The sequence below is a fragment of the Gordionus sp. m RMFG-2023 genome, chromosome 1 (genome assembly GCF_954871325.1).
Source record: "Gordionus sp. m RMFG-2023 chromosome 1, tfGorSpeb1-WG-v2, whole genome shotgun sequence".
Taxonomy (NCBI): Eukaryota; Metazoa; Nematomorpha; class Gordioida; order Chordodea; family Parachordodidae; genus Gordionus; species Gordionus sp. m RMFG-2023.
The window spans coordinates 61,562,420-61,679,461 of NC_088775.1; the positions used below are offsets into that span (position 1 = coordinate 61,562,420).

Below are 117,042 nucleotides of genomic sequence, written 5' to 3' on the forward strand. Positions count from 1 at the left end.
AGGACTGCCTGGAGAAAGGAGAGAAATCGAATTGCTTTAACAACATTAGAGGCCGAGTTAATGGTTAAACAAAATTATAAAATGTCATGCCAGGAATTTTATAAATATCTTAATAACGACGGTAAACGTTTAGTTCCATTATTTAAATCTCAAATAAAATATAATTAACTATAACTATTTGACTTTCTATATTTTATAAAATCTTATTTATACATTTGCATAAAATCAAATAAATTTATTTTTTACATTGTAAAATTAATATTTTGAATATTTTGGCAAATCATAAAATAAAGAAGCATTACAATCTTCTCAAACATGACATCATATTAAATCTTATTAATAATTATCCAATAATAGTAATAATATTCTTACTTTGGTATTTCTGCAGCATAATTTAGTGAACCTTTATTAAATTATATTCTTCTGATTGCAACTGCAACAGCATATAGTAGATTTCCTATATGTAAAATTCCTAAATATACTTCTGCCATTTATTTTTGAAAATTTTTTTCAAAATATCAGGACAGCTTTTATAATCTATTTATTTTTTAAAGGTTTGTAAAATTTTAAAATTCTACGATGGCGCGTATTAGGAGGAACCTGTCAACCAACATTATGCTGACTCAATTCTGTAAATACACTCTGGTTTTTGCCAAATTCACTGAGGAATTATCAGATCAGAAAGCTGCCATGCAATTCATTGGTAATGCCAAATCTGCCATATTTACCATTATATATGGTTAGCTATGTCTTTGAATATTTCATATCTGGAGAAATTTTTTTTAATAGTTTTATTGAAATGACATTAATTTTGTTGAAATAGGAGTGGATCAAGGGAAATGTTTGATATCTCCTTATTAGATGCATCTGTTGGAATTGCATATGTTTGCACATCTTTCAAATCGTCAAGAATTGACCTTCTGGATTTATATTCTAAAACATTGATGATAGCCTTGCTCATTTGTGTTCTACAAAGTATACTTTTCATTTATATTAGTCGTTAAATATTATGGGGAAAGATTCTACCAACATTGTGATGTTAAGTAGCTCTCTGAATGTTGTACTGCATGATAGGTATTTACCATTTCCGCAACTGTAGTTGCATCTGTATTATTTCTTATTTTTGAAGAATATTTTTGTTTTGCAATAGATGTTGATAGACTGCCCTGTACTGATTTATGCTTTGAAGATTTTTGATGCCTTAAAATATCATATTCCCTTCCCCCATTGTATTAACTAAATACTGTAGAACAACTTCCCCGCACTGATTATAATTATTTTTTACATTGTAAATTTAAAATTGTTTGTTTTTTTATAAAATCTTATTAGCATAAAATATATTTTTTTACATTGTAAAATTACAATTTTTTTATAAAATTTTATCTTGTTTACATTCTTTTGTATTTAAAAAAGATCGTTGGTTATTATTTTTAAACAAAATTAATATATTATAATAAATCAATATGTTATTTTAATAATAATTTTGTGTCGTACTATAATTACCTATTTTGAAAAATAGTTGCGTATTTAATTTTGGAAAATAGTTACCTATTTTATTTTGAAAAATAGTTGGCTATTTTATTTTGAAAAATAGTTGGCTATTTTATTTTGAAAAATAGTTGGCTATTTTATTTTGAAAAATAGTTGGCTATTTTATTTTGAAAAATGGCTATTTTATTTTGAAAAATAGTTGGCTATTTTATTTTGAAAAATAGTTGGCTATTTTATTTTGAAAAATAATTACCTATTTTATTTTGGAAAATAGATTCGATTTTATATTTATAAAAAATAATAAGCGGATAACTAAGTCAATTCTAAATCCCGGCCGCAGACCGGGCCTTTGCGGGCCGAAGGCCCGTAAAATTTTTTTTTTTAACAATTTTCATATTTCTCCCACAATTTTTATATTACTCCCACAAAATACCGAATTTCTCCCACAATTTGAAAATTTTGACCTGGCAACCCTGATCACAAGTAGTATAAAATTCCCAGATTTTTGCTGAATTTCGTCTTTTATTAGATATTGATAATTCTTCTTGTTCCTTATCGCTATTATTAGTACCAACAGCATCTATATTTATTAACTCTATTTGGTCTTCATTTATTATAATATCCTAAATAAATAGATAAAATTGATAGATATCATGTAAAAAATTTACTTCCATAATAAAAATAAACTATAGTTATAAATAACAGAAATATTGATATCACAGTAGTATTTGGAAGAAATAACAGATGTAATCAGTTTTTGCAATGAAAGTAAAAAAAATACCACGATATAATTATCTACGATAAACCTAAATAATTATGTTATTTTTAATATTGGTATTGGTTAAAATTGTATTTAAACAATATATCAAAACCAATATATTTAGGTAATTGGTATTGGTTGTAAAAGCAATACCAATATTTAAATATATATTGGTTTATATTGGTATTGTAAACCAATATTATATTGGTATTGGTCCCACCCCTAGCGCTACGCCACAAAAAGGTTCCCGAAAAATATATAAAAATAATACAGGATATGTATATGGGCCATACAACAATGGTCCGTATCAACAGGCTTCACAATATCCGAGAGAGTTCATCAAGGGTCGGCTCTCAGCCCACTTCTCTTCAAAACAGTAATTGATGTATTAGCACAAACAGTCCCGTGGAATATGATATTTGCAGATGATATTGTGATACTTGCCGAATCCAAGGGATATGAAAGAAAGATTAGTGAGTTAGATAAATATAGAAAAGCAAGGACTAAAAGTAAATAGAGAAAAGACGGAGTATATGGCGATAGGAGATGAAACAGAGAGCATTGATATAAATGAATGGCAGATATCGGCAATTGAAAGCTGCAAATATTTGGGCTCTATTATATAAACAAACGGCACAATATCGAAAGAGATAAAGAGTAAAATTAATCAAGGGTGGTTAAAGTGGAGATCTTTATCTGGAGTGCTCTTTGACAAAAGAATCCCACAAAAATTGAAGGGAAAAATTTACAGTTCCATAGTACAACCAACTATTCTATATAGTTCGGAAACATGGCCAACCAAAGAATCAGATGAGAGAAGTCTAAGATGAGAATTCTGAGGATGATTGCTGGGGTAACAAGAAAGGATAAGGTGCGAAGTACAAGAATACTAGGAAGTTTAAAAGTATTGCTCATTAAGACTTAGATAATGGTGGTATGGGCATACAATGAGAAGGCCTATGAACTACATAGGAAATAAGGTTGAGAGTTTGGAAGTGATGGGTAAACGTATAAGAGGAAGGTTAAAAATTCAATGGGGCCTTAAAGTTAGAGCCAATATGAAGATGTATAAATTAGATAAACGAGATAGTATGAATAACATAAAGTGCTTACCACCAGAAAAGGTGAAAGCTAAAGAGAAAAAATTTTTTTTTTATTATATTTTATAAATCTTATTTATACATTTGCATAAAATAAATATATTTTTTACATTGTAAATCAAAAATAGAGAGCATTACAATCTCTTCAAACAAGACATCAATGTCTATCGGTATTTTTAAAATATTTGAACATTTTAATATAGTTTTAGCAATGGAGTCATAAAACTTATTGTCAATTTTTAAGTGTAAAGATGAACACATTTGCAGCATAATTTTATGAATTATTTGTTAAGATTCTTCCAATTGCAACTGCACATTAACAGCATGTAATAGATTTCCTACATGTGAAATCATTTATAAATATACCTCTGCCATTCATTATTGAAAAAAATTTTCAAAATGTTAGGACAGCTTTTTTAATCTATATTTAAGAAATTTTTTTTTAAAGGTTTATAAAATTTTATAATTCTGTCGATGGCGGGTATTAGGAACAAATCGCAACTAACATTGTGCTGACTTAATTCTATAAATACACTCTAGTTTTTTCCAAATTCACTGAGGCATTATCAGATCAGAAAGCTGACATGTAATTTATTGATAATCCCGAGTCTGCTATATTTATCATTATATGGTTAGTATTTGGATTTTTCACTATTTGAGGGGAAAAAATTTATAATATAATCGAAACGTCTTTTGTTGAAATAGCGGAGGATCAAGGGAAATATTTTAATATTTCCCTTATTAGATGCATCTGTTAAAATTGCATATATATGCCCATCTTTCAAATAGTCAAGAATTGACCTTCTGGATTCAGGTTCTAAAACATTGATGATATCCTTGCTCATTTTTGTTCTACAAGTAAAGTTTTCGGATTCGTTAAATATTAAGGGGAAAGATTCTACCTACATTGTGATGATATAGCTCTATGAATGTTAAACTACATTTGTATACGATTTCCGCAACATTTTTGGAGAATATTCTTGTTTTGAAATGAATGTAGCTACACTCCCCTGAACTGATTATAATAATGTGATTGAACTATAATAAATAAAATAATTATCATTGAAATGAGTACAATATATCTTATGTATTTAAACTTGATACGTGATAATTAAGCGCCTATTCCTATAATGTTATACACACACACAAGGTAGATTTTCAATTGCGGTCTTGCGGGATATTCGCATAAAATATTGTAAAATTAAAATTGTTTGTTTTTTTTATAAAATTTTATCTTTACATTCTTTTATATTTAAAAAAGATCGTTGGTTATTTTTTATAAATTAATATATTTTAATAAATCAAGATATTTTATTTTGAAAAATATTTACTGACTTAGCATTTATATAAACTATTTATAAAAAATAATAGGCGGATAGTTAAGTCAATTGGCTTGCAAAATTTTTTTAGCAATTTTTATACCGCAATTTTCATATTTCTCTAGCAAAATACTAAATTTCTCCCGCAATTTGAAAATTTTGTGTTTTTTTACAAAATTTTATCTTTACATTCTTTTACATTTAAAAATGATCGTTGGTTTTTTTTATAAATTAATATATTTTAATAAATCAAGATGTTATTTTACTTTGAAAAATATTTACCGACTTAGCATTTATATAAACTAATTATAAAAAATAATAGGCGGATAGTTAAGTCAATTGGCTTGCAAAATTTTTTTAGCAATTTTTATACTTTTCTACCGCAAAATACTAAATTTCTCCCGCAATTTAAAAATTTTGACCTGGAAACCCTGGTGGTGTACAACCCTAAGTACTTTGTGAGCCTCCTCATCCGCCTATGACAAAAAGGGTGGGAAACCTGATGGAACCACGATTCGTGAAAATGAAACTTATGACAGCCATAAACGACCTGATAATAAGTGGAGAAACCAGTTTACAGGGGGATAGAGTAAGGGTCGCGACATGGAATGTTGGGAGAATGACTGGAAGAGCGGGAGAAGTAGTCGATGTATTGCATAGAAGACATATAGATGTGTGCTGCATACAGAAGACCAGATGGAAAGGTAATAGCGCAAGAAAGATTGGCAAGACTAGTGAAAACTAGTATAAATTTTTCTGGCAAGGAAGTAATGATGGTAAGGCTGGAGTTGGGGTGTTGGTTGCGGAGAAATTGGTGGACAAAGTAGTCGAAGTGAGAAGACTGGAAACTAGATAGGACAATCTATTGGGGGACATCAAGAGTGGCAAATCAAGAGGGGATTACCCTGGTTGGTGATCTGAATGAACATGTGGGAGCGAGTAGTAAGGGTTATGAAGGAGTACAGAGAGGATTCTGTTACGGCAGGAGAAATCTAGAAGGGGAGAGTATTTTAGATTTTAATGATACAATGGATAAGATTATCTGTAATATAATGTTTAAGAATCAGAGAATCTGGTGACTTATTAGTCGGGTAGTACCAGAAGTGCAATGGATTATTTGTTATTAAGGAGATGTGTTAGAAGTATAGTAAAAAATGTGAAAGTAATACCGGGAGAATAATGTATTAATCAGCATCGACGAGTTATAGGAGATCTCAGTTTTAAAGGCACCAGGATCAATAAAGGAAATTTATGCCAAGGCTGAAGGTTTGGAAATTGGAGGAGTGCTAGACGTCAATTCAATATGACATTGGCAATAAGGGAGGTGTAGGTGGCACAAGCATCTGGGATAAATGACAAGTGGGAAGCCATGAAGAAAACCCGAGTAAACTGGGGAGGTATGTGGGTGGACAAAAGGACCGCCTAGGACATAAGGAGACTTGGTGGTGCCCGGAGGTAGCAAAAGCTGTGAATGAGAAACGGGTGTGTCAAAGAATGGTATAAGTAAAGAAGATAGTGATAACGATATTTACAAGATGGCGAAAAGAAATGCTAAGAAATTAATAGCGGAGGCGCAAGAAAAAAGGCAGGAGTTTGCTAAAGAAATGGAATGCGCTGAAGGAATGGGAAATATGGTTCATGGCAAAAAAGAGGCAGGATTTGGTAGGTATTAACTGTTTGAAAAATATGGAAGAAAAAATGGTGATTGTTAATATTTGTATTAAGAACACCTGGAAGATCTACATGGAAGAACTTTTGAACGAAGAAAATGAAGGATAATATGTTAGTTGTGCAAAGGTAGAAGGTCCAGGGTGTAAATTTAGCAAGGACGAAATAGAGAGCACTGAAAAAGAAGAAAAAAAGGAAGGCATTGGGTTTAACGAGGGTGGTATCAATGTTTAAAGGTTCTGATGACTTAGGGATTGAATGAATAATGAATTTAGTCAATCAAATTGTCACAGAAGGAACTATCCCTGAGGACTGGTGAATAAGTATAATTATCCCAGTATACAAGGGGAAAGGTGATTCTTTCGATTGCGGGTCTTACAGAGCTATTAAACTCTTGGAGCATGCAATGAAGGTATTTGAGAGGATAAGGAAACTAAAATTGATGAAACGCAGTTTGGTTTTACATCGGGGAAAGGTACGACAAATGCAATTTTTGTGGTAAGGCAAATACAGGAGAAGTATCTCGCGAAGGAAAAGAATTATGCGTTTGTAGAAAGTATTTGACAGGATGTAGCGCGAGGTTACTAGATGGGCTTTGAGAAAATCAGGTGTGGAGAATGGTTGGTTATGGCAATGTATGTGGGAGCACAAACTGCAGTACGGACGGATGATGCTGAGTCCATTATTATTTATCTCGGTAATGGGACTTCCCTGAGAGCTATTATACGCAATGACCTTGTATTAATGGCAAACAGTGAGGAAGAATTGCAGGATAAAATTAGTAAATGGAAGATGGCTATGGAAGCAAAGGGCCTGAAAATGAATGCAGCAAAGACAAAGGTGATGAGATGATTGGTAGGGAAAATCTAAAGATGGAGGAATCCGGTAAGTGGCCTTGTGGTGTATGTGGGAAAGGAGTTGCTAGAAATTCAATCCAATGCACCAGATGCCAGAAATAAATATATAATAGATGTCGCGGAAAAAAGGAAGTTTGATGTTAGCAAGAATGACCTTTATTTGTAGGTGTATAAAAGGGGTACATAATGATAACGTAGAAAATGGTAGTTTGGAAGGGAAAGTGGATAAGTTTTGTTATTTTGGTGATATGATAAGTGCAAATGGTGTTGTAAATTCTGCCATGTTGCAAGGGTCAGACAAGCATGGAAGAAGTTCAGAGAAGTGTCGTCTATTTTAACAATTATAAAGTCTCTCTGAAGTTAAAGGGGAAAGTTTAAGTAAGCTGTGTGAGGAGTTGTTTAGTTTATGGCGGCGATACGGGTAATGAAAGCGACCCACGAAGCCAAATTAGAAAGAACAGAGATGAGGATGATTAGATGGATGTGTGGGGTATCTCTGAGTGAGAAAAATTAGCAAGGAATTGCAAGCAAGATTGGGTATAGAAATGATAAGTGGTAATGCGACGAAATAAACTAAGATGGTTTGGGCATGTGGAATGTATGACAAATGATAACTGAGTAAAGAAATATACCTTGATGGAAGTAGGAGGATCAAGACCTAGAGGAAGGCCCAAGATGACGTGGACAAATTATAGCGGCGGATATGAGAAGCATGAATCTTACTCATCTATTATCTTTAGATGATTTCATAAAAACATTCTTAAATATAATGTCTCATTTACAAAAGCGCTCCCATAGAGTGAAAAACTGGCATACTTTTAAGCAAACATTTTGAAAACAGTTTATTGTTTTAAGTCAAAATAAAATTTATTAAGCTTAAATTTTATGAAATATTTTTTTCGGTGCAAATATATCTTAGTGTGTGATTTTTTCAATTCAAATAATTATGTATCAAAATTTTTTCAGTGCAATTATTTTTTTTATTTAAATTGTGTTTTCATTTAATTTCCTTTGATTACAATTTGTATTTATATAATAAAGAAATGGTTTTAAAATGATTATTTATTGTGATATTAGAATCAGGCAATAAAAGAATAATAGGAAGGAAATATAACATTAATATTTTTACGGCCAAGGGCCGGGCCCATATTTTATTGTTGATGTCATGGCTGGCACGTAAGATTCTAGTGCAGACCTTTAATTCGTTTCATTAAATAAGTTGTTAAACTCATTTTTAACGCAAAATATTTATTCAAATTGGAGCATTCTTGAAATTTCTGTGTTCACTAAAAAGGTACTATCAATAAAAAAATAATTATTTTTATTGTAATTTCAAGGTGTGGATTTGCCCTTAAGGATTATATAATATTTTGTGACACATATAATTTGAGCGAGATAAACTCGTATAATTTTTATTTTAGACCATTTTAAAATCAAAATATATCCTCCACTATCAAGCGTTCTAGTTCCTTTAGTGTGAGAAATTAACGAGAATGGAAATAAATCTCACAAAATGTCTTAGAACTAATTACACTTTTTCGTATTTTTTTTTTTAAATTTAAAAAAAAAACCAAAGCATAATTGCAAAATAACATGAAAATGTGCATAAAAGTAAAAAACGTAATTATTACTATCTATTCCATTTCATACATCGTTTATAAACATTTTTATAAATCTAAATTAGAATACAAACGAAAAACAAAAAAGTAAAAATATTATAAAATATAAAAAGTAAGGTTAGGCCGTACATAAAATTAAGGTTACGCAAAATTACAAAAATAAAAAATTAAATTGAAAAGAAAAATTTGAATTCATAAAATGTAATATAAGTTGAATTAAAAATAAAAGGTTAGATTTGAATTCACAATTTGAATTCGCAACATTCTCCCTCTTCTCATAATGTCATCGGAGAAATAATAGAGAGTTTGTTGTCCAAGTGGTTTATCGTTTTGGTAATCAAGTTGTATCACAAATCATCATAACGTTGGCTTGTCCCAATCGTTGGTTTGTTTAAATCGATTTTGCACGTTGATTTGTTTAAATCGCAAGCTTGATATCCTTATTGTAATTTGTCTCCATTAATCATAGCTTGTTTGATAGTACTCAGTTGTTATTATTATCATAAATAAGTTGTGAATAATGAGAAATAATAGTTCATCATATTGGATATAAGAATAAATGAAGAATGATAAATCAATAAGATTGTTATATAATATTTTCAGCGTTTTAATATAAGCGTTTTAATATTTAATTTACTTTATGCAATTTAATATTTATTTTATATTTTAAGTTACATAGTCTTTTAAATAAACAGGTTTTTTTTTATTTCGCACAGGTCTAGAAATAGGTGTTATTTCGTTATTATCAATGATTTTTATATTTTTGTCCACACTTCCTTCCTCAAAAGAATCCTTAGAGTCATAGTTAATAATTGTGTTAAAACAGTTTCTAATTCTTATTTGATCTAAATGTCTCCTCAAAATACCTTTCTCAGTCTTAATTTGGAACATCATAACACTTTCTTTATGTGTGATTATACCTTTGCACCATTTATCAACACCTTGTACTTTATACCAAACAAAATCTCCTACGTTAAAAGTTCTATTTCGTGGTAAAGTAATGTTTATTTTATTCTCCTTCTCCTCCATCAGTTTTAATAAGTCCCATTTAATTCTAATATCTCGATTAAACATTCTCTGAGATGGTGTAACTCCTGTAGTATCATTACGCGTATTTCTGTAATTAAATAAAAATTTGCTAAGTGCAATATCTGGGTCAATTTTAATATTCCTTTTCATATGTGTTTTGAACTTTCTAACCATGCGTTCTACCTGGCCATTGGATTGCTGGTGATAAGCAGATGTAAGCACATGTTTAATACCAAAATTGTTGCAAAATCTTTCAAAATCGTTACTCGTAAAGTTAGTGCCGTTATCAGTAACTATGGTTTCAGGTATTCCATATAGCGAAATAGTTTTAAAGATTTCTTTTAAAGTAACATCCGTCGTAATATTTTTAACAGGAATAATAATTGGAAATTTGCTGTAGGCATCGACTATTATCAACCAATTTTTTGTGAAAAACGGACCCGCATAATCTATGTGTATCCTATCAAACGGTTTGGTTGCCGAAACCCATGGTTTTTGTATCTTTATAGGATTATCATGATATATATTACAATCGTCACAACTTTTCACTTCCATAACTATATCATTATTTATACCAGGCCACCACATGTACTCTTTGGCTAAGGATTTGATTTTCCCTGCCCCCAAGTGACCTTCATGTAATGACTGTAGTAAATTTTTTCTCATAGAAGACGGAATTATGATTTTATTGCTTTTGTAAAGACAATCCTTAATTATACTTAATTCCAATTCAATGTTTTTATAAATATTATTCACAATAGGCCTGTTGTTATTAATATCACTTATGACTTGTTTTAATTCTATATCTTTCAAAGTTTCATCACGAATTTGATCAAAGTTAATAGGTAAATCCTCATATTCATTTATTATGGTTACATTTTCAATAGTTTCATCACGACATTCTTGTGGTAATCTCGAGAGACAATCAGGAACAACATTATATTTACCGGCTATACTTTATATTAAAATCATATCCTCCTAATGTAATATTCCACTTTAGGAGTCTTAACGACATGGTGCTGTTATCCTTAAGACCCTTGGTAAAGATGTGAACTAGAGGCTTATGGTCAGTAATAATTGTAAATTTTGTGCCTATTAAATATTCCTGGAATCTCTTTATAGCGAACATTATAGCGAGAGCCTCACGCTCAATATTGGTATAGTTCAATTCAGATTTTAATAAAGTTCTCGACGCGAAAGCTATAGGTTTTTCTTTACCATCTTTTTCAATATGAAATAGTACAGCTCCTAAACCACATTTTGATGCGTCAGTGGCTATCCCTATAGGTAATTCAGGATTAAAATATGTCAAAGCAGGTGGTAGACTAATCAACTTTTTAAGATCATTAAAACTTTTAGAGTGTTCAAGGTTCCAAGCCCATTTTTCTTTGTTGACAATCTTATAAAGAGGATCGGCAATTTCCGCAAAATTGTTCAAAAATTTTCTATAGTAGCCAGCCATTCCCAGAAATGTTGATAATTCAGCAGCTGATTTTGGTTCTGGCATTTTAATTATTGCTTCAATTTTGTCGTGATTAGCATGAATCCCCTTAGCGCCAATATCATGACCCAGGAACCTCACTTTGTTTTTAAAGAACACACTTTTATTAAAGTTAGGTATTAGCCCAAACGATGATATTCTATCAAACACTTTTTTTATGTTGTTAAGGTGGGCTTCATCGTTTTTTCCAGTTATAAGTAAATCATCAATATAAAATATGACGTCATAGATCTGATCCATAATCTGTTGAAAAATTGCAGATGAGGTCTTAAGCCCAAAAGGAAGTCTAGTAAATTGGTAATATCCCTTATTATACGTAGATATGGTTAAAATATTTCTGCAATTTTTATCAATTGGTATCTGTAAGAAAGCATTTTTAAAGTCAATCTTCGTAAATTTCTTTCCTTCTGAAAGTTTAGCAATTAGATCATTGATTCGTGGTAGAGGGTATCTAAAATCTTCTAGAGCTGGGTTTACAGTGTCCTTAAAATCAGCACAAAGCCTAATGATCCCATCTTCTTTGTAGACAGCGGTAACAGGACTTGACCATCGGACATCATTCACCGGCTCAATCATTTTATCATGTATCCATTTTTTGAGTTCATTACTAACAAGATCAATTTTTGAATAAGGGATACGTCTAGGCGGTATAATTTTAGGTTGGGTATCACTTCTTAAATGTAACTTGACACTTGCTTTGTTGATTGGCCCATTAGTTAATTTCGATTCACACTCTTTAATCAATTTTTTTATTTCATCTTCATAATTAGTGTCAATATTTGCTATAAATTTATTTAAAATATTTTTGAAAGCATTGATCCACGTACGTCCCAACAAGGCATTTTTACTTGATTCGACGATTACCGCTTGTAAATATTTTGAGATGTGGTGCTGATGATTTTGATTAAATTCCCGTCATAAGCGGTGAGTTGTAGCTCGGATTTCTTAAGAGCTCTTACCAAGTTTTTTAGCAAGACCATGAGGTATAATAGTGTGTTTGGAACCAGTGTCAATCTGCATACAAGTAACAATATCGTTCACTTTTAAAGTAGTCATAAATGCGTTATCTTTGTCATTAATCACGTCACCAGATAAATTGTTGACATTAAAATCATTATCATCTTTGTTCTTTGTAGAATCAACTTTCTCTTCAATAATTTCTTCAATATTAATGTTGTAATCATTGTTGTATTGTATTTGCTTTCTATTATTTTCGTCGCCACTTCTATAATTATTTGAGTTGTTGTTATATTGTATTTGCTTTCTCTGATTATTATCATTACCTCTATAATTATTTGAGTTGTTGTTATATTGTATTTGCTTTCTCTGATTATTATCATTACCTCTATAATTATTTGAATTGTTGTAATAAGATTGGTAATTGTTACGATTTCCGTCACCGTATTGGATTTGTTTTCTTTGATTATTATCATACCATGTATTATTTCTACCATAATTCGATTGATTATTATTATTATAGCGATAATTGTTAGTTATAATTGTTATAATTATCGTGGTATCGCGAATTATTATTACCATAATTGTATCTAAAATTATTATTGTAATTCCCATTTCTATATCTATTATCATAATTATTTCTAAACTACTGCAAAAATTTTTATCTTTATCAAACTTTTTATCATTATTTATATAACTTATATCATTATCCTCAGACTTAATATTACTAGAGTCCAGTTTCACCCCTAATTGAACCATCTGATTTAACGTCAAGTTATTTTTGGAAAATTTGTATTTAATCTTGTCATTTAAAGTAGAAGTGCGTAGTTTTTCTTTTAATCTACTATCGTCCAAAAATTTACATTTTTTATGAAGTTTCGATACTCTAATGTACCATAGCATAAAACTCTCTGATGAGTTTTGTTGAAGAAGATTAAATTTCTTAATTAAAGTATTTAAATCTAGCGCTGGTAAAAGATAGGTTAACTTTTTAATCACAATTTTAAGATCTAAAATATCGGTATCAGAACAAATTGCCTTAATGTCGTCAAAAACTTCGTCTGATAAATTATTAAGCAAAGTATTTATTTTAATAGAGTCCGATAATGTACTAGTCGAAAAATAATTTAATATTCTGTCTAAATAAATTTCGGTAAGAGGACCCACTAACTTAGGGATCTTCTGTATAAACTCTTGTTTTATTTCCATGTTTAATTAATAAGACACATATATAAGCAATTATATTTATTATTTTAGTAATTCAAATTTTGTACAGCTATTCATGTTTTAATAAATATACAAATTAATTGAATGAAATCTCTATCGTTGTAGATATAATGTTTCCCATTTAGCAACTCGAAACAATTAATCATATCTCTTAAATTCATGAATTCAAACAACACGTCCTCCGTACCATTTATTCTAGAAAAATTAACGTCACAATTGAAAGTTAGGTCAAAAAGGATGTCATAGATTGAAATATGGTGGGGAATATTAATGATCTTGAATGAAAACATAATGTAAAAAAAATGAATTTACTTTACAATCTTCTTCTATATATAGGGGAAAAAAAATTTTTATTATTATTTTTTTTTAAAAAAAGAAAAACATTATTTTATCCATTAGGTGAGAATTTTTTTCCTAACCCGGGGCACCATGCAAAATAACATGAAAATGTGCATAAAAGTAAAAAACGTGTTTATTTATATTTAACTTTATTATTACTATCTATTCCATCTCATACATCGTTTATATACATTTTTATAAATCTAAATAGAATACAAACGAAAAACAAAAAAGTAAAAATATTATAAAATATAAAAAGTAGGTTACGCCGTACATAAAATTAAGGTTACGCAAAATTACAAAAATAAAAAATTAAATTGAAAAGAAAAATTTGAATTCATAAAATGTAATATAAGTTGAATTAAAAATAAAAGGTTAGATTTGAATTCACAATTTGAATTCGCAACAATAATATATAATATAAAATATTTCATTTTCATTTTATACATTATTTATATCGAAATGGGTTTATATATTAATATCTGTTTTTGAAAGAATTTAAACAGCTAGATATGAAATAAACAAAGGTAAAAAATATTTTCGCAGCCTATCCTCAGTCTAAATTATTATACTACATATCTTTTTACTGATTTCATACATAATTCAAATATCCGTATATTTTTGCCGCGTTTTCCCGTATCTCTTCCATTCTATGGCATTTGAGTTGAAACAACTTTCCCCTTAAAAAATTGGAACATCCGAGTATCACTTGAATCAAAGCATTATTATTATTAGAGGGAGAGTCCGGACCAGAAACTAAGACCGAAAAATTTAGAGAATTATTGGAAGAAGGGTCTCTATATTTTTGCTCCTCGTTGTAGAACTTTAGCAAATGCTCCAGCAAGGTTGTGGACCGAAGCAATAATTGCGAATCGATACCGGAATCAAAAAGAAATATTATGTTTTTGTCCACCTGTTTTTTTGTATGAAAAAATATTATGCATTAATTATATTAGTTGATTTTTTGAATCCGAAGCGTGCTAAAGGGATATAAAGGGTAAAAGTTAGGCTTAATTCAATACAATCTTCTGTTTTCACCAAATAATTGAAATTTTTTTTTAAAAGAAGGTAGGGGAGACCAGTGAGAGTGTTATCCTGGGGCATAAATTTTCTTATCAAATAATATACCTTGAGATTTAAATTTAAACTAATGTATTTTAATAAGAAGCCATGAAAATTTTAAATGCAAATTTAAATTTTAACACCTTAAAAGTAACTATTAATATTTTTATATTTTTAATTAATACTGGCCCGGCCCAGATTAAAAAATTTTCGGTCCGGCCCGGATTTTTTTTTCAAAAATTTTTTATGGCCCAGCCCGGGTTTTTTTTTTTTAAAAAAAAAATTTTTTTAGGCCCGGCTCGGAATTTTTTAAAATTATATTCGACCTGGTATATACAAAAAATTCATTATTTCGTATTTTATCATATTTTTCGCCGAGTATTATCATTTAATAAGCAAGTATATTAGCTAATGTTGTTAAACGACTCGTTTTGAGCCGATTTTTAAAAACGGCTAACTCGAAATTTCGATACTATATGTCTAGACCTTTGCTCCTTCTATGAGCAAAATAAGCTTGCATAATATTTTTCTGGATAAAACACTGAGTTAGCCGTTCTTAAAAATCGGCTCAAAACGAGCCGTTTAGCAACACTAGCTAATATACTTGCTTATTAAATGATAATACTCGCCGAAAAATATGATAAAATACGAAATAATGAATTTTTTGTATATACCAGGTCGAATAATGTATATTTTTTATTAATTAAAATATTATTTTATTTTTTTTATTATAAACAGATATTTAGTATATTACAAATTGATACTATAAAAAATTTGTGCAAATAATATTTTGAGAATATACTATGTGTAAAAAAAAAGTTTGCGACAGAGCTTACTATAACTTGTGAAAATCTCACAAAAAACGGGCAGCAGACCTTATTGTGAAAATCGCTTGATAGGAAACTTTGGTAATCCCTTTTTTTTTATATATTCAACTGCCTCACTTAAGAGGACTTAAAAATCCTTTTTTTATATTCAACTGCCTCACTTAAGAGGACTTTGTAATCCTTTTTTTTAAATTCAACTGCCTCACTTAAGAGGACTTAGGTATTCTCTTTTATATTCTTTCTGCCTCACTTAAGAGGACTTTGGTAAAACGACACAAAATTTAAGGACTAAATAATTTATTTAACAATAATTTTCTTACAACTATTTTCAAATACAAATTAGTATAGATCGGGCAAAAAGAAATATAATAATTTCCAATTTTTTTAAAGCACAATAAAATATTAAAATATAAAATAAAAATACGCGTGTATCTTTTAAACCAAAAAATAAAAATAATAATAAATTTTTCCTTTTTTAAGTCTTTTATATCTTGCGCATTTTGTAAAATAAATAAATATTTATTAATAATCTATATTTTTGATAATCATGACTTGACAAAATAACCCAAATAAAAAAATTACAATGATTACGCAAAACTAAAGGTTATCTGACATTGAATAAAAATTGAAAAAAAAAGAATACATATATATAACACGCCCCCACTAATCGAAAACCAAACGTCGCAACTTCAACCTCATTCCCGAAATAATTATTGTCCTTTCATGGTATTTTTACGAATTCGAACGGTAGTTAGCTCCACGAGTATCCTCCCTTTGTTCGCTGATAATTTCTGATCCAATTTTCATTATTATTATTATTATTATCTATCGCACAGGTTGAGTTAAAGCATATCCATATTCAATCTTTGCTCTAGTTGCCTCCACCCCCCAGATTTTCATCGGATATACGAAGCAGAATTTCCGATCAATTAATTCTTCCCATTCATACACCTGATCGTAATTTCCCAGGTTCTACACCCTTTTTCAATTGATCCCGATGCCTTATTCCTTCTCTTCCGTTGGCAAACTTTACTCGATTTAATTTGTGTCCAATGTTTTCCATGATCACTCCAGATTCCCACTTTCTTGTACCGCCATATATTCTGGCCTACACGGTCTGTCCCACTACAAATTCCGCCGTCTCATTCATCTCTCCTTCCACTTCTTGACTTGGTTTCTGCTTTAACAAATCCAATAATATCCGAGTTCGCCTCCCTAAAAACTTCTCTGCCGGAGATTGTTCTTCTCCCTTTCGACTGTTGTTGTAATAAGCTACTGCTATCCAAATTTCCCCTTCTCCATATTTTGATTTTCGTAACCAGTTTTTGACAACCGCCATCATCCTCTCCGCCTGACCATTCGAACTTGGGTGGTACGGCGGCGCCAAAATGTGTCTCGCCCCGGTTTGAACACAAAACAACCTGAACTGTCCACTTATAAAGGCTGGACCTCCATCCGATACTATTATCTTCGCCACTCCGAACCGAGCCCAAAGATTTTTTAACGTCTTTATCACCACCTGAGTTGTTAATCCCCTCACTTCTTCGTACTCTACCCATTTGGAATATGCATCCACCACGAGTATATATATTTTGGTTTCAAAGTCAAAGAAATCAACGTGTATGCGCCCCCATGGCTATGTAGCCTTCGGCCATACACTTTTCTTGTCTTTATGCGGCATACTCGCCCATGCATTACACATCAAACAACTCCGGCTCATATCTTCAATCTCTTTATTCATCCCAGGCCACCACACATATTCACGACCCCACTGCTTCATCTTTTCAACTCCTTGATGTCCCGCATGAATCATTGCCTTTACCTCCTCCCTTAATTTGTATGGCACGACTCCTCTATTTCCTCGTACTACGCACTCGTCTACTATTGCCAACTCTTTCTCTACATGTTTATATTTTTTATCTCCATCCCGCCACTGCTTTCGACCCTGTATATACGCTTTAATCCGCGTCAATTCGCGATCTTTTAACGTGGCCCTTCTGAATTGTTCCCATGTAACTGGTCCTTCTTTAGATATTCCTACTATCGTCCTAATCAGTCCGTGTTCATCCTCTTCCTCCATATCTTTAGACCCACTCTCTTCACAATCTTCTCCCGCTCCACACCTAGAAAGAATATCCGGTAAGTAATTTTCCTTTCCTCGCCGATACCTCAACTGGACATCAAAACTGCCTACCATTAATTGCCATCTCTGCAGTCTAGGCGATAGCATCAGCTCCTTGTTATCCTTCCTAAACACACCAGCGGTTTGTGATCCGTGTATACTAAAAGTCTGCGCCCTATTAAATATTCCCGGCATTTTGTGAGTCCAAAAATGACGGCATACGCTTCTTTTTCAATAACTGAATATCTGGTCTCCGCCGCTCTAAAAATTCTCGAGAAAAATAATACAGGTCTCTCCAGGCCGTCTATGAAATGCAATAACGCTCCTCCTACACCTCTATTGGACGCGTCTACGGCTAACATCACCTTCAGATCATTGTTGAAACACATTAAAACTGGTTCTCTCCCAATCCTAGATTTTAACTCCCCAAACGCCTCCTCCTGTTCATTCTTCCAATCAAATCTTTCTCCTTTCTTTAACAATTTATATAACGGCGCCGCTATTTGTGCGAAACCCTCCACAAATCGGTGAAAATAATTTACTATTCCGAGAAAAGCCTGCACCTCCCCTTTATTACTTGGCCTTAACATACTCGTAATCCCAGTCATGTTTTTATTCAATGGTCCCACCTCCTTTCCCGTGATTTTATGCCCTAGATATATGACTTCCAACACGCCTAAGACACTCTTTTCAGCACTTGCTCGCAACCCCTTCTCTTTAATTCTTCTAAAGACCTCCTCCAACCTATTTTCATGTGGTTCAGGAGTTTTTCCAGTCACCAATACATCATCCATATAATAGAAAACCCCTTCTAAACCCTGGAACACTGCTGCCATCGTCCGTTGAAAAATTGGTGCCGAAACGCTTAGTCCAAAAGGTAACCTACAAAAGGCGTATAATCCCCTCGGCGTAGTAATAGTCAATAGATTCTGCACCTCTGGTCTCACCCGCAATTGTAAATAGGCGTTCGAAAAATCCACCTTTGAAAAATATACGCTTCCCTTTAGACTGGCCAATATCTCTTCAATACGTGGCAAAGGATATTTCACTTCCACAACCCACGGGTTTAGCGTGACCCGGAAATCGGAGCTTCCCGTTGGCCTTCTTCACCGGCACCAACGGTGTTGCCCACTCACTATATTCCACAGGACACACAATCCCTTTCTTTACCACTGATCCAATTCTTCCACTTCTCTTCGCCATTCGAATGGTACTCGTCGCAATCCACAAAATTTCGGCACACAGCCCTCCTTCATTTTAATATTAACTTCATAGTCTCTCAAACATCCCAATTCTTCACCGAAAATTTCTTGATAATTATCCACCAATTTACGTACTGACTCTTGCACTTTGTACATTCCTATTTCCATCTCTTTATTCCGCAATTCCGCGTCGCTATCCTGATTCATTTCCGTCTCCACTCCTCGAATATCCGCTTTTCCTCCACCTTTACATTGCATTTCCTCGATCTCCACTGTCCATTCCTCTGGCAACCCTATTTCCTTTAAAGAATTCCCATCGTAATCTCTCCTAACAGTCTTCCCTACTTTCCCCCTAACCGTTCTCTTCTCCTTCTTAATACTCGCCAATGAGTCCCCCCGTTTACTCCCCAAAGAGTCCCCCCGTTTACTCCCCAATAAGTCCCCCCGATTACTCCCCAATGAGTCCCCCCGTTTACTTCCCAATGAGTCCCCCCGATTACTCCCCAATGAGTCCCCCCGTTTACTCCCCAATGAGTCCCCCCGATTACTCCCCAATGAGTCCCCCCGATTACTCCCCAATGAGTCCCCCCGTTTACTCCCCAAAGAGTCCCCCCGTTTACTCCCCAATGAGTCCCCCCGATTACTCCCCAATGAGTCCCCCCGATTACTCCCCAATGAGTCCCCCCGTTTACTCCCCAAAGAGTCCCCCCGTTTACTCCCCAATGAGTCCCCCCGATTACTCCCCAATGAGTCCCCCCGATTACTTCCCCATATTTCTCTCATAGATTCATTTTCCCCTATTTTCCTCTTAGAAACATGCGTCCCTATATCTCCTTTAGAATTCACTTCTCTTATTCTCTCATCTCCTACGAATATTCTCGTCTCATTCGCAGCTTCTTCCCTTAGCTCTATGATATTTCCCCGCTCTATCCCCTCCCTATTCCTACTAAACGCTGCCTCGAATTCCGATAACGCTTCTCCGTATTCCTCTGATACGTTACCATACACATCTTGTCTAGTCAAGGGTACAAACACTCCCCACCATGCAAATACTCCCCAAAAACTATACCATGGTCCTATCGGGTGATCCAGTCCCAACCCATCACCGCCTCAACCCCCCGATTTATAATCCATAAATCTATTATCTCCACTTTTCTCCCAATGTCGCTTCTATTTCAACTCTCCCCATTACAGACACTGGTGACCAGGCGCGTAACCAATGGGGGGGAAAGGGGGAAATTCCCCCCCCATCGCAAATTTGACTATTTTCATAAATATCATTTTAAGCTAATAAAAATTTTACCCCCACCCTCCACCCCCCCCCCCTACCACCAATCAAAATTTTACAAATATTTGAATATCAATTTTCCAACATATTATTCAAAAATATTAATAAAATGGAAAAATATTTAGTCAAAGAGATTGAAATCAAACGATAATTTATAAATAAGGCTGAGCATGAAAAAAAGTAATGTGTCGTCAGCAGCGATATCATTATTGAATTCAATTGATCAATCAGAGTTTATCATTGCTGCTAGTTGCATCAATAAATTATTTTTAGCTCACTACTTTGTAGAAATTTACAAAAACCAAATCTAGATTTGGTTTAGGTTATTGATTTGGTGGAAAATATACATTAACAGGTAGATACAATAAGAATGAATGTAGATAAAATATCCATTTTCATCTCATTCTTAGATACTTTTTTATCGCAAATAAAAGTACGGGTTTTAGATAAAAAACAAGTCTTTAGCAATCTTCAAGTTTTATTACCCAAAGATCCTTCTTCATTTTCTAATGCCACTATTGGTAAAATTAAATATTTAGAAAAATTTTATTCCTATAAGATTGATACTGAAATAAATTTAATCTGTGGATTCGAATTGTGGTATAAATATTTATACGTTTATCTATTTACGTTTAGCTATTTTACCTGAGCATGCTATTGATGCGCTCAATCGGTGTAAAGAAACCTTGGCTCAATTTCCTAATATTTCGAAGTTGTTTTATATTCTTGCATGTTTGCCTATTACAACATGTACGAATGAAAGGACTTTTTCCAACTTGAGAAGGTTGAAAACATATTTACGAAGTACTGAATCTCGGCTAAATGGGTTAGCTCTGTTAAATATACACAGAGATTTGGTTCCAACGACAAACGAAATAATTAAAAATCTTGTATTTGATAAGAAGTTAAAAAAAACTTGTTAATTTAATTATTTTCTAGTCAATATTTTAAACACACTACTATTAGTATTTTCAATAAAAAAATTATATTCTACTTATATTGTATGAGAATTTAAACTGAGGCTAGTATTTAAAGCAAATTTTATAAAAAAAATGACATTACACTTTATTTCAACTTTACATTTAAAAAAACTTTATTAAATATAATATACCTAACTTGAAATAATAAAAAAGAGGCTTGTAATATCCTATCCATAAGCACGAATTAGTAAATAATAGTTAAAAATAGAAATATAATTATTATTAAATTATGAATAATTTAATAGAATAGCTAACCGGGGGAAAGCTGGCCGAAGGCCAGGTAAAAGGGGTTTGGGGGCGAAGCCCCCAAAAATTTTTTCCCCCCCCCCTATAAGAAAATCCTGGATACGCCACTGCTGGTGACCCATCGAATTGCCGTATTCTCAATCTTTCATTTACGATCATCTCATCAGGCCAAATACTTCTATATTTATCGTATCCAATGACCGAAATAGCCGCTCCCGTGTCAAATAACATTGGTACCAGGCTCCCATGCGCTTTTTATTTTTAAATTCATAAGTTGGGGGGGGGGATGTCGTGAAGTTGGCCTCCCATTTTGTTCTTTGAATATCTCAAAAACGGTGATGGTACAAATCGAACTGAAAACGGTACAAATCAGTCCAGCTGATAAACTATTAAAAATCCAAAAGTGGGGGTCCAACTTCCCGGACTTGTTTAAGCCTTGTATTTAAAAAAGTTTAAAACGCTGGCCAGGTAACTGTTGTAATATTATGTTTATTATTCTTATGTTTTTTTGGGGTTAATTGATTGTTATTGCAATGTTGTCAATGATATATTGTATTTTTTATATGAAAAAGAGAAAATGTCAAGGATGTAATTTATTTTTATATGAAAAAGAGGTACACTAGATCATTTATTTTTAATATATTTTTATTTTTCCATTGATTTTGTTTATGTATTTTTGTTGCGATATTATTTTTTAATAATATATTGATTATTTTTAACATAAAAATATTAATTATTTTTGTATCGCGAATTAAAAAAAAAGAAGTTATAAAATTTAAATGTGTCTGAAAAAAGTCTTTTAAAGGAAGCTAAATAAAAGTATAAAAGTTAAGTTATAAAAACTAAAAAATTAAAATTGGGCCGGGCAGGATATGACATTAACTAAATTTTCACCAAGCCACCTGAAAATATTACCATTTGCAGACTTCTGCCTCCAACTACAAAAAGGTAGGTGAATAATAAACAAAATAAGAACTCTGATATAGAGGACTGCAATAGGTGGGTTTTAGCCAACAAGTCTGCCCTCTTTTTTTTGAATTTTTTAGGTCGATCGTCCACCTATGATTATCTTAAAAAATTCATTCGCCCAACCGACCATTTATCTAAAAATTTTGTGTAACCCGTCCGCCCAATGTATAAATTATTTCAATAGCTGGTTTGGCTCTTTATTTATTTTAATTAAATTCATAATGTAACATCATTAAAAAAAATGATTTAAAATAAATAAGAGGTCTGTTCTACTCATTTGGCCAAAAAAATTTTAAATTCACATTCCCATTTTTATAAAAATATATTTTAACCCATTCGCCACCTCCATATGTTTAAAATATTTTAGAAAGTCCGACCAAGCCAGTCTGCAAAATGGCGATCGGGCTAAAGCCCGCCCATTATAGATCTATATTATCTTTAAACCAGATTAGTGGATAATTTGAAGAATAAAAATATTATTGGAAAAATAAGATTTAAAGAAATTGAGATAATGCAAAATTGTAAAAACACCGAATATTAAGGCTGCACCAATATTTATCCTGCATGGTTCAGCTAGGGGCAAAAAACATTAAAATCAGGCTGGGCTAAAAAAATAATTTTAAAAAATCTAAAAAATAAAATATGTTTCTTTTATTAAAATTAAATAATTATATTTCTATGAGATTAAGGCAAATTGATTTTTTTTAATTACATTTAACTTTATAAAAATGTGCTTTTAAAAAAATTCAATCAAAAATTCAGTGGGGCCTTAAATTAATAAAAATTTAGGGCAGGGTTTAAAAATTAATAAAACCTTGGGTTGGGCTTAAAATACTAATAAACATAATATTGAATTTGCAGATTTTTAAAAAGCAATGCGTTTCTTTTAAACTATAAGAAATTTTAAGCCAAAATATGTAAAATTTAAATAAATCCTAAAGATAAACAGTTAGAAAAAGCATTTTTTTTACAAATATGGATACAAAAATCGTGTAGTTTTTTTAAAATTTCCTTACCTAGCCTAGAAAGGATGTCATTTCAATAATAAAAAAGCCATGATAATATCTAAAAAAAGCACCCTACTTTGGCTCGGCAAATATAGTAAACTATCTCGAGGTAACAAGATAGATTTACGAGAAGCTTGAGAGCGTTGAGCTTGATTTCGTAATTTTTTTGGTCCAATAAAATTCCAAAAAGCTTAGATAACGTTTGGGTATTGCGAAATGAATCCATGCAGGGGGAAAACACTGTCAAATTGATCAAAGCATTCAGGGCTACCACATAAAATCGTGAATTCAATTTGATGGAACTGGGAATATGGCGTTTATTTGTTATGGGTACAATGTTATGATATTGCCGATTCTCGAAATCGTTTAGTAAAAGTTTGAGCAAGCATGGAGTACATTCCTAGTTATAGCATGTAATATACTATTTTTAAGGGGCATAAAAGAAAGAATAAGAGATTAAAGAAAAGAGGAGAAAGAATTTTTAAAATAAAATATTTTCGAACCTTTAAAATGAGTTGATTTTTGGGATTAAGCGATAAATTTGCTATGCATTGGGTAGAAGCTATCAAAACGCGGCAATCAGTAGAGGTAGACAAAATACGCATTAAATGATTAAGACAACCGATCTCCCGAAAAAGGTTCTGAACAAAAAAATAAATATCAAATAGAAATTATAATTTATGTAAATGTTCAGATTAGAGGCCTGCAATGGGTAGGTTTTAGCCAAAAAACATTGCGCGTTTAACATTATTTTTAAAATTGAGCTCAAACGGGTGAATTAAAATATTTTTAGACTGAAATAAATGAAAGAACCTATATTCATTAAAAGTTATTTTTTAATTCCGAATATTGCACATTTTATAAATTTGAGTCAGAAACCCGATAAAAATTAACCGGATTCGGTTCTAGGTAAAAAATCAGTTAGGGTTCGGTTGAGGGGAATATATTTGAACCCGGGTTTAGGAATATTTCAATTGTGTATAAATTTTTTTCATATTTATTTTAAAAAAAAATAAAAAACTAGTAAGCATAGCCATGTATATATTTAAAAATTTATTTAGATATATTAGCATATCTTCCAAGAGTTGTTCGCTCATCCTCAATCTTTGCTGTGAAAGAATGAATTTCAAATGCGAAAAAGATCTTTAACGCTAACCTATATTTATATGAAATATCATAAATTAACTTGAATTGCAAGAACGCAAATAAGATTTTGGATAAAATATATAAATCAGGGTGCTGCAGCTTAGCAGCCTCCCAAAAATGCAAATTATTTTCCTTCTCATTTAATCATACATTAATTAGTTCCAATACTTTTCTCCGCAATTGTTGGCCTATTTTAGGTATTTTCTTATGCATAACTTTATGTATCAATTTCTCCTTGTACAATCAATAACTTCATTCGAACTATTAATTTAACAAGACGCCTTTTTGCACAAATCCAGTCATTATCACTAAACAGTATCTATAATATATAAGGATTTACACTGTTTAATTTAAATAAATTGAAATTAAAAAATCATTATTTATTAATATCTGTATTTACAATTATAAAAATATCTTAATATATAATTTTAAATATAAAATACACTGAACCCGGTTAGGTTTCGAATTTTCAAAACCCTGAGTTTTCTGCTCTGGGTTCAGTTTAAATCCCTGGTAAAAATATTTTAAAATAAAATGAATAAAAAGATCGCGATGCCATAACCACTATATTATCACTGGTATTATTTGGAATAAAATATATTGACGAAGGTATTCTTGATCATTTTTCCGTAGCTACCATATTACCATAACTACTGCATTATCATTGGTATTATTTTGAATTAAATAAATTCATAAAATATTCTAAATTTATTTTCCGAGATATACTTATTCGCATTTATACATTATCGAATTTATATTATTCAGAAGAATTGTATAGGCCTTTAAATACCAGTGTTGTTAAACGCTATTTTTAAAAGTAGCGCGCTATCGCAACCGTTAATTTATAAAAAAATAGCGGGCTACCGCTATCGTTTTCATATGTGTAGCGCGCTATTAGCTACTTTTTACGCTATTTTAATTTATTTTTTAAATATTTTTTATGTAACTTTATTTCCACAAATAAAATATGGTTATAAAAACTTGACTATAATTTGTTACATATATATATATAATTTATTTATTATTGCACCTTAATAATAATAACATTTCGGTAATGCCATCCCCAAGTCTAGAGCTATGATCAGAAAGTATAAGCTTTGCCATACTAAATATCGTTCAGCACTAGAGCTCCGTGAAGTTGGCCGAAAATTTGGAAGCACTAACGATGAATCATATGCCGTTTTTTAGTGCTTAAATCCGTATAGTAGCCGAATTTAATGAAAAAAAGTTACAAGCAAAAATAAAAATTTGTGCCAACTTCACGCTTAAAAGTTGACTGAAAGCACTAACGATGAAACTTATATCATTCTTTAGTGCTTAGTTAGTAGAGGTTAGTGCTTCAATCCCTTTTGTAGCCGAATTTAAGAATAAAAAGTTATTAGCGAAAAAAACAAAAATAAACAAGTGAAAAAACAAAAACTAGAGTAGTACTAAACATCCGGTTTTCGCCATTATTTAGTGCTTAATTAATGCATTTAAATTCCGTTATTAATTTGGTTAACAGCCATATGGAAAAAAAGTTATAAGCTAAATAAAAATTATGACGTCACGATTTAAGCGTGAAGTTGGCCGAACTTTTGGAAGCACTAACGATGAAACTTGTATCATTCTTTAGTGCTTCGTTAGTAGAGGTTAGTGCTTCAATCACATTTGTAGCCGAATTTAAGAATAAAAAGTTATTGGCGAAAAAAACAAATATTGGCGACGTGCCAAAACAAAAACTAGAGTAGTACTAAACATACGGTTTTCGCCATTATTTAGCGCTCAATTAGTAAATTTGAATTCCGTAATTAATTTGGATAACCGTTAAAAAAACCGTAATCTTATATCATTCTTTAGTGCTGCGTTAGTAGAGGTTAGTGCTTCAATCACATTTGTAGCCGAATTTAAGAATAAAATGTTATTGGCGAAAAAAACAAATATTGGCGACGTGCCAAAACAAAAACTAGAGTAGTACTAAACATACGGTTTTCGCCATTATTTAGCGCTCAATTAGTAAATTTGAATTCCGTAATTAATTTGGATAACCGTTGAAAAAACCGTAATACGCTAAATAAATATTTAGAGGTCAAATTTTGGCCAGAAAATTATGAAAGCACTAACGATGAAATTTATATCCTTCTTTAGGGCTTCCTTAGTAGAGGTTAGTGCTTCAATTACTTTTGTAGCTGAATTTAAGAATAAAAAGTTATTTGCGAAAAAAACAAATAATGGCGACGTGCCAAAACAAAAACTAACTAAACATCCGGTTTTCGCCATTATTTAGTGCTTAATTAGCAAATTTGAATTCCGTAATTAATTTGGTTAACAGTCTTTATAAAAAACTGTAATACGCTAAAGAAATGTTTAGAGGTCAAATTATGGCCAGAAAATTATGAAAGCACTAACGATGAAATTTATATCCTTCTTTAGGGCTCCCTTAGTAGAGGTTAGTGCTTCAATCACTTTTGTAGCCGAATTTAAGAATAAAAAGTTATTTGCGAAAAAAACAAAAATAAACAAATAATGGCGAAGTGCCAAAACAAAAACTATAGTACTAATAAACATCTGGTATTGCCATTATTTAGTGCTCAATTAGTAAATTGGAATTCCATAATTAATTTGGTTAACCGTCTTAATAAAAAATTGTAATAAGTTAAAGAAATGTTTAGAGGTCAAATTTTGGCCAGAAAATTATGAAAGAAAAAATTTTGGCCAGAAAATTATGAAAGCACTAAATAATGAAATTTATATAATTCTTTAGAGCTTCCTTAGTAGAGGTTATTAGTGCTTCAATCAGTTTAATAGCCTAATTTAAAATAAAAAAGTTATTAACAAAATAAACAAAAAATCTATCAGCGACAAACATTTTATTTTCACAATTATTTAGTACTTATTTTGTAAAATTTAAACCCTAATTAGTTTGAAACCCCAAGTAATTAAAAAATGCATATTGAGTAATATAATGTTTCAGAAGCTATATATGTTAAGGTTCCCAAAATACATGAATAGCTATAACCAAGTCATAAAATATTATTTCCACTACTGCCTAAATGGGTCCATTGAACCCCATTCTTGTGTAATAATTATATAATTTTTATTATTTTATTGTAACAACTACATTTTTTCTCTGGCATCTATTATTCTGAGGTGTCATTGAATGATATGGTTAAAAACATTCTCAGAAATTTTTTATTCTTGATTCAAATTGTTCTTTATACATAGTTTTATTTTATTCGAAAAAATTACTCATATATTTATTCCTATCATAAATTTTAGTTATATTAAGATCACAATATTATGAAGTACCCGTCGAACCGTGCTTAGGCCTATTTTTTTTTAAAATAAATCGGGTTCGGGCCTAATATTTTTAAAAAAAGGGCCGGTTAGGGTTGGGCCTAGATTTTTTTTAAAATATATCTAAATTTATCAATTATATATTGAATTTTTTATGTAAAATAAAAATATTTGATTTTATTTAAAAACTCGACAACATATAACATATGTCTTTTATTTTGAGTAATTTAAAAATTATTTTCTATATTTAAATAAATTCGGGCATGACCGGGCTGGGTCGGTAAATTTTTTTAAAAAAATTTCTGGTTCGGACCGGGTCGGTAAACTTTTTTAAAAAAATTTCGGACCGGGCCGTGCTTGAAAAATTAGGCCCGATGCAGATCACTAATACTTATGCAAGAATTCTGAGAGTTACCCTGATTCGATAAATTACTGCCATATTAATCCTTCAAATTTTATGACACCTTTCTAGACGCCTAAGAAAATTTTGGACCAAAACATTAAAAAATTATATTAGATTCATAAATTTGACGTTCGTCTTTATTAAAGTTTTATTATTTAAAATTTTTTTAAAAAAATTATATCAAAATCAAAATGTTATTTACAATAATTTTGGAAAGTTATTTAACTATATAAGAATGTTTCACATTATGGAAATGTGTTACATACTATAAAAATCTACAAGTAATCAAAATTTTTTTGAGTAATATAAAAAATTAACCACAGAATTTCCCATATGTGATTAATAAATCAACACTCAGCTGTAAACCATATAATAAATAGAGGCCTAACAGCTGCACACATTCCAAACAATCTTGAACCATCAAATTTATCTCAAGTAGATGGTTTAAGACCTGATGGTATGACAACCATACCTAGGGCCCTCGGCAAATCACTCATTGGGACTACACGTGTGTCTCATAATTCCCTTCAAACATAAATTTCAATTTAATAACATAGGCAGAAATTAAAAAGACAAACAAATACAAAATTTTAAAAACTTCATATTCACTCTAGTAGTGACTTCTACTAACGAGCATTTTTCGCCTTCAACATTTATGTTTTTAAAAAATCTGGGTAATAAAATAAGACTTTTCACAAATGAACCCAGAGAATTTCTTTTTATTCGACAAAAAATTCAAATAGAAATTTTTAGACACAATTATGGTTCCTTTTTGGGGACTCAATTATAGAATTTTATATTTAATTATATAATTATAAATTATAATTTTTTTAATTAGGTTTTATTACATATTTTATAATTTTCATAATCCTTAGTGTATTACAATTTTTTATAAAGACGGTTAACCAAATTAATTACGGAATTCAAATTTACTAATTGAGCACTAAATAATGGCGAAAACCGGATGTTTGGTATTACTATAGTTTTTGTTTTGGCACGTCGCCATTATTTGTTTTTTTCGCAAATAACTTTTTATTCTTAAATTCGGCTACAAAGTTGATTGAAGAATTAACCTCTACTAAGGAAGTCCTAAAGAAGGATATAAATTTCATCGTTATTGTAATAATTTTCTGGCCATAATTTGACCTTTAAACATTTCTTTAGCGTAACAATTTTTATAAAGACGGTTAACCAAATTAATTATGGAATTTAAATTTACTAATTGAGCACTAAATAATGGCGAAAACCGGATGTTTAGTACTACTATGGTTTTTGTTTTGGCACTTCGCCATTATTTTTTTATTTTTGTTTTTTTCGTAAATAACTTTTTATATTTAAATTCGGCTACAAAAGTAATTAAAGCACTAACCTCTACTAAGGAAGCCCTAAAGAAGGAAATAAATTTCATCGTTAGTGCTTTTATAATTTTCTGGCCTTAATTTGACCTCTAAACATTTCTTTAGCGTATTACAATTTTTTATAAAGACGGTTAACCAAATTAATTATGGAATTCAAATTTGCTAATTAAGCACTAAATAATGGCGAAAACCGGATGTTTAGTACTACTATAATTTTTGTTTTGGCATGTCGCCATTATTTGTTTTTTTCGCCAATAACTTTTTATTCTTAAATTCGGCTACAAAAGTGATTGAAGCACTAACCTCTACTAACTAAATTGTTAATGCTTTCAGTCAACTTTCAAGTGTGAAGTTGGCACAAATTTTTATTTATGCTTATAACTTTTTTTCCTTAAATTCGGCTACTATACGTATTGAAGCACTAATAAGCAATAAAAAATGACATATGATTCATCGTTAGTGCTTCCAAATGTTCGGCAAACTTCATGGAGCTCTAGCACTTGAGGGCAATGCAGTATAAAATTTAATAAACACACTTTTTATATGTAAAAAATCATCAAAAATATTTGAGTATTTTTAGATTTAAAAAAAGCATCTAGAGGTTCAATAATATTATTATTATTTATTTCAAAAAATCGTGTATGGAAGGCCGCGGTTTCGATCTTGCTATAGTATTAGTATCGTGGTTAGGCATGACACTTTTTAACGTTACCATCAGCCTATCAAGTTGCCCTTTAGATTCAGTCAAATTAATGTATGGCCAATTTAACTTGAAACTAGGATGAACGATATCAGCTATTACATTATCGTCATCATACAGATCTGGAAATCTAATTTATACAAAGCGATTGTATTTATTATAAAAATAGAAGAATATTTTTAATTTTCAAAATTTAAATTTATCTGAGATTTCGATTCATTTATAAAAAAATATTAAAATAGCATTAAATTATGAAATAAAGATTTTAAAAATATTATTATTATACACAAGGTAATTAATAATATAATAATTTAAATTTTATATTAATACTATATATTAATATTATAGAAAGGATAATCTATATTTTTCTCATTTTCCAAAGAAATTTCGCTATCTTCAACGATCTCACACATTTTTAATAACTAGATTTATAATGCTAATTAGATTTATAATGCATATTTTAAAATGTAAATTTAAATTTCAAAATTAAATAAAATAAAAGGATTATAATTTTAGATTTAATAAAAAAATATTTTATTAATTTTTAGATGTATTTATTATGTAAAATTGAATTCTAAATTAGTAGCGAGATACCGCTATAGCTATTTTCTAAAAAAAGTAGTCCGCTAAAGTAACCGCTACTGAAAAAAGTAGCGCGCTATTTTAACAACACTGTTAAATACCAATACATTTTTATTAGGAAGAAATTTTTCCTCGATATTATAATCATTTTTCCGAGATATGCTAATTCGTGTTTCTATATTACCGAATTTATATTATTCAGAGAAAAATCGTATAAGCTTTCAAAATCTTATTTGGAATAGAATATATTCATGACATTATTCTAAATCGTTTTTCCAAGGGATGCTGCAATGCCCTAGCCACTATATTATCGAATTTAATATTTGAAATATATTAAATTTATCTAGGTAATTATTTCAGGGTATCATAAAAACAAGAGATTTTATATGAATGAATTTATATTGATCGTAAAATGGCATAGGCTGTAAAAATGATTATCATAAATTCTGAATATAGAAATAAAATAATATAAAATATTCGAAAACTTGGAATCACTATATTTTCAAAGATATTTTTTGAAATAAAATATTTTTATATAGGAAATTATTTGAGTATATCAAAATCTTTTTCCAAAATATGCTAATTCGGGTTTTCATATTCTCGCATATTATTTGGAAAATCATATTCGAATAAGACAAATCCCAAAAAAGCCACATGCTTAGGAAAATTCGTGACGGAGATGAATTAAACCGATCCAATGAATAAAAAAGACGCCATTTCTTATGGGAAGTTTGTAATAAAGATGATTCCAACGGCATCCTTCTGTGGACAGAAAGCCGTAATTCTTATTACCGAGGTAATCTGAACGGGAAAATGATAAAGTAATGATTACAAGAAAGAAATTTCCTGTCCGAAGATATGGAAGATCTATGAACCACCATACGTGTGACCTAGATCCGTTTAGACAATGATTTTCAAAAAAAGTAACAGGGAAACAAGCTAATACCCCAATACCCTATGGGATCATGACTACTTATATTTGGACAATGATTCTCATCGAAGCCACTGGGGATTGTATGGAATTATTATAGCCACAACCACTGATGCAAATGGAACATATTAATAGTAAATAATTTTGGAATTTTTGTACTATATGCAATTGATAATATGTTAGGGTATTTTTTATATATATTGGAGCCTGGCTTGTCAAGGGTGGGCGTGTTGCATTTTGTAAAAATTACATTTATAATCAAATTGTTTATTTTTTAAATCCTATGTATTTAAAATTATATATAAAATTATATTTATTTTTTGTAATTCCATATATTTTATTATATTTCTGACGATAGCTTGAATCTCTGACCCTTTTTAATGTCTTTTTTATTTTATAAAAGTTAAATTTCTTTGTCTTATAAAATTTCTCACTCTTACTTTTTTTTATCGAAAAAGAAATAAAAGATGTTATAAAAACTGTCTTCATTTGCAAAATTAAGTGTATCGCCTCATTAAGTAGTAAAAAATTTAGTAATGCAAAATAGAAATTTAATAAAATATTTTCCATGCCAATCACAGAAATCGAAATTACAAACTTTAGAAATCATACTTTTTCAAAATGAGAGGGATTGCAGACCAATATTTCTTTTGATTTTAAATGGTGAAATTTCGAGTTTAGTATAAATGGATAGAATCTGCGCCGATGTTAACCTTCTGAGAAAAATATCAGAATAAATTTAATCAAAACTGAGTTAGAACCCTATTATAAATAGGCTAAGATTTATGATTTGGATATAATATTTTATGACAAAATTAAAATTTAATAATCATGGTTGAATATTTTAATCTTGGTAAATGAGATTTTTACAATCGCAACCAAAAATGGGAATAGAATTTCTAGCAAAATGTCATTTCAAGTTTTTATGTACAATAATACTAATATTCTTATGCAACTTTGATTTTAAAAAAAAGTTTAATTGATAATTATCACATAATATAATTTCAAAAAGATTGCTCCGTGCTCAAATTATTAATTTAATTTTGACAACTCTTTTGATCCTTCATATATGGCCTAGCTCACAACATTTTTTTCAAGTTCATAGCAAAATTTTTTCGCTCTTCAGTATCACGTAAGATTTTAAATTGTATAATTTTCATATATTTAGAAATGAGTCAAAAGGGCAAAATGGCCGAAATATAAAAAGATAGAAATTTAATTTTCAATATTTGTAGTTTTTTAATTTAAAAATACGTTAATTTTATATTTATGTCTGATAGGTTCAATCGACATATTATTATTATACGAAATAGGTTTTAAAAAGTTCAAAAATCCCGAAATTTATATTTGCAACTTTTTGCAAACAATTGCAATATTATTGTATTTTGACAATAATAAAGGTGATAAAGTGATAAATTTTTCCCTGACAGTATATCGGTGCCAAATATAACGTAATAATACTACATCAAATTTTGAATATTTTGTTAGAATTCATTTATAATAACTAAATTTATAGGTTAAACTAAAATCCAAAGACTTAGATAGAAAATCGTGATTATATACTGTGTCTCACCAGGGTAGTACATATTCTAACTTATGCGAAATAGAAAATGATAATAATTGTAACTACATCAAATTAAAAACAACTAAGCCTAAAAAACAAAAGAATGGCACAAAGAATCAAAAAATTAAATTCCCTGGATGTGCTCTGAAATGTAAATTTTATTATTAGTTAAAAAATTAAATAATTATTTCATTTTACCTTAATTACCAACAAATACTAAACTCCTAAAAATAACAGACAGATTTGAATATTTAGTTAGAATTATTACATTAAGAATAACTAACTTTATAATTTAAAGGTTGAACTAAATCCGATCCTAAGATCTATAATATTGATGGCAAATGTGATAATATATTGTGTCTCAGTGGATTTTTGATTACATATGTTCTTCCCCAGCATCTACTAATAATGATTTTCGATATTATACTTTTAAAGTTTTCTAGGAGATATCAAGCGAGATTCCCCAATTCTTTTTTTAAAGCGGTTTAGAAATGTGCAGCCCGATCCTATGAAAGCGGTATCTATAATAGTTTTTGAGTGCTAACTGAGTATTTCTTCTGGCTTGGGTGAAATCATTGTTAAACGGCTCGATTTGGGCCGATTTTTAAAAACGGCTAACTAAATATTTTAGCCAGAAAAATATTAGCTAAATCTCGATATTTTGTTAATAGATGCTCAAACCTTTGTGCCACCTATGGGCAAAATCTTTAGACTTGCGTAATTCTTTTCTGGATAAAATGTTTAGCCGTTTTTAAAAATCGGCTAAAATCGAGTTGTTTAACAATTCTAGGTGAAATAAGAAATGACAATAATTATACTAAAAAACTTAAAAGAATGAAAATAAACATACTGACTGAATGCGCCCTAAATTGTAAATTTTATTTGAGGTTAAAAAATAAAATACTTATTTAATATATTAATCATTTATTTTTTTTTTTAATATATCTGTTTTTAATACTATTTCAAGTAAAGTTTGATTTAATATGGCACCTTACCAACAGATAACTTAGCATATACTAATCTATAGCAAGTTATTTTGTTTTTCCATTTATCAAATTAGAAAAGTCTATCTCATATATTCTGAAATGTAAGGAGGAATTAATCAATGATTTTGGCATAAATAAAAAAAAAATATATGTCTATTGTGACTATGCCCTAAATTAACATATATTTTAGGAATTTTCGAAGAACCCCTGTTATCAAAAATATAAGTTATTTATAAATTCATGAGTATAAAAATATATGCTTTGCATAGTTTAATTAAAAAAAAAGTAAAGTTAAAATATTTTTAAATATTTCTTCCTAGTATATTAATATTTTATCATGCGAAAATTTAAAGTAGATATTCTTACATTTTTTAAATCTAAAACATTGATGGATAAAAATTTATAGGCCAAATAAAATTATATTTCATTTATCTCTACTAATAACTATAATTAAGTAAAATTTCTAGACCATATGAAATGTTCAGATATCCAAAGAGAGATGACTGGAATTATTTCTGACACTTATTGTGGTACAAAAAAAGAAAGCATGCCCGACAAGATGGAGCCTCCGACATCAAGTGATTTTTAAGAAATATCGGAACTGAACCAGATATTTCATCTGAAGGTTACATAACAATTTTATACACTATTTTTCAAAAAAATAATATGGATTTGGTTGAAATTATAGAAACCCAAAAGATAATATCGATCAAGAATTTTACGAGAGTGTGATTGTTGAGGCGAAATTATAAGATTTAAAAATTCGCAAGCCTCTCGACTTGCATTTAGACAAATAAATCACTCCAGTATTAAGGTGGACTCATCTGGGGATTACTCTAAAATAATGAATATTACTCCAATTTTGGATACATTTTTCAAATCAATCAACGATTTGTGATTTATCAAATGGCTCTATCCCATTTACAAATACTATTATACATAGAAATTTGCTGAGAATATAAATGTATCTGAAAGTCAATTAGTTTCAGAATTAAAATTAAAATTAATATCCCCCAAGAAGCTCATGAAACATTACATACTTTAAAATATATAGCCTTTTCCAAATATATTATGTATATTTTGTCAACAATACCAATTAGTACAAGCAAAAATGAGAGGAATTTTTCTTCATTATGGAGAATATAAATTTATCTCAAAAGTACGATATCAGAAAATCAATTGTCCGCTTAGTATACATAAAAATTTAATCCCCAATACAGAAAAACCCTTTGAAAAATTAGAGCAGTGGTATAGAAGAATAAATTTTGACCAATATTTGATTAACTTTTAAAATCATTATATAATATTTAATTCTAAATTTATTGACCCGGTTTATATATAGCTATAATATTGTTAAAAATAATCATCATGTTTATATTAAATAAGGAATTATAAAAATATAAATTAAAAAGATTTTTCTTTAAGATTTATATATATATATATATATATATATATATATAGTTTATAATTAATTTTTTATCAAATTTATAAAAATCGAAAAGAACTGTTATAAATTTTAAACCGAACCATGAATTTATTCAAAAAAATCGAAATGGAACAAAACCTTTATAAAATTTCAAACTAAAAATCGAAACGAACAGAACCGCTATATTTAACGGTTCGAAGCCGATTCGTTCTAATCTAATAAATTTTTAATGTTCCAAAAATAACTATTATAATATTTAAAAAATTCTCCTCCCCCTTCCTGTAAAAAATTCTCGACTAAGCGCCTGAATTATAAATATTTTAGTAATTATAATTAAATATATTTTATTTTCCATAATATGTGATAATTGAATATTTATGATTGTCAAGTAAGATAGCTTATTTATAACTATAATAATAACATAATTTATATCACCATGATTTAATAATATCAATGATTAAATTTAAAATTGAAACATATTTCCCAACCCGAAATAACAATTTCTCGTCAAGACCCCTCCATTAAATAAAAAATACAATTCCCTAATCAACCCAGCAGACCATTATTATGTAGCAAAGGTAGGCACAAATATTGGCATAAGTTTCAGAATTTATATAACCAAAGTGATTCGCCAACTTTGTGTTTATTATTTAAAAATATATATTATCCTTAACTTTTACCGAATCTAATATTTGATATAAATATAGATCAGAAGTTTTCTACATTAATGATTTTTTCTTAAAAAATGGTAAATTTTCTCTCTTTCCTTGAATTGAAGAGTAAAAGTAATCATACTAATCTCTAATAATAAATTTTTAAAATGAAAATATAGAAAATAAAAAGAAAAAATATTAAGAGAATATATATAAAAAAAGAAAATAGCACCTGATTATCAGTGAAGGCAGATAAATTTGAGACTGTGTTAAGCGTGCGAACCAGTAACTCTATCCTGGGTTCGGTCAATTCTTTTAAATCCTCCTCGCAATCATTCCCATTTCTCCAGGAATTCTTTGTATCATTCACGCAGTTTCTGAAGTCAGAATGAAAGAATTGATGTAAAATTTCGTCTTCCAAAGCAGATTTCAACACCTCAACATAATTCATTGCTTTTTTATGATCTAATTTATGGGCTTCGTAATGGTTAGGTGTGAATGCCTGATAACAAGTTTTATATATTATAGTTAAATGGAAAAAAAGTGGGTGTTCGTAAATTATCCTGCTAAAGATATATAAGTATTAGTTGAGGGGTGGTGGCTGAAGGTATTTAATGTTATTTAAGAATTATGTATTTTGAATTAATATGAATTTCAACCAGCGACGTAAAATTATTCCAATATAAAAAACGTCATGAGTTACAGGCGTTATTTTAAGGTGGGGATAGTTATTTTTATTTAAAAAAAAATTGTTCTTAACTTCTTTTCGATGTCATAAACATGCATCTATTAATATAAACAATCACTAAATATTCATTGAATATAGAAGTATTCTGACTAACCGACCCAAAAAATTAAGTTTTTAAGAAATTTTTAAATAAGTGTGAGCTTAAAAATTTTATATTCAATTCTATTGCAATTCCAAAAGTATATAAAATATTTTTATTGTTAAATCACTTTTATATAATAAGTAACAACATTAATCTATATATATAATAAGTAATAAACAAATATATTATGAAATTTGAATAAATATTTAAAATAATATTTAACAATATATATCGAAGATTTCTTTTTAGAAATACCAAAATTTCCAATTTATCAGAGGTAAACTTGCGGCGATGGTAACTGTCAATATCACCAGCTTCACTAAAAAGATTCTGAAGAGATTATCGCACACTTTTATAAACAGAATGCGCAAAAAAATAACAATATGGCAGAATGGTTATTATTAATTATTAAAAAAAATATGGATTTCGATTTTATTAATAAAAATAAATTATTTTAGATATAACTCTTTTTTTAAAATTTATAACATTTAATTTTTGTTAAAGAAGCCATTTATATCGGATCGGCAAATTTTATAATATTGGCCGATAACCGATATTTTAAAATAGGTGAAATAACGGCCCTATCCGATCTGAAAAAAATATCGGTACATCCCTAGAAAAAATAAAAACCAAAATCCGACCAAAATCACTTTTTTAAATGTAGGGCCCAACCCCAACCTTATTTAAGATGTTTTTTAAAAAATATTAAATTTTTGGGCCAATTTGGCGAAATCTTTAGGCCGTGTCCTCGTTAGTCTTATTTTTGGAATTGGGCTAAGCAGATTTTGAGCTAAGACATATTATTTTGGGTTGTTTTAAGTGTGTACACTAAATAAATATTTTGGGTTGAAAAGAGTCACAAAGACACTTCACCTACTTAAATCTAAATAACCCCATGTCAAATCGACCTAGAAAACGAGATTTTAGGACGACCATATCTAAAATAAACAAAACTTGGCATAATAGTTAACTAAGATATATATTTTAGTAAAATAAAAATCGTAGAACGCTAGCTAAATTGAAAATCGCTAAATGCGTGATTAAATTATATCTTTTTTTGACAATTTATATATCATTTTATAGCCCCTAAAATTCTACATTTGAAAATATTAAAAAATTCATAGTGCATTTGAAAATATTAAAAAATTCAGTGTTGTTTTCTAATTTCCCGTAAAAATAAAATATTAACATGGTTGAAAAGGGATTTTTTGGGTGTTGATATTCGCTAGGAATTATTACTTTCATATTTAACCCTTCAATACTCTGGTGGGGTATATGAAACCCTAGACATGCTAGAAATGATATTACATAAAAACGGTTAAATATTATGATCTGGATTCTTCAGTAGCTTCATCAAATATATCTTAGAATCTATTCCAAATTTCATATATTTCGGTTGAGTAGTTTTTAAGATATAAGCATTTTATTACTGATTGGGGTTTGTGAGACCCCACCAGAGTAAATTTGTAATTTTTTAAGAAATTTTTTTTTAAAATTATAATATATACTACTATATTATAAAATTTATTAAAACAAAATTTAAATATCTTTTATTTTGATTGAGATATATGAAAAAGAAAACTTAAACATTTTTTTTGGTGGAGTTATTTTATTCTTATTTTCACCATCTGGCTCATTTCTCAAATTATTTTTGGATCTTATCTTGCACGTTGGTCATAGACCTGCCTAAAATGAGCGAACGTGAATTATATGAAGGCCTATCCTTCATATAATTTAGCCGATTTTTTTCTCAGGATACCGACAAACCTATTACCCAGAAAATAATTTATGAGTGGAACTAAACCCTCTACCAATAAAGTAGCAAATTAAAAATTAGCAGGAAGTAAAAATATAAATAAGTTATAATGAGAAGTAGAATAAAAATAGAAAGTCATTTTAAAAAAAAATCTTCCAAATACATGGTCTAAAATATTAATTTAAGTTAAATATTTTAATAAGGGACATTAAAGGTGCCATTATCAATTTACTAAATAACCAAATGCAACTCCATATCTTTAAGAATTAACTTATATCTTGTATAATATAGTTTAATTTAATCACCAATAATTAAAAACAATTTAATTACTTTAAAATAGAGGCTTGAACTCTAAGTTATTAGTTCTAATAATGATATAGATTCCTTTGGGAAACTCCTTTACAAGAAATATAAGTCCTCAGCATGTATTCGTCATATGTTCATATATAAGTCTCAAAATATGTTTGAAAACTTTCCTGTCAATCGAAGCTCTCTTTAAGAGATCCCAAGATAAATCTAATTCAGTCAAGGACCTTAAAATTCTCCCAAACCAACTGCCTTTATGGAATAAAAAAGGTTTAAGAGCAATGTCTTCTAGGGATTGATCTATAAGTGCCTGATGAATTAAATTATTCGAGGGGTGTCTCAAAATATGGCCCACCAACTCAATTTTCCTATATTCTATTGTTTTATGAATAGGACGGATATCGCAACTCGCCCATAACATATAATTAGTAGTGTTTCGCGGATAAAAGGTCCTAGTTAAATATCTTAAACATTTGTTTATAAAAACTTGCATCTTGTTATTATCAGATATATTATCGTTTCACGTTTCCATACCATAGTATAAGGAAGCTAATATTAAGACTTTAAAGAGTCTTATCTTTAGAGGAATAGATATTTGCCTAGATGACCAAATCTTCATCAAGGACCTGTACTCAGCGTCTACATGAGCGGGAGGGGTAGGAACAGTTTGCATCCTATTCTTTTGAGGGGGTAGGCTGCTTTAATGGGGATATGATAAATTTTTTGGGGGTTATCTATTAAATTTTGAGATCAAATAGGACAAAATTTATTGCTGTAAAAATTAATACTTTTATTATAGAATTATTATAATACAATTCATCGACCAAATCTATATATTGCAAACAATCATACACATTGTTTTCCAAATAAAACTTTCTGCTATCCTTTGTAATCTAATTTAAAAGGTTTAGATATTTTAGCAAGCTCATAATGCCATAATAATTAATTCATTGTAAATAATGGAGGTTTTCATTGAATTTATTATCTAAAAAATAAATTCTTTATATTCAATCGATAGTTGGTAGTAGAGATAGATTAATTTAAGTTATCCTTTATTAATTCTCTGAAAAGTGTATCAATAAATTAAAAAGGTGAAAATAATAATAGAGAGACACCGCCGCCGAAGGCGGCGATAATTTTTAGGGGGGTAGGCGGTTTTTGAAGGGGCTTTGCATCCAGTGAAAATCCTATCATGTAGATGCTGCCATTCAATTTAAAGTGTTGATCTTTCTTTGTACCACCTCTTATCCAAAAAGACCCCTAAATATTTTAGAATATCCACTTCTGTAATCGTATTACAATCAATATTTAGGGTCACCTGTGAAGAAGTATAAAATGATGTCATCTTCGTCTTTTTATTTAATATCAGACCAAAGTGTCCCGCCTTTACAATGATACAGTTAATAACTGATTGGATGTCTGACACCGATTTATCTACAAGGCATAAATCATCTGCGAAAGCGATAATATTTAAATTTCCTGAGGACCACTGAGCCGAATGTAAATTTATAACTTTTAAAATAATATAATTTGTAATAAAGTTGAATAAGAGAGGTGATAGAACACAACCTTATTTCAAACCCTTCATTATCGGGATTTTAGGAGATTTGCGGCCAGCATGAATAATATGAATTGAATAATCTTTATAAATTAGTTCCAACAAACTTATCAAAATAATCGGGGTACCCACCTCCTCTAATGTCCTCCAAAGTTTTGAGAGTATTATCGAATCAAAAGCTTTTTTAAAATCCAAAGCCACAATAATTAAAACTGACTCTTCCGAATTAACGTTCTATCTAGTTGAATTTTTACTGATAGAATCGCCTCTAAAGTGTTTCGACCTTTCCTAAACGAGACCAATGAGTCTATAAAAAGTGGTTCAAGTAGCGGTCTTAGCCTATTTAATATAATATTTGCAAATATTTTATATACCACCGAATTTAGTGATATTCCTCTCCAATCTTCAAGAAATTTGGGATCTTTCGTTTTAGGGAAGTTAATTAAAGTGGCAGTGATCCAATCATTCGGACACACCCGTTCAAACCATAATCTGGATATAATATGAAGAAGAATCTCTGCAGATAGTCTAGAGTCAGTCTTCAGGTGTTCACTATATAATAAATCTTGACCACAAGCTTTATGATTATTCAGTTTCTTAATTATTCCAACTAGTTCAGCTTTAGTTGTGGAAAAATCCTGGCATCATTTGAGGGGGATTGAAACGTAAATGAACTTTGTTGAACATTACTTAAACTAGGTTGTGGGGGCCAAATTTTCGAAGTTAAGGTTGTGTTCTATCGCCTCTCTTATTTAACTTTATTACAAATTATATTATTTTAAAAGTTAGAAATTTACATTAGGCTCAGTGGTCCTCAGGAAATTTAAATATTAACGCTTTCTCAGATGATTTATGCCTTGTAGGTAAATCGGTGTCCGACATCCAATCAGTTATTAACTGTATCGTTGTAGAGGCGGGACACTTTGGTCTGATATTAAATAAAGAAAAGACAAAAATGATGACATCATTTTATACATCTTCACAGGTGACCCTTAATATTGATGGTAATACGATTACAGAAGTGGATATTCTAAAATATTTAGGGATCTTATTGGATAAGAAAGGTGGTACAAAGAAAGATCAACACTTTAAATTGAATAAAACTAGGGTAAAGTACAGGTCCTTGATGAAGATTTGGTCATCTAGGCAAATATCTATTCCTTTAAAGATAAGACTCTTTAAAGTCTTAATATTAGCTTCCTTATACTATGGTATGGAAACGTGAAACGATAATATATCTGATAATATCAAGATGCAAGTTTTTATAAACAAATGTTTAAGATATTTAACTAGGACCTTTTATCCGCGAAACACTACTAATTATATGTTATGGGCGAGTTGCGATATCCGTCCTATTCATAAAACAATAGAATATAGGAAAATTGAGTTGGTGGGCCATATTTTGAGACACCCCTCGAATTATTTAATTCATCAGGCACTTATAGATCAATCCCTAGAAGACATTGCTCTTAAACCTTTTTTTATTCCATAAAGGCACTTGGTTTGGGAGAATTTTAAGGTCCTTGACTGAATTAGATTTATCTTTCAATCCAATGAAACTAGTGTAGGCTTAGCCTTTTTTCGCTCCATTTTAAAAAGATCAGAAGCAAGTTCAAACATATTTTGAGACTTATATATGAACATATGACGAATACATGCTGAGGACTTATATATCTTGTAAAGGAGTTTCCCAAAGAAATCTATATCATTATTGGAAGTAATAACCTAGAGTTCAAGCCTCTATTATAAAGTAATTAAATTGTTTTTTAATTATATGTGATTAAATTAAACTATATTATACAGGATATAAGTTAATTCTTAAAGATATGGAGTTGCATTTGGTTATTTAGTAAATTGATAATGGCCCCTTTAATATACCATATTGAAATATTTAACTTGAATTAATATTTTAGACCATTGTATTTGGAAGATTTTTTTTTATAATGACTTTCTATTTTTATTCTACTTCTCATTATAACTTATTTATATTTTTACTTCCTGCTAATTTTCTAATTTACTACTTTATTGATAGAGCGTTTAGTTCCACTCATAAATTATTTTCTGGGTAATAGGTTTGTCTGTATCCTGAGAAAAAAATCGGCTAAATTATATGAAGGATAGGCCTTCATATAATTCACGTTCGCTTATTTTGGGCAGGTCTATGACAACGTGCAAGATAAGATCATATACCAGACAACAAGCTTAAATATTATAATATGGAATTATTTATCATATCTATTTCTCTGTAAAATTAGATAAAAATAAGGTGACTCAATTATGGAAATCTGATGGGTTGGGAATTGAGATATTTTGAGCAACAATGACACTCAAAAGATTCAGAATTCTAATTCATACAATAAGATTTTATGACATATTAACAAGAGAAGAGAGAAAAATGGTAGACAATGCAACTCACATTAAATATTTTTCAAGAATTTGTTGATAACTGCTACAGATCTTATACAATATCAGAATATGCAACCCTAGATGAAATGCTTCCAGCATTTCATGGTAAATGCCCATTCAGGCAATACATGCCAAATAAACCATCAAAATATGGCATAAAACTATACTCCTTATAAAAAAAACAAAATATTTTTGTCAAATATGTAAAATAAATATATGTTTAGAACACATTAATATTTTATGTAATATTTAGCATGTCAAATTTAGCATATTTCAATGTTCTATATTTTTTATATATTAAAATGTATAAGGTAATATTTTTTTTATATTGAAGAATAAAGATCCATATTATGAATTATCATGATTATGTGATGGATAAGTTATTTTTTTAATTTTATTTTAAATTTAAAAAAAGTAAGCTTTTTTAAAAAAATTTTGGCACAAATTATAATTATCCTCAACAAATATTTTATCAAGCTTAAGGTTAGATCTATCTTATATCCAAATATCCAAATATCAAATGAAAATAATGAATATAACTAGAGATATATATACATTTGAAATTGCGGTCTATTAAACCCCACCCGAGTACTAACGTCATCTTTTTCAACGAAGTATTGAAAAGTTAACTGTTTCATAAAATTCGATAGCCATTTTTGTTTTTAGTCTTATTTACATTTTTATTATTTTTTTAAATAAAGTATTATATTGATATTAAAATTTAAAAAATCCATTAAGTATGACCAATATGATGTCCTGGGGCAATATACAAGCAGGCAGCCCATACATATACGTTTATTATTAGGACGCTATATTGTAAAATAAACATATTTTAAAATTTTATATACAAACTACTTTAAAATAAGACCTATTGTTTTTATTGTATTCCATTTTAAATTTCCTGATGCGATAATTTGTCCTGTCGCTGTTATGAGATCTATTATCGATATTACAGTGTTGTGCAGATTTGATGGAAAAAATTTTCATAATTTTTAATTTGCAAATAAAATTATTTGAGTTACAAAATATCTACAATAACATTTTATATTCTTATCAATTCTTACAAATTAAATTATTTTATTTACAAACGAATTAAAAAATGGAAATGTTTCAATTAAATCTGCACATCTATTTGATTAATGGGCAGCCATCTCTTTTCCTGAATTGTGTGATAAAAGATTTTTTTTATTACAGTGGCTAACCACCAAAAATCGTCATAAATACATATGACCGGTCTTTAGGACCAAGGTCTGAACTAGTCTTTTTTTCTAAACATGTGTATGACGATTTTTGATCCACACCCACAGTACTAAAAAAGAAAGAAATTACTGATGAGATATATTTCCTTTTTACATCCCCAGGGAGACCATTGCATCCTTCTTTTATCCTACAAGTGACATCAAGTAATAACGGTAGTAGATCCACAATAGCAACAGAATATGTCTACAAATTATAGCCTCAGGAAATTCTAGTTTTTATAATAGTTTGTAGATAAAATTTTAAAATGTGTTCATTTTACAAATAGGGTCCTAATAGTTACCTATCATATCTGCATGGGCTGCCTGTTACATATCGCCCCAGAACATCTTATACTTAATAGATTTTTTAATTTTAATACCAATACAATTCATATTTTTAATAAATATATTATAATGATTATCAAATATAACGCCCTATATTATTTATTTTTCTTTATAAAAATTTAAATAAAATTAAAAAAACAAAATGGCTATAGAGAATTTTGATTAAATAGTTTAATATAAAGGTAATAAACATTTATAAACGCCCCAAAAAATCCCTTCTCAGCACTGTTAATTTTGTATTCACTGGAAATTAGATTTGGTATCTATTAATTTTTTTTTGATCTTCCAAATGTAAAATTTTAAGAGCTATAAAATGATATATAATTTGTAACTCTATCTTAAGTATTTTTTTAAAAAGAGATTTAATGAAATCACGCATTGCGCGATTTACTTTGAAAGCGTATATCTTTGTATCTGGCTGAGCTAACGCTCTATAATTTTGATTTTATTAACATTTATAAGTAACATGCCAAGTTTCATTTATTTATGAGATGATCGTCCGAAACACTGGTTGATTTTTAATGGAATGACCCCTCTTTATTTTTAAGTTATTTAGAGGAAGCTATATATGTGGCTAAATAGATTACTCTTTAGAAATAAAACAAATTAGAACACGGCCTTAGGACTGAAAATGAATAAGTATTAAATTTTATGTTTGCTTAAAATATATTAGAGAAATAAGGGGATTCAATAAAATTTCCTCGTATACCTGATTATTTTCAACTTTAGAGGGTGTCTTATTATCATTGCCCAATTTGTAGTGTGGTTTTTTTGTTCTAGGAAAAGTGTTAACACTAAAAAGCTCCTCATTGTCATTAATTTTATTTAAATCTGGAGTAGTAGGTAATTTAACTTCACCATGTTCAGAGTAGAGTGGGAAGGAAGCAAAGGATGAACGTATGCTTTGAAGAGAATTTGATAGAGGTGAGGATATACTTCTAGTTTTAACCAAATTACTATTTACATTAGGTTCAATTTGAATAATATGAAAACTATTTTTGTCCTGAACATATTTTATCTTATCATGGGGAACGTGATTTGAATGATCGGGAAATATGTGAATGTTAGAAATCGAGTTTTTAAACGTGTTTTCAATCCCAGTGTCAGTGTTTGGTGTAACTTTCAAAAGAGGTGATAGTATGCTTGGGGCTGATTGATTTTGTGCTTGTATCTCTCTTTCTAAAGCTATAAAGTCTTTTATTTCCTCCTGCTCTTGTATATCGATAAGGAGTGATGATGAATCATTTATAACTTGAATTATTTTCAAAATTTAAGAAACATTTTTCAATAAACACTAAATAATGTAAATATTAAAGTATGGTAAATAATGAGTCTAGGTTTTTTTTTTCATTGGTAAGAAATATCGATTGTAATAATAAAATTTCAAGAATTTAATATTATATAATAAATTCCCCATTTTATATACAAATGGTTGAGCTTATCATTTTATATAAGTAAAGATTAGATCTTTAAAAATATTGATGATAATCATTTAAAAATTTACAGCTTTAACTTTTAATAATAAGGTGTCAAAGATTATAAATTTTAAATCTGTAGAATAAAATGTATACCATGAAGATGATTTATGAAGAGGACTATAGAAAATATAATTTATCTATCTAAAATAAATAAAATATAATTGTTTGAATTTTAGTTTTACAATAAGGTCCACCTTTAAAACCCTATCCTTTTTTCAATAATATGATACATTTTATTTTCGACAGATTCATTTTTATAAAAAAAAATTGTTTATCTTTTATCATGTTTTTATAACATGGGTGAGCCGCAGAGTTGTTAAAGTGTAGCGCGCTACTTAAAGCGCTATCTTTTTTGGTAGCTATAGTTAATAGCTGCTACTTTTTTTGTAATCTTTAATTTTTTAGCGCGCTACTTAGCTACTTTTAAAAAATATAATGAAGGTAAGTATAAACATGAAACTTTAAATATAATTGTTGTATATTATAATATTTTTTTTTATATTTGTAATGTCAATCATTTTAACTTAGATTTTTGTGATATTTTTTTTTTATCGTTTTTGATGAAAAATGATTTTTTTTATTACTCATTAATTTTTTTTTATGAAAAACTTATTGAAATGGATTAATTTTTTTTTATGAATATTAAAGAAATAAAAGTGTATAAAAAACCCATACGTTTCTTTACGATTTTTGTAATTTGAATAAGTTATTTCTATATTTAGAACTTTGCCAGTTTGGATTGTCTGCTCAATTTTGATAGTTATTTTTATTTAGTTTGTCATTTCTATTTCTGTTTTTTTAATTTCGTCTTTTTTGACAGTTGTTGACCGTGACTACAGGATAGTCTTGATACCAAAGTTATTCGTTATTATAAGGTAAAAACAATATTTTTATTTTATATTTTGTATCTCTCCTCAGGACACAACGCAATCACATTTTTGTTAAAATTTTTTTAGAAATTTAATTAATTTAAAAAAAAAGAAGAAAAAAACGTATTTTTAAATATTCTAAAATTACTTATTTACCACGGCCGATTTAAAGTAATATAAATTTTTGAGATAATGAGATGGGCTTATGTTTAATTTTGATATTGAGCCTAGCTTATTTAACAAAATTTCGGGGTATCGTATTACTTATCAAAATTTGTATAAAATGGTTGATAAATTTGATGTAAATAATTTGTTAGTGACAATATTATTATTGGTCATAATATATGGGTTGTCTATAATATTAAGATTTTTAATCGGAAAATGTACCTTGGTTGTAACCAAGGTATATGGTAATTGGAAAAAAGACACTCCAGTGTCGGCTGATTGTTGGGAAGAAATTTCGGTCTTGGAAAGTATTTTAAATGTGGTTTTAAATGAAATCAAGAACGGCAGACCAGAAATAGTAGAAACTTTGGAATGTAATAACGATGATCGTTTGGATATTGTGGAGAGATCTGTAGTTATCCTCCAAGAATTGAAAGAAATAAAAGAAGTGATTAAGATTATATATCAAGATATAAATAAATTGGTTATTGCGAATAGTAATGGTAATAAAGGCCAAATATGTGGTCCGACATGGTCAAATGGAAAAAATATCTCCGTTGAAAAAAATGGTTTTTCTGGTAATAAGAAAATCTTAGAAGATTTGAAATGTACCCGCTGAGGGTATAGGGGCCACAAGGTAGAGACCTGTGTGGTCAAGGTTTTCGTGGGGTCTTTCCGTTAAAGAAATTGACATTAGAAAATTCTAATGTTAGAAAAATTTCTGGTACCAACACGAATAAATGTGAGGTTTTACGATCAAATTATGGTAAATCCCGTTTGTGCTTTAAATGTAACAAACTGGGACATGTAGCCATAAATTGTACCAAAAATTGACTATATGATTGCAGGTGAGGTGTAATCATATAGTAAGTAGGAGATCGGGAGGTAGAAATAATAATGAAGTAAATAACCATGCTGAAATGAGATATGATTCTCGTAAAAGCCGTGGTTTTAACAGAAATTTTTTTTATCCTGATGATAAACATAAAAATAATGAAGATTCTAATAATTTTAAATGGGAGAAATATTCTTAAGGGTATTGTTAAATATTCCGATAAAAGGGATGTTAATACTTTCAGATGGGAAAAATATCCCAGTTATATTGTAAAAAAATATATGAATATTGTTAATGAACCACTAAACTCCGAGTTGAATTTATGTTCAAATGGGAATTCTCATGAAACTGATGTTTCAAATGAGATTAATATTGATCAGTCAATTAAAACATATGAGATTTTAATGACTGAGAGATTAGTCGAACCTTGTCCTTGTCCAAGAGTTATTGTAAGAGTTGACTCGAGGGACATCGACATGTTGTTCAACACAGGGGCTAGCATATCTATAATGTCTAGAAGAAATTATTATAAGCATTGGCCTGGGGGTAAACTTGAAAAAGAATCTATGTGTAGACAATTTGATGGGTCTGAAATTGTAATTTTGGGAAAAACTAAGTTGGGATTAATTATCCATGATACCACGTTTTCCCTAGATTTATGGGTAGTAAAGAAAGATGTGGAAACCATCATGGGGTGGGATTGGATTGTTCAGTTAGGTCCTTTCAATAATTATTGGAATATTTTTGCCATACATAAGGGTTCGGCCTTAAATGAGACTAAAAACAAAAATATTGCTAATAGTGCTCGAGAAAAAATTTATGAAATAGAAGGGAAGGAATTAACCGTAAAAGAAGAGAATTCAACCCTTAATTCTGATAGATATGTAAATTCCACGGAATTAATGGTTAAGGACAATATTAGCATTAATGAAAACACAATGGTTGCTATTGATATTCATGAATTACATAAAATGCGTGAAAATATATCTCTTTTAATGAAGAAATATGAAATAATTTTCGAAGAAAAGTTAGGATGTCTTAATGATTATCAGGTGGATGTAAAATTAAGGGAGGGATTTTCACCTATTTTTTAGCGTGTCGACGAGTTCCTTTTGAATGGAAAAAGGAAAAAAGTTGGATCAATGGGTTAAAGATGACATTATTGTTCCAGTGGAATATAGTGTATAGGCAACCCCGTTGGTACCGGTTAAGAAGTCAAATGGTAAATTGAGGCTCTGTGCTGATTTCAGAGTAACCTTAAATCGATGGGTAGCAGAGGTTAAATATCCGTTACCTCGAATTGAGGAAATTTTGGCTCAGTTAAAGGGAGCAAAATATTTTTCAAAGGTTGATTTTTCGTCAGCCTATCTACAATTACCTTTGAGGGAGGAAATTCGTAAATTATTGACGATAACGACTCATAAAGGGTTGTTCGCTTTTTGTAGATTACCATTTGGGTTGAGTGTGTCGGCCCCTATTTTTCAGCGTACCATGGCGTCCGTTTTCCAAGGACTAGAGGGGGTATTTTATTATATGGATGACGTACTGATTACAGGGATGACGCCTGAACAGCATAACCGACGTTTGAAGGAAGTTTTTAAGAGAATTCATGGTAAAGGTTTGAGAGCCAGTAAGGAGAAAAGCATTTTGGGCGTTTTGAAGAATATATTAAATTTGAAGCAGCCCAATAGTAAGGCTGAGGTGCAGTCCTTTTTGGGTATGGTAAATTACTACCATCGTTTTATCGAGGATTTTGCGAAGGTAGCTGCTCCGTTATATGAGTTATTAAAAAAGGGTGTTCATTTTGATTGGAAAGTGGAACAACAAGAAGCGTTTGAAATTTTAAAGGGAAAAATTGAGGAAGAGCCAATTTTAGTATGTTTCAACAATGATTTAGAAATCATATTAGCTATTGATGCATCTAACAAAGATGTTGGAGGAGCCTTATTACATTTAATTGATGGTGTGGAAAGACCCATCCTTTTTTTCTCGCGAGTTTTTAGGGATGTAGAAACGAGATATTCTGTGATTGAACAGGAGGCCTTGGCCGTGATTTTCGGTTTGACAAAATGTCGTGAATATTTGATTGGTAAAAAATTTGTAATTTTACCGATCACAAACCTTAATCCACTTATTCCGAAAGGATAATAGGGAGTTGATGTTATCTCCTCGGTTGCAGCGTTGGTTATTATTAGTGGGCAGTTTTAACGTGGAGGTTAGATATCGTCGAGGCAAAGAGAATCATTTGCCTGATATTTTGTCTAGGTTAGGTTCTGGCTGTGCAGATCCGGAAATAAGTGATAGGATAAGTATTGATAGAGAGAAGGCTTTAGTGCGTACTCTGTCGTATATTTTAAAAGGGGGTCCTACCAATTGGGAGGATTTGAAAACAAATACTGTGAACGACAAAGATCTAAGTCAAGTAAAATTGAGTTTAAAAGGAGAATAACCTTGAAAAACAAATGATTCCTATAAAAAAATACAAAAAGAATTGTCTATTGTTGATGATTGTATTATGAGGGGAAACAGGGCGGTAATTAATTATAAATTACGGAGCAAATTTTTGAATTTATTGCATGCCGGACATCAAGGTCCAGACAAGATGAAATCTTGGGCTCGGGAATATGTATGGTGGCCTGGTATGGGCAATGATATTGAACGGATTACCAGGAAATGCGTTCCTTGCAATACCTGTGCTCCTATGCCCTGTAAAGAGGTAGGGCAAGTTTGGCCTAGAACAAAGAAACCCTGGGAACGTATCCACATTGATTTCTTTGACCTTGATAAAAAATCATATTTTTTAGTGGTAGATTCCTTTTCCAAGTGGATAGAATATGCAGAAATGCATGGTTATACCACTAAAGTAGTTATCAAAAAATTAAGGGAATTATATGCCCGATTTGGTTTTCCCGACACGATAGTGTCTGATGGGGGTCCCGCCTTCGTCAGTGAGGAGTTCAAACATTTTTGTGCTGAGTCACAGACCCAGCATATTCTTACGCCGCCATATCATCCCAGCTCGAATGGACAAGCTGAGAGGATGGTAGCAATTGTTAAAAATTGGATTACGAAGGCTGGTAATCGTAAGGAGGAGGCTTACATGTCTCAATTATATTACTTTAATTCTCGCAATCGAGAGGGGGTTACGCCTGTAGAGTTATTTTTAGGTAGGCGAACACGGGGTCCTTTAGATTGCCAAAGGGGAAAATTATTAACTCAGTGGGAGTAAAATTAGGGGTAAAGTTTTCAGTGGGCCAGAAGGTTTGGACTAGATTGTTTGACAATCGGGGAAAGAGGTCGGGTAGTAGTAAACCGAGGTTCAAAATTAAGTGAAATTTTGTTAATAACCGGGGTTACTGTGAACCGTCATCACGATCATCTAAAATTGGGATAAAATAAGAAGGGCAAATAATATGAGAAGATATACTCGATTTTTTTTTGTTCTGATTTATCTTAAAAGTAATATTTAAACGGTTTATATCGGGTCAATATTCAAAATATTTGGTCATATTTTTTATGTTGTTCAATTTATAAAGGTTTTGATGGTCAATTTCGGTGTAATTTATGGTTCAAATTAGACAAGGGTTAAAAAATTGTTTGGTATGAGCTTGTAAAAAAGAAAAGAAACAAATTTTTGAATGATAAATCCTTTTTTTCAAATGAATAGAAAAGTTTTTCATGGTATTAAAAAGTTTTGTTTGCTTAATGTTATTAAAAATTGTTTATCGTGCGTAATCTGTTTTTATAACCAGATGACTGTTTTAATGAATAGGAAAATTTTTATGGCATTAGTAAAGGTTGGTGGATAAATTTTTGTTTTAAAAATTTTTTTTTGTCTGGCCAGTTGCCAGGGTATATGGTCCTTTAAAAAAAAAAATTTTTTTTTGAAATTGCCATTATGTTTATAAGTCAATTAGAGAAGACATGAATAAGGATTGGGGGATCGCCTGATAGACCTAATATTTGAATAGAAAAGTTTTATTTTTGTGTTAGTAAAAAAGTTTTTGTTTGGTCATGTTTATATTTTGATTATTCACATTGATAAAAAGTTTTTTTTTTTCAATGTGTCTGCCAGTTGTTATTTTTTTTATGTGGTTTTATGTTGTAGCCAGAAAAAGTATATATTTGTTGGAAAGAAAATACAGTATCAATTTAGTAAATGACTTTTTATCATGGTGCTTCATAATATATATATTGAAAAGAGAATCTTGAACATTTGGTAAAAAAATTTATTTTTGTTAAATATTTTGTTATCCCAGCCCTTCTGTTGTATATTTTTTTTTCCCCTAACTTATTTTTATTGGAAATTGCCTCTAATTTTGTAATTAATGTTAAGGAATGAATACTGACCTGGGGATTCACATGACTGGGTTAGATGTTTTTATGGATAAAATATTTTTTGAGGCATAAGTATCATTAATTTTTTTTACGGTCACTTATGATAATTTATTCTCTTTTATATTTTTTTCGTTTGTGTTTCACTTATGTATTTTAATAATTTTAAAAAAAATATATAAAATAATAACAATTTAAATAAATTGCCAAAATCAGATATGAAACGTATTCCCCATTATCAGACTCTTGTCAAAAGTTAATTATCAAGCCAATGCTCATGGAAGTTTATCGTTTACTCAACCTTTCGGAGCAATGACAACCAAGCCCCGATTACGATGTATGACGTCAATGTAGACGAATAGAGATCAAATCCCTTTACGATATGAATATGATATGGTATGAGAATTCGTATTAGCCAATTACCGTTCTAACAATTTACACGAAGATGTCCATATAGCATAGCTTTGTAGACTATGAAGATTCATTATTCTCTTAATATCAGTAATAATCAAGAAGCGCAATTATATAAATAAGGAGTAAAACAACGGGATATCAGATATTCTTCCTATGAACATGATATAAAAAAAAATTCTCTTATTATAATAATCCACAAAGTTCCGCGATACTTACATCCGATAATTCTAATTATATATCGCGAGATTTTACATGATTTATTACATCGAAAATTTTGTGAAAGTATGCAATTATTTTTTTTAAATGTACATGCCATTGGCCCATAAAAAGGTGGCATTAAATTATAATATTTTTTTTATATTTGTTAGATTTTTGTGATATTTTTTTTTATCGTTTTTGATGAAAAATGTTTTTTATTACTCATTAATTTTTTTTTATGAAAAAATTATTGAAATGGATTAATTTTTTTTATGAATATTAAAGAAATAAAAGTGTATAAAAAACCCATACGTTTCTTTGCAATTTTTGTAATTTGAATAAGTTATTTCTATATTTAGATCTTTGCCAGTTTGGATTGTCTGCTCAATTTTGATAGTTATTTTTATTTAGTTTGTCATTTCTATTTCTGTTTTTTTTAATTTCGTCTTTTTTGACAATAATATCATAATTAATTATAATTTTTATGATTTATTATTTATATATTCTCATTTGTATTATAAACCTAAATCACGTGTTAATAATTTAAAATGTCATCGCCTATGGATATCCAAATCGTTGAAAGCGATTCAGACAATGATATTAATGAAATGGAAGATACCAGGGAAGAAAATTTTTTTAATAGCTATAATACAAATTTCCCATTCCCTAGATTTGAAAATTTTTTTAAAATAAATATAAAAACCAAAACTGGCTTCAAATTTATTTGTTTAAAATGTAAAAAAAAATATTTCCTCTTATCAATCCAGTAGCTATAACCTCAAGAAACACCTAAAGGTAAATTGTCATTTTTACATTCTAATAGTATTTATTTTATAAGACTGTTCATGCCAATAGTTTTAAGGAAATGGAGAAACATCTAAATAATTCTGATATAGGCAACTCTACATCCAAAAAGACGAATTTCAAACCAAATTATTAATAATACAAATTCCAATATTTCTCAAAAATTGGCTGATAAAGTTATTGTTGATTTTATAATTGATACAGCTCAGTCAATGCCCTTGGTTGATAATCCATAATTTACCATGATGATTAAAACTCTATCCCTTGGTACAATTTTATGTCACCAGACATAATGAATAAAATAGCAAACTTTAAAGTGATAAAAGATGCTCTAATATTAGAGTTAACAGAGATATCATATATATGTATCACGGCAGATAGTTGGACACATAACAGAAGGTAAAAACTTATAAAATGCAACAAATTACTATAAATATTTATTTTTATTATATAAATTTTTTTATAATCAAAATTAACTATATTTTAATATATAAATGTAAATTTTTATATATTTACTATTCAATAACATTATAAGCCAAAAATAAAACAAATTTGTTTCTAAATTTTTTTTATAAAAAGTAACTAAAGCTACTTTTTTTGACAAATAGCGATAGCGTTAGCGCACTACTTTTAAAAGTAGTGTTTAAAAATTCTGGTGAGCTGAGCCACTCTATAAATATTTTTTTTTTCATTCAAATAAAGATATTTTGAATATTATTTTATATAATTGGAATAATATATTCATGATCATAACTATGAGTTAATCTTAATTTAGGAACCTGGTTTCATGTGATCTGATGAATGGCCCTATTTATAAGGCACTGTCAAAGTTAGGAATAAAAAATCGATATTTTAATTTTAACATCTTAAATTTGAAAGGTATCATGATAATTCATAATTCGCTAATATTCTAATTATAATGATAAATTATTTTTATGCAAGGCCTAAATATAGTAAAATAAAGTTGATAAAAAACTGATGTTTCTGTTATTTTTACTAAATTTATAAGCCTTTATTTTTCTGGATCGCGAACCCTGAACCCAAACCCGAGGGTTCACATCACAGCCCTGATTATTGTAACCAACCATATTATTTTAATTTGTTCTTATTATACTTTACTATATTAGATAAATAAAATAGTTATTAATTTAAAGAATTAAAATAATTTTAGTCAATCAAACATGTATTAAAAATTAAAAACATTTCGCCAAAAATGAACATAAATTTAGTTTTTCTAGTGTTATAAAAATAATTCTTTATTTTAAAATAAAAAAAATAATTTTAAAAGTATTTATTAGGTATTAAATGATTTCATATTAACTAAAAAATGAACCGTAAAATGCTGAACTCATTTAAACAATTCAGGCCAGGCTTTTTTATAAATCTAGGCCGGGCCAAGCAATCGTTGAGCTCAGATTTACATAAAAAAATTCTATGAAATATATATTATAATTTATTCTATTTACTATTTTATGTAAAATATTCTTAAGGCTGTGTCCTAAATATATTGAAAAATATAACCTCAAAATTTATAAATTTTCGCAAATTAATAAAATTATGAAACATGCCTGAAATCTTTAATTATTTTTTAAACTTTTGTAAAATTTAAAATAGAAAAACGAAAAAAAAAGAAAGAAAAAAAGGAGAATAAAATACGAAAAATAACAATGCCACCAAATACTTTAATAATACTTACTAGTTTTTTTTAATATAAATCACACAAATTTATAAATTTTAAGCCTTTTATTAAAATTTATTTATATCTAGACATGTGCGCCGACAGCATTATCGGCGACGGCGTTTCTTTTTTTGAAACGATCGGCAGGCGGCGTCAAATATTTTTATTACTTAATTTTTTATTAAAATTATAAATTCATTGGAAACACTTTTAAAACAAAATTTATGCTTTATGTTTATGTTTATAACTAATTTAATGATTTTATTAAGTTATAATTATCATGTATAAATATTATTTTATTTAGATTTATAGGACATAATAATGATCTTTTAGATTTCAGAGTGAGCCCAGCTATGGAAAATACACGCTCGCTGGGTGTGCTCGTAGCTTGAACGCACAGGACCTTTCAAGCTAATATTGAAAGTTTAGGAAGATCCAATACTCTTATCTTACAAAAATCTAAGATATCTTTTATCTCTAAATTATAAGGCGAAAATAATGCATAACACTCTTTTTCTAGACTAGTAGTCTTGTTGTTCCAGATTATTGTTATGAATAGATGTTTCGTAGCCAATGACTTAACAAAATCGAATTGAAGCAACTTCCATAGTTTTACATTCGGTTAATTCGTCCGTGTAAGGCAACAGAGAGGTAGCGTGTTGAAATAAAAATTGCAAAGGAGTAATATTATATTCATTTATTATGTTTATAGATTGAAAATGTGAATCCAAAAGTGCTCCTAACACCTAAGTAAAAAAATAAAACAAAGAGAAATAATATTTTAAAAAAAAACTAATTTATGTATTTTAAAATACTACCTGAAGATCGGTTATTGGAAATCTATGATCAAATTTAGTAAGCATATTTCGTTTAAGGGATGCTATGAGAGGACTATCGCAATCTTTTACAATTAAATGATTTTTAATTTCACTACGAAATAAATAATAAGAATAAATTTATACTAACTCATTTTTGGAAGGATAAAAATTCAACAGTTTCCAAGGTTTTAAGAAAATTTAAAAGTTCATGAACCAAGTCCCATTCGGAGTTAAATAAATTAAGATCCGGTTTCTCCATTCTATTTAATAGAATATTTATAATATTCACTTTCCAGCATTATTAAAATACTATGCAATTTTAAGGTTTTATGTTTTTTCTGATATGATTTTTGATTTGCACTATCATCATCAAACCCAAAACGATCTTCATAAATAAGGATCATTATCATCCAAATCTATAATATCCGATGTAAATGATATCGATTCAAAACATTTCCTATTTTTGATATCGTTTATATTTTCAAAATCCGCTGTTTTGAATCTTAAGGCAACTATAATTTCTCTCACTTTTTAATGAGATTTTCTATTTTATTAACTTTTTTATTCCATAGACTGTCACTAGATTATGTAATCCATGTCCCAAACACAAATGATGGTCATATTCTCCTAGACCAACACTTTTCTTTACATTGGGACTTGCATCAGTAACCATTTGAATTTTCTTGCTCCCTAAACCAAATTCATTTTCAACTTTTTCAGCGGTATGCTTTTGAGTGACATGATGTGTCGCCAATGTATAAAATACTATTATCTATTTCGTGAAATGTAAAGGTAATATAATTTCGCCGTCTATATTTGTCAGTCTATATATCAAAAGTTATAGCACAAAATTTTGGACCTATATAATTTGTTGATATATGTATGCTTTCATTAATACACATCATCTAATCCACTAAGGCTAAGTGTTGTTCTATCTGGTAAATCTTTTGTATCTGAAATAATGCCATATTCCCCATAAAAATAAAAACATGATGCCTTAAAAAAATTCTAAATGTGAGATGAGATCAGTTTTATTTAAATATTCTATAAAATAATTTGATATTTTAACGGTTAAAATAAAAATTAAGATTGACCTACAAAAATTATATTTACAAATAACCTTTAGAAAATCTTGTACTATTATTTATAGAAGAGGCATTCAATCCTTGCAATACATGAGAACATAATTCCTTACCTTTTATCTTTTATAGGGTCAGTTGTATCTTTTACAATGGGTTTGAAAAATAATTTTAAATTTTGTTCAGATATTTCTTCTTTACATGATAAGTCATGTTTGTCAAGTAAATGTTTTATGTTTGGTGTGCTGATATTTTTTGAAAAAATTTGATTAAATAACTAATTAAAAATTCACAAATATTTTAAAAATAATCAAAAATTTACTCTGAAAATGAATAATTATTTTCACCCATTATCAATTGCTATTTACAAGCATATATTACAAGACTTTATCTGCAGCAACACTGGTTCTCTTATTATTTGTGCCAGTTTTAAATATTAAGGATCCAAAATGTTTCCATGCAAAAGAAGGTTTTGCTTGCAAGGATACACTGTATTTTGTTACAGGGTATTGCATTGCTGCATCTATAATTGTTTTAGTCCTGCTATGTTTATATATATACAATGGGAATAAAATAAAAATCATTAATTAAAATATCCTTTTATGATAAAAAATAAATTTTATATAAGTTGTAGATTGCATTAAAGAAATATTGTATTACTCCTTATATAATAATTGATAGTCTTATACAGTGTTGTAGCGCGCTACTTTTTTCAGTAGCGGTAGCTTTAGCTGGCTACTTTTTTTAGAAAATAGCGATAGCCGTAGCTCGCTACTAATTTAGAAAGTAGCGAAGTAGCGCGCTATTTCGCTACTTTCAATTTTACATAATATACATCTAAAAAATATTTTTTATTAAATCTAAAATTATAATCCTTTTATTTAATTTAATTTTGAAATTTATATTTAAAAATATACATTATAAATGTAGTTAGCATTATAAATCTAGTTATTAAAAATGTGTGAGATTGTTGAAGATAGCGAAATTTCTTTGGAAAATGAGAAAAATATAGATTATCCTTTCTATAATATTAATATATAGTATTAATATAAAATTCGAAATTATAAAATCTTTATTTACCATAATTTAATGCTATTTTAATATTTTATTATAAATGAATTTAAATTTCAGATAAATTTAAATTTTGAAAATTAAAAAGGTATTCTTCTTTTTTTACTAATACAATCGCTTTATATAAATTAGATTTCCAGATTTGTATGATGATGATAATGTAATAGCTGCTATCGTTCATCCTAGTTTGAAGTTAAATTGGCCATAAAATAATTTAACTGAATCTAAAGGGCAACTTGATAGGCTGATGGTAACGTTAAAAAATGCCATGCCTAACTACGATACTAAAATACTGTAGGGTCATTCCACGTCAAATCGACCAAAAAAACGCGATTTTCTGACGACCATCTTTAAAATAAACGAAACTTGGCATGATAGTTATTTATTTTGTATATTTTTGTAAATTCTAAATTTTTGAGTGCTAGCTCAACCAAATCCAAAGATATACGCCTTCAAAGTAGAGAATCGCATAATGCGTGATTTCTTAAATCTTGTTTTTCTTAAAAAATACTTAAGATAAAATTACAAATAATATATCATTTTATAGCCCTTAAAATTTTACATTGGAAAATATTAAAAAAAAATTAAAAAATTTTAAGTGTTTTTGTATTTCCGGTAAAAATAAAAAATTAACATTCCTGGGAAGGGATATTTTTTTGGTGTTGATACTCTCTAAAAATGTTTATTACCTTTATATTAAACTATTTAATGAAAAATCACGATAGCCATTTTTGTTTTTTTAATTTTATTAAAATTTTTATTATTTTTATAAATAAAAAAGGATAATATAGATGGCGTTATATTAATTTTAACAATAATATATTTAATTTAATAAAAATATGTTTTATATCGGTATTAAAATTAAAAAAAATCGATTAAATATAACCAGTATGATGTCTTGGGGCAATAAGGAAGCGGCCCATACGGATATGGTTATTAGGACGCTATATTTTAAAATAAACATATAAAATTTCATATACAAACAATTATAAAATAAAATACCTCTTGTTATTATCTTATCCCATTTTGCACTTATTAATAGAATTTCCTGAAGCGATAATTTATAGGTACGTCCTGTCACTGTTAAAGATCTACTATCGTTATTATTTGATTCATGGGCAACCATATTTTTTCCTCAATTGTGGGATAAAAGAAGGATGGTGATGGTCCATGGGGATGTAAAAAGGAAATATATATCTCCTCAGTATTTTCATTCTTTTTCAGTACTGTGGCTAACCACCAAAAATCGTCATAAACACATGTTACGAATCCTTTAATATCAGCAAAACACAAATTATCGGCAAAAGACAAATCGGCATTTGAGATATTATTAATTTGAAAGTCCTTTGCATATGAATATATTTTTGATTTAAGTTTACTTAAACTCAAAGGAAAAACAGCATGTATTTCCCGAGTTCCTGGAATGGGACGAGCTAAATTGAATTTTTCTCGTAGTTTAATCTCTTCTAAATTGTATTGTTCGTTGGTTATATACGTAAAATTTACTGATGGCATATTTTGTTTTGCAAACTGATATAAATCAACTGGTGTTAAAATGTGTCCAGAACTGGTGCGCTGAAGGCTTGAACGTGCTGCTAATCTTTTTAATGTTTCAGGCCGTGACATGGACCTTTTCCATGAGATGTAGCTGAAAAATGTCATTCAGCTGCTACACCAAAATCTGATTCATGATAACACAGATTTAAGAAATTTTTGCTGTTTTTATATTAAGCAGCCGATCCATCAGAGCAGTAATAGATTTTACATGGCTTTTTGTTAAAAAGATTGGTCAAAAATTTTATCATTTCAGTCTGGTATAAATGTACTGCAATAACATCATGTTGAAGTGACTCTGATATTACCACATAATTAAGGTTTTCTATATTGTTATTATTATTATAATATGCTATCATAGGATGGATAGTGGCCTGATTATTATTCCAGTGAAATCCTTGAACAGCGTCTTGGATTACAAAGGCATAATTTTCAGAGAAATCACAAATTATCATAAATTCATTTTGTTGTAAAAAATGTTTAAGTTTTGAAATATATGATGACTGATTGGTAGCGATAAAGGAATGACGTAACATAGGTGGAATTTTTTCTAAAAATAAAATTAAAAATTCTTGAGAAGATTTTGTTATTGTTTCCAGATTAGTTCTATCAACAGACACCCACTGTTTAAAGGATATATGATCTATGTCATTTTGGGCAAATACAACATCTAATTGTTTTCTAATTGAGAATGTGCCTGGACAATAGTTACAATCTCCTAAATAACAAATAGGGAGTGCTGGATTGCATATTGTTTGAGCTAAAATATTTTTATAGTTATGTAATGGATATTCTGGCATAGCTAATAGTTTTGCCAAATTAGCATCTTCACAAACACACACACTGTGTGTTCCACTGGCTCCAGCCAGAATACAATTTTTTGGCCATAAATCTGCAAATTTAGAAAATCCAACTTTAATTATCGGGTACCTCTCTTTAAATCGTTCATATAATTCTTTTAAATTGTATAAAATTAATCTTTTTTGAGACTGCTCTCTTTTTCCCTTGATCATTATGTATTTATAGTCTTTTTTCCCGGGCATCGCGCGACTGACTTCATCAGAAGAGTAAAATTTTTCTATAATATTCACGGTTTCTTGATCAATTGTTCGCCCAGGTTTTATATTGGGAGATGACATAAATCCTTTTAATTCTATTAGTTTTTTTGATTTTCTTACCAAGTAATTCGTGGCTTTGAACTCCATCTCAATTTTTTAGAGGTCCAAGAAGGGGGAAGTTGATATTTTTTTTCCTTAGAAATAATTGGATAATGATGTTTTAAATTTTGAAGAAGTTCGTCATTTTTATTATTTTGTATATCAAACTCAGGAAGGCTGCTTCTTAATATGTTTTGACTTATTGCTTTTGTTATTTTTTTAAGTTTTTCTTGCGGATATTTCTTTTCTTTTTTATTGGGGATTGGCCTATTTCTTCTAGCGATACATTTATTATATCCAAAGTTGAACTGGATGGGGCTAGTTCGGGCTCTTCATTTTCAGATATATCCTCAATGGATTCCATATTTATCAAATATAAGCGACATGAGTGACATAATGATTGGCCTATTGTTAATAAACCTTTGGATTTTTTAATCATCTTTGGTGTAACCTAATTTTATATATAATAAAAATAATCACGATATCCAATAATAAAAAAGATATTATATTAGTAAAAATCCAGAATCTAAAATTAAAAAGGTTTTAATCCATAATATAAATAAACTTACCTTTTGTAGATTTTTTGAAATAGACTTATGGCCTTCTCTAATGAATGGATTACTACACAATGATTTCATTATTACAATTTTTTAAATTAAAAAAAAAAATTTTTTTTAATCCTTATGTACTTTTCAATCATGATTGATAATTAAATTTCCTATTTATCGATATAAAAATTTAATAGAAAGAAAGGAATGAAAAATAAAATGATAAATCTTTAATTTCAAATAATAACGATAGTAGATCCAGAAGTGTGAAATATATACAAATTACGGCCTCAAGAATTTCTATTTAAGCGCAAAATGGATTGCGATAAATAGATATATTTTTATTAATAGCTTGAATATAATTTTAAAGTATCTTTATATGGGCCGCTTCCTCATTTATTGCCCCAGGACATCATACTGGTTATACTTAATCGATTTCTTTTGATTTTAATACCGATATAAAATATATTATTATTAAATATAATATATTATTAATAAATTTAGTATAACGCCATCTATATTATCCTTTTTTATTTACAAAAATAATAAAAATTTTAATAAAATTAAAAAAACAAAAACGCTATCGAGATTTTTCATTAAATAGTTTAATATAAAGGTAATAAACATTTTTAGAGAGTATCAACACCAAAAAAAATCCCTTCCCAGAATGTTAATTTTTATTTTTACCGGAAATACAAAAACACTTAAAATTTTTTAACTTTTTTATAATATTTTCCAATGTAAAATTTTAAGGGCTATAAAGTGATATATTATTTATAATTCTATCTTAAGTATTTTTTAAGAAAAACAAGATATAAGAAATCACGCATTATGCGATTCTCTACTTTGAAGGCGTATATCTTTGGATCTGGTTGAGCTGGAGCTCTAAAATTTGGATTTTATTAACATTTACAACATAAATAACTAACATGCCAAGTTTCATTCATTTTTGAGATGGTCGGCCGAATCACTGGTCGATTTGTCAGTAGCAAGATCGAAACCGCGGCCTTCCATAGATGATTTTTTTTGAAATAAATAATATTATTGAATCTCTAGATGCTTTTTTAAAATCTAAAAATACTCATTTAAATATTTTTATGTTTTTTTCATATAAAAAGTGTTTATTAAATTTAATACTGTGTTGCGCTCAAGTGCTAGTGCTGAACGATTATTTAGTATGGCAAAGCTTATACTTTCTGATCATCGCTCTAGATTTGGGGATGACAGTACCGAAATGTTATTATTATTAAGGTGCAATAATAAATAAATTATATATATATATATATATATGTAACAAATTTCAAGTTTTTATACCAATATTTTATTTGTGGAAATAAAGTTACGTAAAAAATATTTTAAAAAAAAATCAAAATAGCGTAAAAAGTAGCTAATAGCGCGGTACTTTTAAAAGTAGCGTTTAACAACACTGGTCTTATACAAAATATTTGAAACATCAAAAATTAAAAGAATAAAATATAAAATAATATTTAAATACCATTTCTGTAAATTACTATTCTAATCTTATCTTATCTACCACGTTGGTCACAGACTTGCCCAAAGTGAGTGAACGTTATTATATTGATTGTTACAAATCAAATGTTTTTATAGCAAACAAAATTTATTAATTTTAAAAAATAAAATAGCATTTTTTAATAATTCAAAAATATTTAATATTATTTTTCTTCTAATTACAATTCATAAATAATATAAAAAATAAATATTAATTTAATAATAAAAAATATGTATCACACCGCCATGTCGCCCATTTTTACATCGGCGTCGTCAAAAATCATCGGGGACGTCGTATTTAACCGGCGGCGCATATGTCTATTTATATCTAATATTTTAAAAAAATATTTGGAAATGATGAAAAATGATTTAGAACACTATTATATTTTAGCATTAAAAATAGCTTATGTTATTTTTTCTTCAAAATTAAATAAATTTAATTATTTATATTTTTGATATTTAGGACACAGCCTAAAGTAACAACTTTTAATGTGGGATATTTTGGCCTGAACATATATAAAGAAGTTCAGGAGCTAAACATGAAGGTAAGCGGCATATACATTTCCAAGTCCATGGTGATTTGGGAAATTTTAAGACCAAAGTATCCTTTGTAATTTTTTAAAAATTTAAGATAATATAGTCAAAATTTTTAATTTCTATGAGATTACACTCCAAATAAAAATTACCTACCAAAAAATAAAGTTTGTAAAGCCTCTCAAACATTTTTTTTTGAGTTGGCCATTTTATGGCTTAAACTTGGCCGAAGTTTTAGATGTAAAGGCTTTTGTAAATTTAAATATCTCATTGTCATTCTTTTCCAATCAATAATTAGGGGTGATTTGGAGATAACCTGAGTTAAGTCTGAAAACTGCATGAATTGAATCCGGCAAAATTGCAAAATTCAATTTTTGTTTTTACTTTTTATATTTTATAAAAAAATGCCATAAAAATGAATAAGTCTATTCATATTATGAATACATAAAATATATTTTTGTACAATTACAAATATAAGCAGTAGTTGATTTGTCTACTTCTAACAAATCTTAACTTACTAGAATTTAAGAGAATGAATATTTTAGAATAGAAAAACGTTTTGTAATACATTTTATAAGAAAAGATAGTAAAGAAGTATTCCGAATATATTTTTAAATCCAAAAGCTTAAAATTAAAAAGGCAGTAAATTAATCTTTTAAGCAGTATTAATAAATTTTTGGTCAGTTAATTACACAAAAGGGCGGTATTTTTATTATCAAAGAAATAAATAATTTTGGCAACATGAAAATGTTATATTTCAAAGTTGTTTAGTATTTAAATAAATATCTCTTTTTATTATAAATTATCATGTATAAAATTAACATATAAAATATTAAAAAATTACCAAATTTACAAATAAAATATCAAAAATGTGATTCATTAAGGAATTGCAGTTTAAATAATTTAAGAATGCCATATGATTACACATAAATAATTTAAATAAAATAGGGCAATTGCAGATTCCTATTCCCTAATCTTAATTCTTATAAAGTACCTTTAATTACCCTATTTCTTGTTTCTAATACTATAATGCTGGTGTTTAAACCCTTTATATAATGTATTTTTATCTAGCCATTTAGTTTTAAAATATTTAACAGTCAGGAACAACTGTTGCTCAGTCTTCAATAAATATTTCAGAGGCTTTATTAAAAAATGAATTGGTTTTGAGATAATTACAGATATTTTATTAGTCAGCAAAAACAAATAATAATTCTATTTCTGCAGTTTTTTTTAACATGGTTTTCCATCCTTACAAAAATACCAGGTTTATAGTAACTAGATAAATCTGAACAGCACATTTCAAAGTTAATGTTCAAAAAAATTAAAACTTAGAAAGTAAATAAAAAAACTAAAAAATTAACTGACCAAAGATTTTAAATACCTACCAAATATTTTTTTATATTGCTCATTAAATTTAAATAATGTTCATTTTGATTAATTTTACGAGCCATTTCTTATTAAAAAACTGTCTCAATAAATTTTTGTTTTTTAAATAAAATAGATTAGTTTTTAGAAAAAATTTTCAATATCAGATTGGTGAAAAAAAATTGACCTAGTTGTCTGATAAATCTAGGGTTACCAGATTTTCCTTAGTGTAAAAGAGGAATTATTTTTATTGCATTTATATAATATATCAATAATATTAAATAATTAACAATTATTTTTTACTCTATATATTTTTTATTCTTTTTTAAATTGTGCTGTTGCTTGTAAAATAATTTAGCACATTCAGATATCCTCCATAATATATTTGGCCTTTCTATAAAAATTTATAGAAATCTTGGCAAAACAAGTTAAAATTATAAATGCATATACTTGCTTTATAGATTTCATTTCACATATAATCTATTCCTCTCATTTGTCTAATAAATTGATTAGAGAAATGATTCTTTCAACATTTTCAATATGAGTTGATATACAAAAAATTATGTATACTATAATTAGCAGTTCACTATGATGTTCAAGGATTGGGAATATTTGACCCATTCATCATGAGGAAGAAGTTTTGCATATTCAATCCATCTTATTTTATTAGTAATAAACGATTTAAGGGCAATTAGTCTAACAACTTTGACTTATATAAGGAAAAATTTTTATTTTTCAAAAAATCTAGACTTTAAATCTGACTATTGAGAACATTTTTAATTATCATCCATTGAATACATTTTAAATCTTCTAGGGGTTTTGATTAAAAGTCAAAATATTAAATGCAACACCTATATATTTCAATAACTCAACTTAATCATTTTCTTTCTCAGGTGATTTAATTTTTTCATCAAACACATGCATCAGGGTATGTGCAAACCTGAGGTATGTTTTATTTAAATCATCTTCAAAAAAGATTGTGATAATTGGTGGATTGATAATTTAACTCATACATTTCAAAAAATCGACACAGGGAAATAATGAAAGCCATCATATCTTTGAGTGCTATAACTAATAACAAAACGAGAATAGATTTTAAAAAATTTAAATGAAAAACAATGATGGAAAAAAAATATAGACAAACAATGATGACGTAATTGCAAAAATACTTCTCACGTAATAAAAATAATAATTTATTTTTTATTTTTATAAAAGAAAACAGCTTAAAAAAAATTGGATGCCTGACATCTTAGAAATCTCAAAAGTGGACATGACATCTGGTAATCCTAGATATTAACCTTGAAAGTGATACCATAAATTAGCAGAGACTGCTGTGAAAAATTTAAAGAAAAAAAAATTTAACTAACAATATGTAGAAATAAACTTGATCTCCTAAAATTTAAGAAAATTTGTCATTATTATTTCCCATTTATATATTTTATAAGTTTTAGTAACATACCAGTAAAATATATTAGAGATGTACTGAATCTTCTCTCTTTGGATCTGGATGTAGGCAGTTCTTTTCTTATTAATAATTCAATATGAATATAAAAGTAATCATAAAACAAAAAGGAAGATATTTTTTTTATAAATCTGAATTTATATATTAATCCTTATATATTTTTTATTATTTTGATGAATAAATGAATAATATTGCAATTACAATATAAATTCAAAGGATATACTGCATTTACAGTTTGCAAATTTAAGCAAAGGAGGGAATGAACCAAGGACATTTGGATTATTATACATCATCTCTAAATAAATATAATATCAAATACTGTTAATAAATCATACTTATTTTTAAATGGTAATCTAATTTTAAAAAATTTTGCTACATTCTATATAAAAAAGATTGACAAAAGTTTTATAAAATATGGTGTGAAAAATTTGATTCAGTACATCTCCATTATTTTATTTTTTTAGTATTGATAGATAATTTTAATTTTTTTGATTACCATTGCATTAGATTATACTAAGGTTAGCATGTTCACTTGTCTTTTTTATATAAATTCCTAATATATAATTTGGTCAAACTTATTAATAGATATTACAAATCATAAAGAATTTGTTAATAATTAATTTGCATTTTATTTTTAAATAATCATACTTCGATGATTAATTTTATCAAATAAAAACAAATTACCTTTAATAATATCTATGCAATTTCTTTTCTTCTTATTAAAATATATTAGATAAAATCCAATACCAATCGAGGAAATTATTACACAAGTTCTTATAAATTTATATGATAAGTTCGTAGCTCTTATTATTTTTAATCTTTTTAAAAGTTGCAGCATAATAAAAACGAATAATAGGGTGTAACTAAACTGAGAATTGACAGGTAAACTGCGAATGGACAGGTATAAATTTATTTATGGCCTATCAATTATATTTAAAAATATAAATAATGTATTTGTATTATGTAAATCAAATTTATTTTCAAAATTAAAATTATCTAAATAATTATATAGAATATGGAAGAAAGAGTAGTTCATAATTTTAAAATATGTATAGAACAGATACGTTACAAAATTATAATACCCATAATAAATTTATAAAATCATATATATATTTCCGTTAGATGGCGTTCGAGACTAAAAATTTAGTTTTTAATTAAATAAAATATAAATTATAGGAGAATAATTTTTTATTTAGGATTAATTTAATTAAGGAAGAATTTAAATTAGAAGAAAAGAAAAGAAAACCTAAAACTAAAATAGGAATAAATATCAAAACAATTTCCTAGCCCAGGAAATACAAATTATAAAATTAAAAATAAATATAATTACCCCCTACTTTCGTTCTACCCCTTACCCAGGTCCGTGAAGTTGTAAGAACGATGTAAGGATCAATTAACAAAACCTATGCCATTATTTAGAGTCTTAATTGATCCTAATTGATCTTCAAACCAGACATCAGCAGAATTAAAGGTTATTGAGTTATAAGCAAAATAATGAAAGTGCGAAGATTTGCAGCTGTAAGATTGATTTGAGGATCAATTACCGAAACTATTATCATTGTATAGCCCGTTAATTGATCCTAATTGATCTTCTATCCGGAAAGCAGCGGAATAAACCGTTACTGAGTTATGAGCAAAATAAGAAAGTGTTGGCACTTTGCCAAAACCGAAAATATAAAAGATCACAATCTGAAACTTGGCAATTATTTAGGCTTTAATTTGTGCGTTAATAATATCTAAACCGGATATCGATATCACTAACCGCAACTGAGTTATGACCTGTTTTTATAGTGTGAAGTTGTAAGAATTTTTTTAAAAAGTGAGGATCAATTACCAAAATATATGCCAAAGTGTGGTGCGTTAATTGATCCTCCAGAATCTTTAAACCGCATATCAACAGAATGAACCGCTCGTGAGTTATAAGCAAAACAAAAAAGTATTGGCACTTTGCCAAAACTGCCAAAACCGAAAATAAAGAAGATCATGTTTTGAAACTTGGCAATTATGTAGTATTCAATACGTACATTAACAATCACCAAACCGGATATCGATATCACTAACCAATATTGAGTTATAACCGTTTTAAAAACGTTAAGTTGGCGGAAATATTTAAGCTGTAAGAACGATTTGAGGATCAATTACCGAAACTTATACCATTGTATAGCCCGTTAATTGATCCTAATTGATCTTCTATCCGGAAAGCAGCAGAATGAACCGTTACTGAGTTATGAGCAAATTAAGAAAGTGCTGGCACTTAGCCAAAACCGAAAATATAAAAGATCACGATCTAAAATTTGGCAATTATTTAGGCTTTAATTTGTGCGTTAATAATTTCCAAACCGGATATCGATATCACTAACCGCAACCGAGTTATGATCTGTTTTTAAAGCGTGAAGTTGTAAGAATTTTTTTAAAAAGTGAGGATCAATTACCAAAAACTATACCAAATTGTGGTGCGTTAATTGATCCTCCAGAATCTTTAAACCGCATATCAACGGAATGAACCGTTCGTGAGTTATAAGCAAAACAAAAAAGTATTGGCACTTTGCCAAAATTAAAAATTTGAGCAATCATTTTTTTAGTTGTAGCCAATATTTAGTACCTTAATTGATCCTCCGTATTCTTCAAACGGAATGTCAAAAAAATTAAAGGAAAGTGAGTTTATCAACAATAAATATTTCAAGGTCAAATTTCGACCTGACAAATTATGGATATTCATTTTTTAGTTCTCCGTTGATAACAAGAAGTTTAATAGCCGAAATTAAAATGTAAAAGTTAATAACAAAATTAATAAAAACAAATTACGGTACACTAAAACAAAATCTAGTGCAGCGACAGACATTCTATTAATTTTGCCATTATTTAATCATTGTAAATTTTTTTATGAGCTTACTAAATGTTTCAAGGTCAAATTTATTCCACTGAAATTTTATATGAACTGTCCTATTAAATTTTATCGTTTAAAAGGCCAATGATAAAGCTCGAAAGCCTATTATATTATTCTTATAAAAGTATATTCCTTTTTTATTGATAGATCTTAACTATTTTAAAAAATATTAGAAGAATGTAAGTAAACTTGAATTACAAGTAGCTATCTAGAAAAATTATGTATTATTTAATTTAGCCAAGTATATCGGCCTTTATGGCTTTTGTACTTGTCGTTATATTTTAATCTAAGTCGAAGATTTTTTATGTAATATAATAGTGAAGGAATGGTGAATAATATTATGTACGAATAGTAATATATAAATCAGAAAAAGCAACAACAGTATAATTTGTTTTAATCACGATATATATTTATAGGCGTGGGGCAGGGTTGGGCAGTATCGCGGATATTTGTATCTAAGATACAAAATGTATCTTGTATCTTTTTTAAAATTTTGGAAAGTATCTTGTATCCAGTATCTAAGATACATGTTATTTAAAAGTATTTGTATCTTAACCAACTTTGTATTCAAAAAGATACAGATACTTTAAAAAAAATTTATATTGGTTAATTTAAATAGTATTTAAATTTAAAAAGATATTGTTTAAGATTTAAATGAAAAATTTAATCAAAATTTAGATATTTTAAGATAATTTTTGATATATGACGTTGGCCTTCATATAGCAATTTGCTAACAATTAGAACTACCATATTTGAATCGTTTTATGTCTATTTTAAAATTATGGAAGAAGAAAATAGAATAATATGTTTATCTTCGTCTTCAGATGATTCTTCAACCGAAAATTATTACAATAAATTTAAACTAAGCATACTTAATGGCAAATTTTTTGAAGTACTTCAAGATGATCATAATAAAGAAATTCATCGTGACTTTGGTATTGACGAAAAAGTTATAGCAACTGTTACAGATAACGGCTCTAACTTTAAGAAAGCTTTCAAGGAGTTTGGATATTCTATGGAAGCTGTAGAGAATGACCTTGACAACAATGATGATGAATGTATAGAATTCGAAATCATTGAAAGTATTATTTAATACTTCTTTAAAATTTATTATATATTGTAAATTTAGTAAAATTTTTATTCAAATAAAATTATTATTTGTTTATTTAAGGGTCTAAAGAAGCCTCAATAACATTGCCTCAACACATTCGTTGTTTGTGCCATACGATAAGTCTAATTGCCACAACAGATGTCGAGAGAGTTATTATACTAACATTTCTAAAATTCATCATCCTGCAATAGCTAAATGTACTAAGCTATGGAATGCAAATAATAGGCCTAAAACTGCAGAACTTATCAAAGCAGTTTTAGGAAAACAATAAGTTACGCCTTGTTGCACTAGATGGAATAGTTTGTATGATAGTCTTCATAGTTTATTAAAATTTAAAAGCGAACTTCCTAAATTATGTCAAAAATTAGAATTTCCTAAATTAAGAGATATTGAAATTCAATATTTAGAAGAATATTGCAATATAATGGCCCCATTGGCTATAGCGATTGACAAAATACAGAGTGAAATCAACTGCTATTATGGAGAATCAGCTCCAATTTTAAATGTCGTTAAAAAAAATTACAAATTTAATTCAAACCAATCTACAATTTTGCAAACCATTAGCTGTTGCCATAGAAAGTTATTTAAATAAAAGATTTAAAAATATATATGATTTTGATAACAATTTTAAAAGTGCATTTTTTGGCAACTATTTCTCATCCCTATTTTAAAAATCGTTACTTTGATGGTGATAAAGAAAAAAAATACCTTCAGGATTTGTTATTACATGAAGTTTTAATTGTTTTTAAAAATAATATTGAAATTAATACTTCAACAAAATCTTCAATTGATGAAGATGATGATTACTACTGCCTTAAAAGTACCACATCCAATTCTAATAATTCAATAAATGATATTGAAATAGAGGTCCTAAATTATATGAAAGATGACAGGCGGAGTATAAATATGTTAAATAGTTATAAATATGAAATATTTATTAAATATAACACAATATTACTCTCCTCAGCCCCCGTTCAAAGATTATTTAGCTTTGCTAATATGGTTAATAGACCAAATCGTCAAAGATTGAACGAAAAATTAATAATATTAAAAAATAATGCTGATTTATGATGTTGATTTATTATTATTTACTAATTATATAATTATTAAATGGAATATCGCATTATCTTTTATAATAAATTTGTTATTTTCTACAATTTATTTAAATTTTTTTTTATAAATTTATATTATAGATAAGAAAATAAAGCTTTTATCTTATATCTTATTGGAATTTTTCAAAAGTATCTAGTATCTTGTATCTTAAATACAAAATTTTATAAAGTATCTGTATCTGTATCCGAATACAATTTTCTGAAAATTTGCCCAACCCTGGCGTGGGGGCGTTGTGTTCTAATTAATTACTGTTGTTGTGTTTAATATCATTTTTTTCTAATATTAATAAATATGCTAGAAATTATTTTTTTATTAATTATAATGTTTAATTAATTTTAAATATTAACCAGATGTGTTAATAAATCAATCTTTTTCATTAACTAAAATTCTTTTAAAAATTATAAATAAATATTCCATCCTAATTAAATTTAGTAAGATTTTTAAATTTTATTTTTTAAATTATATGGGTACATTTAGTACAGGGGAACGTTAGGACACTCTGATTATAATTTGAGCTATTATTTATAAGACTGGAAATTTGAGCTTAACATAGATAATTACGTCATACATGATTAGCTAAAAAAAATTTGAAAAATATTTAGTATTTTAATTTTTACAGAAGAAGTTTTGGCATACCAAAATTAATATAAAATATTTGCCTTTATCGTTTCAAAAATAATAATAAATAGATTTTAGGAAAGTTTAAACCTATTTCCCAATCTGGCAAAAACTTTTGGAATCAAGGTTGATATTTATAAAGTTAGTGGGCTCGGTCATAGTTGGTCATAGTATAGTTGGGATACGCCATTTTAGCTCATTTTATAATTTTATTATTAATTTAGTATTTTGAATAATGAATAATTAAATACTTATCTTTCACTATGTTTATGATTAAAAAAATTTTTTTTTGCCCCAACCATGACAGACTCTGTGTACGTTGGGACACACATATGTGATAGTTGGGACACTCGTGAAATAGAGGTCTAAATAAATTTAAAAATTTAAAATCAATAATCCAGTAAGACTAGATATGACACATATGATTTTATTGATAGTGTAATTCATAATCAATAACTATATAAAAAAAATTTTAGCAAAATTTAGCAAATTTATTTTGAGAAAAAAAAAATTATAGAATTTTTATTAATATCACTATAGCATGAATCGCAGTTTGGCGATTATTTTTAGGGGGGGGGGGTAGAAATAGATTTTTTAGGGGGATTTGCTTCCATCAAATTTGCTGCCATGTAGACAGTGTTGGGGCTGATTAGCAGGAATGCAGGAGAATAATGTTAGGAGCGACGAAATGGTTAGCTTAAAAAAGTATGATTTTGAATATATATAATTTTATTTAAATTATAAAAATAAAATACTATGTATTTTTATCTCGATTTGATTATAATAATATAACGAAGCATATGTAGTTATTAGAATGTTATACAAAATAATCAGCATGGGTAAAAAGGAATATTGTTCTGGGAGACGAATTGGTAAACTTGAAAAAAGGCCAGGATCCTTGCGAGTAGATTTAGAATTTTATTTAAATAATTAAAATATCATATATATATATATGGACTTATAAATTAGCGAACCACGTATTGTTTTTTTCTGAGCAATAAAAAATAAGCAGGAATAAAAGGGAATAATGGTAAGTGCGACGATCTAGCAAGTTGTAAAAAGGTAGGATCCTTAAGAATAGATAGATAATTTTATTAAATAATAAAAATAAAGTATTATATATATATGGGGAAAGCAAGGTAAATGAAAAAATAAAGGGAAAGGAAGAAAAAAGTAAAAGATATGGAAACTGGAATGGAGAAGGGAAAGAAAATGTAAAAGAAAAGGGAAAGGAAAAGGAAAAAGGGGGGGGGATGAGAAAGCAAAGAAAAGGTAAAGGAAAGAGAAAATAGAAAGGGAATATAAGGTAAAGAGAGAGATTAAGGAAAAGTAAAAAGGGAAAGAAAAGGGTTAAAGAAGGAAAATAGGAAATGGAAAGAAAAGAGAAAACGCGAAGGGAAAGAAAAAGGGCAAGGAAAAAAAAATGTATATATCTCCAGTTATATTCATTATTTTCATTTGATATTTTGATATAAGATAGATCTGACCTTAAGCTTGATAAAATATTTAAATATTTTTATTTTTTAAGCCTAGATTAAAGATGATGAGGATAATTATAATGTGCCAATTTTTTTTTAAAAAAGCTTAGTTTTTTTAAATTTCAAATATAAAATTTAAAAAAAAACTTATCCATCATATAATCATGATAATTCATAATATGGATCTTTATTCTTCAAAAAAAAAATTACACTAATACATTCTAATATATAAAAAATATAGAACATTGAAATATGCTAAATCTGACAGGCAAAACATTTATTACATAAAATATTAATGTGTTCTAAACATTTTATTTTAAATATTTGACAAAAATATTTTGTTTTTCTATAAGAAGTATAGTTTTAGGCATATTTTGATGGTTTATTTAGCATGTATTGCCTGAATGGGCATTTACCACGACATAGGCTTAGCCAGGGGGGAGGGGCAAGGGGAAATCCCCCCCTTCAGAAATTTATTACCTTTTGTGAATATCATTTTAAGCTAATAAAAAATATCCCCCTTAGTCCTCTCCCCAATCCCTGACCCCCCCCAAAATGTATGCATATATCTTAAACAATAATTTGAAAGAAAGAATGTAAAAGTTGATATTTTTTTTTATAAAACTATTCATCGTAATTTATAAATTTTTGGAAAATAGCATTTGTATATAAAAAAAGTGAACCAAAAATGCTTTTTAAGAAATGGAATATAAGCCAAAGATAAGTCTTAAGACAAAAGTGAAATGTATTATAATTATTAATAATAGATCCATAAAATTACTATATAATATAATATATCAAATATAATTTTTTATAAAGTGAGTAATTTAAATTTGTTTATCTAAATAAAAGTAAAATATAATTATAAAACTATTGATATAATTAAATCATAAATTAAATAAAAAAATTAAAGCACAATACAAACAGTGGAATATTATATGTCGTAGATTTACAGTATATCTAATTATCAATATGATATGATAATCAAGTAATTTTTACCAATATAGTGAATTATATATTTTACAGAAAGCTATAAAATATTGATAAGGACATCAGAAAATATGTTTTAAAGACATTGTGGGATGATGAATAATATAAATATTAATTTTTAATATGGCGTTAAATAATTGAATGTAAATTGGTAGTATATTTATTATCAAGAGCATTGATTAGTAAAATTTGTTTAAATATTAACTGTTATATATTCTCTAAGTGTCAAATATGTCTGTAAAAGTGGAATTTTACCTAGTATTTTGTAACTAATTCTATATAATAGAGGAATATCAACTATATGTCTACTTTTTAGAAATAATTTCTTATACTTGTTTGGAATAAATTATTACCATGCTTTTATATTAATTTATATACAAGTAATTTATTATATCAGATATAAACTAAAGTAAATATATTTCCTATTTGTTCCAGGCTTATTTTTTACTAAAATTAACCTCCTATCTTGTAAAATATTTTATGAGATTATATATAGACTAAGGTAACCCGGCAAAAGGCCGGCCAAAGACGGGTCTAAGACCCGCCTAAAATGAGAGGTCTGGGGGCGAAGCCCCCAGTAATTTTTACTCCCCCCCGGCCACCCTCCTTAGGTAATTCCTGGCTACGCCTATGTATAACGAAATGCTCGAAGCATTTCATCTAGGGTTGCATATTCTGATATTGTATAAGATATCTGTAGCAGTTAAACAAATTCTTGTAAAATATTTCTAATGTGAGTTGCTTTGTCTACCATTTTTCTATCTTCTCTTGTTAATATGTCATCAAATCTTATTGTATGAATTAGAAATCTGAATCTTCTGAGTGTCATTGTTGCTCTAAATATCTTAATTCTAAACCCATCAGATTTCCATAATTCACTCACCTTATATTTATCTAATTTTACAGAGAAATAGATATGATAAATAATTCCATATTTACCTAAATAATATTTAAGTTTATTGTCTGTTTCAACTAGCATATCTTCTTCTTTATCTAATTCAGATTGTGGATTATGATCACTAACATAAATAAAATCTTCTTCCTAATTATCAATTACAGTCATAATCACCTCAAATAAAATGATATTACATCTTAAATAATTTTTTATTTACTATCGGAATCTGCAAAAATCATAGTATATGATAAAAATAATATGAGAAATGAGCCAGATGGTGAAAATAAGAATAAAATAACTCCTCCAAAAAAAATGTTTAAGTTTTCATTTTCATATATCTCAATCAAAATAGAATATATTTAAATTTTGTTTTAATAAATTTTATATTATAGTAATATCTATTTATTATTTTAAAAATTAAAAAAAAAATTTCTTAAAAAATTACAAATTTATTCTGGTGGGGTCTCACAAACCCAATCAGTCACATAACCCTTATATCTTAAAAACTACTTAACCGAAATATATGAAATTTAGAATAAAGATTCTAAGATATATTTGATGAAGCAACTGAAGAATCCAGATCATAATATTTAATCGTTTTTATGTAATATCATTTCTAGCAGGCATGGGGTTTCATATACCCCACCAGAGTATTGAAGGGTTAATATATTTGCTACAGGTAAATTTTCGAAGAGAGAATTCCTTTTCCAACCCTGACAATGCCCATCGATCAAATATATAAATTTCAAAATTCAATAAAAAGTAAGAATTTCTGAAATTTCTTGGTTTTATGGATATACTATTATGACTATTATACAACACTCATAAAGTGCTTTTTACTGTTCGGTAATGGGAAAAAGAAAAAAAAAGAAAGTCGATTTAGGAGATTTTCAAAAGGTGAAATTTAAAGTTGGCAAAAAATTGAACAAAGGTATTGAAACTAAACCTTCAATACAATCTAGGAAGATAATTATAAGGGCTCAATATAAGAATACAGACATTAATAATGTAACTAATGTTTGAATAAAATTATATTCATATATAAAAATGTAGCTAATAATGGGACTATATCATAAAGATCCTATTATACATTATAAATCATTGAGTCAGATTAAACATATGGTGAAGAATAAAACTCTTAATCTTGACAGAACTAATGAAATAATTGCTGGATTAACCAAAGTAAATATTTCTTCATAAAAATCATAACTTTTTATTTAAGGCCATAATTCATGATGACCTCAATGTTTTAAACAAAAACAGAGAGGTATTGCAACTCATATATGTAAATTCTGATATGAGATTAAAGGAAATTTTATTAGATGAATGTAATATTAATACTACAATCTTGCATTTGGTTAATGCTTTAACACATTCTAACAAAATGATTAAACAAAATGCAGTCAAATTATTAGATTCACTTTTAACTTTTTTTCATAATTGTCTTGAAAATTATCATACAAAGAATTTAGATTACTTGAATTTATATCTGAAAATTTTTAACTTCTGCCATTCCATTATTAATAAAATGGTGCAAATATTAAATATTCCTGATTTTTCAAAATCTAATACAAAAATCTTTCTTTCTATTTATGAAATTAAAACACAAGGTAATTATCTTAATAATATTATTATTATTATCTTTTTAAAGTTTTCCTTTATCATAAAAAATACATATTTGAAAATATCACAATACCTCACCATGATTATTCAATTGATTCAAATATTTTGCACCCTATACAAATGTTCTTATTGTATAAAAAGATTTGTACTATAATCAATCATATCAATGAAATTTTACAAGAAAACCATATACTTTATTTTTTGGACACACTATATAATCCAAAATTTAATTTTAATGCAAAACACTTCTCTATAAATTTATATCAATATTATAGCAGCAACATTAAGAACATTTTTCATGATCAACTTTTACAAATTCATGACAATATTGTTGATTTAATATCAAAAATAATAACCTTTACAATTATTATATGGTATTACCAAATTGAAAAAGTGATACAATATAACACTAATAATAAAGATCTTGCACGATTTCCTAAAAGTAATATAACTATGATAGACAAGAGATGTTTAAATAACATCAAGGATTGCTTGTCAATAATATGCCATATTTTGAAATATTTGTTATATATGCATAACAAATATTCTATCTTAATAGATGCACCATTGGGAAACATCTACCAAATGTTGTATATAGTGTTTATTCAAGATTTTATGACCAAGTGTCCCAAGCTACTCCACAAATTTGAAGTATAATAAATAAAAACTTTTTAAATATAATGTTTTGCTTTTAATGAAAAATAATTCACCACAAATCTTTGCAAAATTTTTTTTCTTCTTTTTTTTCCCCCATTTTAACCTGCCCCAACCTATACTTTTAAAGTAATAATATGCCCCTGCCATAAGTATTTGGACTACAGCAATTTTTAAATCCAATTATGAAATTAACAAATTCTACAAAACTGTTCCTAACCTTATTTGTTGACATATATTTAAATATAAAACAGATTTCACAGTTTTAATGAAATCAATTAGTTTATACAAACATGAGGAGAATATAAAGCAAAATACTCATAATTGGGTACTAGCCTAAAAAACCATTTCTTATCTTTTATAGAGTTATTTTGGTACAAGTTTCAAAAACATTTTTAAGTTTTAAATGAATTTACAATCATAAAAAATTCACGATATCTAATTTTTATTAAATATTAGTGGGAAAGGTTGCATGTACTTGTATTTTTGGTAAAATATTTCATTTCATTTCATAATTAAAATTTAATTTAGTAATATAAATCTTTATTTTCAAATTCAACATAAAAAGTTTACCATAAGATAAAATTTTGACTATAAATAATAAAATTATACATATATAAAAATTATATACCATATCTATGTAAAATATATTAGAAAAAACAATATTGAAAAAGAAAAATAAAACTATTTAAAAAAAAATTATCTAGGTTAAGTCACCAGGGCTTAATGACCCATATATAGATATACAGTTAGATAGGAAATTTCAATTAATACTCTTTTGTCAGCCTAGAATTGGAGTGCTCCACTTGGGCAATGTTTAAAATGAGAAAATCAACATTAAAGTTTTAAAGAAAACCTTATTGATCAATTTTGACATAGCTATAACTTTGGAAAACATTAATATTTTTTAATCTAGTTTTTATTTTTATATATAATGGAAATAAATAACTTATAACTCAAAAATTTTGAAAATGTCGAGTGTTACAAGTAACCCTCCTTTGGACTATTGATTAAACAACCTTTGCCTTATTGTTTTGAATAATTTTAAAACTTGATTTCCAAATGATCTACAAGTATCTGAAACTAGTGGAATGAACAAAATACATTATTTATGTGGCTATATTTATTATCTTTATGTTTTCTCTGATGGAGTTGGCAGAAAATGATCTGGCGAAACGTATAATCTCAAGCAAGGGTATATCCTGGTTTTAGGGGACTGGTGCCATGCTATTAAGAGGTTTGATTGTCAGGGTGGAGGCCAGAGGGTTTCAGCATGTGATGAATATTAGTAATTTAAAATTAAAATAAGTTATCAGATTTTCATCAATTTTAAGCAAGGTTTAAATATACATATATTATGGTATTTTTCTTTCTTCAAAATTAGTTTACTAAAATATCTCAACAGATAACTGGTTTTATTTTAGGGAGCATTGTTATTCCATAGTTAACAAAGGGTTTTTTAAAATTTGTTTCTCCATTATAATATGAAAAGAATATATCATGCCTATGAAAGTAACCTATTACTTTCCAGACTGATTTTTATTATTTCTTTTATTTTACTATCTATTAACTTTATATTTACTTTATGAACTGATTTTATTATTTCTTTTATTTTGCATTATATTAACTTCATAGTTTCTTATATTATTTTGTTAATACTTTCTTCAATTAACTTATTGATAACTTTGATAAATGATTGTTATTATTATTTATTAACTGATTAAATAAATTGTTAAATTGAATTTTATAACATACTAGCTGATAACCTGCCAAGAATGACGGAGTTGAGGGGTAATTAGTTTGTGTATATGATACTAAATATACTTTGTTAATATATTTTATAAAAATATTAAAATTTAGGAGAAAAAGAGGTAATTTGTGAATCACACCTCATTAGATGTTCTTAATTTAAAGTATGATAACCATCTTTCTTGATGGGCAAAATGAAAAATATATAACTAAGAGTACCAGAGCTCCCATTAGTCAGCATTCGAGCCTGTCAAAAACGACGGGGAATGAGAATTTTATCCTTACTATTATGATAGTTGTTTGTTATTTGAAAATAATATCCAATTTTTATTCTTTATAACCCCCTCCTTCCCCCTTTAAGCCAGGTCCAATCCATTAAGTCTAAATGGTATGTTTTGAGTCAAAATATATTAAAGCTTTCACTTGATACCCCATAGCAATATTATTTGTTAAAATATTATTGATCACATGCCTAATTAAAATTGAAAAAATTCTCAAGCAAGGTCAAAGGCCATAATAATTTTGAACAACCCCAACTAAATATCATAATAATTTTGGTAGTTGAGAACTAGAATAAAATATGGGCTGGTGTTTTGATCAGAGCAAGCCCAGGCCTGCACAAAAAATTTGTTTTTCAATGTCTATTCCATTGTTAATAATATAATAAATTCTCAAGTGTCCAAGCTGATAATAGTTTTTCCCTAACCCTAGCCAAATATAATTTATAAAAATATATTCCAAGCCCAGCCCGACCCATTATAATTTAAAAATTTTTTTCTCAAACCTGGCCAACTTATAATAATTTTGAAATTTTTTTCCCAAGCCTGGAGCTTCCAATAAAAAAAATAAACATTGATATAATTAAATTACTTTATCAAAATATAGTTTCATATATAAGAAGAATTGTATTACAAAATTTAAGATAGGGGGGGGGCTGAGTTGGAAAGAACGTTTGCCTATGTAACGTTAAGTCTGGAGATCGAATCCCATTGATGTAAAAAAAATTTTACATTAAGGTATATAGTCTCCTTCGATTTATTAATATTAAGATGATAGGAAAGTTGATAGAAATTAACATTAAGATGATAGGAAAGTTGAAACAAAATATAAAAATAACATTAAGATGATACGAAACGTTCATTTCTTGATTACGGCGAGTATATATATTAGAATTAGATATATAGATGTGAAATTTGTTAGATACAGCAGTTAAAAATTTTAATATTAAAATAAAAAATAAAATATTCTTTTAACTTTTTTATTTATTGTCTCCCTACCTATCTTTAACAGAAAAATATCAGTATCTATAAAATTTATATTTAGTTTAATGTTAATATTTAAAAATGTAAAAAATTAATAATATCTAATATATATAAACTTCATCATCAAAATATGACGGTTTTCCTATCATCCTAAATTATTAAAATCTAAGGTGACTATTTAGCCTGATGTTAATTTTTTTGCCACTACCATTTTCATGATTTCCAGACAATTTTTATTTGCAATATAAGCATTTACTTTTTATCAGGGTTTCGAACCGTTTAGTATAACGGTTCGGTTCGTTCCGGTTTTTAGTTTAAAATTTTATAAAGATTTTGTTCCATTTTGGTTTTTTAAAAAAAAATCATATCAGTTCGGTTCGATTTATAATTTATAACGGTTCTTTTCGGTTTGTTCCGGTTTTTATAAATTTAATTTAAAAAAAAATTAATCATTAACCATCTATATATTAATTTTAGAGAAAAATCTTTTTAGTTTATAATTTCTTATTTAATTTATCCATGATAATCTAATAGATATTTTTATTAAATTTAGGAAATATAAATTAGACAAATTAGTTTTTTTTTATTTCATAAATAAATAAGATAAAAACAAAGATGCGTAAATACAATAATGAATAAAATAATATGTATACTATACTATTTAGGTTTAAAAAGAGAATTCGTACGGATAACTAAAATATTTTCTAATATTTCAGGATTTAATTTAGTTCTCTGCGCAGAGAGTATAAACTTAAGGCTTGAAAATGCTCTTTCTACGGAGACCTGCGTAGCTGAAACTGCTAGCACAGTTATAGCTAACTTATAAAGTTCTGGCATACTATTCTTTACATTTTTCCAATAATTCAAAAGATTAGTATCTTTTTCTAATCTCTCTATATTATCAAATGACCGAATTATATATTCTATTTCTATACATTTATTATAATTTTCGATGCCCTGAGAATTATTCTTATTAAGACTTTCATGCGACTTTAATAAATCTTCAAAATCATCATCTAAATTATCCTTCGAATACGAACACGTAAGCATAGTATTTAGAATTTCAATATTCTGATTATTTAGATTTTGTATCAAGTTCCAAGTTTTACAAAGATGTTTTCTGGCGATCTCTCTTTCTTCAAAAGTTAAAAATACATTATATCTAGGGTCGAGATAAATAGCAGAGCAAAAAACTTCATTTTTGAAATTTATTTCTCGTGCTTTCATCGTATAAACTAAAAGTCTTGCAAATGGAGTGTCTACTTTACTCGTTTGCATGAGACATTTGATCCACGCAGCATAAAAATCGCCCATTGTCAATTGTTCACTTTGTAAATATTTTGTCAAAACATAAGCTGGATATAAAGCTTTTAATATGTCACTAATTATTTTTCATTCATTATCTGATAGACATTTTTCGCGATCGCATTGGAGCGATATTTCTTGTCAAAAGCTTTTTAACTCTAGTAATCTCTCCAACATTAAATAGATAGAGTTCCATCTTGTGCAACAATCTATTGGTGGTTTTTTCAAATTTAATTTTTGAGAGAATAGCCATTGTTGTCTGATTTCTTATTTTTTTGCAGATGTTTCTTGCTTTATTTATAATGACAATTTCATTTGAATTTTTAATGCAATCATTAATTGCTAATTGAAATGTATGTGAAGCACATCTAATACCTATTAATATGGATCTGGCATTTGATGCAAGATTAATATTTTCAATATTAAAAGGTTCCTTATTTTCATCATGAATTATATCATTATTATTTATATCATCATTATCTATATCATTATTATTTAAATCATCATTAATTAAATAATCGTTAAAGTCATCATCTTCTTTATCGTGTAGTATTAATAGCTTAATTAACTTAATCATATTTGCTGCATTATCGGTGGTTATTGTGTAAATCTGCTCAATTTTTATTTCATATTCTTTTAGAACATCTAGAATAATTTTTTTAAGATATTCTGATGTGTGTCGTTCTTTAATCACTTTCATGCATAGAGTCCTCCCTCTATTGCACGCTATATCAATTAAAGCGAAATATTTATAATACTCATTTTTTTTTACTCTCTATATATATCTAAAGAAGGAAACGATATTTTTTCCCGAATTTTTTAAATATTTCTAAGTTTTTTGGAGTATGTTAACTAGAATACACAACGCACATATAAGGGTAAAATATTTTTATTTTAATCTTGTAAATTATATAATGTATAAAAATGATATACAAATGCAAAAAATCAGTTTTTATGAAATATAGTAAAACAATTATTTGCTGGGGTAAAACATAATGATACCCCGCATTTGTCGCACGCTACTTTTGTAATCCCCTTACATCCTGGTAATTTGCACCTGACCTTTTTGTCATTATACTTAGGCCAATGTGCAAATTGGTCTTTCCGAATTTCCGAATTTGGTAAACATTGTGCTGTACCTTTTTTACACTTTTTTATATATTCCGATTGCACCGATATTCGTTTATTACCCGTTACTGAATTAATGCTTTTATTTCCTTTGCACAATACTTCAACTGATATTTTGAGCGACTCCTGCTCTTTCCTGGGAATTTGTAACAGGTTACAATCTCTCCGGTACAATAGCCATGAATTAACAAGCATCATGTCAAATATATGAAAGGCTACTCGGTGATACCATTTTCGGGACCTGATATGAATTCTATATAATGCTAGTAGGGAATCTATAAGATCCACTCCACCCATGTTTTTATTATAATTTTTAACAATGGCTGGACATTTTACGTTAATGCTTTCCTTTTTTTTTCTATCGAATCGTTTCACGTCAGATATCGGGTGGGCCCCTATAAAGCTGCTCATTAGATAAACTGAACGATTGTCAAACCATTTGATTACAGATAATTCTACTCCATTGATCACCGTTTTTTTTTCAACAAAACTTCCTCTTCCTTTTTTTTTGATCTCTTGATCTGTCGGCAAAACACAATTTTTGAGGCGATTTGCCCTAACCGTTGATACACATTGTATTCCCCTTTGCGCTAATATAACCAGTAAGTTTATGCTAGAGAACCAATTGTCAAAGTATAACTTATAATTTTGATTCAATGGAACTGCGACAACCATGCGCAGAACTGAATTCCCACAAGCTCCTATATCTGGCATACCTTCGGCTTGGAGAATCTTCCCCATATACATTTTATAATTATAAACAATACCATCATTTCCACATAATAAAAAGAATTTAAAACCCCACTTTTTAGGCTTTTGGGGGTTGTATTGTTTCATCTTACTTTGTCCCTTGAAAGGAACAACTTGCTCATCGACGCATAGATTTTCTCCTAGTGTAATATCATTTAAAATATTTGTTGTGATCGTCAGCATAGGTCGTATTTTATGAAGAGCATCATACCCTTAAGTCCCAAAAGGACATGCTTTCGTGTTGTCATTTATGTGAAAACATGATTTTATGAACTCTCACCTTTTTACTGACATAATGTTAGCTACATTAGCGATTCTAGTATTAGCCGTCCAATATAAACGAGCTCTTGGTAGATTTATAATGCTCATATAGAACAAAATTCCTATGAATTGTTCTAATTCATCTAACAGTAAATTAAGGGGTCTGCTTATATCTTTTTGAATAGAATATAGATTTGATTGTTGAATTATTGTAGGAAGTATATTTCCCAGTAAAAATTTGAAGTAGTATATCGGATTTTTAACTTTATTGGCGAAGGGTAAACTGCCTTTCCAATCTGGGACTACTCGTGGGACATTAGTTAAAGAGGATTTCCATATATTTCGTCGTCCTGACAATCCATCATCAGGATGGCTTGAGTCAGAGTCATTGCTTTCAATATCCGAATCATCTGATTCAATTGCCCCTAAAAATATTTATTATAGCATAAGAAATACTAAATTTACCAGTATCACATGTTAAATATTCTTCATCAGACGAATCACTCAATTGAGAATCCTCACTATCTACCGGTATTCTATAATTTATATCACTAGTCATTGAGCTATAAATTTATTTGATAAAATTTTCAATAAATATTTTATTATAACAAAAATCGTCTAAATGCGCAATGTTAACCTCAGTTAACATACCATATTATTAGAAATAAAAAATGTATTTTTATGTTAAAATTTATAAAAATATAATAATTATATAAAATGATATTATTTTTACTAGATTTAAAAATATTTATAGAATTCCACTAGAATTTAAATGATTTATAACGAATCAAAATACGATAAATAAATTTAAATTTTCAAGGTAGCCATTTTATAAAAAGCGAAAAATAAATGTATAATATTTGATAGAAAAATAATGTTATGTTCATGATTGACGTCTTTATTATAAAATATATATGTGACTTAGAATATACAATGCGCGTTAGATCGTAAAATCAATTATAACAATATTTATAGCAAAATATTTAAGACGTTGCCTCAGGTTTACAAGGTGCAATAGAGGGTTTTTTATTTTTCCGTTATTTATAAATTGAATATTGATCCCCAATATGGACCTATCATATCTAGCTGCTATATCTAATTTTAACGAAATAAGTTTTTGATATACTTCCTTTTTTATATTTTCCGAAAAATCTAACGCCATTTTTTTAATATTATTGCGTATATTTTCCGAAATGATAGTTAAATTTCCACCCAATCCTATAATTATTGGATCTATAATATTTCGAAATGCTTTGTCGTCAATTGATTTTATTGGCCTACCGAACTGTTATTAGCTCGGTGCAGGAGCAGATTAAAGTTTCTCTATTTATATTGATTTGTATTGTAGTAGTGTTGGACTTAAAAGCATCTTGGATTGTATTATACTGGTTTGCAGTTTTCGTTATTTGAATTTTTTTAATAGTCAAATTTTCTTTCTTTTTTCTTAATAATTTGAATTCCCTATTGTGGAATCTTTCTATATGTCGTTCAAGATTTGCAGCATGGTCCCCAGTTAAGACCTTACCACAATCTTCTATTTTACAAATAGATTGATTTTTTATGGTATCTAATTTAAAATAGGAACGCACAGGATTTGACTTTTCCCGAACCATTTAATAGATAACTAAAAAGCTATATGATGATAGATGAAAATCTTTTATTATATAAATAGAATAAATATAAAAGCTTAATAGAAACAATTTTACCTTCATTTTTATTTTTTTAAATAACTTGGATTATAGAATTTAAATGACAATAAATAAAATGGTCAGCAATAAATATTTTAATGATGTAATAATTTTTTATTTATAAAAATCATATTTTTTTTAAAATTCAGAATTCTAATATTTATTATTAAAATAATATGTTAGTTAGCATACCATTATCATATATAAAAAAAATATTATTAAAGAATGGCATTTGTAATGAATATTTTTCTAAATCTGTATTTTTAAATAATAAAAATCTTACTTACAAAAATGAATGTAAAAGGTACTTGATTTCTATTAGATGTTATTTATTAATAATAGAATTATATAATTTTTTCCTAATTATTAGCAGGTATTATTCTAAAAGCTTATTAATATCTTATATATAAATTTGTTAATTTAGCCAAGAATAATTATGTCTGATTTTAAGATACTTATCTAAGTAACAGAGGAATTGTCTAATTTCTTATAAATTAAGTATTTAAAGAAAAAACAACAAACCTGGTATTATTTGATATATAATGTTGATAATATAAAAATATTTAATTTGATATATAATGTTGATAATATAGAAATATTTAATTTGAAAAGAAATCACCAATTTAAAAAATGCCCCCAAGGAAAATTAAAATTTTAAATTTAGGTTAATAATTTAAAATTAATTATTTTTAAAACCGTTTTGAACCGGTTTAAACCGGTTCAAAATATTTATAACGGTTCGGTCCGCTCTTTTAATATTTTTTTCATAACGGTTCGGTTAAGGTTACGGTCAGAAAATCATAACGGTTCATTCCGATTTTGCGGTTCCGTTCGGTTCGAACCCCTACTTTTTATTGTATTTAATAATATAAATTGAGGAACATAATCTTTGAGAATAAATTAAAAATAAATGGCATAAAAGAAATGAATTTTTAAAATTTATTAACACTTCAATTAATCGGAAATTTAAAAATATTATAAAATCTCATTTAAATTATTAATATTTGTATTTACAATTATAAAAATACAATTATCATGATTTTGAATATAAAATTTAATCAACCCGGGTTCAGAAAATTTCCGAATTCGGTTCGTGTTCAGGAAATTTTTCCATCCAGGTTTGTGTTCGGTTCGAAACCCTGATTTGAACGGTAAAAAACAAAATAATAATTTTTAATTTTATACAATGCGAAAACTAAATTTATATACAAAAAATTTATATTTAAAAATCAAAACTGAATTTATATTTTTAAACACATCACCTTTTAATTACATACCTTTATTGGGCCATTTATAAAAATTGTTATAGAATGACATATCCAAAAATGAGGCATTACAGATTCGATTAATAAATAGGGAGGTATGCGAGATTATATTGTTAATGCGATACCTGCACTCCTTATATAACTTTCCTTGTGGCCTCGGTAAACGCCCGGTCGATAATCATGTTACAGTCTCGGCAATAACATATCTCGTCAATAATTTTTCTCCTCCACCCTGGAATACTTTTGAAACGAAGTTCTATCATGACCTTATCAATTATTCTCTCCTCTACGACGCAAAATCAGGTTCAGATTTTCATTCTTTTATTAATTTAACCTAACGCGCGATTAATTTTGACAGAATTATATGATGAAATAATCTTATATACAGTATATTGAACAGGCTTGTTAATCAATCCTTTTAAAAGGATCGAATCACGATATTTTTAAAAAGGGTTTGTTCATAATTTTTTTTAAAAAGATTCTATAATTTGGGTTTCTTATTTTATAAAATCCTGAATTTCATAATTATATAACACTATTTGAAGTAATATCAAAGACCTGCAGGCCCGGCTATAAACCCGGCCCGGCCCCAAACCCGGATTTTTTATAAAAATTTTTACATTATGAGTTAATGGTTATAGGATTATATTATATTATAGTTATGATTAATATAATATTGGGTGATGGTTAACACTACCTAACACCCACAGATCGATCTAATTATTAATTTCCTGCAAATTTATTCAAAGTATTAATATATTTTTTTATAATTCGTATCTAAATTTTTGCAACATATTTTACCAAAACAATCAAATAAAGGAATATCTTAAATAAGCCCCAATATTCAAGTATTATTAATATATTTTTTTATAATTCATATCTAAATTTTTAGAATATATTTTACCAAAACAATCAAATAAAGGAATATCTTAAATAAGCCCCAATATTCAAGTATTATTAATATATTTTTTTATAATTCATATCTAAATTTTTAGAATATATTTTACCAAAACAATCAAATAAAGGAATATCACTTCTTAAAGTTTGTAATACCCTTCAAAGTGAAAAGGAGAAATAAAATTGATTTTACTTAATATAAAGCATTTTTTAATTAAAAAATTTGTTTTACACAAGTATCATTTTATTTCTCTTTTTCTCTGTCCCAAATTCAAGCAATTACGTATGTAGTCAGGGACAGATCGCAAAATGACGGAAAACTATATAAAAGATTATATTAAATTACAAGAGGCTCAGGAAGTAAATGAAATACCATCGACCAGTCAAATTACGACTGTTGTTAAAAAAACTGAATCGTTTTATGACAAATGGGGCGATGGTAATTCTGGTAATATGTCAATACCCGATGATGAATATTATAATTACATAAATAAAAAAATAGATGAAACATTTAAGGTGGATAATTTGTTAGAGTGGTAGGCGGCTCATCAAAGCGAATTTCCAATTTTAGCAAAATTGGCAATTCCTGCTTCAAGTGCAAGCTGTGAGCGGAATTTTTCCACTACGAGAATTCTTGAAGAAAGAAGAAGTAATCTTCAACCTGAAAAGGTAGATATGCTTCTCTTTCTTCATGATAATTTGTGAATTTTTAATATCTTTCTTGAGTATAGGGCTTCGTCAATCATGCTGGTTTTTTACTTTGCAAACTGTCAAATATTTATTATATTTACCTTGAGTCATGAAAGTTTTTAATCCAACATTTTTCATTATTTTTTTAACAATATTATATAATACAATTATCTTCTTTTGTTAAAAATTTATATTATAAAATAAATTATATTAATATTGTGCAATTAGATTATATTTTCAAAATACTATTTATTATACATGCATTTTTTTAAATAGCGATTTATTTTTATTTTATAAATTAAATAGTAAATTAAATACAATATATTATATTCTCAAAATATTTTCCATTTTTATAAATTAAATATTAGTTTTATTTTATTTAAATGCAATATAAAATATAGTATATGCACAAAATATTATTACCATTTTTATGAATATTAGTTTTATTTTTATAAATGCAATATAAAATATAGTATATGCTCAAAATATCCATTTTTATAAATAACAGTTTTATAATTTTTATAAATTCAATATAATATTCTCAAAATATTAGCTTTTTACATGTATTTTTTAAATAATAAGCGATAATACTCGCTGAAAAATATGGTAAAATACCTCATAGGTGAATTTTTGTATATATCAGGTCGAATATAATTTTAAAAAATTCCGAGCCGGGCCTGAAATTTTTAAATCCGGATCGGGCCGGTCCGTAAAAATTTTTTTAAAAAAATATCCGGGCCGGGCCTTAAATTTTTAAATCCGGGCTAGGCCGTAAAAAATTTTTTTAAAAAATATCCGGGCCGGGCCTAAAAAATTTAAAACCGAGCCGGGCCGGGCCGTGCAAATGGTACCTCTGCAGGTCTCTGAGTAATATATTAAATAAATGTTAAAATTATGTGTAATAATATATTTATATATGGGTCATTTCATTACAAATCGACCAGTGTTTTAGACGATCATCTCATAAATGAATGAAACTTGTCATGTTAGTTATAAATGTTGATAAAATCAAAATTATAGAACGTTAGCTCAGCTAGATCCAAAGATATACGCTTTCATAGTATAAAATCGCGCAATGCGTGATTTCATTAAATCTTTTTAAAAAAATACTTAAGATAGAGTTACAAATTATATATCATTTTATAGCCCTTAAAATTTTACATTTGGAAGATCAAAAAAAAATTAATAGATACTAAATCTTATTTTCAGTAAATACAAAATTAACATTGCTGAGAAGGGATTTTTTGGGGCGTTAATAAATGTTTATTACTTTTATATTAAACTATTTAATCAAAATTCTCTAGAGCCATTTTGTTTTTTAAATTTTATTAAAATTTTTATAAAGAAAAATAAATAATATAGATGGCATTATATTTGATAATCATTATAATATATTTATTAAAAATATGAATTGTATTGGTATTAAAATTAAAAAATCTATTAAGTATAAGATGTTCTGGCGATATGTAACAGGCAGCCCATACAGATATGATAACTATTAGGATCCTATTTGTATAATGAACACATTTTAAAATTTTATCTACAAACTATTATAAAAAACTAGAATTTCCTGAGGCTATAATTTGTAGACATATTCTGTTGCTGTTGTGGATCTACTACCGTTATTACTTGATGTCACTTGTGGGATAAAAGAAGGATGCGGTCGTCTCCATGGGGATGTAAAAAGGAAATATATATCTCATCAGTAATTTCTTTCTTTTTTAGTACTGTGGACCAAAAATCGTCATAAACATATGTTTAGAAAATAGACTAGTTCAGACCTTGGTCCTAAATAAAAGACCGATCATATATATTTATGACGATTTTTGGTGGTTAGCCACTGTAATAAAAAAAAATCTGTTACCAAACAATTCAAGAAAAATTTAATGGAAACATTTCCAATATTTTTTAATTCATTTGTAAATAAAATAATTTAACTTGTAAAGATTGATAAGAATATAAAATGTTATTGTAGATTTTTTGTAACTCAAATAATTTTATTTGCAAATTAAAAATTATGAAAATTTTTTCCATCAAATCTGCACAACATTCTAATAATGATAGTAGATCTCATAACAGCGACAGGACATACTCACAAATTATCGCATCAGGAAATATAAAATGGAATACAATAAAAACAATAGGCCTTTTTTAAAGTAGTTTGCATATAAAATTTTAAAATATGTTTATTTTACAATATAGCGTCTTAATTAGTCATCTGCATCGGGCCTAATTTTTCAAGCCCGGCCCGGCCCAAAATTTTTTTTAAAAAAGTTTTGTCGGCCCGGCCCGAACCCATTTAAAACAATCGATTATTTTAAATAGAATTAACCCCGAAGCCCGTTCGGGCCGGGCAGGACTCGAGCCGTATACGGACCGGGCCTAACTTTGCAGATCTCTAGTCTTAATAATAATCATATCTGTATGGACTGCCTGCTTATATATTGCCCCAGGACATCATATTGGTCATACTTAATGGATTTTTAAAATTTTAATATCAATACAATACATTTTTATTTATTAAAATAAAAAAAATGTAAATAAGACTAAAAAGCAAAAATGTCTATTGAATTTTGAATTTTTTTATATTTTCATGTAGAATTTTAAGGGCTATAAAATGATATGATATATAAATTGTAACTAACTTAAGTATTTTATTCAAAAAAGAATTTAATTATATAAAGCATTGTGCGATTTTCATTAAAGACGTATGTTTTTGAATCTAATTTAGCTAGCGTTCTAAGATTTTTATTTTACTAAAGATAACCATCATGCTAAGTTTTGTTTATTTTAGAGATGGTCACAAAAATCTCTTTTTTGGCCGATTTGACTTTATTAAAAAATTTTCGTTGAAAAAAATCATAATTTATTTAATATTTTTTTTTTCTAAATTGTATCACTTAAACAACCACCTCTGTCATTAAAAACATGGTTTTCTTGACTAAACAAGAGTATTTTCTATTGAATAAAAAAAATTATCAAGTAAATTATTTCCAATCTCATCCATATTATCATTAGAGTTTGAATCTTGATATGATCAAGTTTTCTAAATCGGTAATAATCAGTGTTGTTAAACGCTACCTTTGAAAGTAACGCATTACCGCTACCGCAATTTCTTCAAAAAGGAAGCAAGCGCGCAATTAGTTGCTTTTTTTAGAACGCTACTTTAAAATATTTTTATATCTAATCTATGTTCCACAAATAGAAAATAATCGTATAAAAATATGACTAAAAAATAAAAAATATATACTTTATTTTTCTTACATTTCGATAATAAAAAAAAATGAGAGTGGAGCCGATAAGACATTATAGGCAAAATCGATAAAAACCAGTAAAAACAAATTTTTGTACTATAGATGGCGTTATATTTTTATAAGCCTTATATTCTTACAATTATTTCTGTATAATAATTTCTCTACGACATTTCTATTCAACAGGAGAACTACTTTTATACTATGTATAAATCTATATTATATAAAATATCAACATTTTGAAAGTATTTTAATTAATAAAAATATATACATGATTAAATAAAGGAATGTAAAATATATAATAAAATACCCTAAAATTTTGTTATATGAAAATATAAAACAATTTTAACAAATCCAAAAATATAAGCAACCAAAAATTTAGTATCTAAGAATGGAATGAAATTGGATATTTTATAAGATTTAATTCAACGTCTATATAAATATTATGAAATATTCAACTATATTCATTCTTCCTGTCCACATTTTCCTCCAAATCAATAACTTGAACCAAATTGAAATTTGGTTTTTGTAAATTTCTACATAGTAGTGATCTATAGGAAAATAATTTATTAATGCAACTAGCAGTAAGGATAAACTCTGCTTGATATTGAAAAATTTTAATGGGGAAGGGGGTCCGGGGGTCGGGGTAAAATTTTTTATTATCTTAAAATAATATTTAGAAAAACAGTCAAATTTGCTATGGGGGTGAAATTTCCCCCTTTCCCCCCCCCATTGGTTACGCGCCTGCATTGTAAAGAGTGTGCAAAATATCTTCTTCATTGTCTGATTCATCGATATCGTGTCGGCTTCCTAAATGTATCCCACGACTAGTATTAAATTATTTGGCATCTATGATTTATACAGAATCATTTTAAAAAATCTAATAAATGCAAAATTATAATATAAGTCAGGAAATTATTAACGTTAAATTCAAAATTGGTGTGGTCTGATTGGATTTAGAATACATTTTATGGCGAAATATATTTATAACTATAGAAAATCATTATAAATATAAAAAGGTATTCTAATATCCCAGTGACTTATTTTGGTATCATACACTTTAAGTTGATATAAAAAAGAGCTTATTCATTTTTAATAAAATAATTATTCATAACTAGAAGATAGCCCGTCAAAAATGACGGGGAATGAGAATTTTCTTCTTACTTTTATGATAGTTGTTACCTCTTATTTGAATATAATATCTAATTAATATTCTTTTAATCCCCCCCCCCCCTTTCAAGCCAGGTTTAATCCATTAAAACTAAGTGTAAATACTATGGTTTGGTAAAATTAAATTTAAAGCTTTTACTTGATAATACCAATATTATTTGTTAATATTACTGATCATTTATACCTAATATTTAATATTAAAAAAATTCCCAGGCAAAGTACAAAGCCATAATAATTTTGAAAAATTCTTCCAAGCCCAATGAATATAATAATTTTGGTAGTTGAGAACTGAAATAAAATATTTAAATAATCATAATGTTAAAAATACAATCAAAATCAGATTTTCATGGGCCTAGGTTTTTTGATTAGGCCAAGCTCAGGCCTGCAAAAAAATTTTCTTAGGCCAATGTCTGACTCATAGTTAATAATAAAAAAATTCTTAAGCATTCTAGCTCATAATATTTTTGAAAAATTTTCTCCAAGCCCAGCCTAATATAATTTATAAAAATATTTTTCAAAACCAGCCCAACCTATAAAAATTTTATTAAAAAAATTTTCCCAAGCCTGGCCAACCCATAGTAATTTTCAAAATTTTTTCCCAACCCGGAAGATAGGTAAATCTCTAAAAACCATATCTATTTTTTATTCTATTTTAACCCAGCTCACCCCTACTTCAGGTAAAGGCCAACCCATTAAGACTGAGAATGAATACTATTTTTGAATAAAAATATATTTAAATTAGCTTTTACCTGAGGGCCATATAAATATTCTGTGTTAAATATTACACCTATGCCTAATATTAAAAAAATTCACAAGTCAGGTCCATGCACTTGGGAAAATTTTCTCAAAAAGACCATAGTAATTTTGATAGTTGAGAACTGAAATAAAATTTATAAAAAGTCACAATGCATTTAAAAATACAATCAGAATATGAAACCTGCATGGGCCTTGGTTTTTGATCAGGCCTGGCCATGTCTCCAAAAGAAATTTTCAGGCCAATTTCTAACCCATATTTAAAATTAAAAATTTTCAGGAATCTAAGACTATATTAATTTTAAAAAATGTTTCCCAAGCTACTTCCAAGTCCGTATTATTTGTGAAAAATATTTCCCAAACCCAGGAAAACGCAGAATAATTTATTTTTTTCTTGGATCCAAAAAAATAGGTGTGATGTAGGGGTTTATGAGAATTAAATCTGTTTAATATGTACATATTTTTTTTGCCATTTATATTGGGAAAATTTTTCTATATTAGGATCAAATGAAGGGGAAATATCTGATTTGGTTAGCTCCTGGTATTTATATGAAAATCATGAATACATATTAAAGTACCATGCTAAAAATATGTTCATCTAATTTAAATTTTAAACAAACCACCACCCTTCCAAATGATTTATTACTTAGTTACAAAATTTAAATTTAAGACATTGTTATTAAATTACAATAGAAAAAATAAAAAGATATTTTAAGTTAACAAATAATAGGAGGTTTACTTTAATCATAATCAAATTATATATAAGTAAAACAAAAAAGTTATACATTTAATCAAAAATGTTATAATAAGTTATGAAAAATATACATTCTACAATTAAATTATGAAGTTATGAGAAAATATACAAAACTATGGAATGCATGTAGCAAGGCCAATTTCAGAAAAGATAAGAGAGATGCAAATATTTACTTATGCATAAAAATTACCTAATTAAGAGATATAAAGTTGTATAAAATTCAATATGGAATGGATCCTTCTTAAGGGTTTTAAAATAAAACTCTCATCTAGCATGAATATAATTTTAGATTATAAAATACAAATGAATAAAAATTTAATTTAAAAGACTTTAATTGTACACGTAAATTAAAATTATTAAATATATACTTTATTAACATATTTTATAAAAATAATGGAAAATTTTAGAATAACCCAAATATAAATTTTTAAATAACACCTCATAAGATAGGAAAATTTCTGATTCATCCCTCATCAAATAAAAGAGAAAATTTTGATTCCCCATATAATGGTTTAAATTTTAAATTATACATAAATTCAAGAATTAAAAAAGTATTTAAATAAATCTCGGAATTGGTACTTGATGCATATAAGGTTCTAATGATCCCTAAATATTCAGGAATAGGTATAATATTAGGTGTGTGTGTATTCAATGTATTTAATTATCTTGTGCAGGAAAATAGTATGAATTTCAAAGTAGCTACAATTTGAATCGTATCTATTTGATTAATTTTGTCAGATTAAGAAAAAAAAATATTTTACCAGATTAAGAAAAAAAACATTTGCCGGGATTCGAACCTAAGTCCAATAATCCATCTAGATTTATAAGCGAAGTTCTTGCCCGATTGGGCCATAGGCACTTTTCAAATTTAACGATTAATATATATTATAAAGTGTGACATGAGAGCGTAACACTATTTTTGTGACAATGCTTTTATATATATTATAGATATTATACTCTTATCTTTAATAATGAAATTTTGAATTATTGTATTCTATATTGTCGTTATAAAATCATATAATTCAGTAAAATGGTAAAGATAAAATTATGAAAATATGATTGGATGAAATTTAAAAATAAAACATTATGAGTTAATAATAATAAAATACGAAAGTATTTTTATTATATTTATATCATATGATGTCAAAACAAATCGCGAGACTTTAAAGGGTTAATTTTTTTTTTAACCCATTGATGGTTAGGAATATTAATCGGATTATCTTAACACATATGCAAGAATAAATATCGAGTTCGTTAAAAATGTAATCGATATTTATAGAAAATATGACGTTGTTTATAATTTATTTATAAAAATATATATTGCGATTAATATAGAAAATAAATGTTAAATGATATAAAAATATAATTATAAATAAAATAAATACATAATAAAAATATAGCATACATACATAGTATAAAAGTAGTTCTTCTGTTGAATAGGAACGTCGTAGAGAAGTTAATATATAAAAATAATCGTAAAATACACGATTAAGAATATTAAGCTTATAAAAATTAAACTTCATCTATAGTACAAAAATATTTTTTTCATTTTTTACTGAAGTCTTTATCGATTTTGCTTCTAAAGTCTTGGCTCCACTCTAATTTTTTTATACTAATATAGAATGGTAATAGCAATGTTTATCTAAAGTTTGAAAAACGATTTTACCCAATTTTCAGTATCAGGATTTTAAATTTTATTATGGGAATAAGAAGTTAAATTTTTTTAAATTTTTTACTTATATTTTCTGAAAATAAAAAGTATTATTTTAATACTACATTTGTTATATATAATCGCGTTATTTTTAATCAATCATTAAATTAATGAATATAGATACTTGCAAAAAAGGTAATTTTTTATGCTTTGACCGTAAATATCTTCAAAAGTATAAAAGCTAGGAGGCTAAAATTTCCTATCAGGTCAATTCAGCGAAACTTTTATTGCGAAACTTTTATCGCGAATGTCGTTTATCGCGAAGGAATTTTATAGCAAAACCAATTCCGCGAAACATTTATAGCGAAGAAAATATCGCGAATTTATTCCCGCGAAACCGTAACCGCAAATACATTTTAGCGAAACTTTGATCGCGAACTCGTTATAGCGAATTTATTTCCGCGAAACTTTAACCGCGAATACATTTTGGCGAAACTTTGATCGCGAATTTATTTCCGCGAAACCTAAACCTCGAATACTTTAGAGCGAATACATTTTAGCGAAACTTTGATCGCGAACTCGTTATAGCGAAACTTTAATCGCGAACCATTTATAGCGATTTTTCTACCGCGAATGTATTTGCGCGAAATTATTATAGCGAGCGCATGACCGCGAAAATTGTGAATTCATTTTAAGTGAAATTGATAATTCAATATCAATTTACCAACCGAAGTTTCTTAAATCATAAACGCGAATGTTTTAAGCATATTTTATTACGTATTGTTTATTTAATAAGCATGTAACCTCTATCTGATGTGATAGAAAATATATTAGTCTTCCTCTTCCTGGTCTCACTCACTCATGGTTGTAAGTATGGAGCGGACATTTTGGGTTAAGTTTTTACCAGAATAAGTTAACCCTCCCCCCAACATAAAATTTAAAAGTGTGCTTTATGTCATTTAAAATAATACTTTATTTCTAATTTTTTTATTGATTTTCTCAGATTATTTTAATTATAGAAGATTTTACTGATAATTAATGCCTCCTAATTAATTTTGAGATAATGCACATCGATATAACTTTGATATAATAGTAACTAATTCATTTGAATATTAAGACCTTTCCTTTTTCTTCTATTCGCATTTTAATAAATAAAAATAGCTGCAAAGTTATGATTAATCAAAAAAAAAATTCAAAATATTCTATTGGATTACATAAATTTGTAATATTTATGAAAAATAAATCATTAGATCTTCAATTATTTTAGTTTTTTATTTTTGCTGATTTCACAAGTCTAACTAAACAATATAAAAAAAATTAAAAAACGTAAATAGTTTTCATCATTTTTTAAAATAATACCAGTTCAATTTAAATCATAGCGTTTTTATGAAAACATCGCTAAACGTTTCTACTCAATTTGTAAGCACTTTTACTCATTTTTTCTAATAAAATGGAATGAAAAAAATCAGGATTTTTTAAAAATAAATAGAAAATGTTCCAAATCAAGAAAATAAAGATATTCCAATATCGGGAAATCAGGGCAAAATGGGTTAAGTGTTTATTTATTTACTTTTACATATTTTACCACGACAAGGGTGGGGGGGGGGTTTGTTAAAAACATTTTCTAAATTTTGAGAAGAGTATAAATGAAGGATAATAAAAAATAATTATAAAAGTGGCTATATTTTAATTCTAGATTAAATAGGTGTCTTATTCAATTTTCTCATTTTGTAAATTGCAAAAATTTTTAGACCCGGCCATACCTCCCATATTCTAAGAGTGAGGTGGGATTTTTAATGATTAAAGGATAAAAAGCGGGAAAGCGCGACAACTGCAATCCTTTTATATATAAATATTGGTGAATAATTTTTTTCAAATTATAATTTACAAATTTAAATTTGAATATTATCCATATTTATAAAGTCAAAATATATAAAAATTAGATCCAAATCTACATATTTATCGGAAGGAATTTATTTTATTTAAAAGTTTATTATATATGAAAATAAATTTTAACTCTTCACAATTCATGTCAAAATTCTGCTTTACCATTAATTCGGCCTCTAATAAATCAAATGAGACCGAAGAAAAATTTTTTCGCCTAATCATATTCATTAAACTCATCTCTCAGCCAGAATTTGAATGTAGAATTAAAAATAAATTTCTAGATATTTTTTAGGCTTATATTTACATTTTTATTTAATTCTTTCTAAATATTCTAACTTGATCGTATCATTCAAAATCAAAGGTTTAAGCTATTTATATCTATAATTACCATAATAGTTTGATGATTCTGAGTAACTTCTTTATATGATTCAACTTGTGTATCGGAACAGAGGAATAGACAAGAATTATATATTTTAATATCAGCGCCGTAAAATTTAGCGGCTGAATAGTTCTACGAACTAATTGTAAATTATATCATTATTTCTTGCTTTATTTGTACCAATTGAGTATTTAAACGAGTATAGTAGCTCGTAAAAGGAAAAAATTATTAGTAACAAAATTTTTGCAAATCTATGATTTAAGCGACGGAAATAATTTATTCAGAAAATTTTATCGATGTTCCGTATTAATTATAATTTAATTCGTTTAATAGACAGTATAAAGAAAAAGTTCATTAGCAAAATAAGAAAAATTGCCTAATTTGGCATTATTGATGGAATGGAAAATAGCTGGTTTGCTCTAATATTTATTAATTCTTCAGTCATTTTTTTCACACACAAAAAGGAGAGAAATAAAATCTATATCTCCCATTAAAGCGTAAAATCAACCAAATTTCTGGAAGCATTTAATCCGGAACTTAAATCAATAATTGAAATTTATTACATTGATTCTTCCATTCGTTTGGTAGATAGTTTTTCGACAAAATAAGATAAAATTGCCACGATTGGCAACATGCGAAAAAATTTTTGGGTGGGCTCATACCATAGAAATTCCAGATTAGTACTTACTATTCCATCAATCAGTTTTTCTAGTCAATAAACAAAAACTAGTTTTAATAAGAGAAATAGACAATAGCAACCTTTAAGTATGAACAGGGTTGCCATGTCTCTCCCCATCAGCGGGACTCCCGCAATTTTTAGTTTACACGCAGATATCTCTCTCCCGCAAAACTACCGCAATTGGAAATCTCCCGCAAAAAGCTACCGCAATTTTTTAATTTCTCCCGCAATTTTTTAAAAAAAAGTATTTTAAACGTTTTTAATATGTAAATATTAATTTTGAGACATTAATTGATTATTTTTATATTTTTAAATTAAATTTTAAATATTTATTCGAAAAACATGTCTAGCTTGTAAATTTCTTTCTATCCTGTTTTATTTTTATCCAATAATAAATCAACATTATTTCATTAATATTAGTCAGTACAGGGGAGTATATCAACATCGATTGCAATACAAAAATATTCTCAAAATGAAACTATATATGCGGAAATCGTATACATCTATTATGTAGTTCAACATTCACAGAGCTCTATATATATCATTACAATGTGGGTCGAATCTTTTTCTCATGATATTTAACGACTCCAATATAAGTGCAAACCTTACTTGTGGCAATAAAAATGAGAAAGGCTATCACAAGTGTTTTGGTACCTGAATCCTGGAGGTCAATTCTAGACGATTTGAAAGATGGGCATCCATATGCAATTCTAACAAATGTATCTAATAATGGAAATATTAAAACATTTCCCTCGATCCTTTTGCAATTTCAACAAGAATAAGAACATTTCAATAAAACTGTTAAAAAATTTCCTCAAATAGTGAAAAATCCAACGATGTAGCTAGCCACATAAGAGTAAATATAGCTGATTCAAGGTTATCAATGATTTGCATGCCAGCTTTCTGCGCTGATAATGCCTCTGTAAATTTTGGCAAAAACTAAAGTTACCGAATTGAGGCAGCACAAATGAATTAATACCAATTGGCTGTATATGCCATATATACTACATAATTCTTACAAGAAGGCAATGAATGTACTGTCTGTGGATGTCGAAATAATTGTGATGAAATGTTTTAAATTTAGTTCAACTAAAAGAGTTAATGAATTAAAAGAGTTGGTAAAGTGGTCTGACTTGGAATGGTGTGAGTTTTTGCGAAATATACCTATCAGGTGGTTGTCATTAATACCTGCCATCGATAGAATTTTAAAATTTTACAAACCCTTAAAAAAATACTTCTTAAATAAAGATTTTAAAGGCTGTCCTAAAATTTGAAAAAATTTTTCTAGTATGAAATGGCAGAAGTATATTTGGGATTCTTTTCACATGTAGGAAATCTACTGCATGCAGTTAATATTCAGTTGCAATCAGAATATTCTTTATTAAAAATGATTCACAAAATCATGCTACAGCTTTGTTCATCTCTATAGTTAAAAATTGATAATAAATTTTATGGCGCTATTGCTAAAAATATTATATTAAAATGTTCAAATAATACTCTAATTAATACATATTTAAATGAAGCAGATATTTTTATTAAGACAATTTTTGAATATTTACGATCAAAATTTGATTTTAATAACTCTATTTACAATTGTATAAATATTATGACCTTGGAACAGAAATCATCAATTAAGGTTTTTGTAATTTAATAAATGTATTAAAAATACCTAAAAACATTGATGTCTTGTTTGAGGAGATTTTAATTCTCTCTATTTTTTATGATTCGCCAAAACTTCTCCTTACCTCATTCTAATGCCTCATCCGAGCGCATTTTTAGCCTGAAGAGGACTGCCTGGAAAAAGGAGAGAAATCGGATTTAACAACATCAGAGAACGAGCTAATGGTTAAATAATGTATAATATGTCATACTAGGAATTTTATAATCTCAATAACGACGGTAAACATTTAGTTCGATTATTTAAATCTCAAATAAAATATAATTATGTTTTAGCAAGGGCGCCATAAAATTATTGTCAATTTTTAACTGTAAAGATGGACACATCTGCAGCATAATTTTGTGAATCTTTGTTAAGATTCTTCTGATTGCAACTGCACATTCTACATGTGAAATCATTCCTAAATATACCTCTGCCATTCATTATAAGAAATATTTTTTAAAGGTTTATAAAATTTTAAATTTTTATCGATGGCCGGTATTAGGAACATATCGCAACCAACATTGTGCTGACTCGCTTCTGTAAATACACTCTGTTTTTTCCAAATTCACTGAGGCATTTAAGATCAGAAAGCTGACATGCAATTTATTGATCATCTCGAATCTGATATTATATGGTTAGCTATGTCTTTGGATTTTTCATTATTTGAGGGGAAAATATTTAATATATTGAAATGACCTTAATTTTGTTGAAATAGCGGAAGATCAAGGGAAATCCCTTATTAGATGCATCTGTTAGAATTGCATATATATGCCCATCTTTCAAATCGTCAAAAATTGACCTCTTGGATTTAGGTCTTAAAACATTAATGATAGCATTGCTCATTTGTTCTACAAGTATAATTTTCATTTATATTAGAGTCGTTAAATATTATGGAAAAAAGATTCTACCAACATTGTGATGATAAGTATCTCTGTGAATGTTGTACTACAAGATAAGTACAATTGCCGCAACTATAGTGCATCTGTATTATATCTTATTTTGGAGTACCTTATTATGTATTTAAACGTGATACGTGTTAATTAAGCGCCTATCCCTATAATGTTATACACACACACGGTAGATTTCCAATAGCGGTCGTTTTGAGGGATCGCAGAATATATTTTTAATTGTAAAATTAAAATCGTTTTTTATATTTAAAAAAGATCGTTGGTTTTTTTATATATTAATATAATTTAATAAATCAAGATTTTATTGTATTTTGAAAAATAGTTACCGACTTTGTATTTATATAACTAATTATAAAAAATAATAGGCGGATAATTAAATCAATTCAAAATCCAGGCCGAAGGCTTTTTTTTAGCAATTTTTATATTTCTACCGCAATTTTCATGCCCACATCTCCCTCAATTTGAAAATTTTGACCTGGCAACCCTGAGTATGAACCAAAAGTTATTAGAATTTCAAAAATTATCAAATTTAGATTGAACAAAGAATCTAAAGAAAGCAATTATAATAAAAAAATTAAATGAAATTATCATTATTTATAAAATCAACTTATATCCTTATTTCAAAATATGAGGATAAAGATAAAAGGCTAACTCGATATTTTAGCCAAAAGAAAATTAAGCTTGTAAACTTTTCCGACAGATGACATAACTTACGGCAACTTTGGAAAATGTTATATCAAAATTAGATGGATTGGCTATGGTAAAATTTAAAACAATTAGGATAGCTAATTATTTTCATCAAGCCACGAATAGGTTGAGCTATTGTTTAATAAAAAAAAATTTGATTATTTTAATGCCGTAAAAAAAATAAAAATAATTATAACCAAAAAAAATGATGTATTTTTATTTTATTTTTATTATTCATGACATGACATGAAGCCACCCAAGCTCATTTACATTGTTATCAAATCAAATGAGAAATAGTCTATTAAAAAAAGTTAACCAAATTCCAATATTTAAATAATTAATAACCTTAAGGAATTTTAAAGCTAAACAAAATTAATACAACCAATTTTTTTCCAAATTTTTATAGCAAGGTCAATATCGTAACTTGAACTGCGAACTCATTAGAGGAGCATCATTGAAATTAGAGGGGGGATAGTTAGTTATGAAATTATTTATATTTGGTAGGAGGTTAAAAGTTTTGAGAGGGTTGTACAAGCCCCTGATTATATTCTCCGCAGTCCTTTTCTTAAGTTAAAATAGGAAATGGTATAGCAAGTATTATCTTATTTTAATAGATCCCTTTAGGTCATATTTTTTTATATCTAATTTACATATAGAATAAATATCCTTAAAAAATAAATTTCATTATAAAAAGTTTTTTAAAAAATGATTTTTTTATTTATTGAATATGTGAAGAAAAAAGTATAGCATTGCCATATCATATCGTCTAAACCAATAAGTTTGTTTGTTAAATATATAACTGAAGTGTAAAATTTAAAAGAATCACTGATTTGAACAAAGACTGGTTAAAAATAACCATGGAAAAAAAACATCTGACAAAAACACCCCGATATAAATTTATATGCTTTAATAAATAAAAGGAAAATGTAATCCTCGTTTTAAACTTTGCCCTTTAGTGTAATACTTGAGTATTATTTTATAATAGTACTTTTCTAATCATGTTGCTCATCAAAAATGATTATATTTGTAAGGGGAAACAACTATATGACTCAAGGGCTAGGAATATGAATTTTAAAATAATTTTATAATGCATGACGAAAGGTATTTATTTTTGAAATATTAATCTTGGGATTGATGTGGTAGAGAAAGACTGTGTCACATATAAAAGAATTTGTAAATACCCTCATAAAATCTGTATCTTGATGAATGAGTCTTATGTAACTAACTAAATTTTATACCAAAGTAGACCTTCCTATATTTTTGTCACAAAGAAATAATGGAAATATAAAAATTTTGAGACTATTATATAAAAACAAACAAAATTTTTATTATTCTAGATAAGAATTTAAAAAATTAAACATTCAATGTTATATTAATAGCGATTCCTTTAAGATAATCTAATCTTGATCGATTTTCGAAGTCAGAAACAATTGTTACTATTCTCGCATGTAGATTTCGATATTTTTTTCTCGGGGTAGAGGGTGTTACACCAGAATTATATTGAGCAATTTTTAACTCTGTCAACCCTTGTTGTTTTTTTAAGCCTAGAAAAAATTATATAGTTTATTAGTAAATCTTTATACTTTTTAAATCATTTTAAAATAATAGATATATAGATAACTTGATATAAATTTCCACATGTTTGGATGGTAACTTGTTAGGAGGGAACTGAAGCATCTATGCCACCCTTCAACAGCGTTGTTGGTTTTCGCTTCCCCGTTCAGTGTTGATTGGTAAAAATTCCAGAGTTCAATATTAAACAAAGCAGATAGTCTGCATCTTCCAAACGTTTTACCAATATAAGCTTTTTCAAAAGTTTCAATTTAGAGGCTGAAGTAACAATTGATTATTAGAATAAAATTCGGAGTTTATTAGTAATTCAAATGTTTCAACTACATTTAAGGGTGGCACAAACCCCAAACAAACCATTATTCTAAGTTGTATATTAAATTCTACATCTGTTTTATATTTATGCGATATTTCTGGATATTTTTGAATGTTTCGCCAAAAGGATTGGCCAAAATGGAAATAGCAACATTTGTGTTGTGAATTGAGAAACACTTCATTGAAAGCTTTTACACTGGCCATTTCAAAATTTTATAAGTTTCATAATCCTTTCTATTGGTCAATATATATATGAGAGGTAAAACATTATTATTTCTAATCCCATGAATTGTATAAATTTGCGTAAATAAAGGTGGCGACGATTTAAATGTACCATCAGAAAACCAATGTTCGCATGAAGCTAAGAAGTCCAAATTTTAACACGGTGGGGAACCACACATGATAAATAAATAAGCAATTATAATAAAGTGTTTCTTATCGGGCAGCTTATCGCGATAAAAATGAAGGATTTAGTTATATTTGTTCAAAAAATTTATAGAAAATCTTACCGGACCATCATCATGAAGTATGAAATCCTCATATTTATCTGTAATTGAATATTCATGCGGAATTACCAGCTCAATAAGGCTGCTAGGATTCGGAGGTGCAAAACTGTTTGAACTCCGCGTTCGGTGACATAAGATTCGGTGATGGTAGTGCCATTGATATGGAATCACTTAATCGAGATACGTGTTTCGCCACAATAAAGTTTGGAGTTTCCATAGTATTATTCAAAGCTTCATTCTTAATTGAATTGATTATTTTCTTGGTTTTCATTTCGATTGGATTTTCTGGTTGATTGTGTATTTCTTTATTATCTTTTATCTTACCATTTTTTTTGTAAGTCGTACGGGACATTTAAAAATATCCTGATTAATGAATCTATAATAATTAGTATCTGAGACTACTTTATCCAGGCGGAACAAATAATTTTTAAAGGTTAAGATCTCCTTATTTTTGCTTTGATAACATATTTTATAAGACTCCGAAATAAAGAGGAAAGAATGGCGAAAATATTTATAATTTATAACCAAAGGAATGGCACCAGTCAGACGAGAAAATTATTTTTTTTAAATTTCGGCAATACTTTTTTTTTTAAAATAGTTATAATTTATCAAATATGTCATTAATTATTTGTTAATTTTTAGTCTAGTTATTTTTTTATTATATTTTAAAATTATTTAAGAGTTAATAAGAACCCATATCAAAATATTATATTAAAATTAATGCCGAGATATTATACTAAAATTTTATCACCCCCCCCCCCCCCCTTCCCCTCACTCCCCCTTCAAATAAACAGAAAAGATCGTAAAATAATAATATTAATAAATATTTTAAATTGGGGAAATCCCTTATTTCACTTAGATGTAATTTATTTTTGAATTGCCATTCAAAATTGATATTCTAAACAGTAATGTTGTAGACTTTATTCATCTACACTGTTTAAGAATAGTGACTGCCAAAACCACGGTTGTGCATTTGACCGGTCAAATATGGTTAAAATCAAATAAATATTATTTTATATTGAATATCATCATTTTCTATATTGAATATCATCATTTTCTTTAATATTTTTTAAATCAATTTTATTTTTGTCCAAATCTTCAATCGATTTCTGTTTTAGTAAGATTATTGACACAAATCGACCAATTTCTTTCTGAAGAAGAAGTAGATCTAGGAATTGTTAGTTATGTCACTTCTCTTAATGGTTATGGTGGTCAAAGCTAATTCCACTGCTTGAGATTGAAATCTGATTGTTTCTTATGACTACTATCCCCATGATCTTCTATTAAACAAGCCGCTTTTATTTCTGAAATTTATGATATAAACTTGAAATATTTTGATCACCACCTTGTATGCCTAATTCTTTTATTATATTACATACTTCATTAAATTCACTATGATTAAAATGCTCTCCTTAATATTAGGAACTCAATAAGCATTGTGATCACATTTCACATGTATTTATATCGGTTTTTCTTTTTCAAACATATTTTTATATTCAGATCTTATAGAATATATGACCCTTTGACCAGGTCAAATATTCTCCCGTTCAATTGACCCGTCAAAATCTAGTCATTTGACTGGTCAATTGACTGACTTGCTAACCCTGGCCAAAATTGATTGATAAATTTATAAATATTAAGTCATCAGACAATAAATAGGAATGCCCAGATATCAATTTCGCCAGTAAATATCAAGATTTAACTAATAAACTCAATGATAATATATTGATAAAGCTGAGTTCCTTGTGCGCGATTATTATAAAATAAGAACTTCGAAGGAAAGGATAGGATAGCGAAAAAAGTGTATTTCATAAACCAGATCTAAGTTAATTAATCATTATATAAATTTTTTAAGGGTAAAAGAAAATTACAAACTATGTGAATTAAAAAAATATTATTCAAATAATATAATTATAAAAAAATGATTCAAAATAAATTAGTCATTATTAGCAATTATCGCGATATTAAATTCTCTATAATATCTTCGCGATATATGCTTAGCGAAATAATTGTCGCTACACTGTCTTCGCGATTTGGGTTTCGCGATAATAACTTCGCTATAAAATTTTCGCGATTAAAGTTTCGCGGTAATGTATTCGCTTTAAAGGTTTTGCTATAAAATTTTCGCGATAAAAGTTTCGCGGTAATGTATTCGCATTAAAGGTTTCGCGATAAAGGTTTCGCTATAAAAAATTCGCGATATTGCATTCGCGGAATAGTATTCGCTATTATGGATTCGCGATAAAAAAAGTGTCGCTATAAAATCTATTCGCGATAAAAGTTTCGCTGAATTGACATGGAACCTTAAAATTTTGCTATAGTATAGATTACAAGAATTTTAGTTTATATACGAATTTTCATCAAAATTAAAAGGGATCGGCCGAACCGTGATCTGTTTAGCATGGAATGACCCAAAATCCTTTTGAAATTTTTATAATCTTCAACTTTTAATTCAACGGCCATTGCAATAATTTTCAGATTATAACATGAACATCGTTGGTTCCTTGGTAGATTAATGATGACATAATTATTGGGAATATCAGCAAATAAATATTAACGTGATCCACTAATTCCAACACTTCATCATTTTATTCTGCAACTATATCATTTTCTTCAAAAACTCTGCTTGAGTTAATGTTGTATTGATTAAAATATCCGGGAAATTAATATAAATTCTGGTAGATATATAAGATGGAAAGAGATATTTTTATTTGAAATAATATTTTAATTTGATTATAAATATTTTCAAAAAATATGTATTTTATTTAAAATTAAAAATATCTTTAAAAGATTGACAATAGGATCTCGATCGCAATTCTTATTTTAAAAAAGGATTGTCGATTCGTGAAATTTTTAAAAATTAGAATCGAATTTAGTATCATCAATCCTTTTACAATTCTGATTTTGAATGCCTGCTCTATTGAATTGATAGAACATTGACTTTTATTTTCTTATTATAAGTACATTTTAGCACAAATTATTTATTCATAATGGAAGTTGATAAAAATTTTATCAAAATACCTATACAGGAAACACGATCAAATTAATGTCATCGGCTTTCACTAATATATCTGCCCTCTTGAATTCCCACCAAACACTCGGAGGAACTTTAGAATTTTATTCGAAATTTGTGCAAAATCTTGATTATTATCTCCACTTTTCTTGCAAACGTGCTGCTATCGAAATGGAGGATCAATGTTTCTTATGGGTGCGAACAATATGCTCTCTCTTTTTATTCGAGAAAATGGACGCCGAACACGTGCCTGCTTATAAATTATATTTTTAAGATTCGCTTTTTTGGCTAATAATATAATAATAATACCTTTTAATTTTAATAAATTGTATTAAATATTATATCCAGTAAAACGATGACCACCACATAATCATTTAGAATTATCAAAAAAGTTTATATATTAGAGACTCTTTCAAAATTTTTAAACTGAAAATTTAATCTAGTTCCGACTTGGGCTATTTGATAGATATACAGATTCCCATCCATGACTAATTTATTTTAAAATGTATTGAATATGACATTTTGACAATCTTTCTACAAATTTACTAAAATTACTATATTTTTAAAATTTCTTATATACTACGTCAATAGAAACAATCGGAATTACAACTATATTTATCTCTAGTTCAATCGTGTTCCAGACTATTGGCTTCTTTATCAAAACCGTTCCGCGATAAGCTTTTTCAAGATTTACTACTAATCGATAATGATTTCACTGATAACACATTAAATAGTTTCCAAAATTTTGCACTATTTCATGTTAATTCAAGTTTAAATTTGATCGATTATAGTCTATTGCCTTTGCTCAACCATTTACTGATTTTCCTATTTGATCTTCCATCCTTCAAAAATTCAGAAATCCAAGCTAGCATTTTGAAGTAAAATAGAAAATATAATTACTATTATAGTTATCTTAAGCTTAATCTTAATATAAAAAAGTTTATTTTGAATTATTATTTTTTCTTTCTAGTTTTTACCTTTTCGGGTTATAATATAAGCCTTCTTCACTTCAATATCTCTTTTCATTTTATATTATTCACACTATCCATTTTATTCAATTTACTGACATTGTCTTTAACTTTATTAATAAATATAAATTGAATCAATGATATAAAATGGAAAGAGTGAAGAAGCTAGGTGAAAGCTAAAAAGAAAATCTCTTAGTTGAAATTAAAAAAATTATTCACAAAGTATTATTATTATAATACCCATATAAATCAGAGTTGTTAAAAAAACTTTTCAAATATATCTATCAGATACATGAACTAAAGGGATATATAGATTATATATTATATATACACACTAAAGTATATCTAGATACAGATGCATTTTTTCAAATTATATTTTGAAAATCTATTGTTAAAGCTCATTTTTAAGTTGACCAAAATTTTTTATTCAATAAATATGTAAATAATATATGATTAAATGATTATAAAATATTATTATTTTTTAAATAAAAATATTTTCAAAGTTTTCGTTTAAAGCATCCCCGTTTTCCTTTAACACTGTTTTGGCGACACTAAAAAGTTTTTTACTAATTTTTTTGCAGGCCTGGGCTCAGCCTGATCAAAAAACCATGGCCTGGAAGGTAGTTAGTTCTGAACTATATCTTGTGAATAACACTTTTTTAGGAATGTAACGACCGATTATTCTTTTTAAAAAATTCATTATCTACTGATATTAATAAATTTTCAGATCCGTTTATATTGACGTTTTAATTAAAAAATTTTTCATGCATATTTAATTTAAATAAGAAAATTTAAAAAAAAACTAAAAAACATGTTAGAAAAATAATTTATAAAGATGTTTATGATTTTAAAGCTAAATAAATACTTAAAAAAATATTCTAACAATTTACACTTCATAAATTTTAATAGACTAGATGGGATTATCATTATTTATTTTTTTCGTTATTTTTATATTTTTTTCTGTTTTTTCCATCCCTAATAATATGTAGAGGTCTGCAATGGGCTGGTTTTTAGCCCACAAGTCCACCCTTCTAACCTGACCATAGTTTAAAAAAAATATACCCGCCCTCCCATGAGTCTAAAATTCTTTACCCGCCCACTCGCCCGCCCATTAGTCTAAAATATTTTACTCGTAAGCCCATTATATAAAAATTTTATAACCCATGCCGCCCATAAAATTTAAATAAGCTCATTCTTTTAATTTTTTAAAATCTAATTTAAAAAAATGATTCAGTTTCAGCGCTACACTCCTACAAAAATGTTTTATAATTTAGGAAATTGCTAGATTAAGCAAAAAAAATATTCAATTTAAATTACCGATAATGAATTTATTTGATTTGATAAAATATTTATGTAAAATATATAAAATTAATATTTATTGATATTATTTCTTATAATGCAAAAATAATAATGAATCCACATTTTCTGGATTCACACACGTTCCCTTTTGTTCTATAAACCCTCCAGAAATGTTAATTCCTTATTCGGAAGAAGCACTAATTAATCTTGATAGCTTCGATAAATCTTTTTCGTCATTTCCACCAAAGAAGGGCACCCGTTTGAAGTATATCTTCTACTTAATTTAGATATTTAAATAAAAAGTTAAACCATTAATAATATATAAAAAAATGTAATTTAAATTAATTGTTTATAAATGATAAACTTAAACTAAAATCTTGCTAAATTATACAAAAACTCGCTACCTTAAGATTTAAATATTTTGTTATGTCATTAGGTAAGGTGCTCTCCTCTGTAAAAGCCACATCTTACCATCTATTGTTTAATTTTGACGTGAATACTATTTATTTCAAACATTGCATTTATAATTTGATACCTTTAATTGAATTCTCTTAGCTTTTGGAGAAACTGGTAAAATCACATTTTCATCCACGTTGATGTTATATTCTTCCATGCTATTATATGTTTTCTATGTCAACACATCCTCAGATATCGATTGGTATTTTTTTAACCCTCCAATAGTTTAAATATTTTTCTTAACCCGCCCACCCGTTCTTTAAAAAATTTAACCCGTTCGCTCTACAGCCCACTTAGATGGGCAGGCGGGCTAAAAACCCGCCCAATGCAGACCTCTAATATGTACTTCGTTTACCCTATATATTTACGATATTTATTTATAAAATTAAATGAGTTGCATAATTAAAAGTTTACATTACTTTTTTAGGCTGTTTGGAAATAAGTCGAACCAGAGCACATCCATTGCCAATGTCCAGAAAATCTTATCGCGAAATGCATTATCACAAATGAAATTAATACCACAAATGCATTTACGCGAATATATTATAGCGCTAATTCATTATCTAAAATATTAAAGCGAATGCATTTCGTAAATTGTAAATGAATTATCTCAGTTGCAATATCGCGAATGTAATTTGGTGAAAATACATTTTTATAATTATCACCCTTTACACAGACTGAGTGAAACCTGAAAATGGGTTTTTAGTCAGGCTTGGGCCTAAAAACAATTTTTTGTGATCGGAGTTTTCATTTTTTTACAGATATATAAAAAAGATTCTAAGTGATAAAATAGAATGTTTTATCTAGGATTAGGGTAAATGAATTTTATGTTATTTAAGTGTTTAAATATGCCTTTAACTATTTTTCATTAAATATGGGACTGGATAAGCTCAGGCCTAAATAATATTTGGGCTCAGACCTAAAAATAAATATAAAATTTGGTTGGCCTAGAGCTGAAATAAATTAAATTTGCAAGGCGCTAAAAAAAATCCTATTTAAAACATTGAGCCAAACAGATAATTGTTACTCGAAAACTTTTTATTATTCTTTGACAGAACATACTATAATTAGTGAGCGATTTAAAGTTTAATTTTATTAATTCGGTATGTATGGATATAAAACATCTATGATTGACTGCAATTGTTGATAATATTAATTTCTCACTTAAAAACATTGCCGCCCATTTTCAATGAAGATTGATATTTGAACTTGGTTTAAAAATGACTGCGATTAATATATGATATCTAATAATATTAATTTTTCGTTTTAAAAATATTGACGGTCATTTTTAAATAAAAATGTATGTTTTGGATTGACTGCGATTAATGCCAAAAAATTTAAAAGCAAAAAATCCTATCCCTCTTTTTATGGGCGTTTTAAAATATAAATCAAATAATAAAAAAAGATAAATTCTTAATATCAAAATAAAATAAATAATAAAGTTATTATAGCTTAAATTTTGGTAACTCGGAAAAAGATAAATAGGGGAGATCAGGGAAAGTCGGCACATGGAGCTTGTCAGTTCAGCGGATTTTATTTTAAAACCAGAAATGTCTAGAAATGCATAATAATATTATAATTAGAGATCTGCAAAGTTAGGCCCGGCCCGAAGCCCGCCTAATTCTATTTAAAATAATCGGGCCGGGCCGGGACTAATATTTAAAAAAAATTTCGGCCGGGTCGGGTCGGACCTTGGAATTTTTTTAAAATATATCTAAATTTATCAATTTTATATTGAATTTTTTATGTAAAATAAAAATATTTGATTTTATTTATTGAAACTAAACGACATAAAGATTAATTTCTATATTTAAATAAATTCGAGCCGGGCTGGGTCGGTAAATTTTTTTAAAAAAAATTTGGGGTTTGGGCCGGGCCGGCTTAACTTTTCTAAAAAAAAATTCGGGCCGTGCCTGGCTTGAAAAATTAGGCCCTATGTAGATTACTAATTATAATCACATCTATAATATGTATATTTGAGGCAAAAAATATTTTATTCCCCTCAACTATTAAAATTTTTTTGTGATAAAATGTGTTTTTTTAAGTTAAAATGTTTTTACACCACATTATCATAATTTTAAAACATATTATATTTATTTATAATATTTATAGATAATAATGACAATTTTAAATATTCGGCCAGGCCCGGATATTTTTTGAAAATTTTTAGGCCCGGCCCTGGTAAATTTAAATATAAAAAAATATGGCCCATTTTAGGCCCGGGTCTGCAGGTCTCTAGGAAATATAGCACTAATTTTTTCCGGTGATAGGTCGAGTTTATAGAATATATTTATGGATATATAATCGGCCGATATCAATTTAATACCGGGTTGGATCGCCTCCAAAAAATGGTATCGGTACACCACCTTCTTTCAAATATAGTAAAATCTTGACATTAAAATAAAATAAAAAATTAAAGTTTGTGTCAATTTTAAAAAAATTAAATCTGGGTTTTTTTTATTTATTATAAAATAAAATTTGCCTTTTTAATTGTAAAGAGATAAACCCGGAGAGAATTTTAATACATAAAATTACATAAGAATGCATCTAGTCAAGATTTATGTATCTAGATATTACTTTAACAACTCTGATATTAATATTTTATAAAAAATAAGTAAAATTTAATGTATTTTAAATTTTTTAGAGTCATTTTGAAGTTATTTAAAAGTTTAAACTCCATCGAAGCAACTACTCGTCTCTTTTTCGCCATAAAATCGGTACTTTATGCTAGGCCACCCGATATTTTCGCCTGTAATGCGGAAGAGTTGGTAGAAGAATTACTTATAACATCGCCAAAAAATGCTATATCTTTCATTCATATCTTTGATACAGATCATGTTTCTCAGTTTATAAATTTTTTATTTGACTTAAATATCCTGTGAATGTTATTTTTTTTTCTTCAAATTGTTTTTGTCTCATGATATTTATATAAAATTTTAGTTTTATATTTAATAATATTAAAGAGCCAAATCAACTTATAATTATTTCTTAAGGTATAATATATATTTAATAATGATGAAAGCCTGTAAATAATGAATATGAAAAGCAAGTATTAATTGATTCAACTTTTTTATAATTCGAATATATTACAAACGGCTTTAGAAAAAAACGAATTCGTTCACGTTTAACATTCATTTATAAAAAAGTAGTTTAAATTCGTAACGAGAGCTACCTTTAAAATCATGTCTGAATTTTTTTTGTCCTCTAGTATAGGCGAATTAATAAAATATTACCTCCCCAATATATTTATTTTATATTCTTAAATTCAATTTTTATTCAAATTTGAAATATTGTAATGATAACCATAAAATATTTTTATAATAAACTATTAATTTAATTAGTATTTTTTTATTGCTTTTAAGAGAATATGTTTTTCAAAGTTATTATCAAGATCATCTTTTTTCATCAAAATTATATACCAGTATATTTTTTGAAAAGTGGTTTTAAAAGAAGGAACTATTTAAATACTGTGAGATTTGATATGGATGATCGCAAAAATGTTTAGATTCAATAATATTAATACAATTATTTATATCATCCTCAACGGAAATATCATCAAAAATTCAAGAACAGAGTTGTACAAATTTTTTTTAAAGATGTTTGAGCAGAACCTAGCTCAAAAATTTAAGCAAGATCTTTGAAGATCTTTTATGTTAAAAAAATTTTGAGCAACGATCTTCAAAGATTTGTAAAATTTGAAGATTTTTTATTTTGGATCAACGATCTTGAAAGATCTTGATCATTATAGATTTTTATTTAATATTTTTGATCAACGATCTTCATATTATAAGATGTTATAGTAACTTAATAAATATTTCAATGAAGATATGCCATAGAAAAGTGACAATTGTCATATTTATAGTCAAAACAATTGGTATCCTTTTTAAATTCTTATCTATATATAGTATTTTATAATTATGTAATTTAACTTCTAATTTATGCAATTAGATTGACCTCAATAATATAATATTAAATATAGGAAAGTTATAATTATGACAAATATAATATTCAAATAGCGTTGAATATAACCTTATAAAATATAACATCTTATTTCCCACCAAGTTCAAATTCGTCTATTAATCTTTTGGATTCAATTAGTTCTTGCCTAGTTGCAGTTGGTCGGCGTATTTTCTTTCGATTTTTTCTTTTTCTACTTAACTTTTCCAGGGTTGTGATGGCATATTCCACGGGTATACGGCAATACCTGGTATGTTTTTGACATCCAATACAGCTTTTAACTAGTTTTTCGACATCTTTATCTAATTGTTCCCACCATATATAATGTCTCGTAATGAATTTCATTGATATAATACCCGGATGTCCCGTATGCAATATATGTAAAACTTTATTTTGAAGTGAGTACGGAATGATTAATCTGCCCTTCCAAAATGAAATACCTTCATTATTTCATCTATTCTTGTTCTAAAAGCTTGTAATTATTCTGGTGCGTGATTTTGTATATTTGTATCATTTATTAATATTTTTACTCTTCTTAAAATTGGATCTTTCGCGGTTTCATCTCTAACTAGTTTTCTAGATAGAGTTAATGTGTCATAAGTAAGATTTCTTATATATTTCATTGTTTTATTTTCACTTGATATTCTATCGTCATTTTTCTCTATTGGATTTCGCGATAAAGCATCTGCAATTATATTAGCGCCATTCTTGTACATTATATCATAATCATATGCAGATAATTTATAAGCCCAACGTAATGATCTTTGGTTTGTTAATAAGTTTAAATCTCTGTTATTACCATATATTTTTATTAAAGGTTTGTGGTCCGTTCGTATTATAAACTTTCGTCCATACAAATAATTTGAAATTTTTCTACGTCATTTATTATTGCTTTAGCTTTTTTATCTATTGTAGAATAATTCTTTTTAGCGTCTTATTCTCGAGCTATAAGCTATTGGAAATTCATTTTCATTATATTTTTGCAGGAGTACAGCTCCAAATTCTTGGTTAGATGCATCTGTTTCTAATATTAACCCGAGGTCCGGTTTATAAAACTGTATAGTATTTTGTTCTGTTAATATTCCTTTTGCTCTTTCAAATAATGTATCATCTTTTTTAGTCCAATTCCATTTGATATTTTTACTAGTTTTAATGTAATTCGGCGATAATTCCACGTAAGTTTGGTATGAACCGTGTATGATAGTTTAATATACCTAAAAATTATTTTATGCCCTGTCTATCTTTTGGAGTTGGATTTTTTTGTATTGCTATTATTTTCTTTTTGTCTAGGTGTATTCCATTTTGATCTATTATGTATCCTAAATATGATACTTTTTCTTTCATAAAATTTATTTTACTTGTTTTAACTTTTTATTCCGCATTTTGTAATTTTTCGAGGACTTGTTTTATATTTTCTATATTTTCTGAATCATTTTTCCTGTGATTATAACATCATCTAAATAAACTGCTGTATCTTTACAGTCAGCCAGCAAATCGTCCATATATAGTTGAAATATTATTGGTGCTGTAGCAATACCATAAGGTAATCGTAAATAGCGGTAGTATCCATTTGGTCCTACCATTGTTAATAATTCTTCGTCATTACTCATTTGTAGATATGCGTCTTTTAGATCTAGTGTTATATACTTATTTCTATTAGCGATCTTTGCTATTAATTCTTCAAACGTTCGTAGAATGTGATAGTCCTTTAGTAAAAATTTATTCAATGTTACTTTGAGATCACCACATAATCGTAGTTCACCTGAAGTTTTATGAACCACTACCATTGGAGCACTCCAGGTTACTGTTGTTGATGGATCTATTTTCTTTATTATGTTATTTTCTTACAAACGTTTCAGTTCAATTTCCACTTTTAAAGGCAACGGTACCCTTCTAGCTGTTAGTGTAT

The 117,042-nt window shown here is 27.8% G+C and overlaps 2 protein-coding genes and 2 long non-coding RNA genes across 5 annotated transcripts; 2 read left to right on the plus strand and 2 right to left on the minus strand.

The window, feature by feature from the left end:
• Nucleotides 1–13,995: 13,995 nt before the first annotated feature.
• Nucleotides 13,996–59,673, minus strand: LOC135931469 (uncharacterized). The gene is made up of 6 exons (XM_065468600.1): nt 59,665–59,673; nt 45,744–46,285; nt 36,828–37,097; nt 24,074–24,211; nt 23,647–23,970; nt 13,996–14,780 (listed from the first exon to the last, which is right to left on the minus strand). Exons 3-6 carry the CDS (start codon nt 37,044–37,046, stop codon nt 14,460–14,462), a joined length of 1,002 nt encoding a protein of 333 aa, XP_065324672.1. The 5' UTR covers nt 37,047–37,097; nt 45,744–46,285; nt 59,665–59,673; the 3' UTR covers nt 13,996–14,459.
• A 3,969-nt stretch (nt 59,674–63,642) lies between these two features.
• On the minus strand, nt 63,643–67,699 carry LOC135931470 (uncharacterized). The gene is made up of 3 exons (XR_010573047.1): nt 67,592–67,699; nt 64,031–64,152; nt 63,643–63,874 (listed from the first exon to the last, which is right to left on the minus strand). It is a non-coding gene; the product is annotated as an uncharacterized LOC135931470 (long non-coding RNA).
• Nucleotides 67,700–76,855: 9,156 nt separating this feature from the next.
• Nucleotides 76,856–77,364, plus strand: LOC135922847 (uncharacterized). The gene is made up of 3 exons (XR_010571051.1): nt 76,856–77,007; nt 77,053–77,181; nt 77,222–77,364. It is a non-coding gene; the product is annotated as an uncharacterized LOC135922847 (long non-coding RNA).
• A 591-nt stretch (nt 77,365–77,955) lies between these two features.
• LOC135931932 (uncharacterized) lies at nt 77,956–114,462 on the plus strand. Of its 2 annotated transcripts, none has more exons than XM_065469253.1 (5): nt 77,956–78,273; nt 87,729–87,987; nt 108,470–108,648; nt 109,045–109,331; nt 113,821–114,462. In XM_065469253.1, the coding sequence occupies exons 1-5, from the start codon at nt 78,076–78,078 to the stop codon at nt 114,056–114,058; spliced, it is 1,161 nt and encodes a 386-aa protein (XP_065325325.1). In that variant the 5' UTR covers nt 77,956–78,075; the 3' UTR covers nt 114,059–114,462. The 2 variants fall into 2 exon arrangements, with proteins under 2 accessions (XP_065325325.1, XP_065325324.1); XM_065469252.1 differs by having other exon boundaries at nt 77,958–78,273; nt 108,470–108,699; nt 113,821–114,458.
• The last annotated feature ends 2,580 nt before the right edge of the window (nt 114,463–117,042 follow it).

Coding starts and splice junctions, on each gene's coding strand:
- LOC135931469 (XM_065468600.1), bottom strand. CDS start 37,046: ATGAATTATGTTGAGGTGTTGAAATCTGCTTTGGAAGACGAAATTTTA. Junction 24,212..36,827: donor CTGCCTTCACTGATAATCAG/GTGCTATTTTCT, acceptor TTTTTTGTTCAG/AACCTTTTTCGGGAGATCGG. Junction 23,971..24,073: donor AAAATCAACTCATTTTAAAG/GTTCGAAAATAT, acceptor TGCTATAACTAG/GAATGTACTCCATGCTTGCT.
- LOC135931932 (XM_065469252.1), top strand. CDS start 78,076: ATGATAGACAAGAGATGTTTAAATAACATCAAGGATTGCTTGTCAATA. Junction 78,274..87,728: donor AGCTACTCCACAAATTTGAA/GTATAATAAATA, acceptor AAATTGTTATAG/AATGACATATCCAAAAATGA. Junction 87,988..108,469: donor CCTCTACGACGCAAAATCAG/GTTCAGATTTTC, acceptor ATACCTATACAG/GAAACACGATCAAATTAATG.